At 46.8% G+C, this 144,179-nt stretch overlaps 1 protein-coding gene across 1 annotated transcript; it reads right to left on the bottom strand.

Moving 5' to 3' along the window:
- Positions 1 to 29,269: 29,269 nt before the first annotated feature.
- GAPcenA (GTPase activating protein and centrosome-associated) lies at positions 29,270 to 112,498 on the bottom strand. The gene is made up of 23 exons (XM_084587936.1): positions 112,286 to 112,498; positions 106,385 to 106,569; positions 105,745 to 105,862; positions 103,686 to 103,872; positions 100,069 to 100,266; positions 97,540 to 97,699; positions 93,263 to 93,381; positions 92,779 to 92,845; positions 87,837 to 87,948; positions 87,498 to 87,664; positions 85,978 to 86,137; positions 85,475 to 85,836; positions 78,778 to 78,852; positions 78,555 to 78,680; positions 69,732 to 69,875; positions 69,162 to 69,203; positions 66,904 to 67,032; positions 66,510 to 66,596; positions 63,993 to 64,103; positions 60,355 to 60,459; positions 52,522 to 52,605; positions 50,471 to 50,728; positions 29,270 to 33,985 (listed from the first exon to the last, which is right to left on the bottom strand). Exons 2-23 carry the CDS (start codon positions 106,538 to 106,540, stop codon positions 33,839 to 33,841), a joined length of 3,114 nt encoding a protein of 1,037 aa, XP_084444062.1. The 5' UTR covers positions 106,541 to 106,569; positions 112,286 to 112,498; the 3' UTR covers positions 29,270 to 33,838.
- Between the last annotated feature and the right edge of the window lie 31,681 nt (positions 112,499 to 144,179).

Genomic DNA, 144,179 nt, shown 5'->3' with positions numbered 1-144,179 from the left:
AAAAAGTTGACAGCTGTGCTGTTCTCGAAGTTTTTACACCTGCAGGACCTATTGCCGCATCCGTAGACAACGCAATTGACCATTATTGTAGCAAATCACAGAGTTCACAGTACCTTGGATCTTCCCAACTGCCCAAACGAAACCTAGCAGACGACGACGACGACCAAGGCTATGGCGGACCAGACGCGGAAATGCTCCATTTTTGCCGTCGTCCCCACCACGCGACAGCCAGTAGTGAATACAGCCTATACATTTCACAAGAAAAAGAATGACTCGATACCCGCTCCTTCTGGGTGGACGGTCACTATCGCATGTACGATCACACCGATTTCTAGGTGTTATGATTGCCAGTACTCTCTCTCACAGGTTTTGCAGATTCGTGGCGGGAACACGATGGGGCAGCAATTGCCGGTCGATGGTTCTGCTTGAAAAGGCCTACGTTGAAGGAGCGTTGCGCTACCATTTACCGGGACTTCAAAAATTATGTCTAACAAGCAAGACGATTCTTGAAGCCGCGCGAGACAACTGCTTGCGGATATGCCTTGGGATCGGAAAGGGATCCTCTGCATCAGGAACACTTGCAGAAGCAGGATGTCGCCCGCTAGATGTGATTGCCGCCTAAGAAACTATGTGCACCCATCTCCGACGTGTCCTTCAAGGGAAGAAGCATTTCTTACATCGTGTCGACGTAACTCACTGCAACTCTGGCTTTGGTCAAACTGTACAGTTTCTACCCCTCCCTACTATTACTTGGCCACAAAATCTACGACCACTCACCTTTTTCTCATGAACACTATCATCTCTAAAGGTGACTATGTATGTTTCTGGCGCGGATGCGAAGAGTCGCATGCCACAGGCAGCACTTCTACAAACCGCCTTCTTAGCCAAGGAATATACACAGTACGCCCACATAATCACCGACGGTTCAACTATTGAAGGCACTTCTTCCTGTGGCCTTTATGTGCCCTCAACCAAGCATGTCCTGTCTTACCGGCTGCAGCGGAAGACATCATCTACGACAGCTGAGCTCCCGGACGATGGGATATATCTTCACTGATTCCAGAGTATCTCTGAAAATTCCTGCTGAAAAAAATCGGTCATCAGCCTGTTTCCTTTGACATCGGGTATCTGCATCATTTGGCTATTGCCGCAGGCCACTGCATAACATTTCAGTGGATACCAGCCCACTGTGGTATTAAAGCCAATGAAAAAGCAGATGAAGCGGCTCGTAAAGGCCACCAACATCAAAGTTACATTCGGACCTTCTTCACGAAATCTGATGCATCCAAACTGGCTAAAAAATTTGCTTCCGAAGCAAAGTATCGACATTGCAGCTTGCTGACAAATCACTATCAATTTCTTTACTCAATTGACCCACATCTAAGATAAAAACGCCCTCCGAAATTTCCTCGCCAACTAGAAACTCTTTTTATTTTGTATTGGTTTCACCGCGCTAACACATTAAACAACAGAAAAGACAAACACCACGGAGCGCGATGTGTTGTTTCTGTTGTTTAATGTGTTAGCGCGGTGAAACCAATATGAATAACCAACTAGGCCCAATTCTCGCCATTTTAGAAACTCTTTACCACCGACTTCGCCTGAACTGTGCATATAGAAATGTCTTGCGATACCATTTTGGTGAAATGAATAGTCCGCATTGTGACAACTGTGGCTCGGTTGTAACTATGCAACATACCCTGCTTGAGCGTCCTGCGTACGCTGACGAGCGTGCGTACTACGAACATAGCATGGGAAAGTTCTCCCCAGCAGAGGTGGGCAACCTCATGAGGTTTCGACCTCATGAGGTCGACCTCAACCTCAAACTGACCTCAACCTCACGGAGTGAGGTGAGGTTGAGTTGAGGTCGGTGACGGCTCGAAATTTTTTGAGTGAGGTCACGAAATTGGACCTCAACCTCACGCGTGAGTTTGAGGTTGAGTGAGGTCGTCATTGTGTGAGGTCGAAATTGTGAGGTCCAGGCTTTTTGCTGTTGCCGCGGCTTTCTTCGAAGAGCGCCCCTTTTGGCGCGGAGCTAGAGCGTACTGCCGCGGTGTGCCCGCCGACTCTCGGTGTTTGGTTACCCCCCAATCGGACGACCAGATGCCGCAGCCCCTGCCCAGCTTTCGGCATTCCACCGTAATGTCCGCAGCCCGAGGACGCTTCCCTCTGGTCTACTTGCAAGGCGATGTTTTTCGTTTTTTTTTTTTTACTTCACGAACTCCTCATGCCCCCCGCCAGCCACCCCCGTTTCCTCTGACTTGTTTGTGCCGATGCTTGCCGCAGGCTCAAACACCCAGGAGCGCGCAAAGCACATAACTCACGTTAACCTGCGGTGCTTTTGTCGTATGCCGCAAAGAAACCAGCAAACTAAAAAGCGAAGCAAATAGTCTTTGCACAGACGGCGCGGAGCAGAACTGTGTCTTGTGCATGCCCGTTTCCAGGCGCTAACCTCACGGCTGCTGCCTTACATTCGATAAAGGACCCCGCAGTACATTACACAGAAACTTAACAGAAAATGGTGCAGCGAAATTGTTAGCGAACGTGATAAAAAAACATGAACAAACAGAAAAACCGGCACAATACCATCTGGACATTTTATCGAAGTCCTCCCTTTCGAATTGTGCGTCATCATTCTATATTCCGGTCCTGTAAATTTATATTCTTGTATTCTCCAGAACAACCTCTCTTTGGTCTTGTGCTGCTTGTTTCTTCTAACAGATTCACAGGTGGCCCCGAACAACTGCAATGGGATGAAATGGACGGCACATCTTATAAGACGCAACTGGTATACAGGAAAAAGCCTGCGCATGTTAACCATTTGCCGAGATAGAAGAGATAAAAAAATATATGGGGCTTTTATGCAGTAAAGCGCATTGAAAAAAAAAAATGATTTCGCTCCGCTAAGGCCCTTTATTTCTCTCTCAAATTCTAGTGAAATCAAGCAATGCAGGAGGAAGGAGGAGTGTAAGGGATTCTTAACTTCATAATGTCAGGTTTCTCTTGAAATCTCTTATTCAGGCGCAGAAAAAAAAAGAGAAAAGCGTTCTCCTACATGTGTTTATGAGCTAGAAAGTATTGAGATGGTTTCCGGCTCGACATATTGGTGTATAGACGGACGAATTGGTGTGGCGAACTAAACGTGTCTGTTTTGTGCTCCCGTCTGCTCGAGACGGACAAATAAATCGGATGAAAATTTTTGTGGCCAGATGTCGGAATAATTTTTTCATATATTTCTTTTTTTCTTTAAAAATCAATTTAGATGTACGTGATATGAAGCCAATTACATGATATCACTGAGGAATGCAGTATTAAGTCGATGTCTCAAACCTTCTATGCGCTCTGGGAAGCGCAGTTCTCTTCTGTTTTTAGTGTGCGATATTTGTTATTACTTTCGTCAGCGTGGTATTTATTTATATATATTTTCTTGTATGTCAATTAAGTTCGTACACTGCCGAAAAGAGAACAGGCTTTTTCCCTCACATTAGGCTCTTTCTTTGGCATCTTTTCAGAGGCCCATAGCTCAACCCTCCTTTCCACTTACCCGCGCGGTCATTTAGTTTTTTTCTTTTTCTTTTGCAAGTACTGGAAAGTGCGATCTAGTCTCTAAAAGCGGAGCTGGCACACATACGCCACTGCCGTTTGGTGTGTATTGGTGACTGTTCGGCATTCACCGCATGGGCAAACCAGATGCCTACAGACGGACGGCGAAGGGAGGAGCGCGTGCACAGCGGGGGGCGCGGTCCCTCCGGGCCGCTTGCTCGCCTCCTTTCTGTTGTTCTTGTCTTTATTTTACGTCTATGTGCTGTAACTATACGACACTAACGGGGAAACGGTTTCTCTAGATTCACCTACGGTGCATGCGGCGAAGCAGCTTCGGAGGCACCACCGTACGTGCAATTTATTAGTTCAGTCTTCAAAGGAAAACAAGTGAATATACCACAAAGAAGCTCTTCTCAGAATTGTTGGCGAAATGGCATCCAGTATTCGGTTCGGACGTACAAGTATGTATATCGTGTGTGCGTTTTTTTTTTTTTTTTTTTTTTTTTTATACGGGTGGGAGTTGGACATTTTTCTCCGGCGAATTTTGACGGGCTAGCCGATGTTCGCGACAGCAAAGTGGTTCACGTTTAACCCTTTTTCCTAGCAGTTCCGGCCCTTGTAATTTTTTAATGTAAGCGTGGTGTTCGAAGAAGCAATTTCGCCAATTCTTGCAGTACGCCACGGGATCACAGAATTATAAACTAACGCTTGGGAGTGGCCGGTTGGGACCTCATAAGATAAACAGCATTCCTCTTCGAAATTTTCTGAAGGTTTATTCGGCGGTGGCCGAGTTTTATGATTAATTGGTGTTTTGCTGTCTTTTCCTCTATTGTTTGTTTTGTTGGGGATTTAGACTTCACAAGTCGTTTCATGAGTGGCTATTATGGAAAATTTGTGCCCGTTAATATGACATCCGTTAATATGGAGGACCCGAATTATGGACAGGTTTTCAAGGGGCGAAGATTTTCAATGTATTTATGTCTCGTTAATATAGAAACTCGCTCTCTGAACAATGAAGATGGGATGAATGCACACAGCCTATTCGGCCCATGTATTTTTGTCTCGTTAATAGGGACATCGTTTGAAAAAAGCTGGGGTGTCCGAACGCAAGTTAAAGAAGGGTGCGCAGGCCGGGAACCTATGCGACAACCGATAAGGTCGGATGCCTGAGCGAGTCCTGTGGAGTTGCAAAGAACCAAAGCGGGCGTGTCGTCGTTTTAGGAGGGGAGGGAGGGGGGGGGGGGGGCAAGAGCGGAAAGGAAGGGAGGAGGAGGAGAAAAGGAGGGTGGATGACAGGGATCGTACACAGCAAACCGAGGGTCAGCTAAGAAAGACCCCAAAAGGAGGAAACCGGGAGTTTTCTGGGTGCAGCGGCAGCGCCGCAACTAGAGGCCACAGTCAGGAAAACAGCAACATGTGGTCGCAATAAATTCTGCTGAACGTGAACAGACGAGAGGCCGGTAAAAGCGTAAGAAAGAAAAAATAAGAAGAAAGACAAGCGCCAAAAATTGGGGGTGTGAACTGAAGTTTTTCTATCCCAGAACACAAATTGTGTTCCATGAAGCCGTTAACGCTTTTCGGTCAGGGTTAAGACACACTCACGAAGTAGAGCGACAAAAGAAACGCGACGACCACGCAAACAGGATCGGGCGTCCCGTCCTGGACGCCCTTCCTTCTCATGTTCCTGGTTCTCGTCACTGTTGCGCTGCGGAACTACCACATTTTGCACCACAGCGATCCGCATGTCGGCTTCGCCTTGAGTCAACGATGCGGCCTTGACAAGGTCTGAGCTCTTCGTAGTCGGCTAGCCGTCGTTCTAAACTGTTCTTCAGCTTGCAGTGTTTGTTTCATAGGAACACATACAAACGGCACAGGAAAGGGCTGTTTGATAGCCCTCTGTATAGTAGCCTGCCAACTTGACTCCCTCGCTTCCTTACAAAAACAGTAGAAGGCAAGAAAGAGAATCAGAAGAACGAAAAGTCAGGGAGGTTAACTAGGGTAAAACAGTGCAAAGAAGCAGGAGCCTGTAATTCTCAACTTTAGTTTGACGTTTGGCATGGTGGGAGTTAAACGCAAAAGAATGGAGCTGAACTTGGGCGCGAAGCGGGAAATCTGTGAATACAAGCGGCAAAAGCAATCTTAGTCAATCCAAGCCGTGAAAGACTGAACCCAAGTTCAACTAGGCCTCAGCCTCGTCAGGTCGACGGTATACCATCTATATATACTACCGGACTCCGATAAATGGCTCAACGTCGGCATCACAGCGTAAGCCATAGTCCGACAGCGCCCAGCACAGTTCGAAGAAATGGAGTCAGCCTTGTTAATGTGGTTCGGGAATGTGCACGCGACTGGTGCTGTCGTGAGCGACGAAATGCTTCAAGAGAAGGCTCGCTGCCTCGGCAACATTATGGGTGCTTCTTCTCCTCCGTCTTGATAGGTTTTACCTGCGATGACTTACGGAATTTTTGTTCAGTAAAACAGGGAGATGTTTACTGAGAAATATTATTCTACGCTCTGTCTAGGCGATACTGACTTCAGCTACTAAAGAGGATGGCTGACAAGGTTTAAGAACAGACATGACGTTTCGGGTCGACGGATTTATGGAGAAGAGGGTAGCATCGACATCTCGGCTGTGTTTATATACCCAAATTAATTAAAACAGCAGCCATTAGTATAAATTTTTTCTCAATTATATACTTTTCGTTTTTATTCATGACTCGATATTATGGATGACTCGCTTTATGGACAGGTTTGGTCGGAAACCAAAGCTTCCATACTAACGAGGCACGACTGTATTCCTATTTTTTTCTTAATTTAATGTATTCTTTAGCAAAACAATGTAAAAAAAGGGAGCAAGGATGAAAGCATGGGCGCGTTGGTGTCGGTTTTCTTGCCTCATAGCGCTAAACAGACAGGGACACAGCCAAACATACGGGACGGGCGATAAAAAAAAGCGCCCGTCCCGTGTGTCTCGCTGTGTCCCTGTCTGTTTAGCGCTATGTGGCAAGAAAAGAAAAAGAGCATATCGTCATTTTTGTCGTTGTCACTAGGGTCAACAACATTTGTCTTTTCAGTTTATAGTAAGAATTAGCTTGTTTTGTTTCTAATACGAATCTTATTCACGTGGGTCAGATGGGATAAACTCTTTGTATTGCAATATGGGCCTATGCGTAGTAACGTGGTACCCATGTAGGCCTTAGATTGAAACCGACCACAAAAGGGTAGGCGAGGAGGGGGAGAGGATTGCCACTTTAGTGCAGAGTTGGACATGCAGTGTCCAGAGTTTCTCTGCTTTTATCCAGGATATTATTTGTAGTATAAAATTAGGAGTAAAATACAGCCTTCATACGACAAAATTCTGGCTAGCGTATATATACCCCAGGATTACCGAGAAATGTATATTTGCTTTAAGTTACGATTTAATTTAATGATTCTTTTTTTTTTTTTTTTGAGTTCGAGCGCCCGACCTCAACCTCACATTTTGAGTTTGAGGTGAGGTTGAGTGAGGTCGCCAATAGTCACCTGAAAAGTGAGGTGAGGTCGCCTGGGGGGCCTCAACCTCAATTGATGAGGTTGAGGTTGAGTGAGGTTGCCAAATATTTTTTGAGTTTGAGGTGAGGTCGAGGTTTTTGAGGTCAAATGCCCACCTCTGCTCCCCAGTGCCTTTAACAATGGACATTGTTTTAGGTCCCTTAGTCTGTCATAACCAACAGAAACTCAAAATGAACTTTTTATTTACGTATTTGAAATAAATTTGTCTTCTAGACAAACTCTAAATTCACATTGGAGGCCACCCTCAGGCATTTTTCATACTGTGAACTCTATAAGCACATTTATCGACTATGAATTTCATCATTTCCTTTTATACCATTTCTCCACGATGCACATTACAACGCATTTAATGGCCGCATTTTATCTCCCCCTTTATTTCTTTTAATTTCCTCGCCATTCTTTTTCAATGTTTCCCTCCCCAATTCCCCTTTCTGTACGCAGTAGCATGCAAGCGAAATCTAAACGCCGGCTAAATTCTCTATTTTTTATTAAATGGTCTCTCTCTCTCTCTCTCTCTCTCTCTCTCTCTCTCACTCACTCATCACCTGAAGATCACAGGGGAGTTGATCGACACATCACAGGGGAGTTGGTAAATTTTACCTTATTTTAGAGATGGTGGAGACTGTATCTTCCCATTATAATTTTCATAATTAAAATGATTTAGGCACCTAAACCTGACGTTCGGTTTCTAAATTATCCCAATTAGCGCAAGTAGCTATATAACCTGCCGAGACGGGCGCTATATACTCTAGAGATAACTTCCACCCTCGAAACCTAAGACGGACATTATAAGTCGAAAGCCACTTTGTAATACACTTGAACAGTTCTCTCTATTTTTGCTTTTTTGTTTTAAAGCTACTCATTAATAATGCGAGGTGGCAGTACTTGCAATCAAATTATTTTTTGACAATGCCTGTGTGACACCCTCCGCGGATGCACAAATCCTGCGGACGTCTAGGAACATTTCGAAGGCATGGAAGCGACGGTGCCGTGAAGACGCATCGACGAACCGCGCTATGAGCATCTATGTAGATATAATCCAAGGAAAGTTTGGTATCTGAGGATAAAATGGATAAATTTTATCCCCGTCACATTGGCTAGCTTTATGACAATCTTGCCTGAAGAAATTCTGGTGAACTTTAGAGCGGCATATATCCGCTGTCCCCCAATTGAAATCCTACTTCATTGGTCAGCATCGCGCTAGCTATTCGACAAACGCCGCCTACACACCGTTGTTTGGTTGCCCCGGCATTCCTCCCACAACCTTAGAGTCAGTTATATCCGTGTTCCGCAGACATTTCGAAGGCCGTTGAGCTGAGGATCTATCTGTTCAAGGACCGCCTGATAGCTGCTACACAGGTGGTCATGGTAAGAATTTTGTTAGGTACATTGTACCGCCGGTAAGCGGCTTTCTTTATTTGACCTTGTTTACCTAGAGTAATCGTTGCCACTCATGGCTGCTTCTCCGTTGTTCAATATTTTCGTAGTTCTGGCTTTCTTACACACCTTTAAATTCACTATGACAAAAACGGTTGTGATTCTGTTTCCTGGCTAACATCGAGGGCGCATGTTTCTATTTCCGCCTCCGAATTGACCATTTTTTGGGACGCAAGTCTACACATTAATTTAGGACCACATTACTCTTTCTCTTCGTCTCGAAGTACTACCTGAAAACTTTCGATAGCTTCAAGCAATGGCAGGGTGTGGTCATGTAGGATGATCATTTGCATCTGCGCTCTATCTGAAAAATGAAATTACAACGTGAGATTTGGCGACCAGTGGATGAACTTGCAATTAGACGTTTTGTACCACGAATAAAAGAAAGGAGCTAGCTGCCAAGACAGAGCCGGGAGCGGGCTTGGTAATTTACCTCAACCTCCTTCATTGAACACCTCCACGTGCCAGCATCGATGAAGAAGAAGCCTAGTCACCGACGAGAACGGCTGCAGTTTTCCGACAGAGGCAGAAAACTTCGTCGATGGGGGTTAAGCTATAGCGCGCCATCATTGCCCTGCGCTGTGGTAACTGCGAAGGGTGCCATCTGCGAAGGGGACCATCTGGAACTGGAAGGGGACCAGGGGAACTGCGAAGGGGGCCATCAGGAGCTGGTGTCCCCGGCAGAGCAGGTGCTTGAACTTCGCCACAGCCGTCGGACCATCGCTGCCGCCTCAGCGGTATCTGGCTCAGGGAGCAGGGCCAGTGGTGTCCCGGCCAACGGCAACGCGGGGGCCATCTCCGCGGTGTCCGCCAAGCTCGCACTGATCATGGACGCCCCCTCGCCGATATCCGCACCTTCACGAGCTTTTAACAATGATAACGTTTTACCTGTCCAGCAGCAATTGGTAATGCCACCAAATGGTCAGGAGTTGGCAGGTGATACATCAACCCCGTCCTGGGAGTCGCCGTGCTCACTACAACCCACTGTGACAAAACTGGAGCCAGTGTTCAGCACCATAGCGATGGGATCATCTCATCCCGGCAGTCCAGGTCAGAAGTCTTCAGTCCTTACCCGACGACTACAGCCATCAAACTCCAAACCTGGAGGCCATTCTTCATTGCGCTGTTCCTCTCAGCCAAAATCAATGTTGGAAAGGTATCTCGAAGAAATTGAAATGGACGACACAATGCAATTCTTGCTGCAGGAAACTGTCGCTCTTTCGTGGAGACCACCAGGAGCAGGTGCTCCAGCCAGAGCAGGCGCTTGGACATCGCCACAGCAGTCTCGACCACCGCTGCCACCGCAGCAGTAGCTGGCCCAGGGAGTAGGGCCAGTGGTGACCCGGCCAACGGAAACGAGATTCTCTACTGCCAACGCCTTCGTCCTCGGATAGTTTGGTGACAAGCTATACCACTTCACGACGACCCATATTTAGGCGCCACGTGACGAGGATAACGACACGTGAAGTGACACTGTATACTGCATCAGTCATTTGCATCGTACAGAATTAAGGAATTCTTAATTTTGTCGGCCATGAAAAGAGCAATAAATGAGTTTGTAAGTGTAAAAATATCGCCAAGCGAATTGCCTGTTTTTTTTTTGTTTTTTTTTTTTTCAATAATGGCGACTAGGCTATGTCAGCTGTGATGACTTTTCTGTGTTTATTTCAATAAATGTATAGTGATTATTTTCATTCCAGATATGGGAAGCTCAGGACAAAGGCCTCACCGTTGCGTTGTCAGTAAGTAATTCAGTCCGGTGCAAGTTGCTGGCACTTTAGTCTCACATGCCTCTTAATCTGATCTGACAAACTGATTTCCTGATGGCTCGTGCTCCGCACTTTCTCTGCAGAAGTGCATGAAACCGCCGACCGTCCGCCTTCCGCATTGCATACTCTCCAATGTCAATTTCGTTTTAATATCTGCTGGGATAAAATGATCTAGTGGTCTTCCCTATGCAACTCATCATTCCCTTGTGACACCTTCCTGCTTCCTCCTCAGATGAATTTCAAGCTTTGTCGTTACTCCCCCAATAGGTAATTTTGTAATGACAATACGCCACTGTCGTATGCTTTCCTCTTAGAAAATAAATATATGTCAGCTGCTATTAATGACCTCATGAGTATCTCCCAAATGCACCCCATCATTTTCAGATACAAGTCCAGTTTCATCATCCTGATCAGCCTTCACTACTTTTTATATAAACTGGCGTATTGTCCTGCCGATACTAATACCTTGCTGCTTATTTTAAACTCCTCTTTTTTTTGGGGATCCCGGGACCCTGCATGGAATTTCTACATTCACTGTCAATTACTTCGTACTGAAAATAACAAGCGTGGGTTGTTTGCAATTACTGTGCTTATATTGAAAGCAAGGTGTTGAAACAAAAGTTTATCACACGGTTCATTGGGTGCTTCTTTTCCTGCGTCCTCTGTTCACGGCTTATCTCTCGGTTTAGGATGCCACTAACCAAGGAGATCTGCACCTTCGGCGAGTGATGCAAACCTGGGGCCGAAAATGCCCGAAATTTTTAAAAGGCAGGAAGCGCATGATTATAGCGGTAAACCGTTACCTTCTTTGTATCGTCTTCACTCGTCTGTTCAGGCCATCATAAGGCTATGCATCTATTCAACCTTGTCGTTCATGTAGTAGAAAGTTCTTGCGGGCTAGTTGCTTCATCGTAGATCGGTCCGATATGTATAAAAACGAAAACGTTGAAGCCGACATTCACCCCTTGGTGTGGGACTGCCCAACCCAGAAACCGACACGAATCCTGCACCTGACGATAGCTGACCTTTAAGCAAGCAATCCTGCCTCGTATGTCGCCTGGAAGCAGGGACCACATCATCGCTCACTTCGTTCTGTCGTATAAGGCTCTTTCCGTTCCTCACAACCTAAATGAAATAATAATTATAATTGACTTTGACAGATCGATTATACTGGATACCGAAGCTAATCCGCGCAGGAGGCTTTGACTTGTGTCGTGGCATATTCAGAAAACACCGGGAAATGTTAATTGCTCTTTGGGCGCCCTTCCCTCTTCATACATTCATGGATTGCGGCCAATTACCCGGAGGTGATCGACACAAGGCCTTAAAGAGCCAAGCTGCGCCTTACTCGGAGTCACACCATAGGTCTGTTCGATTCAGCTGTACTCTTTGCACCAGTTCCGTAAAGTTCTGCGGCGGTGCCACAAGCGTTCAGCACCATTTCTAGCAGTTCAGGTGCAGCATCGGCACCAGTTACTTACGAACGAATGGTAGAGTGCAGGCCGGGCCGTCTGCTAGCCTTGGCGTCGCCAACAAGCTGTGGCCGGCTGTGTAGCAACATCGCGTCAGCGGACGCCAACATTTCAGCGGACGCCAATGAATTTTCAAATAGCACATGACAACGAAGTTTTGACATTATTCAGCCGCGATGCTTTTGGCCTGTGCTTTGTAATAAACGGCACTTGTCAACGAGAACACGATCGAGTTAGCCAGGGTATCGGCTACGCATACTCAAGAAGTAGACACACGTATGCGGTGTGATGCATGCTGATATATATTTCAATCATGACCATATGCGCTTCGATCGCTGGCTGCCGCAAAAGGCGCATATATATGCATTTGTACAAGACGTACTTAATGCGATGTGGTATACATGAAAATCTTCATGTTTCTTTATTCATTCATATATGCGATGCATATATGTACAAAAGCCGACCGCATATGTGCTCGGCTATCTGTGAATTATATTGCCACTCACATCAACCGGCGCCAAAATGCTAAATGAGATCAATTTTCAAACAGCACATCGCAATGAAGCGAACCAGCCTCGATCGATGTATGTGTATGCGCACCATGCGGCAGCTGGCACGAAGCGCAAATAACAAACTTCGATCATGATTGAAGTCAGCATGAACCATAACGCATGCACGTGCTTACTTGGTAGACATGGTTTGAAGTACGCGTCGTCTTTTCTTTGGCAAACACGGGTACCGCTCTCGTTGATGACTCATGAGTGGAATAAGGGTCGCTTCACTATTTATCACAAGACGCAAGCCATCGTCGCGCAAGCTGTCGTCTGCTTTCATGCGGCTGCTGCAGCTGCACCATTTCGGCACTGACCGCTGAGGAGGTGCACAGTTTTGCTGAACTTTTCGTGAACTCGACCTGCACGACGTCTGCACTTTTTGAAACGAACGGCGTGGTGCAGAGGGCGCCATCTTGCATCGTTGCAACGAATGGTGAAGTGCAGCACCACGTGAACCAGTTCACGTAGTGCAGGTGAAACAAACGGACCGAAGGAACCGAGCCGGCTCCGAAACGTCGTGACTTTCTGTTAAAGAACTTGGTTGGAGTCATTGACCTTTATCCCTAAAAATAAAATAATTATAATTATACAGGAAATTAAAGGCGCAGTATCTGTCACACTTTCTCCGACAAGTGTGATTTTGGACCATACACCATAGTTCCCGACACGTGACTTTCTTTGGCGCGCGTTCAAGTGTGGGATTGCAGATGCCAGAAATGCTAGACAAGATCGCATCTCACGGAATCGCGCAGACTAGGACAGATCTCGCGCACAGGATTTCGTTCCATAAGCCTAGAAATGCTTTCGCCTTAAAAGCCCTCACAGCATCCCAGCAACCAACCGCAGAAAACAAGCACGTACTAAACTGCTCTGCTGCGCTGGCAACATGCTGTCAGTCAGGTGCAAAAGTTCGCAACAAGCAACAAATTATCGCACGAGTCGTTCTCATGGAAGTCAGTGGAAAAGAAGTGTTAAAACCGGTAGCGTCCACAGCGCTTTGTTTTGACCTAGTTTGTCAAAATCTAGCCTGAATACCCACAGACGCGCGACTGCTCCCTATTGTCGATCAGGTTTACCTGGTGGCAATTGTGGCAACCCTGCATAGCTGTGCTGCTATGATGCTGGGCAGTTGGGAACTAAAAGCACACCAAAAATGTTTCCGACGCGCCGGCGTATTCCACACCTGAGATGCTTTGCAACGTCGTCGAGCTGCGCAAAAAATAAATAACAGCGTCTTTTCTATGTGGTAAACCAATGATTGATTTACCAGAAAGGAAAGGCGCTGTATCTGTTGTGGTATCTACGTAGGCATAGGCCACCAACCACCACGTGTTCGAGCGTCGCGCGAGCCGAAGTCGCGAGCAGCCGTCACCAAGCGCACACTGAAACTCCGCAGCGCGCACTCAACATCCACAGGGAAGAGAGCGCTTCGCTGCAAGGACACAAACCTCCAAGTTCGCAAAGGAGACGGTTATTGAAACGCCATCCTTCAGTGGTACACACACAAACACTCAGTCGCCGCGTCCCGGGAGAAAGGCTCCGCTGCGCGCACGAAGTGGCAAGGAATGCGCGCTGCAAGCATGCAAGGGCGTGGTGTGATCTCTCTCGCGGTGGCCCAAGGGTTTCTTTGAGAGAGTATGGGCAACCATCGCAAGGCACGCCTGACGCGGATCGTTGAATCACGATCGAAAGGGTCGAGCTGCGCTCTCAGGTATACGACCCGGAGTGGACGAACTCGAGTACACACTGGCCTGCGCGGGCAAAGGTCCCGATTTCGGTTTTCACCCCGCTCATCTCTAGTGTTTTCCGCACTTTTCTCCTCTCCCACTTAGCCCCGACTCATCCCGACATCAGCGGCGTTTACATGGACCCGACAGGAGCGGGTTGAGTTCAGTTGGCCCAAAACCTGCTACCGGGTTCATGTAAACCCCGTCGGGTCGGTCGAGAAGGCGACAGGTCGAGTCCAGTCAACTCCCGTACTGGGGGTGGGTTGACTGGACTCTGTCCCACTGCAGAAAGCATGTAAACGCTGTCGGGTCGAGTTGGGGAACAAGCGAGAGAGGAGAACAGTACGAAAAATGCTAGAGATGCGCGGAAAAAAAAAACGGAGTAGTGTGCCGTCTCCTCGTTCTTCGCCTCGACGCGAAGTGCAGCCGTAATCGCCGCTCGTCCAGAGCCGGTACTGCGCTCATCGGGTCGGTTCATGTAAACACGGTAGGGTCGATATTACTCAACTCCCCAACTCGACCCTCCGCTGTTCTGTCCATGTAAACAGGTTTATCGTTTACATGCTTCCTGCAGCGGGTTCGAGTTGTCATCCAACCCTCTGCGCGGGAGTTGACTGGACTCATATTCAGATATGTGGCGCAAAAAACACAAACACAGGAGAAGATACACAACACACGCGTCTGAATCTGAATATGATCCAGCACCAACTAGCCCCTCAAGCCGTTATTTTGACTGGACTCGACCCCTCGTCTTCTCGACCCGACCGACGCAGTTTACATGAACCCGGTAACCGGGTTTCGACCCAATAACTCAACTCAATCCGCTCCTGTCGGGTCCATGTAAATGCCGATATTGTCCGGCTTTTTTGGGGGGGACGACTGAACCGGAAAAGAAGAAAGTGAGAGTGAAAGTGGAGAGAAAGAGGAACCGTAGTGAAGGGCTGCAGGGTAATTCTGACCATCTTGGAATCTTTAATGTACGCTGACATCGCACAGCACACGGACGCCTCTTACTTTCACCTCCAACGAAACGCAGCCGTTGACGGTCGCGTTCGAACCTGGGTACTTCGGAACAGTAGGCGAGCGTCTTAACCACTGCGCATAAAAGCGGGGCACCAGCTGTGCAACCAGAGCTCGGAGTTCATCGACGCCGTGCCAACAAACGCCATGGACGTCTCTCTTTCTTTCTTTCTTTACCTTTCTCACTCTTTCTTTCCCTTTCACTGACGTTGCGTTGCGTGCCCTATTTCCCATTAGAGCTGCAATAACGTAACGTGAATAAGCTCCATAGCACGCGTTGTGCATCCAGACTCATTGCGAACACAGCATACGTTCGGCCATAGTTCGGCAGCAATTGCGCTGATTGTCGCATAGCATGCCTATTGTTGTGACGGGGCACTGACGTCAGAAAGAAGCACTGAAGCCTTTCTTGTCTATGTGGTGCTGTTACGGAGCGTCAGGTGTCCACAGAAAAAAAGTGCGGCAGCTAGGTACTGTAGGTTTCCGTTCCTGTTTACCAATTTATTATTATTATTATTATTTCAAATAACTTGGCGGTGGGGGCCACGGCCTCTGCGTAGCGGACTTATCATTCCAAGCCAGGTTATTGCAGAAAAAAAGATACTATAACAGTTGCATGTCAACCTAGGAGCAGGGTGAAAGTAACGGAAAAAGTTATTCTTATCTAAAACCAGACAGAAAAAGCTTCACTTAAGTTGCCATTCTCTTTTACAATATACGTCGTCTTCTTATGTAGTCTACAGCTGGAATCAAACCGCTCAATCGGCTTCCCCTTGTGGAGAACAGTATTTCTTCCGTGGTGTTGTCGAGTACTTTTGAAGGACTCCGCGAATGGGACGGAGTTTTGCCGTAGATCAAAACAAGAGGTGTTCATGGAAGTTCTTTGTGAGTCGTACGGAGTTGTTTCGATTCCAAATTGGCTACAAGTCGAGTATGGGAATCCAAGATTGGCTAACGAATGCGTAGCCTCATTGCGCGCTTTTGGTCTCTTACTGACAGCTTCTGCTACTCTAGCGAGGCTCAGCAGCATATATTTGAAGTCTGAGCATGCGCAATGCTAGCAAGCTCTTGCCGTACTGTCGCACCCTGTCGGCACATTATCTGATTTTCAGCATTGGAATATAAAATTGTGTCACAATTACTGCTGACTGGCCATCAACGCAGCAGCATCAAAGCCTTTGCCAAACAACAGTATTGCAGGAAAGATGCCAGGAAATATGTGAAATGAACATTTATTTTGCTTCATACAGAAACAAAACCTATACAAATCTGTTACAATTTGGTGCATAAAAGCAACCAGGAAGACAGACAAAACGTAGGATACATCAGCCGACGTGTACATTACAAAAAACTGAAAAAAAAAATAATAATAATATATTGCACAAGGCAAGAAACAATGGTAGACATGACATGCAGATATACAAAGTATGAAAAATGGTACATAAGAAAATAGACATACACTATGCCCACCATATACTTGCGTCTCCCTCAGAGTACCCGGTATTGTATTTTAAACACAGATTTCAAGCAAATACTCCAAGTCATCTTGGGTATTATGGACAACACTACTTTGAGCTTAAATGTGCACCCTTTCCTCACACCATCATGTGCTTTTGGGTACGAACTTGGCAGCAAATTTCCAGCAGACGGTCACGTCTTTTATCCTAAGCATTACCTTTTCAGAAAGTTTAATTCTAAACACAAATATTCTATAAGCCAGAAATAAGCTGGAAAACATTCAGACTCATGTTACACAGCGCCTTGCATTCATTTACATTTTGCATGAAAATGTGACTAGAGCTCGTTGTATTCAAGGCCAGAATGCCTAATAGGTACAATATAAAAATGGTTTCCCTATTATGCGCGTCGTTATAGCCTGGGTCTCTTGGGACGGTAAACAATACAAACCAACCAAGCTTAGCTTGCAATGTTATCACATGGTCAATTCGTTGGAATGTGAAAATATGCACTGATATTAATATTTCAGGAAACAGGGACATTTATTTAACACCTATTAACACATTTTTCGTGTTAATTAACACTTATAATGTTGTAGAAATACCGGATGTGCTCATTAGGTCACGTGAAATGGCAAGCCGAATGTGAAAGCTCAGACCTATTGACTCGTGGGATGCGGAAGATTGGTCCGGACATCTTGCACGTATGGTGCAATCGTTTCACCAGGGCACACTGCAGAGATGTAGAAGTATTTGTCATCGTGATACACCTTTTACCGAAACGGTGTAAACAAATTAAACATGAGAAAGCTGTAAAGGAATAAAATTACAAATACGGTCAATATGATTTATCGAACCTCGCGTGCGTACCCACGTAAAATACACATATCAAGCTACACGATGAAGATCCCTACCAGTAATTTTCAAGCACGGCTTCATTTCCCAATGTTTACTTTTGGTTTTAAAAGCTTCATTGACAACCGACTACGCGTTTCATTCGATAAAAATATCTGATGCACGAGCGGCAACAACACAGGGACTGTGCGACGTTCATAGTGTGAGTTAGCAGCAGTGAAAATAAATGCGCGGGTGGAATGCATGTTTTCAGAAATGAAGAGGACGCAATTTTCGGCGCGCCACTTCTTTAGTATCAAGCTATTTAGAAACACCTCGGCGATTTCCTTTTGTATGACTTTTTTTTTTTTTTTTTTTTTTTTTAAGCGCATTCCCTTGCTGCGCGCGTGCAATGCGGGTTTTTCGCCGCAGATGACAGTCTTCGACACACAAGTTTCTGGTTTTCCAGCTTTTTGCAAGTTGCCTTTTTACGCGAGAACTCCTCGTCTTTAACACATTAGCCTACTCTTTCGATGTTCAGATTTCAACCTATTCACGCCATAACGACGAACAGTGAGATGATTACAGTTTCTCGCTAGAGGAGCAGAAGTTGTCAGTAAAAGACCAGAAACGCGCAGTAAGGCTACGCATTCATTAACCAATTCCTGGCTTCGCATAATCCGTTTCTAGCTAGTATTGAATCGGGACAACTCCGTATGACTCACAGAGCAGTTATATGAACGCCACTTATTTTCATCTAAAGCAAAACACCGTTCCATTTGTGGAGCCCTGCCATTGTCAGGTATGAGAAGAGGATTGACACCCGCAAGTGCCGTGCTCCAGTCTCACATATAACTCATCGGCCCATCATCATCCATTGAACACCACCGGCAGGCTCCCCCCAGGGCCAAGTAGGGACTGAGGGAGCGTTTGTGTTCGAGGTGAGGGCCCTACCTGGGCAAGGGGGCCACCGCGCGATGCCTCCACAGGAGTGGGTAGCATCTTACGCGAAGACGGCCTACAGCGCCATCGTAGCATTGAGGCAACGAGGCGGACTTTCATGATCACGCAACAGGTGTCATCAAGCACGACCATTTCCTGCAATGGAATAATAGCGACACAGATAGTGTGTTTCACCCGTAATCGAGAAAATCACAGACGGCCGACTCCAAATCTGCGAGATCCTCCGCTCGCCAAGGATACAACGTTCCCGCAGCAAGTGTACCAGACCTCCTTCCGTACCTTTGCAGTTACTTCATGGAGACCCGGAACCCTGCTGCTGTATGCGGCCGCACAGCGTGCCAGCCATACTTGGTACGCGCACTCCACGAGCAGGAGGACGAACTGCTTAACGGCTGCGCCTGGCAGCGGATTCAGGTATCGCAGTCTGGTACGGTATACCCGGAAGCTGGAAGAGGTCAGCTACACGACGGAGAAGCGCTTCAGGAAGAAGACACTGCGAGAACATGTGCACAGTGTCCTCTCTACCATCAAAAACAGGAAAAGCTGGTCGCAAGCTGGCTCGTGTAAACGCTGGAGTCTTTATTTATGGGGGGACTCCCCTAGCGAAGCGGTACATAACGGACGCTCTGCTTGCTTCCAAAAGTCCGCCGTGATGTACCGCCAGCTGGGCCTAACATTGACAAGATCATACTGACGGAAGTGAGGAGGAAGACTTGGAGTGCATAAGCCTAACCAACTTCTAGAGGGGAACCGAAACCACACCAATGTACGCCTCCGCCTTACGGAGACGTTGAAGGCTATTAGCGGCCTGAGCATAAAAGGAAGACGGAGAGAGCCCGACCGTGGCACACAATGAGAATACATGCTCTGGGCAAAGAGGGGGAGTCGAGTACTCAGAAAAAACGAAGTCAGGCTTCGAGTTAGAGGCATGTCCGAGATCAGTGCCACTTGGGTCCACATGACGTGCAAGGCCGAGCTAGGCTATGGTGCCCAGGTCGGATATTCCAAGGCCTCCCCTGTCCTTAGGCAGCTTTACCACAAGTCTTTTGAACTTGTCCGAAGCTCCCCTCCACAATAAATGGAAAAGGATCCGCTCCAGGCAGAGCTTCGTCCGTGTCGACAGAGTACGTGTTACGCCAGCGACATAGGTCGGCACCGAGAGGAGGGACCGCGTGATAGTGGCCCGAGCCGTGAGCGGACACAACAGCTTCTAGTACTCTCTTGCCCTAGATTCAATTTTCTCTTGAGCGGAGGACCAATTCCTGCCTGAAAGACCTTCTGAATTAAAGTAAAAACCAAGAAAGCAGACTTCAGTCTCCACATGAAGACCGTGAGCAGGCTTAGGACTGGATGGTGCACGGGTGCACAACCAAAATAGAAGGCGGCACTCTTCGAACTATTGAATTTAGCCCCACTCGCCTTACAGTACACCTCCATGACATCCAGAATGAAGGAGACAGAAGCCTCATTAGGGACGACAATGGTTAGGTCATCTGCATAGGCAAAGATGGGAACTGGCGGAGAACCTGGTGGCAAAGGAAAACGAGCTATTCAACTATCCCGAGAGAGCCTTTGTAATGCGGGCACGTAGAGAGCAGGAGATAGAGGACATCCCTGCCAAACTCCACGGTCCACGTCGAAAGCTTCTGAGGTGCGACCTAACACAGCGATGGCTGACACTGGCCTGGAATACAGAACTCTGACCATGCACTGGAAATCAATCTATACGAGCTTCCTCCAGGACTTGGAATAAGTATGGATGACTGACCACATTGAATGCCTTTTCCTGATTAAAAGAACAGAGAATATACCCTATAAATTTCTATGTTGAGCCCCAAAAAAGAGGTCCCTAAGGGCAAAACCGTGAAATTGAGTGGAACGACCCAGAACACAGCAAACATAAGGACCTATAATATCTGGTAGGAAAGAAGTTAACTGGGAGGACAGGCACTTGTAGTCGATGTTCAGGAGCGTGATGGGACGCCAGGCTCGCAGGTCAGTGCTTCTTGACTCATCGTTACAAAGGAGAGTGATCAGCCCGGCCTTCCCTTTGAGTATCTGAAGCATCCCCTCACCCAGGAGACTATTTATAAGGGCGGTGAAAGGCTTCCCAATTGCTGCCCCCAGAACTTGACGTAAACCTCAGTAGCTAGGCTGTCCGAACCTGGGCTACGATTTCCATGGAAGGACTTAAGCGCCGCATCGAGTTCAATCTCATCCAAAGGAGCCCCTGATAAATGAACTAGATTGGAGGGAGTTTCGAATGGGAAAGTAGCTGTGCTTGGAACTGGAGCTTGATAAAGAGCGGAACAGAACTGCCATGCTGATTCAAGAACAGCGTCCGACGTGTTGGAGATGGAACCCGTAACTGGGTTTACCAATTATGTGAGGGAAGTCTCCGTGCGCGCTAAGTGGCGTCGGAGGAGGTGCCTGCTGCACCAATGTTCCCTCTCCCACTGCTCAGCGCGCCAAAACCCTATAGGCCATCCCGGCAACCTTGGAGTAGTTTCCGGAGCCGGATGCACTGCTAGGCAAGTGCTTCGGTGACCCCCGGCCAGCAGAAAGATGCTTAGAGAGCAGGCGGATGACATCAGAGACAATGGTAATCTCCAGCTGTCGCTCCTACGTGCCTGCCTCATTCCCTCCGCCCTGAAACAGTCACGCACTTCAGTCTTAAATGTTGTCCCATCCAGCACCGTCTAAACTGAGTTGGACGTGAGAGAATTTATAAGAATACCGTAGACTTCCTTAAAGATTTCCTGGTCCTCTAGAAGCCGCAAGTTGAGGCCCCAAGTTCGCTTCCCGCGAGGGACCAGGGGACAAGGGTCCCATCACTGAAGCGAAGGATGACACACCTGTGATAACTCAATGCGGAATGAACAGACTACATGGAATACATGCCAGAAGCCATGTGTTGGAGAAACACAGAAACGGTCTAGCCTGTTCTGAAGGCGCCTTCCAGTCTATGTCATCCCTGACTGTCCCGAGCGGAGCACTCTCCAGGCATCAACCAGAAGCAATGCCCGTGCTCCCTGCCTATCCCGCTCCTCAGGCGGAGTGCCACGAGAGGAGAGGCGATCCGCCCTGTCAAAGACACAGTTGAAATCACCAACCAGACCTACCTTGGATGAACCTGGGAGTCAAGGCGCTTGTAGAAAGCACCCTGAGCACGACCATTATTCGGAGCGTAGACGTTAACTATGCGAATGAGGCCAGAATCAAGATCCACAGATAGGACGCGGCCTTCAGCATCCCTGAAGTGGCGCAAAACCGAGCCGCGGAAGCGTGGCATAAGAATAATGCCAACCACACGGGATCCCGACGCGCCATAGCTCCAGTAGGACCTGGTACCAAATGTTCTATCGAAGCTCCTGATCTGGCCAAGACGATGAATGTAGGTCTCTTGCAAAACCAAAATATCCGTGTTCAGAATGAGCAAGCTGAACGATCTCAGCTTGCTTGGGGCAACGGGACATGCCATGAGCCACGAGTTTCAAAAGTATATCCACCATAAAGTACGAGTAAATGCTGATCCACAGAAGGGGAAATGAATGAATCGTTTGCTGGCAGCTGTAGAGTACATAAGATTCGAAACCGAAGTAAAGCTTTTTCTCTAGGCTTTTAGATAACAGCAACTCTTTCGAAATTTACACCGCCCTCTTTGGTTGGCATGCGACTGTTAATGCAGCTTTCTTTTTTCTGCCATAACATAGCAAGGAATGCTACAGAGACCGCTGCACCCCCCTCCCCCCCTTCAAGTTATTTGGTGATAACAATAATAATTGGTTTTCGGGAATGGAAAGGCGCATTATCTGCCACACTTTTTTTTCTGTTTACTATAGTGCTAGTATATTCTAGTTCACTATACCGTGGGCATGACGCGCCATAACATTACCGCATAGACAAGGAAGTCCTCAGTGCTTCCTTCTGACGTCACGTGACAATAGTAACCGTCCACTACGGTTCCTCGTTCTCTTTTTTCATTTACACTATTTTCCTCCCTTGCTGTTTATGTGTCCACAGAAAAAAGTCGCCTTATTTTTTCCGGTAAACCCATTCTGTAAAACAGGTATTGGGCTCTGATATGTTCAGCGCATGTTGCTGAAGAGAACGACGACAAGCATGTTCAACGCGCGTGACGGGCAGGAAAGAAAACGACAACGAAGCTCGCTTCGACGCTCGTACGTGTGCTGACATGTCTCACGACTGATCGCAGAACGTTCCATTGACTGTTGAAGACGTATCGCCCTGTTCAAGGTCTTCTACAACAAGTGGTGGAGGTGCCAGCAATCCGCTCAACCTGGAGCTTCGCAGCCGAGCTTTGCCTACCACTTCCGCGATGCCTGAGACCGCCAGCCAACCGCCAACCCCATCGCCTGTCATCTGTCCCGGTGCAGCGCGTCAGCGCGACCCAGCCATCTTCAGCGGCACCGATGACACGGATGTAGAAGACTGGTTGGCGTCGTATGAACGCGTAAGTGCGTACAACAAGTGGGACGACAACGTGAAGCTCACAAACGTCATTTTTTATTTGAGCGACGTGGCCAATCTATGGTTTCGAAACCATGAGAGTGACATCCCTACCTGGGCGGCTCTCAAGACCAGCCTGACCGAAGTTTTTGGCCGTACCACTATACGTAAGCTTCGCGCCGAGCAACGCTTGCAAAGTCGGGCACAACAAACCGGCGAGAACTTCACCAGTTTCATAGAAGATGTCGTCGACCTCTGCAAGCGCGTCAACCCTACCATGAGCGACGCCGAGAAGATCGGGCACATTATGCAAGGCATTGACGATGACGCCTTCCACATGCTCGTCGCCAAAAATCCCCAAACTGTGTCCGACGTTATCAGCTTCTGCCAAATTTTCGATGAGCTGCGCAAAAGGCGGCTTTCCACACGACGTGCTGGCCTTCAGCAGGCCACCCTTTCCAGCTTGGCTCTCTCCGGGGACGGTGCCCAGGACCAGCAGTCGCTAATTCAGCACATTCAACAGTTTGTTCGTGAGGAAGTCGCACGCCAGCTTTCCTTGTCCACCTTCACTTGCCCGCCAGCACCTGCGCCTGCGCCGCCGCTCACTCCCACTCTTCAGCGTGTCATACAAGAGCAGGTCGCTGAGGTTCTGCCTTCACCTCCTCAGCAGCCGTTGGTGGCGGCTCCTCTCACGTACGCTGATGTTTTGGTGCGGCCACCACCCCCTGTCGCCCCTGTGTACAGCCGGCCTCCCCTCCTATACGAGCCTCAGGGACGTCAGCAAACTGAGCAACCTACAATCCCCCCTTATCGTCCGGTTCTCCGCCGTCGACCACAGCCACACCCTTCCAACCCCTGGCGCACACAAGACAACCGACCTATTTGCTACGCCTGTGGAGTCGCCGGCCATGTGGCTCGTTTGTGCCGCAATCGTGGCCCTCGTCCCTACGACTATACACGTGAGCCGATGTACAATCTTCCTCCGTCCCCCTCGCCTGTGTTCCCTGAGCCTCCTCCGCAGTCCTCTTCAAGTTACGATCGCCGATCCCACCGCTCGCCTTCTCCTGGCCGTCGTTCCCGTTCTCCGATGCTCCGCCGCCAATCAGCCGTTAACACGGAAAACTAACGGCCGCAGTTCCGGAGGCAAGAACTGCGCCATCAGGGACCAACTCAAGACCTGTTCACGTACCAGCCAACATTATTACCATATATTCATCGAGGGAGTTCCTGTCGAAGCACGCAGCCGTTTCTGTTCTTAATTACGCCCTCTGTCGCAAACTCAAAAAGGTTATGACGCCGCTTCCTGCAATTTCTCTTCGCACAGCCAGCGCTCAGGACATTCGACCATTAGCCGCCTGCACCGCCCGCCTTGTCATCGACGACGTTCAATACACAATAGAATTCCTCGTCCTCGCCCGCTCATCACACGACGTTATCCTTGGTTGGGACTTCCTCTCCAATCATAACACCCTAATAGACTGCGCCCGTGCTCAACTTGAGTTATCACCCCTCAGTGACACTTTTTTCGACACACCCGCTGCCGCTGCCGTGCACGTCGCAGAGGACACCGACGTTCCGCCTTTCTCCTCAGTGCTTGTGCCTCTTTATTGTGCTACTCTTTCCGACGCCACTGTTATCTACACACCTTCGTTACGATGCGCTGACCAAAAATCCGTGTTGCTGCCCCATGCTTGTGCTGACAATTTTTCGCAACTCAAGTGCTATTTTTGTTTGTAACCCGTGCCCCTGCCCTACCACTTTACTTCATGGCCAGTCACCGGGTAGTGTTGCTTTGTTCGATTCCACGCCACCTATCCCTTCGGCGAGACCATCGCCGGCCTTCACATCAGCGCCATAACACCTATGCCTGTCGCCACTCCATCATCCCTCGAAGTTTTCCACCGGTCCATCGACGCTGGCCTGACGCCCTTACAACGAGCCCAGCTTGTCACCATCCTACAACGTTTCGCGGCTTCGTTCGACTCCCAGCAACATTCGTTGGGGCGCACAATTACCGTTACCGTATTCATACCGGCACCCATTCCCCTTTGCGCCAGCGTCCGTACCGTGTTTCAGCCGCCGAGCGCCGCATTATTGACGAACAGGTGACCGACATGCTCCAGCGCAACGTGATCCAACCGTCGCACAGCCCTTGGGCGTCTCCGGTCGTCCTGGTCAAGAAAAAAGACGGTTCCATCCGATTCTGTATGGATTACCGCCGACTGAACAAGATCACGCGCAAGGACGTTTATCCTCTCCCTCGTATCGACGACGCCCTTGACTGCCTGCAGGGAGCTGAGTTCTTTTCTTCAATAGACCTGCGTTCCGGCTACTGGCAGGTGCCGATGGCAGAGACCGATCGCCCAAAAACCGCTTGGCTCTATGAGTTTAATGTCATGCCATTCGGACTGTGCAATGCCCCTGCCACATTCGAACGCATGATGGACAACCTACTCAGAGGGCTCAAATGGCACACTTGCCTTTGTTACCTTGACGACGTTGTCATCTTTTCCCCAGATTTTCCATCTCACCTCCAGCGCCTTGATACAGTTCTGCGATGCCTGACCGACGCTGGCCTCCAATTAAATTTAAAGAAGTGCCGTTTCGGAGCGCGGCAGCTAACCATACCCGGACATGTCATCTCTAAGGATGGCGTTCTTCCCGATCCGGCAAAATTACGCGCTGTGGCAGAATTTTCCAAGCCAACTAATGTGAAAGAACTCCTTCGTCGGCCTCTGCTCGTACTTCCGCCGCTTCGTTCGCAATTTCGCCACAATCATCAACCCTCTCACCAAGCTTCTGTCCAGCCACGATCTTTCAGCCTGGTCTCCACACTGTGATGATGCCTTCGCAACACTCCGCCACCTTCTGACGACTCCGCCAATCCTGCGTCATTTCGACCCTTCTCCCACGGAAATCCACCCTGATGCCAGCGGCGTCGGCCTCGGCGCAGTACTCGCTCAGCGGAAGTCTGGCTTTGATGAGTACGTTGTCGCTTACGCAAGTCGGACCCTAACAAAAGCTGAAGCAAACTATTCCGTCACCGAGAAAGAGTGTCTCGCTATTCTCTGGGCAATGTTGTTGTTGTTGTGGCTGTAGGAAGAAGGAAAAGAAAATGCGCGGGCCTGCTACTGGCTCTGTAGCTTAGCCACCTCCGCTGCCTCGTATAGAGAAGAAAGAAAAGGAAGAGGGAAAGAAAGACGCGCGCCGCAACAACAGCCGTCGTCCACACCAGCGGTGGCTTGTGCAATGACGGCCTAGAACAGATAAAAATTCGGTGCCAGGCTAGCCCCTGCCGCAAGCGGCGGTGACCCACCTGTACCAACGTTCCCTCTGGGCAATAGTAAAATTTCGCCCCTACCGTTCTATTGATGTCGTCACCGATCATATCACTCCCTCTGCTGGCTGTCTTCTTTGAAAGATCCTTCTGGTCGACTGGCCCGTTGGGCTCCGAGGCTCCAAGAATACGACATTAACGTCATCTATCGCTCTGGCCGTAAACCAGCCGATGCTGATGCTCTCTCACGTTCTTCCTTGCCGTCTGAAGCCACTCCTGCTATATCCGTTCTACATCCCATCGACATGCCCACCGATATGACTTCTGAGCAACGCAAAGACGCATGGATCGCTTCACTCCTGGATTTTTTATCTGGCCACGCCTCACGACCTCCTTGCCGCGCTCTCCGTCGCCAGTCTCACCATTTCGCCATCAGAGACGAGCTCTCTACCGTAGGAATTACCTTCCGGATGGTAGAAAGTGGCTGCTTGCAATTCCGACACATCTACGCTCCGCGATTTGCTCCCATTACCACGACGATCCCCAGTGTGCCCACGCCGGCTTATTGAAAACCTTCACTCGCCTGCGACAGCGGTACTACTGGCGTGGGACGTACCGTTATGTTCGTCGGTTCGTCCAATCCTGCCAAAAGTGTCAGCGCCGAAAACACCCACCGCGCCAACCCGCCGCTCCTCTGCAGCCGCTGACCTGCCCAGCTCAGCCCTTTGAGCGTGTTGGAATAGACCTATACGGCCCGCTTCCTAGCCCATCAACAGGCAATTGCTGGATCATCGTTGCAATCGATCATCTCGCACGCTATGCCGAAACGGCGCCTTTAACATCTGCTAAGCCCAAGACATTGCCTCCTTCATCCTCCATCACATAATTCTTCGCCACGGGGCTCCCAAAGAATTGCTGAGTGACAGAGGTACCGCTTTCCTTTCTGAAGTTGTCGAAGCTGTTCTTAGAGAATGCAAAATCGTTCACCGCGCCACCTCCGCGTACCATCCGCAAACAAATGGAATGGTTGAGCATTTTAACCGCACCATGGGAGACATGCTAGCAATGTATGTCGCTTCCGACCACTCCAACTGGGACCGCGTTATTCCATTCGTCACATTCGCTTATAACTCTGCCATACAAGCAACCACCGGTTTTTCGCCCTACTTCCTCCTGTACGGTCGTGAGCCCTCTTGTACCATGGACACCATTCTCCCTTAACGACCGGATTCTTCCGAATTCACGACTGTTTCACAAGCTGCAACTTATGCCGAAGAATGCCGCCAGCTTGCCCGGTCCTTCACTTCTCACGCCCAGCAACAGCAGAAAACCACCCGAGATCAATCTGCACTTCTTCCTACTTACCGTACACTCTCTTTGGTCTGGCTATGGGTGCCTTCCTCCAGTCCCGGCCTTTCATCCAAACTTCTGAGCAAGTATCAGGGCCCCTACCATATTGTCAAGCAAACATCCCCCGTCAACTACCTCATCGAACCCCTTACGCCATCCACTGACCATCGTCGCTGAAATCGTGAAATAGTACACAGTAACCGCCTGAAACCTTACTACGATCCGGCCATCGTCACATCGCCATGAGCCGCCAAGATGGAGTCTTTTCGCCCGGGGAAAGTTGTAAAACAGGTATTGGGCTCTGATATGTTCAGCGCCTGTTGCTGAAGAGAACGACGACAAGCATGTTCAACGTGCGTGACGGGCAGGAAAGACGACGACAACGAAGCTCGCTTCGACGCTCGTACGTGTGCTGACACGCCTCACGACTGATTGCAGAACGTTCCATTGACTTTTGACGACGTATCACCCTGTTCAAGGTCTTCAACAATTCATTTATTTATTGCACAGCTGGACGGCGTTGTAAAATCGAGTCTCAGGTGTGAGATACGCCGATACGTCAGAAACATTTGTGTGCTTTCAGTTCCGAACTGCCCAACATTATGACGGCTTCGCAATACAGGGTTGCCACAACTGTCGCCAGCTAAACCTGATAAAGGTTTCATTATATAAAAAGGTACCTGCAACTGTTTTATAATGTTCTTCATTAACAGCGTGTTACGATAATAGATGCTACGTACCCATTTTTGCTGCGAGCAGTCACGAGCCTTGCAAGTTGTTCCACACAAAGCCAGCCTTCCACAACTTTAGCACGTAAATCACCTCGCTGCACACATACTTTCCATGTTCTGATCCAGTTTTCATGAAAAATTTGGAGCCCACCTTCACCAGCTCAGTGGTTCAATAAGACACTCGAGCGGCTAATGAACTGAATTCGACCTCGGCGACCGCATGTTTTTGGAGGTGAAACGGAAAAGCATCCGTGTGCTGTGCGATATGTCGGTGCACGTGAAGATCCCCGAGTGGCCCGGAGCACTCCATTATGGCGCACATCCTTTCACTCCCATCTTCCTCCCTTATGATGCAGTCCACGTACTGCACACTTAGTTTCTTGCAAACCAATTTGATTTTACTAGGGGTTTACTTCAGAGTTACACCGTACGAGTCGTAATGCATGCCCACTGCTGTAAATTGTATGAATCTCTTGGAAATGAATATTTTTGTTTCTTCACTCGACAATGCACAGGACTTCGCCAAATACTGCAGGATCACCTCTGTACTGCTTTTATCGCAGCAATCCCTAGGCTCTAGACTTTTTAAAAATGGTGTGGTGACCGCGCCTTTCAGCATCAATGATGTAAAATGATAGTTATCTACCAAGCCCACCATGCATGGCTGCTGGTTGACCAATCAAGCAGCAACAGCTAACCCAGAGCTTCCCCAGGAACTGAAATTAGAGGGGGAGGGGTGTTAAGGCAAACAAAAAGCGGCACTAATTTTTGGTAACCATTCGTGTATGAAAAAAAAATTATTGGCGCAAATTAAGGCGGTGCCTTTAAAAACAACGGGAGGGGGAGGGAAATCACAAGAAACGTGGCTTCTATGGAAATGTTTCATTTGGGCTACACCATGTTCATTTAGTCATTTCGTCTTGTTCGCAAGTATGCACTTGAGCTAAGCCAGCCACAAATAAGAATTTGCCATTGCCAAACAGCACCTTCTAAATTTTTCTTTTCTCACTCTTAGTCAATTTGAATGTTTCATCGAGACTTGCAGATTGCTTTGTACTAGGTTATGCACATGTGATCTAAAAAACGTTTCTGTAAATTAGCAGTACACCAGTATAGAGATTTGGCTTCATATATTTCTCGCTTTTTATTTACAGGCAAAGAACAGAAACATTTCTTCAGCATATTCAACTCCTCTTACATATTCATTCTCTAGCACAGCTGTGGCTCAGCGGCGTTGCTGACAGCTGGCTTACATATCTAAGAATGGAAAAAGCCCAGCAGCAGCAAGCTGGAGGAAGCAAGCAAAGCCCCACACACAGCCAACCAAGCTAAATTGATGTAAGATCCATCATCCGAGCATTATGCGTTCTCCTTAGCACTGGCACACATTCTACAAGTTATTTACATGACGCACCCGCCCATTCACAAACCAAACTTGGCGCATTTATTTTGAAGCTCCCCGCACACTGCAGGAGCCATGGCAGTGCTTGTTAGGGTGCCTCAATGTCAGTGGCTTCTAGGCCAACAGAGCTGAAAATGTCACTTTCATCGCGATAGCACGGAACGGCAAATTATGTCGACATACCCACATGTTATAAGAGGCAATGTTTATCTATAAACACTGGACACGACAGGTACACTTATCAGCAAGTGCAGCAGCGCTAGCACTGAGGCACCCCTAACCCTAGTATTTTATCGGAAGATTGAGGTATTTGTCAAATTTCCTGTACCAGTACTTGTAAATACTTATGGTGTTACCTGTAGCTAGGTTAAAAAGTAAGCCAGATGGTAATGAAATTCACAGAAATACCTGATAGAAATCGGCTGCAACAAAGGTGCCACTCTCCTGGTTAGCCTCGAGCAGTGAACAATTCTCTGTAAAGCAGTGCTGCAAACTCCACGTCATCTTTCCACTCAGCAGCATATATTGACCAACTGTACGCTGCATGTTACCTTTATAAAGCAGGACTGATTTAGGCAGACTAGAGCTAGATGCAATCAGTGTGGTGAAAAAGAAGAGCAGAAAGAGAAGCTTGCACATAGCAATCTGTTAGCCCCCGGTAGTCAAATTTTGACCTTTGAATCATAAAAAAAAAGCCATTAAAAAAAAAAAAAAGCAGCCTTGCTCGTTGCTTTTTGCCACTTGTTTCAGTGAAGTGGAAGCCATGGCCATGTTACGAAGCAAGAATTGTCTGCAGTTAAGCGTACTGTTCTCATGCCCTCAGGAGCCAAGCAGCCAGTTAAACTTGTGCCCATAGCATGCCCTTTGCTTTCCAAGGTTATGAGAAAAATTAGGGAGCTAGATGGATATATTTATATTAAGTGGCGTAACAATTTAAACACAATGCGTTCCCGAAAAAGGCTGCAGTTTCATGCACTGCTGCATTGGCCTTGACAGGAAACTTCATCCAACGTTGACTGGAGGAGCTAGCAGTAGCCGCTGGTCTTTGAAAATTGCTAGAGCCTTGATTATCAGCTCACACGCCCATTCAACAACATTTCGCACGCAGGCAAAGTTCACAGTGTTGAAGCATCTGCCTACCTTTTAAAAAACTGATTGCATTTGGAGTTTTATCTCCACATGAAGCACATCTTTCTTTTTGTGCTAGCACAGAGCTCAAATCCTACACGTGAACATCTCACACATTGTGTGAGCATTCTTATGTTTTCTCACAGCAGCTTCGATGGCTCATGTCACAAGAAAGTTCTGGAGAGTGTATAGCATTAATTATCTGCAAACCTGTACTGCCTTGGCATTGAACGGGAACAAAACAGTGATGAACTTACATTAAAAAATGTCATTAGCCATATGTTAATTCCTATCAAGAGTTTTTCACTGCAAAATAACTGAAAAAATTACCAGGGATAAAGGCAGCATACCAGAGTGAAGGCTTATTTGGTATGCATTAAACCATCCCCATGAAAGCTGCCCATAAACTGTGCCTGGTGGCAGCTTCCAAATTTTCAGATTACCTGAGCACTTTCTTTCTATGACAAAAAGATATCTGCAGTCTTTTTCATCACATGCACACATACACACTGTGCACACCCTTTCACAATCATTTGCTCCCTTCATTATGCATACAGGCAGCTATGAGTGAAACAATATAAGTGACAAGACTGTCATATGAACACTGAATACATAGGAAAGTTACATGTACATGCATCTCTAGTACTTGAACCAAAGCTTATTTACACAGTTATAAACTGAAATAACTGTGCTGAATATTAGCGAGTTATGACACAGAAGACATATGTTGTAAAAGAAATTGCGATTTTAGGCAACAGAAAACATAAAAGCCTATGTTATTGCCCTGTTTGCCAAAATAAGTACAGAATCTAAGCGAGGCAACCACGAACAAAACTCAAATAAAAAGCTGCACAAAAAAGGAGGGCAGCCAGTGAAAATTCTCTCCAGAGCACAGAGTATACAAGATTATACATAAAGATATCACATACCTACACTACACAAACTAGTAAAAAGAGACTGACTTAAAAACCACTGAATTCCATGCTCACTGCCCATGTAAAAAGATTATTGAAATCCAGCAGGGAATATTGCAATATATCTGATTGCTAGATGCAAATGAACACAAATGTGCTTGCCTACCCACATTCAAAAAATAAAATACCCACTGCACGGATAAAACGGAGGATGCAAAAACAACTAAAAATGAAACCTTCACACTTCCTGAAAACATGCACTGTTGCTTTGTATTAGTTTGTACAGCATGGCATTTGATAGCAGCCAAATACAACACAATGCGTGTTAAATTTCACACCCTGTATGACATCCATAATCCAGAGCACAAAATTTGCAATGTAATATTTCTCAGCAGAATACGCATAATTATGCAACTTCTAGTGCAGACAAACTATTGGCGAACAATGGGGACTGTGCATTCATTGCTCACACCATAGTCCTTGAATGTCGGAGCAGGGGTTACTTGTTTCAGCACACACTACTGCATACTTGAAGCGTGGGGCTTTTATTGCCTGGTGTGTCAATTGCTGGTGTACTGTCTGTTGCAGACGTTTGCAGCCCAACGCGCCAGGCGGAGCAGCAGTATCGCTTCTGAGAGGCGGCGCTGCCTGCCGGCGCTGCCTGGTGACGCAGCTATAAAGAGTGAGGAGGCTTGTTCTCTTCCCTTCATCTCGCGATTGATATCGCACATCTTTGCTCTCAGCCGAGGGATGAGGGGAAGAGAACAAGCCTCCTCACTCTTTATAGCTGCGTCACCAGGCAGCGCCGGCGGGCGCAGCGCCGCCTCTCGGGAGCAATACTGCTCCTCCTACCGGCGCGTTGGGTTGCAAACTTCTGCAACAGACGGTACAATTAAAAAAGCGGCAGCAGCAATTAATTGTTAAAAATACAGTAAAACTGACACATGACACACTTTCAGTTGAACTCTTTGCAATGCAGCTTGCATCGACATTTTCATGACAAAAAAGGTTGATGCATGTTTGCGATGCTGGCAGACCTTCTAAGCAGAAAACGATTGACAGCTGGTACATCAGATGTCCTTGCAAAGCGTTAACGTCAAACTGCTGCCAAACGCTAGGTGCTAGTCTTCCTAAACCAGGAGACATTGCACATGTATTTTGGTCGAAAAAGTATGAGGTTTGAAAAAGTATGAAGTTTCAGGAACACTGCAGTTACATTTAAGATACTAAGATTTTGTGCGTAACTCCTAACATCTATTGTGACCATCACACCTGAAGGCCTCTAATTTACACAGCTTGGTCACTTCACCACAACATAAAAATGTGCCATTTCTAACACCGGGCATTGTTCAAGTAGCTAAAAGCCATGAGGTCACAGAACCAATGCAGACAAAGCATCATGTGACATAGGAATGTTGCATTGTTGAACCGGTGCCTAACTTGGGCTGCTGTTATGCTGAAAGCTTAACAAGACACAGCTGTTGCAGCTAATGGAATGTCACATCGGTGAGACTAGTAGTTCACAGGGACAAAGAACGGAGTAGCCATGCTTGGTACGCATCACTGGAGTTGCAGGAACAATCGGACTGCCAATAGCAAGCAGACTACCACTTCAGATCTGCAGGCTGCATACTCTCCACCTTGCATTAAGCAAGTCGTAAAAGTCTTGCACGACATTTACAGGCTCCTACCATAACCAAGGCTACTGCTTTAGCCAGAACTTTGCAGAGGGATGAGCAATTCCTTCCACACTTGCTTTGCCTGGCACTTCCCACTATTGCAAGTAACCGCAGAAGGAGACATGCCGTCAAAGTGCCCGATATCACATAAGCTAAGCTTGTGTTCTCGACTTCATTTGGACCACCATCGAGAGACTAGTGACACAGCACACTTAAATGTCACCGTCCAGATCTGTCACAGTTGCTCGCTGCCCCTTATTGAGTTGCTGCCGTGGCCGACAGCCGCATCCTTTGGCAGTAACAGCTTGAGGTAAGGTCACCACAAAACCGTTGTTAGTGCAGCAGTGAGCCTTCCCGCAAAATGTATTGAAGGGTATGCTGTGGCAGCACTATCTTTCACACTGCCTGGCCTTCGACTCTTCGGGGTTGCTGTGCGGTGTGGGCCACGGCTGGCATGCTCGCGAATACCCCACACAGTCTTATCAACTGTCTGTCATGATGGTGGACAGGGCACAGCCTCGGCTAGTTTTGGCCCAGTGTCCGCTGGAGGCTGGGCCCATCAGGGCACAATGGGGTCTTTAGCGAGCCCTGAAGAGGAGGGCTCTTTGCGGGCCACGTCGCGTATGGAGGAGAGAGTCTTATGCAGCCAGGTGCTTTTAGATGCCTGCAACTCGGCTGACGTGCAGCTCAGTTGGTGGGTCAAGTCCTGCACAGAAATGCACTTATTGCATGGGAAGCTACGCATGTGAGCCTTGGAGTGGAAACATGCACACACAAAATACACCTCCAGTGCACCTAGGGTATGCAAGAGTTTGAATGTGTCGTCGTGCAACATCATGCTTTCCCAGCACTTGTTGTCTAGGTGTGCTGCATTAGTTATGAGATGATGGTCTAGAGATAACATGCTATTAATAAATATTTAAAAAAATGCTAGGCCATGTAAAATGCTTTCCAATGAGATTCATAATTCTTTAGTGATTCTGTATGCACAGTCTTTAACGAAAGAAAGAAACTGGGCAGCAACCCTGCCGGAAAGCTGAGCAAGCACAGGGCCAAGTGGCGGCACTACGATTGCTGTCACTGGCTGCTGCTCTCCAGCGGCAAGTGTAAGGTGGCTGATGTAAGCATGCTCTCTCTCTGTTTGGTGGGATGATAAAAAGTGAGTATCGTGTGTGGCACTCGATTTGGCACCTTTGGAGCGCTGTGCTACTGTGGAAGGCTGCTCCGCATAGCGTGATTCGCTCATTGCTCCTTCTTGGCTGGCGCTATGAAGCTGCGCTCCTTATTAGAACACCTTGGGCGTTTAGTATCGGAATGTTGCTCCCGTAGCAGCAACGATTTCGCAAATACTTGCTTTTCTGCTCGTTTGGAATGTCGGAAAAGTAAGGTGGAGAACAGATCTCGGAAAGTCGATGTGCTTTTTCCGGCAGTTCGTAGTCTTCTGTTGTGACCACGACCAGCTTTGTTGCGACGCTTCGTTTAGCTGGAGGAGAGAAAATATGATCCAATATTTCCAGCTGTTTCAAGTGCACCTATATAATGCATACTGTATTTTGTGCTATTCGGTAACATACAAAAGTGTGTAATGCTTTTTTGCGATGGTAATTATTCTCTCGCACTGATCTGTGGGCAATCTTTTCATTTCATGAGCAAGCTGTGTGAAGCAATGCCACTCTCACCACCTCAAACATAATACGTCATTCATTTTCAAAATAAGCGTGGCCGCTTGTTCGTGGGAACACCATCTTCTGAGCCTAACACAGTAGAACCTCGGTGATACGGATCTCACAGGGTCGCGAAAAAATTTGCATCATCCGAACATTCGTATCATCAAAACAAAAGAAAATAAGTATGCAGAAGCATGAGAAAGGCAGTCGCGCAGATCTGTTTACGTTCAAGAAGGTTTATTATCGTCGCGTGGTCACAGCTTGCCACTCGCGGCGCACACAATGCAACAGGCAATAGCGACGTCGGCGACACGCAGGACGTGTGCCTCCGCAGACTTCTTGCGGTGCGTACAGCACGACAAGAGATGGCGACATGCCAGCCGCGTGGCGCTGCAGACTGCTCGCAATGTGTACATCGCGACAGTGGTTGCGAAGTCTACAATGTGCGGCCCATGTGCGGACGCTGCCGACTACTACTTACAGCCGCATGCCGCTGCAAACCTTTCACGGCTTGGAAAACAATTGCGATGCCGGCGATGTACATCTCACGGTGCATACAGCATGACTGGAGATGGCGACATGCGGGCCGCACGGTGCCGCAAACTGCAGGTAGATCACGATCGCAGAGCCAGCAACGTCCGGTCCGTGCACACCCACTGCGTACGCCGTCGACAGCTATGGCGGTTGTGACATCTGTGGTTTGTGGGCCACGCGCCGCTGAAAGCTTTTCGTGGTGTGAGTCCAACAGAAAATTGCGATGTCTGCGAGGTGCGGTCCACGTGTCACCGCAAACTGCCCGTGACGCATACATACAGCGCGGCTGGCAATCGCGGAGTCAACGATGTGCAGGCGGTGCGTAGTGCTCAAGGCTGCGGTCGCAGTTCGCGTGTTCGTATCGTCCATTGTGATGTGGAAGAGTGTTCGGACCATCCCAAATTTTGCACATTGTACACAATGCACTCTGGCTGAGGAATTCCGTGAATTCATATCATCCCGAAATTCGTATCAACCGGAATCGTATCACCGAGATTTTACTGTAGCAATATGCTCTGCAAATGAACTGAAAACCGGGCACACAGCATTGGCACTGTAAACTATTTTCCCTGCATTTGTTTGCTGACGTGGCACTACCTAGCCACTTGAATGGTAGTTTAGTGACCGCTGACACAATAGTGCCATCAGTACCTAGTAAATAAACCGTTAGATGCAACCTTCAAGTGCCATGCAAGATCAAGTTCGGAACCTGAGGCGTCCCGCCCTTGCTGAAGTCCCTGGCTGCAGCGATAGTAGAGCTCAGTGGGAGATGCAATGCAACTAGAAAGACAATTTCTTTTCAGGCATCCTTCGTAATAGGGAGGTTTTCGTTTTGGGATAATACGTTGGCGAGCATTTACATTACGCATTCGCTATTGCCAAATATTTTCGAGGCAGTTGCACCTCCTCACTCAAATTTCCCGTGTTCACATTGGCATTACAATCGTGAAAAGTATTAATTATTTCTTTGCATGACCAAGCGACAGCAAATGCGCATCAGTAATATCGCCTGATTACATGTGTAGCAAATGCCACACTTGAAACAGCAGGAAATATTTCCTCCTCTTTTATTTTTCTCTCCTCCCAGTAAATGAAGCTTCATAATCGAAGACTAGAAATTGCAAGAGAAGCCACATAGAGTTTTAGAGATTCAGGCCAGCCACTTTACGCTCGCAGCCGGAGAGCAGCAGCCACCGACGGTGGCCGCTCGGCCCCACTCCCACTCTGCTAACTGGGGGGCTGCTCGGTTACTTTTGGTACATGTGTCCAACACCAACGTAGCAGACAATGCAAAATGCTTTCTAACAAAACCCACAATTTCTCAGCAATTTTGTCAGTACACGTGTTCATCACCAGCACTAAAAGCAAGGGGAAAGGGCAAAAAAGGAAAAGCCAAGCAGTACATCAGGAACCAGCAAAGAAAATGGGCCTTCCATTAGAGCTGTCCCCATTAGATTAGTGCATCTGCCATTCATCCTGGCATCATGGCTGCTTTCTGCGCAGCTGGAGTGACAAACAAAGTGTACTGCTTCAATTTTAGGCTGGCAAAAGAAAATAACGACAACACTTTACCAGGAAATGTAATCAGGGACATGCAAACTTCAATTATGCTTTGCAAACCTTACATTTTGATGGATGTGAGCACCTGCGTGAAATAACAGGTGCTCCCATTTCATTTCACTCGTCACCACTCAATGACTTGGCAGGGTCACAGCAGCCACGGTCATAGTAGTCCCTGGTTGTTTTGAGACCGTGAATGATTAGCCAGCACTACCACTGTCACTTTCTACATTGTAACTATTGATTTCTTGCATGTTGCCACCATGCTAACTCTGAACTTCCAGGCGCGGCAGGTGAACCGATCCTGCCACGATGAAATGGGAGCAAGTTACCGTGACGTGTGTGAAATCACTCATGACCTTCACCAGCGCGCACGCCCGTTGGCATCTGAACCAAAACCTAGATAACAATGCCATCTGTGAAGACTTGCAAGGGTGGAAGAACGGGCTAGTTGGTAAATCATCTTGGAAAGCAAAATAGCGCACTTCAAAACACAGACACAGGAAGGGAACGACAACACAGCGCTGACTTCAACTGGTTTTTTATTGTCACTCTCTAATAAAAAACCAGTTGAAGTCAGCGCTGTGTTGTCGTTCCCTTCCTGTGTCTGTGTTTTGAAGTGCGCTATTTTGCCTTCCATCTGTGAAGAGTACGCCACAAATGACTCAAGGATGAAAACATATAGCTGACCTTCACTGATTACTCACTCTTGCTAAGACAAAGTTCTCTGGATATTGAAACTTGTTTAACTAACTGAATCTTACTTAGGCTAAGTGCAACAAGCAGAAACCTTCACCGCCTTCGTGAGTATAAAATATGGCCACACCAGCACCACAACTTTTGAGACGAAGGAGCATTAAACTGCATCAAACTGTATGATTCATCACGACGATTCATCAACGCATGCGACTTGCTACACAGAGTGCTGCATGAGCTAATTAAAAACAACTATTACAAGGGAAAAAAAAGAAAAGCAACTGGCAAGGGGTGCGTTTTCTTTTCCAATAACACCAGAGTTTCGTTGCACCAGTACAATGTCTTTTATGACTTGGGAATTTGACTGAACGGTAATACTCAAACTTCTGCTCATTTGTCACACATTTCTGTGGTGTCAAAGCACACGTTAACAAGCTAGCAGCAAGTCCTGTGAAGCTTCTGTTGCTAGATTTCTTTGCCTTGTTTGAGTGATGCGATAGAAGTGTTGCAGAAACATTACATCAGGCCCTTTTCAAAGCTACAAATACTGTAAATGACACAAGGTCGACATTTTTTGTACGCAGGTAAAATTGCAAAATCACGACATTTTGCACATAGCAATTATCCAGAGACAGAAGTGATAAACACCCATGGCACTTTTCTCTTCTCAGATTTCTCCCGAATGATCATTTTCTGCACAGTCCTTGTGATGCACAGAAAATGCAAGAGTGAGCTTTCCACAGAAATTGTTATATACAGTAATACTACCACTAATGAACCAGTAGCGCTCAACGGATAACAACAAAGAGTCAGTTTCATTACAGTAAGATACTTTAACCTCTGCAAAGCTCTGCGCAAATCGGGAGTGATGTGTAATCCCTAAATGAAATATTATTTACACCGATGAAAGAAAATTTAAACAGTTACATTTTGGCATATGTTACACCATGGTTGTTTAGATACTTCAGTTATTGAAAAACATTTTCATGACCCCTCAGAAATTGTCCGTTTCTCCTTCACGATCCCAAAAGAGTTAAAGGTCCCCAGAAAGGGGTCACCAAGAAGGGTAAACAACGCCATAACACTGATAGTTATTGAACCACCCATCATTCTCCCGCAAAAATTTTCGATCTAGCTTCTGCAACACCAGAGATATCGGCGATTAAAAATGACCCTTCCAATTTTCCCCCTCAACTCGTACGCCGAAGGGAGCCATAAAAAAACAAAGGATACAAGCAAGTTCAAAGCTCTGCCCAGACATACGTCACTTCGACGAACTTCCGGTTGCCGCGCGCTCGCTCGCTGGCGTACTCGCGCCAACCCGTCCTCGCTCGCACACGCCTGAGGAGTTCGCCAGTTCGCGCAGCGACGGTTAGTGTAACCGCGAACCCCTGGTTATCCTATGTTACACGGCGGACCAAACCATGGTTGCACCACTAACCGCGGTTACCGCAAACCGAGCTTGACGACCTCGGTTTGCGTCGTTAACCGAGGTTATGACGGCGTCTGTTGACGGAAGCTACTCGTCGGCGCCCGAGTGCGCGAAATGTACGAGCGGGTCTGCTTCACAAAGTTATTCATTTGCCCACTGTATCACGTTTAAAGATCGATGTATAGATTATGGTGCCGCCCGACGTCTTCGATTACGGCCGACAGCGCAGCGACTGCGTGCTGAAGCCTTGTCGTGCCTACAGTATCGTTTGAACGGCTTGTTGCTGAGCAGAACGCAAAAAAATATGCGGCCTTAGCTATGAAAGTACACGAGTTTGCAACGCTTGCAGCACGGGATGCCGCGAGCAGGCCGAGGTACGTTACACAATTACCGCGGGGGTGGAACGTGCGAGCGCGGCGAACGCCGGCGCCGTGCGTGACCGTCCCTAGTCGTCGCTAGGCCTAATGTTTCGCTTCGAAGCCGCGGCGGTCGACGCTTTGGAACATGATCAACGCTGTCGTAAATCGTCTACTTATAAAACTGCCTTATAGTGATTCCTATCCTGTCATAGTAAAATAATTATAGGATTAACTCTGCCGACGCATTAATCGCAGAGCTAGTACGAGCAGATCGGATCAGCCGAAATGCACCAGCGGCAGCTGGCTTGAGCAGAAACTAGCTTGTATCACGGCTATCGCTCTTACCAGCAATTTGCTGCTGGTCAGCGATCCTCACGAGGGCTTCATACTTGATATTCGGCTCAGTATTCCAGACGCCAACAAATTTTTGCACGCTTTATTTCGGACATCGGTGCTAACGATCCGCCGTGTGGTTCGCGAACGGTATGCGGGAGGAGGGGCCACAGCAGCGATGTTTACGGCGGTCAAGGAGGTGCTGCCATCGTGCGGTGCTTGACCGTGCTGTTGACGCCTCGTCGGACGACACTCCGATACTCCTGAAACCACGTTATATAAATAAGATATTTGTAAATGCAGCTTCGTTCTGCCAATCCCTGCGTCGCTTCGGTTGTTGCACTTAATGGGCAATGGCCACCTAACCGATAAGGGCGGCGAGCTGTAACAGCCCGCACAGAGTTCGAGCAGCGCACGAGCAGACGACTTTCGCAGCTACCGGAAGTGTGTTCAAGACGTCATGGTTGCAGTCACCGCAGCGAATGGCAGCTTCTAGCAAGCCTTGCCAGTCAACCGACCCGTGACGTCACGGGATTAGGAAATAGTTCCATGCGACACCGCCAAGCGACATTTCCTCTGCCCGCGAATTTCAAAAAACGCTGTTTTTAAAAATTAATAATAAATCGCTGGCTTTGTTCCAAGGAGTTATACTTTGCGTTAATGCTCAAAAGGATGTGTTCTACACACTGAACACGTTTACCAGTGGTTTCTTGGGGGCCGTTTCCGTGGACCTTTAAGGGTCTTTCGGACCAAAAAAATCGCGAAAAAAATCGCTCTTTAGAAAATGTGATTTTCGCAAACAGTAGCTCGTTATCTACCTATCTGCTAAGTTTTTCAACTCTAGGATCAGTATTTTAGTCACAGTGCCAATTTATATTGTTACTGAGCGGTATTCGCTGGTCATGCTGACGAAAAAAAGTGCGTCAGACTTCCAGAAGAAGAAGATGCAGACGAGTGCTGTGCTGTGCTGTGCAAGTGCTGAGCTCTGATCATTATCAGTGGTGTGGACAGCTGCCGTACTGTGAACATTTCTCGTAACATCTCTTGGTGGAGGTGAGTCTTTCGATCCCCGTCACAAGCTGGATCTCCGCAGCGGCCGACGCATCGCTACCACCACTATGACTACTGACGCCGCTACATCAACTGCCGCCGCACCTGCTGTCGTCATGGCTCATCCCCGTGACTCCGGAACCTTCTGTGGGACAGACGACGATGTCGACGCCTGGCTGGCCCTATACGAACGCGTCAGCAAGCACAACAGGTGGGATCCCACACTTATGCTCGCTAATATCATCTTTTACTTGACTGGGACAGCGCGGGTGTGGTTTGAGACCCATGAAGAGGACCTCACATCTTGGGACATCTGTAAGCAGAAGCTCCACGACCTCTTCGGAAAGCCCATTGGCCATCACCTTGCCGCCAAAAAGGCGCTCGCTTCTCGCGCGCAAACGTCTACAGAGTCTTACATCACTTATATACAGGACGTCCTATCCCTGTGCCGCAAAGTCGACCATGCCATGCCTGAGGAGGATAAAGTCGGCCACATAGTAAAAGGCATTGCCGACGATGCTTTCAACCTCCACCATGTTCCACCATGGACTCTGTGCTACAAGTGTGCAGACGTTTCGAACAAGCGAAACAGAGCGCGTATCTCAACGTTTCGACAGGCTACCGAACATGGCTGCCAACTCCTCCTGTATCGATATTCAGACTCCTCGACCGCCAACTAATGACACTACTTTGACCGCATCGTCCGCCAAGAGCTCGAGGCAATGACTTCACTCTCACATACCCCAGACAACACCTTGGCTACAATATCACTTATTCAGGCTGTTCGCCAAGAGGTTGCGAATATGGGTCTCGCTTCTACATGCCGCACCGACACCGTGGATTCAGGACCTGCCCCTCCAGTGATTGCAGCTGCCTCACCCTCCGCCGGTTTCACGCCCCGATATCGGTACCGCAATCCGAATGAGTGGTGTACCCATGACAATCGCCCCATCTGCTTTACTTGTTCCCGCGTTGGCCACATTTCCCGTCACTGCCTCAGCCATTGGTACACGCCATCTCGTCAATTCACCTACGTCGACCGCCGCGGAGACTATACGCCTCGCTATTCCCCACCTCGCCCCAACCAGACCACTGTTGACCCCGGTGTCCCTGTTCGTGCTGCCAACCGTTCACCATCCCCGCAGACCCGACGCTCGCGTTCTCCTCTTCCTCGTCGCAGTTTGTCCCCGTCCTATTCCAGCCACATACCGGAAAACTAGCCAATGCAGCTCCCAGAGGTGACGCTGCATTTGTGACCCGGACTGAAAAACCTCTGCTGACCCCTGCCCTACAAAATAATCGCATCGACGTCCTTGTGGATGGTGTTCCCGTTTCTGCTCTTATTGATACCGGCGCCCAACAGTCCATTCTCAGCTCCTCATTTCGCCGTCACCTCAAAAAAGTCCTCACTCCAACCGTCTCGCCCACAGTTCACGTCTCCAATGGAAGCCCTGCTGCCGTGGTTGGCATGTGCATAGCCAAGTTACCATTGGTGGTCGCCATGCTCCAGTGTTGTTCACCGTCCTCCAAGAATGCCCCCACGTTATCCTTGGCATTGACTTTTTAACAGCCCACTCTGCCCTCATTGACTGCTCTACCGGCCTACTTCGCTTGGACCTACCGCTCTGCTCTGAAGACCCCTCCTGCTCACCCCGCCTTCGATCAGCACAGTTCTGCCACCTTCCTCCTGAAGCTGCCGTCTACATCCCTATGTCGCCATTCCCACCCGTCCCAGACGGCAACTATCTCGCGTGTCCCATTACTGATGTCATCTTGCAGCGGCACGTCACCCTTCCTCATCTGATTGTGCATATCTCCTAGAACCGTACGACTCTCCCGGTCCTTAACTTCAGCTTAACTCAAGTTCTGCCCGAGGGAATTTCACTAGCAGAGCTGTCGCCGATGATAGATTGTGCCATTTCAGCTCTGACTACAGATGATAATCCAAATGCCGTCCCTGCCAACCCTCCCTCGTCCTCTACATCGCGCCCTGATCCTGTTAAAAGCATGATTGATTCGCCGCAGAGTTAAAACAGCTTTTGCTCACCTACAGTGACCTTTTTGACTTCGGTACCCGCCCACTGGGTCAAACCACAGTTGTCAGTCACCGCATTGACACCGGTGACATCAGTCCTATTCACAGGCGGCCCTATCGTGTTTCGCTTGTCGAGCGACGCGTCATCCAAACAGAGGTCGACAAAATGTTGGCGATTGACATAATTGAGCCTTCCAGTAGCCCCTGGGCATCCCCTGTTGTGTTGGTCAAAAAGGAAGATAACAGTTGGAGGTTCTGAGTTGACTATCATCATTTAAATAAGATAACCAGAAAAGATGTGTATCCTCTTCCGCATATTGACGACGCGCTTGATACTTTGCACGGAGCCAGCTACTTTTCGTCCACTGACCTTCGTTTCGGCTACTGGCAGATCTCTGTCGACGAGAGAGACCGTGAAAAACAGCGTTCATCACCCCTGACGGCCTTTATCAATTCAGTCATGCCTTTTGGCCTTTGCAATGCTCCAGCAACCTTCGAACGCATGATGGATTCTTTTCTCCGAGGCTTCAAATGGACCACTTGTTTGTGTTTTCTTGACGATGTAATAGTTTTCTCGCCTACATTTGAAAGCCATCTCCGTCGCCTTTCTACAATCTTAGCGCTTTTTCGCCGCGCCGGACTGCAACTAAACTCCAAAAAGTGCAGCTTTGGTCACCGACAAATCAAAGTCCTTGGTCACTTGGTAAATGCTGCCGGCGTTCAGCCTGACCCCGACAAGATTCGTGCCGTCAGATATTTTCCCACTCCACGTTCATCCAGCGATGTTCGAAGCTTTATTGGCCTATGTTCTTATTTCCAAAGATACGTCCAGAATTTTGCAGCGCTAGCTCGTCCTCTCACCAATCTCCTAAAGAAAGACGTTTCATTCTCCTGGGGGCCTGAACAAGTTGCAGCTTTCTCGGAACTTATTGCTGCTCTCACATCCACCCGTCTTGGCCCATTTCAACCCATCTGCCAATACTGAACTCCGCACCGACGCAAGTGGCCATGGCATTGGAGCTATATTTGCCCAGTGACAACACGGCTGCACAAGGGAGATTGTGTATGCCAGCCGCCTCCTATCTACGTCCAAACAAAATTACTCTATCACAGAGCGAGAGTGCCTGGCACTTGTTTGGGCTGTTACAAAATTCCGGCCTTATTTGTTTGGCCGGCCTTTTACTGTTATAACAGACCATCATGCCTTGTGTTGGCTTTCTTCCCTCAAAGATCCTACAGGCCGTTTGGGGCTCTGGGCGCTTCGATTACAAGAGTATACATTTTCCGTCGTGTACAAGTCCGGCCGGCTTCACCAAGATGCAGACTGCTTGTCCCGTCATCCCGTCGACTCCCCTAGTCCTACCGACTCTGACGATGACGCATGTGTCTTGTCTGTGTCGGCCTTTTCTAACATTGCCGACGAACAACACTTAGATCCTTTGCTCCATTCCATTATCCTCCATCTGACCTGCGACCGACCTGATCCATCTCTTGCCTTATATGTACTCCACAAGAACACCCTATACCGATGCAATATGCGACCAGACGACGCAGACCTTTTGCTCTTCGTTCCTCAACATCTGCGTTCCACCATCCTTGACCAGTTCCATGATGCTCCTACGGCTGGCCACCTGGGTGTGTCTCCCACATACGACAGCCTGCGTCGACGTTTCTACTGGCCGGGGCTCTACCGCTCCATCCAACAATACATTGCCGCATGTGAATTGTGCCAGCGTCGAAAGAAGCCCACAATTTTGCCTTCAGGCCATTTGCAGCCGATCCTCATACCCGCTGACCCGTTTTCCCGTGTAGGTGTTGACCTTCTTGGGCCCTTTCCAGTTTCCGCCTCAGGGAACAAATGGATCGCCGTCGCCACCGATTATGCTACGCGGTATGCTATTACCAGAGCCATCCCGACCAGCTGCGCCACAGACGTCGCTGACTTCCTCCTAGAAAACGTGATTATACATCATGGTGCCTCTCGTGAACTACTAACTGACCGTGACCGTTGCTTTCTGTCGCGAGTGGTTGACGAAATTCTTCGTTCGTGCTCCGTCCGCCACAAATTCACCACAGCCTATCACCCCCAGACCAACGGCCTCACGGAACGCCTAAACCGTACCCTCACAGGCATGCTGTCCATGTATGTGTTTGACGACCCCCGGGATTGGGACGTTCATCTACCCTTTGTGACATTCGCCTACAATTCATCTGTCCATTCTACCGCTGGATACTCTCCATTTTATCTGTTATTTGGCCGACACCTGTTACTGCCCTTCGACACCTCACTACCCGCGCCAGACGCCACCAGTACTTACACCAGTGATGCCGTAGCCCGCGCTCATTATGCCCGCCGGATAGCTCATGCCAGGCTCTCTGCATCCCAAGACTCTCAAAAGTTCCGGTACGACAGTCGCCACCGTGATGTCCACTACAGTCCTGGGTCACTCATCTTGCTGTGGCTCCCGTGCCATCGCGTGGGCTTGCGTGAAAAACTTTTGCCCCGTTACACAGGCCCTTATCGAGTTTTGCGCCCCGTGACCAACGTCACATACGAAGTTGAATCTGTGCCTCCTAAGTCCTTGTCCACAGCGCCATCCTCTGAAATAGCGCATGTGTCCCGCCTGAAGCCCTATTATGCACGTTCTGTTTCACACACGTAGAACGCACCGGGACTGTGCTTTTCCTGAGGGGGGGTAGTGTTACTGAGCGGTATTCGCTGGTCGTGCTGACGAAAAAGAAGTGCGACAGACTTCCAGAAGAAGAAGACGCAGACGAGTGCTGTGCTGTGCGAGTGCTGAGCTGTGATCATCCTCAGTGGTGTGGACACCTGCCGTACTGTGAATATTTCCCGTAACAATATTGCCACCTGACGGTTCGAGGTAGCGCTTGAACGACAAAGAAGTTGGAGACTCTCGCGCGCTTCGGCTAGTTAACCCCTGTGGACTCTTGAGCTTGTGTCTTCGTGCTACCGTTTCTCGGGAACCTCTCTCTTGACTGTGTGTATCTGCCCCTGTTGCCGGTACCCATAAATCCCTGTCTTCGTGACAGTTTTGGTGGAGCCGCTGGGTAATTGTCCTCTCAATGTCGCACACCCCTCCGCGAACCAACGACACCGAGCTTTTGCCTGTGGACACGCCAGTTCATCGCGTCAGCCGGAGGAACCTGGGCCTTCCTCCCGAACACGGGCCCTTGGAGTCCACTTCAACAGCGAGCCTCCGGCCAGCCACGCAAAGCACTACGACAGTCATGCAAGGTACTCCTGTTTACGTTCAAAACCCCCGAGTGCCGAAATCGTTCCATGGCACTGCGCATGAAGACGTTGAGGATTGGCTAACTCAGTTCGAACGAGTTGCATCCTTTAATCAGTGGGACGACAACTTGAAGCTACGGAACGCCACTTTCTGCCTGGAAGACCATGCTTTGACATGGTATGAGAACCGAGAAGGCACAATAACATCATGGCCTCAGTTCCGCCGTCTTATCGTAGAGGCGTATATCAGCCTGGATAAGCGCGAACGAGCAGAACGTGCTCTACAATCTCGAAAACAGATGCCAAACGAGTCCGTCATGATGTATGTTGAGGACATGACGAAACTATTTCGACGTGCGGATCCCAACATGTCTGAAGAGAGAAAGCTGCGCCACCTCATGCATGGGGTTAAAGAACAGCTTTTTGCTGGTCTTGTACGTAGCCCACCAACTACAGTTACCTCATTTTTAACAGAGGCGGTCACCATGGAAAAGATCCTACACCAGCGCCGCTCGGCGGTCTACGACAGCCCAATCCTCGCTACGACTGCTGCCGAGCCTCTTACAGCTGCTGTAAGAAATACTGAACAGCTCCAAGATCTTATTCGTGCGATTGTACGCGAGGAACTGCAGAAGGTTTGTGGCACGTTCCAACCCAGGGGTGATTCTCTCGCACATATGATCTGCGAAGAGATTCAGCAAGTCACGCAGCCATCTCTGCATGTTGCTGAAGCTCAAAGTACCCCTGTTCCTGATTATTCTCGTCCGACTTACGCTGAAATTCTCCGACGCCCAGTTCCCGTCCAAGCTCCGTTGTCTACGTTACCACCAACCCAGTGCATGCCCGTCCAGCAGCCAATGCAATACATTCCTGTACAGCAGCCTACGCGGTACGTGCGGCCACCGCGATCAAACTTTCGACGAACGGACGTCTGGCAGGCCCCTCGGAGCCGCCGCCTTTGCTACCACTGTGGGGAACCTGGTCACATTTTCCGATGGTGCCCTTATCGGGAACTCGGACCGGAGGGTTTTTACACCAACGCACCTAGACGCACGTTCGGACAACTACCTCGTGACATTGGAGACAACCTCGCACAAGAGAGCCTCCGGATGGCGCGCCGACAATCCAGGTCTCCATCCCCACGTCGGCAAACCGCTTCAACAACTGGTAACTTCCCGCGAGCACCGCCTGGTCGCTCGCCAAGCCCCCACCGGGAAAACTGAGTAGCGCGACCTCCGGGGGCGGGGCCGCTAATGGTCAGCACAAAGAAGTCCCCCCAATGAGAACAGATATAGATTTTGGAGCAGAAACGACAGCATTTGGTTCACGAGACCGGCTATCGCTGGACATCCCTGTGTGCATCGATGGTCATAATGTCAGCGCTTTAGTGGATACCGGAGCAGACTTTTCGATTTTGAGTGGGAAACTGGCAGCGACCCTTAGGAAGGTTATGACACCATGGTGTAGCACGCAAATACGCACGGCTGGGGGGCATGTAATTACTCCTATTGGACAGTGCACGGCTAGAATCCAGATTCGTACGTCAACGTTCGTTGTCAGCTGCGTCGTTCTCCGGGAATGCTCTCGTGATTTGATTCTCGGTGTGGATTTCCTGCGGGAATATGGCGCCATCATCGATCTCCGACAGCGAACGGTCTCGTTCTCAACGGAGAAAGCGGCTGCCAGCCCCACCGATGGCCAACGTACGTGCGCCCTACGGGTTTCAGCCGAGTGTGTTTCAGTGCCTCCCCGCTCCAGCGTGTTTGTGAGTGTTGTGTGCGACGGGCTTCGTCACGGGCCGATAATAGCTGAAAGCAACCGTTCTCTTTTATTTTCTCATGGCATCTGTGCAGCTCGAAGCTTAATTATTCTCAATAATGGTCACTCTGAGCTTCTCGTTACGAACTTCACGAATGAATCTCGCCACCTCTATCGCTCTACTGCCATCGCTTTCGGCGAACTGTTAAATGAAGTTTCTGAATGTTTTGCGTTTGACGTTATCGATACTCCCAGTGTTCTAGACCGCATCGATGTTAGCAGTGACCTTTCTTTCTGTCAACAACGCGCCCTGCGTGCCTTACTGCTGGAGTACGCCCCGTGCTTTGCCTCATCATCGAAAGTCCGGCAAACTTCTATCACCAAGCATCGCATCTTAACGTCTGACGATGCCCGACCTATTCGACAGCAGCCGTACCGTATTTCGGCCAAAGAACGTGAGGCAATTCGGACACAAGTCCAGGAAATGCTTAATGATGATGTTATTCAGCCGTCTAAAAGTCCGTGGTCGTCGCCCGTCGTGTTGGTTAAGAAAAAGGATGGCACGCTGCGTTTTTGCGTTGATTACAGGAAACTGAATGACATCACAAAAAAAGATGTATATCCGTTGCCCCGTATCGACGATTCACTCGATCGACTTCGATCGAATCAATGTTGCCCGAATTTGGGTCAAAAACGGCCACCAAAACAACCATTTTCTGCGAGGCGTAGCTCCCATTTCATGCGCGCCATCGGAGCCATCTTGGTCTCATTTGGAAGGGCTGCCTTTTGTCTTCAAATTGCCTCCTCTGCTGTTTCCATTCGCCCATTGGTCGCATAAAAATAGCAAAAAAGAAAACGCGGCTTTCGTAATTCCATTGGCTTTCGGGGTGCACGTGACGGCAGGGTGTCATTGAATTGGTGGAGCTGGCTGGTGGCATCTGCTCGGCGCGCCTGAGCCGCGGGGAGACTACGAAGACGTGACGCCGGTCACGCTTGTTTCCGAATCTCAAGGTGCATTCAGGGCAAGATTTTGGGGACAAGAGAAAAAAAAATTGTTGAATAATCAATCTCAAGTGATGCCATGCCCTGGCTCTGTGCGCTCAGGCCGCCAAAAGTTGCGCACCAAACGATCGAGCGTATGAGCCTGAAGAAGGCCTAGCGTGTCACCCAGCACGGGAGACTGCTGCTACTGCCGGCGGTCGCACCTGCCGCGACACTGATATTGCAGGCCACAGATGGGCAGAAAGATAAGCTCAAAAAAGAAAAAGCTTGAACTCACGGCAACTTCAGCAACAAAGCGGTAGTCGGATTGTTTTCGTGACGATGGCGGCGGCGCGGCGGACAGACCACTTGGCGAGGCGGAGTTCACGATCATCAGATGTAAACAGTTTACAGAGACTGGCGTAGTGTAAAACATATGGCGGCGGTATTCGCGTTGAAAAAGGCGATCGTGAATAAGAAATCATGGTGCGTTATTTGCGGGGACACATCGTTGTCATAGAGCTCGCCACACGTTTGCGCCGACCGGATCGCGTTCATAGTCTTTGGTGAATGCGCTTGCTTTCCGTGCAATGCAGAGCACTGGGAAGCAGCAAACAGCTCCAAATAATTTTTTTCCCGCAGTGAACATTCCTCACCGCGGTCTTGATGCAAAAACGGGGCAAGACGACGTATGCGGAAAAAAAAAAAAAAAAATGTTGCTGCCTGCATGTGACTTGCACAGCCAAAAAAGTGACAATTGAACGTGCTGCAACTGCAAATCATAATGAAAGAGGTGACATTTGGACATTGTAAAGCAAAGAGACTACATCCCTGAGAGTTTCTAGCCATTTTAAATTGTAAATGTGTGCATTGCATCAGTAAATACCCCGTTTCTTTTTTTGCTCTTTTCTCACAACATGCATTGTTGACCAATTGCAGTTTTGCGGCCTCAATATCTCGGCACTCAAAGCACATAGAGCTGAAATTATTTTTGCAATGGGAAGCTGAATGTATGCTGTGTGAAATGCTGGAAACAAATTTTTTGTTTTTGAAAGCTAAAATTAATTATTTTGGTGGGTTTATTCCCACTTGGTACACAGACTTTGTATACTGAAATTAAAGAGGCTGCAAAATAAGTGCTAATTAACACATTCGGCAACTGCTCCTATAATTTCATTCTTTACTCTTCTGGCTACCTAACCATGCCTTAATTTTAAGTTTTTAACAACCAATTATTTCAAAGTTTAGGCCTTAAACAATGGAAGCTAATTAATATTTATCTTGCAAACTAATTGGGCTACAGGAAAACGGATTGCATATTTGAAGCATGCATAAAAAATTAAGTAAGGCTGTGAATCTTTATTACAATTTACCAAAAGATAACAAGAAAACTAAGACCCATTTCCCCCCTTAAGGGGGCCCTTTCGACCAACTCATGGATGTGTCTAAAGAGTATTTCATTACTGGCTGCCTGGGCTTTCCCTGTAAAAGAAAAAAAACTTCTATTCTTGAGCAATGGCACTGTGCGCTTACCTGATTGTGACACTGGGCTTCGACCAAGGCTAACTTGGTCTGGGCCAGCTCCAGCTCGAGCTGGCGCAGCTGTGCGCTCTCCTGTGGTCGGCCACAGTCGCCAGCCGAGGACTTTTTCAGCTGTGGCCAGCCATGTTCATCGATGGCCCGCTCCACTAGCGCTGCACAAGCGGGGCACGCAGCAACTTGAAGCAGTCCCAGGGAGTCCTTGGCCCTCCGCTGCTCTCGCTCCAACTGCTCGCTCAGCTGGCGACAGATCTGCACGCATTCTTCGCGTCACTAACTTCTAAGATAGCGTGACGTCTGAAACAAGCGCGCATTCTGCGCGACAAGAATGTCCCCCACTAAACTTCTTCCGGAGCTCCAATGAGCAAACCTACTGGCACTACAATAGTGACGGGGTAAAATCGTCGGGGTAAAAGTAAATTCTGAATGGTAAAATAGAAAGGTGGGTTCATTATGCAAGTAGTACAATACCACAAACAGTACTAATCTAATCTCACTGAAGTTAAGGTAGTTGGCTACCATGATGTTAGCACCTAAGCAAATGACGGAAGTCAGGCGATGGTGGTTGGTAATCTTCGGTCAGGCTGATGGGGCATCGCATGATGGCAATAGCGTGTGCAAAATGAGAATGCCAGACTGCAGGCTACCCCTGCCTGCCAGTGCACTGGCAGAGCATAGTGCTCGCCGTAGGTGCAGTGACCCCAAGGACATCAGTTTGGCATACGCTTGCACACCCGTACCAAGCACTGCATCACACCAGGCATTGAAAAAGGGGACACTCTAGGTGCACCTTCATGCATCATCACTCTGTCGGTATGAGCACCACATATATCTGGCAAGGTCATATCCGAGCCCCAAAGTTTGCGCTGCTCCCGTCTTGTACCACGCACACCAACAGACCGGCTCTGGCATATGCACATAGTATGTCCCTGCACGTGCCGTACCATCAAAGCTACAGCTCGCTGTGTTTTGGCAAAAGCCACCATCTATCATAAAAGGTCTATTTTTGTTACTGGTACACTATAAATTCAATAATCTCGAGATTAAAATTAGAGCTGTTGGTTTAAGTTGCCTTCAGCAGCGAAGCATTCCATGCGAGGGCAGCTACAATCTTTCAGACAAATAGGCAGCTTTACCACGTGACAGCAGTGTCATGTAAAAAGACCAAAGGCCATTTTCAAGTGGACTTGATGATCACCTCGTAACTCTGTTCTAGAGCGCGAACACTGCCTCTCATCAGCCGACCTGACCGACCGTGCATGAGCCATTAAAAGTGCCCCTTGCATGGGCGCAGTGCGCAGTTCAGTAGCCGATTTTCTGGACTCCAATAATTCAGACTTGTGCAATATTTCAGACTTCATTTAGGAACCGTCACATGCCTCATAGGAACGTGTGCATTTTCACGGCCAACATTTCTGACTGTAAGGTACAAAAGTTAGATTTTTCGGGCTAAAATAAGCACCAGCAATACTGCGGAGATCATTTTTCAGCCAAGAGCTCGTGTTTTTTTTTTTTTGCTTTGTTTTTTTCAGGCATGATGTAGACGCGAGCAGGCATCGCTATCACAACCAACCAGTTTTTCGCAACCATAAAAGGCGGCATCTTGGATTTAAACAGAGTCATTCGGATAGACTAGCCTTGCTATTTATTCATCGTTTCCATCTGAAGTAGTGGTAATAGCGGTATGGTCTTTGTTGTCAATGTGATGGCCAACAAAGAGCATGCAATCGGATTGAAAATGAAACACGAGCAGTGCCTGCTGTGGCTTTGATGATGCCGCTAGGCCGCAAAGCCCCCCCCATTTCTTTCTCTTCCCTTGTTTCGCTTGATTTCTTCCAAAGATTTCCATCTCGCAGTCTTCGCGACCGTCATTACCCAAAACTGAATGTTATTGCTTCTAATAGAGCGTACATTTGTTTGTGGCGTGACTAGCATCGACTGTATATCCAAAAAAGACATGGTCAACACTTTTCATGCAGAGCACTGGTAAAACATCAGTCTTTATAAATGCACGCCATGTTCCTTGAAAACTACTGAAGACTAACCTGCTTGTATTCAGCCAGGATGGCAGTGTTGCGCACAGCTTCAGCTTCAGCTGTCTGTAGCTCACGCCGGCACATCTCCTTCAGCTGTTCAAACACACACAGAAAAAAAAAAGAGCAACTTGAAAATTGAGAGAAAAAACGAACATTGCATTAGTTCCACAGTGAGGGTCTGACATTCGTAAAAGCAAACAGCAATTAAGTGAGTTCGCTGAAAATTGCACATTCCTTTCCTTTCTTTTTTTTCCCCTCCAAGTGCAGGCTACAACAACAGTAGATGATTTTAAATAAATGCACTGCTTCTGGTCCCTTTTGGATACAATTATTTTCCTGCATATAGTCGGATTAAAACTAAAGAATATGTAGCCTTGACACTTCGACACATAAACCTGAAATACTGTCTGGGCCAATTGTAATACAACTGCTTATAGCAGAGGGCTAAATATACAATACTACACAACAACTGTCTTTAAGACAAGAAGAAAAGCTACATTTTTCACATACCCTGCAGCATACAAAACACCTTAACACAAACTACGGTGCACCACTCGTAGAGCACAATTTGAGATTTTTGATGACCTGAATTCTTTGTTGTGCACTGAAGAGCTAGAAAAGTAATATTTTTATATTTTGATTCCATCACAACGGGGTTAACAAGCCTGTTTTGATAGAAGCAAAATGGGCATAGCAGTCAAGCATTCAACCCCCGCACCACCGCAACAGCGTAACAAAAGCAGATACATATGCGCATGTTTGTGCACACGGTATACTAAAACATGCCCCTGACTTGTTTCGCTGCTTTTGACTGGAGCCCCTAAAATTGTGAACGATAATTACTTACCACTTTCGACAACTAGAAAAATGAAAACAACATTCTATACAATTAGCAGAACCTAGATCGTGTAATGATTCCCCCCCACTTAAGGTTTCTCTCTTTAATTAGTGAGTTTTAGTTAATTTGTTGTATAATTAAGAGTTTTGCAGCAAATTGAGTCAGCCGCACCTGACAGTTTGTTCTTGCCAATAAATATATATATATATATATATATATATAATGTCACGCGCCTTCGTAGAACGTCGACGGAAGATGAAAAAGAGCGGTCGGGTAGATCGGTGAAGAAGAAGAAAGAGCAAGGGCAGAGGAACGTTTGTACGCTTCGCCGCAATCCTCTTTGTACCGATCCCTGTAAACAAACCCCCCGTGCGTACAAAGTACGTAACATCGCGTACAAAGTACGTAACATCTTGGTGGAGGTGCAGGGTAGAACGACGTCGAGGGGAAGGTGACCTGCGCGGGCGCTGGGGTGGCGGCGTCACACTACGATCAGATGCAGGAGATGAATTCCGCAAATGTGTCGAATGGTGTGAGTCCCCAGTAGGCATAGTCGGGGATTGTTGTTGTTCGGTGTGCAGCCGTCCGTGAATGTTCGCGTGGGGTCGGTAATCTTGTACAGTTGGAAAACGACGGCGGCAGTATCTAGCGATATGCCCCGCAATGCCACACCTGTAACACCACATATACATGAAGGAAAGAAGCCACCAGTCGGCGAGGCCAAGGAAAGCGTTGGGGATTCTACTTTGTCTTTTTTGTTTAATTTTTACTTCGGTAATCACATAAATTAGTTATGTAATCTATTCAGGGGAAATATAGATAAACGCAAAGTCGAAGAAAAAACAACGTGCCGATGGTGGGAACCGAACCCCCGACCTCCGAATATCGCGTCCGGTGCTCTTCCAACTGAGCTACATCGGCTGCTGTCCCCCCTGCTACTTTCTTGGGTATTAAAGGGACACTAAAGAGAGAAAGGAAGTGGGTTTGCATCGATAGAATGCCAGTTCCTGATTACAAAAAGACCACTCTTACTGAAAACAGAGCTGTTATAAGGTAGTAAAGAAGAATAACAGAAATACAGGTATCGCCACAACAGCGAAACGGCCGAGGCTCGCAACTACAAATCACGTGACGCGCTAGGGATCCGGAGGCTGACAAATGCGAACTACGTTGCATGTTTGAATGCGGTAGTACGTTTTTTCTCAAACATGATAACACGCTTTTATCATACGTAAACGACGGCGAAAAGACAACGTAAACGTTGCAAGACAAGTACAAAAATATACTTAGAGGCACCACAGGCGCCCACTTCAGTTTTGGTTTATGTTTCGGCTCAGGCATTTCGTGCGCACTCGGATAGTTTGTTTGAACCTGCAGCGCCTGAATTACGAGCTTGGAGCAGCAGATGCGCCTTGATGGTTCCCATTTGAGCATTCGGAGGCACGAGCGAGCGAAATCCGCTACCGCCGACAAGCTCCTTCGTTCACACTTCTGCGCCAACAAATCGCCGCCGTTGCCGCTTCGACTGCGACCTGACCGCTTGACTGCAGCTACGTACGCCACGAAAAGCATACATATGCTAAGTACCAAAGGAAAAACGCATTATCATTCAATTGTTCACTAAATCATGGCACATCTGACCAACATATACTGCGTCAACAAGACCTTCAACTTGCTATTTGCAGGCGTCGTAAACAAAAGGGGCATACTTGCCGCCCATACCAAGGAGAGCGTCGATATATTGCGCTCGTCGCCCGGCGAAAAAAAAAAGGGCCTCGGGTAAAAACTAAAAACTAAAAATAACGAAGCACCAAAAATACAATACAAAAGGTTAAAAAAAAAATCGATTTGTAAAAAAAAAACAAAAAAAAAAAAACAAAAAAACACCAGAAGCGGTAAGAATCGAACTAGCTACTGTTTGCTCTGTAACGTTCGGCGCTAACCGCTCGGCTACGCCGCGCCACAAGGACCTCGGAAGTATTTTTAGTTTTTATGTCATCGCCCAATTTACAATAAAGTGTTTCTGCTGCTGGTCTAAAAATTGCAACTTCTTGATCATCGGCGCATGCTGCCTGCTCTCACGTCTTGCAACTAATGTTCTGGATGCCTATGCGCACTATATTGTGCACTGGATCCATTTTAACGTGGAATTTCACAGCGCTGGCAAATGTAGTGGCGCCGGCACTTCGGTCATGTTCTGCTACCGTGGACGTAATTTTCGCTGAACACGGAGCTGTAGCACAAACCTTGAAGGAAAAAAGTGCGACGAAGCTTCAAAACTGACAAGCGCAGCAGCGAGGACACTATTTTGCTGGTAACTAAATCTTATTTGTATGTAAACATGTCAGGAAGCGTTGCGATGACCGAGGGCTCGGTTTGTTTATACACAGTGCAAGAAGGAGCGCAAAAGCTTGAGAAACATGTAAAGTATTGTGCATTACAAGCGCTCTATGTTTTTTTTTTTTTCTTCCTTTATGGGCCCATCGCTCGGTAAATAACTCTTCATCGTTTTATTTATTTCAGCTGAGGCCTTCATTGCGAGTACGCTGTTGCCAAGTTGGCCCTTGAGGGATGCGACGCCGCGGGCCGCACCGGCTCGCTAGCTATCACGGAGTCTCCGCTTACGTCATAGTGTGCGTCACTCAACTCCAACTACGTAGTTGGAGGCCACAGTTTGAATTCGACCAGCGGGAACAAGAAAAAACCTCATCTTCTTATCGCAATATCTCAGCAATTATTCGATTTTTTGCTGCCGGATATGCGGCGACAGTGTCACCAAATGTAGTTTATTAGATTTTCATACCATCTTTGGCTGTCTTTAGTGTCCCTTTAATGTTGTCTGTATACGAACCTTGAGAGTGTTCACCAGCGCCACCCTGAGCACCCTCAACCAAAGCGGCGGACGTGGCACGTCCTGTGTTACCGCCAGCGTCACGTAGAATGTGATCAAGAGCGAGGGTGAAAGCTGTGCTAGAACCCTCTTACGCTACCTATGGCTTCAAGACTGCCAGAACCGAGACCCCCGTAAGCTATAAGCAGATAAATGAAGGGGAAATGAGGGTGCTCGTTATAATACATGAAGGAAAGAAGCCAGCAGTCGGCGAGGCCAAGGAAAGCGTTGGGGATTGTACTTTGTCTTTTTTGTTTAATTTTTACTTCGGTAATCACATAAATTAGTTATGTAATCTATTCAGGGGAAATATAGATAAACGCAAAGTAGAAGAAAAAACAACGTGCCGATGGTGCGAACCGAACCCACGACCTCCGAATATCGCGTCCAGTGCTCTTCCAACTGAGCTACATCGGCCGCTGTCCCCCCTGCTACTTTCTTGGGTAATAATGTTGTCTGTATATTCGGAGGTCGTACCAGCATATAATACGAGGTTTTTTTCCTGATTTTATCATGTCAGATTTCCCCCTCTTATATGCGGATCCAAAAAAAAATTCAGCCTAAATTTGCTGTTCAGGCTTCCAGCGAGTGGAGCCGCTATCTAGCGATGACATCGGCCGGCTGCTTCGATGGTTTCGGTTTCACCATGCTGACACCACGATCATTGCGACCACAGTGCCCGTGAACGGAAGCAGGCAGAGCACACCTCGCACGGGTTTCTCACGGCCTCTCCAGCCACGCTGTCATGCCCTATGGCCAAATCGGGGACGCTTGACCAGTACCCCCGAGGAGCGCATCGGTCACACTTTTGAGAAATGCGGGATATTGTGAAAAAGATTTGACAAAAAGCTGTCTCTAGCAAGGGACTCTCGACAGACGGTACACGAACCGGACAACGACGATCGCGAAAACTCCAAACCTGAAAACACTTCCGGGGCACACACGTGGCGCACCTGTGCGCGGTGCTAGACGCGACAGGCGCGAGCGCGGCGCATGGTGGCCCGCTGCTCGTGCGCTGCCGTCTCGCGTCCGAGCTGGAAGCGACCTACTGGTTTTAGAACAGCCGGACGACTGATTAGCGGGGCAAATGTGAGGTGCTTTTCTCATCACGGTGCGTGAAATTCTCCGATCGCGCGTGTCGGTGCAAGAAGGGGAGCGATACAGCAGCGGCTCATGAAGGTTCATTCGTGGCACTAATGTCGCCTGGTGTGTGATAGCGTTGGACGCGAAGCCGCGGAATCGCCTATGATTCACGTGACAACCGTGAAATGTTGCGCAAATAAATACCTTATTTACTCGCATAATGAACCCACTTGTATAACGAACCTGCCTTCCAGTTTTGACACTGAGAACTTAAAAAAAAAAGCAAAAAAATGTTAGCGCGTCTCTTCTTTTCACGCGGTCGCCGTCCAGTGTATTTCTTGGCAGCGAGTCAGATTTCCCGCAGCGACATCACTTGGCAGAGTGCCAGTGGCCTTTGTGGGAGTGCCATGGTAGAATTAGTATGGTAGCGTAACTCCCATAGAAGCCTGTGTGTCGACTCTGAGCGAGGCTTTAGTTTCCCGGCGCCCCCTGCGAACTATGAGGCACACACGTGACGTTGCTTGTGACGTCACAGTGACATACTTTTGGCAGGGAATTTGACAGTCTTTTTACTTATGATCGAAAAACAAGGCCAACAACGACGGAGGCAGAACGATGCTCAGATAAGGCAGAAAAATGGACACTGTAACTGTTCAGCCAACTTTACTTGACATGGATTTCTACTGTCAAGTTTTATGTTAACTGAAATGTTACGACATCTTCAACCACATTATCATAGCATCGTTCTGCCTCCATCGTCGTTAGCCTAGTCTTTCGTCGTGTGTCATGTAAACGCATTCTGGGGCTTATTTCTTTGGGCACATTTGTGAACAAGGGCCTTCAAGTGAATTCGGCAAGCACATGGATAGAATCACATGGCTTGAGGGATTTGAAGCTGTGCTGCATGAGTGAAGCTGTGCTACATAGAAAGCCAGGCTTTATTAATTCACGATTACTTACATAGATGCTTCACGACAATGCAAATCTTTAAGTGTAGGTAAGCGACCACCACTCATTCGTCACGGTCTTCATGAAATCCTCGTGATAACAAAACGACCTGAGCGTAGGTCTCCAAACGAGACCTACGCTCGGAGTAACTAACGCTAGCACTAGAACACCAACCTGTAAGAGCTTAGGTAAGCAATTCAAATTGGGATTGCTAGTATTTAGAAGTTAATGTGTCTGAGAAGTGAAAATATCTACGATACAGCTTCGATCCAACAAGTCTCGCCCTGTTCCCGATTCCATTATTTTACTCGCGCTTCATTTCCCACTGAGAGGAGTCAATGTGAGGCTACAAATTTACAACTTAAGCATTTAACATGTTCATGAGAAAGATCCTATTGACAATAGGAACATTCCTGTGATAACAGCTAAAGCACATTCAGCGAACGTTGGTGCAGTAATACGACGCAGTAAGCAAAACACGCAGCAAAGAGAGCGGAACGGAAGGCTTTGCGCAATGCGACATGCGTCTTGGGGGCAATAAAATCTCACCTTCACCGTTCAATTAAAACATGCAGCGATACGCCGCTCATGCAGACATGTATTCGTAAAACAAGCCACCACTTTTGCGACGTGCCTGGGAGGCCGAGCTGAGCCGCCGAGCTGTGACACAGCATTGTCCCATCGTCCGGAAATGCGCACATGCAGCGGCAATCAGTTTCTCATCGAGCACACACAGTTTTCACCTTGCTGTAAAGCTCTACCGTAACCAGCAGAATGAAATACTGACTGTTTGGTACAGATAACCCACTCTGTACGCAGCACGCAACGATGAACGTTGAACCGGGGCCGATGACGCACCCATTCCGTGGATGAAAAAAGCTTTAGTCTGAGCCATATCTGAGCTTTGGGCAACTACGCAGCGGATACTAAATGGCCGAGAGAGGCCGTTAGAAACAAGTTAAAATATTATAAATGTGACATGTTTTTTTCTTACGCAAGAAACAAAAACTGCATTCATTCCTGAGCGCGAATATTATGTTTACTTTCTAGTTCTTTGGAGTTCTGGCAGATCTTATTTTCTGTGCTTTAGTAATTTGCCTCACAGTTCGCAGGGGCCCTCATCGAGTTGATGCCGCTGGCAATAGACAGCTGCACACGTTTTCTTCTAAGTTACGCAACCATTTGAATTGACCTTGGGAGTGCCGCCCGCGGTGGCTTGCTCAGCTGGTCCAGTTGCTCAGTGCCTTCACTTTATCAAGCAGTGACTGGGGTGGGCGAGTTCACTGCCTCAAAATTATTGGAACCTGTGTAGCAGCAAACGCCTTTTGAAGGAAACGATGCTAAATGCCCGCGTCCCGCGTCATGATCACGGCTGACCGCGTGCCTTCTTTCACGACTGATTGGGGGGGAAAAAAAACAAACTTGTTCCTGCTTACTGAAACCTCCTCTCAAACTGACCTCAATGTTTCATGAAAAAAAAAAAAAAAAAAAAAAAAAAAGTGGGTCCATTACGCGAGTACTTCTGCTGATATCTCCTCGCTCGCAGTATACGCGGATGAAAACTTTTCTTTTTCCGTATTTGCTATTCCGAAATTACACTTCGTATCATATGCGGGTCCGCATTATACGCGGGTTTTTACGGTAATCAAGAGCGCATTTGCAAAGCACTTTTTTGCATTCAGGCGAAATTCATGCCTTGTTTGTTTGCTCCTTTTTCTTTTGTGTCATTCCAAAATTTGGTCAAGCTCTATGTGGGTTGGTAATCCACTCATCCACCAAGTATATGTTGCAAAGCTAGCACTAGTTTGAGAAAAAAGAATTGCACCAATTTTTTCTTTCTACCTTACATATTCTTATGCCTTCTCCCAAAAGCTGCAAGGGCGTTCATTCATGACCACTGAAGTAGCGTGCGTTAAGGGCCACGCTGCTACTACAATAAGCATGTAACCAATATATACAGAAGCATTCCAGAACATCTGAAGATTAACAAAACAAGCGACTAGACTAGAAAAGCATGCCCACAAAAATTGATGCAAGCAAAACAATAACCACTGGGAGTTTCCAGCAAATGCCCAAAGCGTACCTGGCCCACTTCGGTGTCCAACCGACGCTTCTCTTCTTCCAGCTCTGCCAATGCGGTAGTGGCTGTCTGCAGTTCCTTCTCAAGAACATCAGCTTTCTCTTCAGCCTACAACAGAAGAACCAACTACACATGAATTTTTTATAGCATGCATTGTGTACAAGAACTGTGCCACACTTTTCTCATGAACATTATGACCAAAAAAAAAAAAAGCTATTTTAAAACAAAATGGAAGATTGCAAATTGCAAGGGTGTCATCGAACAATGAGCAAGACATTACACTTGGCCCAACAAACTGTATTCAGACATAGAGGGCCTTGATTATGCATAAAAAGATTCCCAATACATTCAATATCCTACATAAGAAGGTTTGGCAAAGTGTAACACCTATGCATCAAAACTAGCAATGTAAGCAGAGTTCTTCTAGTGTTTGTTAAAGGCCTCACAGTTAGAATCAGTCTTTTTTTTAATAAGATTTTTAGTAACATTTTAATAACACATGCACATGCAACTAACGAACTTGGTAGGATAAAGAAACAAACCATGACACTGTGCACTTATTGATGTAACACGTTGCCGAGGCTTGAAACTGACATATTTCAATCATAGAAATGCTCTGAGAACAGCTATCTGAAGTGAAGACTCGAGATAATTCAAGCAAACTTCTTTGTCTACCATTGAGTTCTAATAGGGAAACCTAGCTAAAGTTAGGTTGCGTGGCAGCAGCAGCAGCACATTTCTCTCGTGGCGGTGAACAGTGAAATGTCGAGTTGCCACCGGAGCAGATGCTCGTCTAGCTTTCTGTGCATGTGCAGCGAGTATGTTGCGCGAGGCAGTATTTTCATGATGACAGAAGAAGCTATCCGGCCGAAGCAAGAAAGGGAGTACGAAGTACTATTGTGCCATGGGCTGCTAAAACAGTACACGAAACACTACAGAACGAGACCAACCTACGAAACTAACAAATTATACTCTGTCAGCTTCTCTGCAAGGCTTCTTTTCAAACAAAGAGGCTTCGTTCCAAGACATCTCGCATCCTTTGTGGAAATGAAACTGGCCAAGTTTCCCCTTCTGCGTAAACAAGGGAACGTCCCTAGTAGACCAAGATGGCTTGGAGAAAGGTGTCGAAAGGGTACGATGGTTTAATACCGTGCCTAGAAAACGAAGGGTCCAGAAAACTGTCCCAGCGCATCTCGCTCTTCGGGCGTGACTGGTTTTAGCCATTTTACTACGCCTCGTCATTGCTTTATTAGTGCTCTGAAGCCCATCGAATCAAATGAAATCAGGTGTGTGACGTCCGCAACTCGCAAGAGTGAATGCGCCTTGTAAGTAGGGGTTGCACTTTTCGGTTTGAACCGAAAAGCACCGATAAAGGTACGCCGAAAGCATTTTAAAAGGTTCGGTTTGAACCGAAAAAGGTCAGCACATTTTCGTGGACACCGCAAACTCTCGGTGACGGGAGAAAGTACAACAGTGCTCAATCCAGGGACATGATGTGGGACAGTGGGATCGTTTGTTTAAGTACAGCGGATGAGTGTTTTGAGGCCTTGTTCATGGCCTCAAGAATGAAGAGAGAATGGCAGCCGTGCTTTCCGACCCTTAAACATGTCAAGCGTCCGAGGAGGGGCGCTTGCGGCAAGGCAGGCACTTCGAGGGGCGAAGGCTAGACCAGAGCATTTGCAGCGGAAGTGCTTCCAGGAAATCGCGAAAACCAAAGCCCGCCAGTTCCTTGCCATGTGACACTTCTCAGACACAAGCCGAGAGAAGCGCATTTGTTTTTTTAACTGATTTGGTTTATGCAAGAATTTGATCGTAATAAATAATATTTCAGTTACTCTTTTGTCTAACGAGCTAATTTGTTTTACATATGAGTTTTGTCACAACGCCATTTTTCATCATGGCAATATCATTTTCTTCTAGGAGCTTAGCTGTATTTATGACCAACTGTACATTAAATAAAGGCACATAAAACATCATGCAAGAAAAAAAAATGAGAACACTATGTCACTGTTAACTGTAAACAGATGTCTCTTATATCACCAAAAAAAAGCCAACATTTCTTCAGCAGAAAATAATATTAACCGAAAAAAACAAAAAAAAAAAACAAAAAAAAAAAACGAAAATTGTATTTGCAAATAAACACTGAAAAAAGTCACAGCCGAATTCTCTGAAAATAAAAACCGAAAACTCCAACCCCTACTTATAAGGGACACCTGCCACTTCTCTTCCGCAATGACCAAGAAAGTGTCGGAAAATGAGGTCTTCTGGCCAGAAAGCGAGTCTTGCTGAGAAGCTGACTTACAGATTTCTGCAAATTGGTCAATTAAAAAAAAAAACACACACAAAAAAAAACAAGTCTCATGAAACAACCTTTCGCTCCACAGGTTTTATGAGTACACAGTGAATATTTTCAAAGAAATGATTCGTAAGCATTGCATAAAAACTAGAATAAATGAGGGTAACAGCATATGCCTGGCTTCGCCGAGCTTGAATCTCACCTGCATCACAAACCAGCGAGAGAGCCGCATGTCCCAGCGCATGGAGCATGCACGTCACAAACACATCAGGCATTTCAGTCTGCTGGCATTCTTGGCCGTATAAGAACACTTCTTTCGCTTTGTATGCTTATTATTTGACCGCACACAATCTGCTTTATATTAAGGTTGAAATATAACTAACCAAACCGTACAGTATATAGCGAACAGCACAATGAACAACAACGATCAACGAGTGTGCTGCTTTATTTCAGAGTGCTGGTAGAATTTTTGCATATTTAATTATAAAACGAACTTGCCTCCAGGTACACATCATACATATGATGTTGCTCACTTAGGAAAATGCATTTCGAGGTCAAATGTGACTCATCGTTGCCAATCGTCTGCTCTACACAGTAGATGAGAGTAACGAAGTTTTTTCCCTTTAATTATGCAGAGTAAGCTGCCTCTATATAGGAGAAGAAAAGTGGCGAGGAGCGCTAGTAACTAGAAAAATTGGTTTAGAAGCAAAAGTGGACGATTTCACCTATCAAGTAATATCTCGTTGACATTAAAGGAGTCTAGACACCTAATTTTTGGGTTCGTGTTTTATGCTTTGTAATGATGCGTAAAATATTACTGTACACGGATCACCACGATGAATTTTTTTCCTCACCTGTTTCGGTTTCAACAGCCGAGTGATGGCTGTGACGTCAAAGTCAAGTCTAGGTCACGTGACGGGTGAGAAAGGAGCGAGATAATCGTTCCTGCGTCTTCTGAATTCACTACAATGATAATGTCAGCCTGCCTCAAGAACAGGAATCACAACAAGTGAAGAGTCAGCGATTTATATCGTGGTCATAGGCGGAAACCACGTGGCGATCTATATACAGGAACGCCTTAAGCATTATTAACAAGAAAAATGCCACAAAAATTCCGTGTCTATACTTCTTCAAGTTTACAACAGCGAGAGGTCTATTATCGAGTCGACTGTAGGCATCCAAATGCAGTGGTTCACCAACACAGCTGTTAAATCTCCAGGCTCACGACATGTACGCGTCATTTGCCAGCTGGCTCAAGCTACTGCCCCATTCCTGTTCTGTCAAAGGACAGCATCCTTCTGGTTTGGAAAAAGAAAAACAAGGCTAAAATGAGGCAATCACTCACAGCATCTAAGTCCTTGCGCAGTTGGATCTTGCTCGTCACCAACTCATGAGCCAATTCATCATTTTCCCGCTCCAGGCGCAAATTGCTCTCCATCAGGCGCTGCTTTTCTTTCTGGAACAAAAAATCAGTAAGAGAGGCTGAGTATTGTGAGGATACCTTGTTCAAACACAATGAGATGAATAGGGCTCTCAGGGGTAATTCAAACTTCCAACAGAGATGTGAACAAACAGTCCATCTAGCCTTTTCCATCTAGCCAGTCCATCGAGCCCCCAGACTGGGCACACAATCTTTGTCCTAAAAAAAAGAAAGTATGATACACCAGCTAAGAATTTGATGACAAATTCGGCGCTGCTTGTAACAGGATTACCTAGAGCCAATGTCACAATGCTGCTTAAACATTGCATACATTTTAGCAACATTGTATGGGTATCACCAAGATATTGCTTTGTTGAGCTCTATTCATTGGTGTACTGAAAAACCTGCATTACGAATACACCTGCTAACTTGACTGCCAGAATATACAGTTGAGACCATTTATAACGAACCAAATGGTCACAGAGATCAAGTTTGTTGTATCTGAGGTTCGTATTAGCTACTTCCTACTACAGCCGGAAATGCAAAGTTGCGCAAAAGTGACACTTATGATCTTTAAAAGGCCTGTTGTGCATGTCTACTTCTTCATGCGACTTGCTAAGCTTCTTTGTGCCAATTAACAGCTTTAGAAATGTGATATTACCAATTACTAACTGGTGGTTAGGAATGCATCATTAATAGTCAATACCTAGAGGTAGGTCAGTTAACGATCTTTGACCAAGATCTTTGACCACAACAAAGCTAGCGCAACACACTAAGCTGCCTGCTGTAAGAGTTACTGACTCCATGCTGCAGAACTGCAGGATTTGGAGAGACGATTGCGCAGGCAACAACAAGGTGTACCACACAAATAGCATTCAAAGTTCTCACTGCCAGTACCTGATCATTGACTGCACACGGTGGTTTTTCAAAGCTGACACCATCACAATTTTGCTTCAAATAAGACCATCCGACAAACGTACACACAGATTGGCATTGCAGCCAGTTAGTGCACACCTGGCCAAGCGATTTCAATGCTTTCCTGTTGCATTTTTTGGGTCCCCAAGTTGGTTGTGAAACAGGTGCGATGGTATCACAAAAGTGGGCTTTTTTGGTCACCAAGCTGGTGGAAAGCGTACATTTTTCAATGATGAGGCCGAATTTTTGCGTCTCCTCGTTTGCTAACCAAGTTGCGCCCATAGTTGTTCACCGTATCTGACACACAAGCCGCTTCCCAAATGAGTGTTCTGATGGCAGCGCTAACTTCATTAAAACAAGCCAGCATTCGTTATAACTGTGGCAACTGAAAGCGTGCTAGACCGTTCCTTCGCATAAAATTATTACGCGCCCATTTCTTTTTCGACAAAACCGCACACATTGCTGCCGAGAGGCATAAGGTGCTACTGTAAGGTGATGTTGCACGCGTGAACCAAGACACCGTTTACAAGTGGCCCATGATAATAGAAGCATGGACCCTTTATTATTATGTCTGCCTCGTTAAAATTGTAACAATTTTTTTTGCATTGTCTAATTAAATGGTAATGTAATTCCAGTAACGTAAAACATAAATTGGTAACGTAAAACACTTATTATTAGGCAAATTTTTAGGCGTTGGATTTGTTTTGTTTTTTTTGGTCACAATCAGCCGTGTGTTTATCTGTATGCTGACCTGTACATTTCGATTCACTGGCAGCTTGCTCTGTATAGAGAACCAGGTAGAAACCACGAGCCTGTACGAGTTACAATAGAGGACAAGAGCATGAATGTTCTATAAATGCTGTAAGGGTCAGTGCAGGTGACACAAAACGGATGCACAGGAGACTTGGGAACAGCACAAGGTGGAATGGGGTGCGCATTAGTGTGGGATATGTTGATCATGGTTGTATGTGGACAAGCGCGAGACGTGCATGGCGGTCAGTGCGTGAACGGCGGCACGTGAAGGATACTATCAACATGATGTGTGCGACTGTATGACCTCCAGCAACGAAATAGATATGCTTTTGACAATTCTCAGTCACAGACTCTGCCCTCCTAGTGCCAGGTTATCATGAAAACCACATGGAAATGAAAATTTGAAATCATAACAAACATTTAATTACTACACACATCGTAATTAGCTTACTGCTTGTGTGGAAGGAATGGTTCATTCAAACACACAGCTTTCTTTTTATTTTTTGTTTTGCTTCAAATGGGCAGTTTTCCTCCTTAACTATTACACAATCAATGAACTTGTTCATTTATGGACTGAAAAAAGACAGACACTTACATTACTTAGGGAAAATTTCAAATGACGACCATTCAAAATGTAGAAATGTAGTTCTCAATTCTGTGAATACTATGCCGGTTCGATGCCTTTCAGAGTGCCTCCTACAAGTCCTAATGTCTTCATAACTTGAGTAGGCACTTGTAGCAAATTTAAAAATGTAATAAGCAAGCAATGGCTACCTGAAGAACCTGAACGGGATCTTCCATCTGACGTTCTTGTTCTTTGTGCAGCTGGTATTCTCGCTCATATCGTTTTAGCCTCTTAACCTGCAAACAACAACAAAACAACAAAGCCCTTTTGAATTGACAAACAAGAGACACAGTCTTTTCTTCATTACAGGCACATTGCATTCTCTAAGTACACCTACACCTGGCTGTAACAAAACTAAAAAAGAAAAAAGAAAAACAAAGCTCAACTTATTGTTGCATGCAGTTTTAACGTGAAGACTCGAAAGAACAATGCGGACAAATGCAGGCAGAGTGATCTTAAAAATGTTTGCAGCTCCCGCCCTTATTCGAAGCCATAAATATGGAGGCGATTATGTCAATAGCAGGATTAGACAGTGGGCTTCACCTTGATCCCAACAGCTGTCTTGAGAAGTGACCTGGCAGCCTCTTCTGAACGGTACTTCTTGGGGACAGCCACCCGGAAGTGCTTCAGCACTCCCTCAAAATCCAGCGCCAGAAGGTCCCGGCACGAGTGCTGCATTTGAAGGGGGCCCACCATGTAGGTCATTTTTATTGGCACTTATAGGTTGAACAAATCAGCAGCTCTATGTGTGTCAGAGCTTTTTACAAATAGTATCAGTGCTAGTGCTTTATGGACGTACCATAAAAACTCGCGTACAATACGGCCTTTTTCTTTTCCCGATTTCATCACGTCAGATTTCTACCTTGTATTGTATGCAGGTCCAAACAAACTTCAGCCTAAATTTGCGGTTCTGGCCTCATTATAAATCAACGCTATCAGCCTCGGGTTTCCAGCCAGAGGAGGAGCTATTTAGCGGTGCTACTGGCTGACTGGTTCGGTGGTTTCGGTTTCACCAGGCTAATAACGCAATTCTCGCGACACCATGGCGCCTACAACGCACACACGATCAGAAGGAGGCCGATCACACCTTGCACGAGTCTCTCACAGGCCTCTCCAGCCATGCTGGCCATGCCCTACAGCCCAATCGCGAACACTCGACCAGCATTTCCAAGGAGCGCATCAGTTACGCTTTCGAGAAATGCGGGATACAGAACGCATTTAGATAGACGTACTGAGGAGAAAGATGTCTTTAGCAAGGAACTCTCAGCAGAGGATACACCAAATGACAACGATCGTGAAAACTCTGGACGCATACGCTCACAGCAGGCACAATGCTAGAGGCGAAAATGTGCGAGTGCAATGCCTGCCAGCTGGCAGCTCATTCGCTGCTATCTCATGTCCAAGCTGGAAGCAGCCTGCTGGTTTTAGATCAAAGCGAGGACCATGTGGCTTTCGTAATTGCGGGAAAAATGTGAGCTGCACTTCTCACAGCACGTGAAATACTCCGATTGAGCGTGTTGGCACATGAAGGTTAGTGGAGGTGGCGTTGAGACGTGAAAGCGCGGAGCATGTATGCCTCGTGTGGCAACCGCAAAATGTAGTGCAAATAAATACTTCTACTCCTCTTTCCTTGCTTGCATTATACACGGATGAAAATTTCTTTTTTCCCGTTTTCACTATCCCGACATTACATCTCGTATTATATGTGGGTTCATATTATATGCGGGTGTTTACATTAAATACATTTAAGAAAAGCAACACGTCAATCTAAATTTTGAACTGATCACCTTATTCATTAGTCAACTAAATATATATTGCATTTTGGTACTAAGTTACCATATCTTCTGAACTATCCCATGAACTATACATGTTAACATGCAGAAATTTTGCGTGGTGCGGACTACCTATAGACGCAAACTACGCAATTTAATTTAACATCACTTGTCGGAGTCATAGCCGCCAGGCCTAGCTGTCAGAGTAAGATATGTCGCCCAGCTATGTTTGCAGCATTTTATCATGCTAAATCACACAGCGAAAATGCTCCCATATCCGATCAGCTTCAATATGCGAACAAATTCTGCTTGCAGTGGCTACTTTTCAGTGCTTTGATTTGCAAGCACATGCACAATAACTTAAGCTTGGTCTTCAAGAGTATGACACGATGGCATTAATGGCCCCTGTCTGTGGCTCCCCTTGAATGCTCATGACATCTTTACTCCCAATGCTGACAACGCCGATGCTCAATCTTCTGCAGAATGGAGCCCTTAATGCTGTTACGTTAATAGTACCAAAAGGGGCAGTGCAGTTACGAGTCATACTATGGCTGCTAAAGAAGGCATCCAGGAGAATGTCCTCAATGGCTTCATGAAAGCCAGACTACAAGTTGCTCTGGCAGAGGGGTCTGGTTCTGGAGGCATGAAGACACCGGGAGCCGTTTATCAAATCTGACGTGCTTAATTTATCACGACAACACTCCGGAAAGAGATTTTGGCAGGGTTAGAACTAAAGACTCTAAATATTGAAATACAAATAGAAAGATATTGATCTTAAGCTGGCATTTCTCTGTAGATTGTGTATACACTTAGTACGGACAATCTAGGCAAAAACTTATTTCAAGCCGAAATTTTCTCCTGCCGTCGTCTATACTCCGAGAAATGTGGTACTACACATCAGTGGCACGAAAAGTGAGCTTTTTTTTTTTTAGGTCAGGGTAACTGCTCAGCCTGTTGGCAAAACCCCACCTCCACCTGCTGTACATATCAGATTGCCAGGTGAACCGTGCAGCGCAAATTGATCCTCACCGTGAGCAAGGCAACTGCTACCTGGAACAGTGTGTCCATGCCCTGGGCGGAAACAAACACAAAACGGTGTACATCTCCGAGCAACACAAATCTGCCTTTATCACACTGTCAAACACAAGGTGGTCTAGCCAGTGTATTACCCTGCACTGAAAATTTAAAAAACAAGAAAGAAGGATACCAATCAAATCTCCTTAGCTCCCAAATACAAAAGATGCAGGAAGCAAACCATAAATATTTTTCTACTTCTAACATCCCATTTTTCCTTAGCTCCCAAATACAAAAGATGCAAGAAGCAAACCATAAATATTTTTCAATACTTCTAACAATTTACTGTTAAAGACCTCTGCTTACACATTAACGAACTGACAAAGGAGCGAGCCTCTTTTACCGGAGCCATTTAATAAGCGCAGGAGCGATCCTCAGAGCCCTTTAAAAACCTTTATGAAGCACACGTGCCCCATTTTGTGCAAGTGAACAGACCATTTAGTTAGAAAATCTTTTCTGACTAGTTTAAAATTTGCAAAGATATTGAATGGCATACACATGAAAAAAGTAAAGGTGGGTAGTTACATCAAGCAGGAAGAGGTCCAAGATGAAGAAGACTACGTGCAATGGAAACTTGGCTGTGAACAATGTCAGGAACCACTGGGACCCAAACATGTGCGCTTCCACGCCAAGATCCACAAAGTGAGCATGCAGCTGTGGAAGCTGGTCCTGCAAGAGACAAAATACTCATGTAATTAGACAAACAACTGGTGATGCATAAATTTGTACACTCACACTCAGGCTAAGAAACTGTCACATCATTTCTCAATAACTTGTCGTAAAAATGCAGCATTATAAGACTTGGGGCAGATGACAGAGTTCTAGCTCTGCAAATATGGTTTTGCACAAGTGCAAGAGCTATGCCTGATTTATTACATTCCTAGGCGATGATTGGTTTGGTTCGGTTTGGTTTGTGGGGTTTAGCGTCCCAAAGCGACTCAGGCTATAAGAGACGCCGTAGTGGAGGGCTCCGGAAATTTCGACCACCTGGGGTTCTTTAACGTGCACTGACATCACACATCACACAGGTGCCTTGCTTTTCGCCTCCACCAAAAAGCAGCCGCCGAGGCCGGGATTCGATCCTGCATCCTTGGGAACAGTAATCGAGTGCCGTAACCACTGCGCCACCTCAGCGGGACTCAAGGTGGTGAATTTGTGAGAAAGACAAAAATACAAAGAAAGCTAATGTCAGTGCAGATAGACAAAACCACACAAAATAAGATAAACGACAGAGAAGAGAAGGTATGCGCAGACCAATGACGTCTCATTTTGCATTGTTCAATTCACAATTAACCGTTACAAATTTGCCCAGCTTTCCAGCCTTCTTCAGCTGAGGTCATGCTTTTATGGCCGCATGTGTTTTGAACACTGATGTGCTCTTTTCAGCAGGCATTCACACATGCCCATAGAGACACCCCTTTTTTGGTTTGTCGGTCGGCCTCTTTTAATTCTTATGGAGGTATGCCCAACGGTACACCTCTGGCCATTTAAAAGCCTTATGGATGGCACTGGTCGCTGCTGTCGAAACCCAACTAGAACCTTAGTGGTACTCTAATTTAATTTTACCCAGTGACTCTAGAGAGGGAATGTCAGCAGCACTAAACGACACATGAACAGATAGCACGGAGCGCCCCATCATCGTTATCAGAGCCAGTCTACTGCGTTCTTGGGACACGGAGTACTGTCAGAGATGGGAATGCCCAAAAGTCATTTTGCAGCAATTTTTGAATCAAGTAAAATCGTGTTTTGGAGCAATACGGCTCAGGCGTTTATGTGTCAAAACATATATTATTATGAGGCATGTCGTTATGGGGGTTCTTTAAGGTGAACTGACATCGCACAATACAAGTGCCTCTGTAGCACTTCATCTCTATCAAAATGCCACCGCCAGCGAAGACTGTCAGCAGCACACATCACTCTTGTCTTCCGCCTGTAGTTTTGTATTTCCGCAAGCCAATCAATATGCCGGGCAGCAGACAAGTAGAAATGGAAAAGTGGGTTGAATGGCAGCACGGTGCAGGCTTGCCCATAAAACCGAAAACAGTGGTGGCACTACCATCGAACTATACATCGCCGAGCCGACACTCACGAGGAAGCAAAAGTGCTCCCAAATGTGCGGTCCGATCGACGCAGTAACATATGAGTCACCTCAGACCCATAGAGCGCAATCGACTACGGGCTGGTAAACGTATAACTCTTTCAATTTATTCTAAATCTGCCATGCCCTTAGAATCAACGTGGTTCAGTTACAGTGCTCTAGAATTGCCCCATTAGCACAGAGTTTGCTAGCAGCGTCCTCAGCCTCCCTTTTAATGTTTTGCGTGCAAGTTATGAAATGCTGTGCACTTAGCTGCGCTGCTTGGTCCTCTCAACACCATTCTTTCAAATCTATTCTAAATCTGCCATGCCCTCAGAATCAACATGGTTCAGCTACAGTGCTCTAGAATTGCCCTATTAGCAGAGAGTTTGCTCACAGGGTCCTCAGCCTGCCTTTTAATGTTTTGCATTAAGTTATGAAATGCTGTGCACTTGGCTGCACTGCTCAGTTCTCTCAACACCATTCAGTTCCTTGGCCTCAGCAGCAACGACAGCTGGGATTCGGGAGTGGCCACGCGCACGCGCGCGCGCCATCGCTTGCTTGAACCACCTAAAAGAGCATGACAATTGTGTCATTGCTCTTACAGAATGCTTGTGTGAAGTCACGGGTCAGGTGATAGCGGCTATAAAAGCAGCTGCACTGATCTTGGTGGTTCTTCGTGCGCCAGACGTCTAAATAAACCCAAGCATATGTAGTGCTCTCTTGTCATGTGTGCTACTTGGTGAAGACATAACAGTGGCGATGGGGATGGGATCCACCCTGCAATTGAAGTAACATGGTTTGGTAGTGCAAGCACCGTAATGCCGGATAGGGCAAGCACATAGACGCCGGATAGCAGCATGGCTACGCTCGGCCAGTTCGACCAGTTTGCAAAGGACGGGGACGAAGATTTAGAGTCCTACGTCGAACGCTTTCATGGTTACCTCCAAGCTAACAAGGTGAGCAACGACTTGAAGGTAGCGACTTTTGTGACTGCCATAGGGTAGAAGACTTATCGGATGCTCAAAAATTTGCCAGCTCCGGAGAAGCCAGAAGAGAGAGAGACTACCATCACTTGGTGAAGGTGCTCAAGGAGCACTACTTTCCAAAACGATTGATAATAGTAGACAGGTTTCGTTTTAACTGCTGAACGCAGCATTTAAACAAGACAGTGGCAGCGTTCTCTGTGGAATTGAAAAGGCTAGCAGCGACCTGCAATTTTGGGCTATTCTTGGATGAAACATTGCAGGACCGTTTCGTAGCTGGTCTGAGGGACCAGGTTACTCAAGCAGAGTTCCTAAAGAAAACCACGCTGTCGTTTGCAGAAGCCTGTGACTTCGCCGAAAGTATTGAACTAGCCCGCACAGAGACAAGAAAATTTCAGCCTGCCTCTAACGAAGAAGAGTAAGTGAACGTGCTAAGACGAGGCAATTGGAAGACCGGACCTAGAGCACGAGACACAAAGGCAGTACTAGCAGAACCTATGGAGTACAAACTCGAAGCTTGTGGTTGTCCCTGCTGCGGAAACGCGCACGCTGAAGCTACCTGCCCGTTCCGGAAATACCGCTGCCGTATCTGCAAGCAGACAGGACGCCTGGCCAGGGTCTGTCTAGCACGGGTGCATTCTGTGCAAACCGTGAAGGAGAGTGCAGATCAAGAAGCAGTAATGAACGGTGAGGACTGCCTCGTACTGCATAGTGTATTTTCTTGTGACAATACTAGTCGCCGCAGCTACACTGTGAATGTTCTTGTGGGTGGTAGAAATGTTACAATGCAAATTGATACAGGTGCGTCTGTTTCTATTGTTCCAGAAAGTGTTTATCAAAAGTACTGGCCAGCCCTAACTCTAAGAGGCTGCGCACCAAAGCTGAAAGCTTACGGGGGCGTGCCTTAGGGAAGATTGTAGGGAAGTTAGATGTCCTGGTCGAGCACAATGGTCAAACGGTTACTCTGCCTCTTATCGTTGTGCGCACTTCACAAAGGTGTGAAACTTTACTGTTGGGTCGCGACTGGCTGGAAGCTTTGAAATTAGACTGGACAAGCGTCTGTGGAATCAGTGTGGACAAGGTAGCAGGCCTTGTAGAAAAACACTCGAAAGTATTTGAGCCCGCACTAGGATTAATAGACAGCGTTCCAGTGAAGCTCCTGTTGAAAGACTGTAGTACTCCTGTATCTGTAAGCACCGCCCTGTGCCCTTTGCGCTCCGCGAAACAGTAGCAAATGAGTTTCAGTCCTTAGTACAATCAGGAGTGCTAGTCAGACTCGAACGCAGTGAGTGGGCGACTCCCTCAGTAGTCACTCCCAAAGCAGGCGGGAAAGTAAGAATATGTGGAGATTACAAAGTGACTGTAAATCCGTGCCTCAGAACAGACTATTATTTGTTGCCAGTAATTGAGGACATATTTGCAACGTTACATGGCAGCAAGTATTTCACGGTGCTTGATCTTTCAACAGCCTACCAGTAGCTAAGATTGCACCCGGATTTCCAGGAGCTTGTAACGATAGCATACCGGCTTGTTTAAATACACAAGTCTTCTGTACGGAATAACAAATGCACTGTTCATTTTTCAGGCAGTAATGGATGAGGTTCTCAGCGAGTTAGAAGGAGTGTCTTGCTGTCTTGATGTTTTGATAGCCGCGGAAACGTCGAAAGTGTGCTAACAAGGTTTAAGAAAAGAAGAATCAAACTGAAGAAAGAAAAATGCAAGTTCTTTCAGTACTCAGTAACGTACCTGGGTCATGTGATCGATGGCAAGGGAATACGTCCTTCCCCCCAGGAAAGTACAGGCTATCAAGGAAGCCCCAAGCCCCAGGGACAAACATGAGCTCTGAGCATACCATTAGCTAATCAATTTCTATAGAAAGTTTCTTCCAAACCTTTCAGTAGAACTGAAACCACTGTATGGGCTACTCAGTAATAACGAGAGATGGAAATGGACAGCTGAAGCAGAAACAACTTTTCAGAAAACAAAAGGATGGCTTGTGCAGAACTCCATACTAATGTACTACGACCCTACAAAAGAGTTAGGGCTAGTCTGTGACGCATCTGCGTACAGCGTAGGAGCCGTTCTGTTCCACAAGATAGGTTCTGTAGAAAGGCCAGTCGCTTTCGTGTCGAAAATACTCAGCAAAGCAGAACAAGGCTATGCCCACATCAAAAAAGAGGCACTCGCCGTTGTGTTCAGACTAAACAAATTTTCCAAGTATTTGTTCGGGCGGAAGTTTTGCATTTACAGTGATTATCAGCCCTTAGTAGGTCTGGGGCATAACAAACCGATTCCCACTATGTCAGCGGCCCGTGTTCAGCGATGGGCGTTGTTGCTTGGGTTTATCGGAAGTCTAGGGAGATTGCAAACGCCGACGCACTATCGCCGCTGCCCTTGACAACTGAAGCTGACGAACTTGACAGCGTTAATTTTTTTCTGTACTTCATTAAGTACCTCTCTCTGCTAAGGAAATAAAACTGGAAACTCGCAAGGACAAGGTTTTATCAAAAGTGCTCTATTATACACAAACTGGTTGGCCTTCGAGCATTCCAGATGAACTGCTGGCACCGTATTTTGTTCGCCGCCACAAACTTTTGACCAAGATTGTGTAACTTGGGGAAACTGCGTATTAGTGCCAGTGTGCCTGCGTACAGAAGTGTTGTCAATGTTACACGAAGGCCACCCGGGAATGACCCGAATGAAAATGCTGTCGAGAAGCCACGTGTGGTGGCCGAGATTAACTCAGGATATAGAACAAACGGTGAAAGAGTGTGCCACATGCCAGTTATCGCAGAACGCGGCACAGCATGATCCCTTGTCATCCTGGGGCTGGCCCACGCGTAGATAAGAAAGAATGCACCTGGACTTTGCGTATTGTGATGGACAGTGGATTCTAGTGCTTGTGGATGCGCATTCTAAGTGGGTGGAAGTGTTTGTCATGAGTTCGACGACCAGTGAAAAGACTGGAAAAACTGCGTGGTGTGTTTGTCGCATATGGGTTACCAGAAGAGGTAGTGACCGACAACGGCCAGCAGCTTTCTTCTGCATTTTTTGAGAACTTCTTCATCAGGAATGGCATTCGGCACAGTAAATCTCCTCCATATTATCCTGCTTCAAATGGCAGTGCAGAGCGCTGTGTGCAGACAGTGAAAAGAGACCTCTGCAAGCAGATCCAGGACGAGCACCAGAAATGGGAGACAATGTCTATAGCCCTGTATACATGGACTCGACAGAGTCGGGTCGAGTAAGTCTGTCGAGTAAAAAACCAGTTGTCGGGTTCATGTATACGCAATCGGGTCGAGTAAAATAGCCGCGGAGCGGGTCGCGTTAACTCGCTTGCGGGGGGTAGGTTAACTCGCTTGACCCGCTTGTCTAAAAGCATGTAGACGCTGTCGAGTTAGGGAGTCGAGTTATGGCGAACTCTGGGATTAAAAAGCAACCGGAACGGCGGGGAGCGTCAGCAAAGTTAAAGGCTTTTTAGCCCTCATCAACGATAATAAATAATAATCGAAGCTCTCGATACTAAAAGGCAACGGAATCAATTGCGAGTAAGAAACTTGCACAATAACTTCAAATCTCGACGCTACGCGCCGCTGCGATACTTACTCGCTAGAAAGCGAGTTCATGTAGACACCAATCGGGTCGAGTAATGGTGACCTCGCTTACTCGACGCTTACCCGACCCGGTGCTGTCGAGTCCATGTATACAGGGCTTATGCAGCACCGTATTCATCACTTCTTGTTCCGATACAGGAACACCCCAACGGGACCCACAGAGGAAACACCAGCGCAGAGACTCCTGTCGTGGTTGCCCCGAACCCGACTGAGCCTGCTGCACCTTGACATGGAGCAAAAAATGAGAAGCAAATTGGATCGTATAAAGCAGTCTGCAAACTGAACCCGTGGATCCTGGAGAGAGTTCGAGGAGGGTGATCGCGTCCTGGTAAAGGGTCTCAGACCTTTCGATGAAAAATGAATAGCAGGGATAATCCGCAGGTGGGTGAGCGCCTGCACATGCTTGGTTTTCACGGGGAACAAAGAACGATACACTTATGCTGATGACCTCCGACGGTGTACTTCAGGACAAGGTGACATCTAACCACCCTACCATCCCGGCCGGAGGTGATCGAGCATCCAGCTGCATATGACTCCGCCCTAGAGTACAGGGCTGTGCACCTCGAACGACACGGCAACAAACGAAGGCAACACTTCAGCACCAGAATATCTGCAATAGGGCTCTGTGCCTACACCACAGCCAGATCCTCAACCGCCACCTAATCCCCAGCCTGGTCCTTAAGTGCAACCTACTCCGCAACCGCCACTCCGTCATAGCAGTCATAACAAGGGCGCCAGACCACTATCGGCCATAATGACGACGAACACTGTATAGGGGAAGGAATGTTGTGCCATTGCTTGCAACAGTATGCTTGTGTGACGTCATGGGTCAGGTGATAGCCGCTATAAAAGCAGCTTCCCTGATCTTGGAGGTTCTTCTTCGTGTGCCAGACGGCGTCTGAATAAACCCAGGCATATGTAGTGCTCTCTTGTCATGTGTGCTACTTGGTGAAGACACAAAAATAATTAAAAACTCTGCGGAAGGTGCCCACGACACTGAATACGAATGGCTGCATTTTCGTTTCGAAAAACAAATGATCACGCTGTTCTCGAACACTGCTGAAACACAGATGCCGAAGTCGTTCTGGCCATTTTGGCACAAAGTGACACAGTTTTAGTCTCTTCGGTGTGGTTGGAGCAGTTAGGTGCAAGAAGTTGCGTTTGCAATAAATGGCGCAATTGAAGCAGGAGTCCCAACCCTGTACTGTTGTAGTTCCGAATCATTACCTCAAGGCCAATTAAAAGCAGGCCTCACCTAGCTGTTCTTCAGCCTGGTGATGAAATTCACTTTAGTAACCTTGAAAAGACAAAAAAAAAAAAAAATTCCCATTTATAGGATCTTGCTAATTCAACCCTGTTAAATTGGAAATTCAGACCATCCGAACTAGCAGCGTAGTCCCAGCCAACAGCCATGAAAGTCTATAGTGCCACACCCTCGAATTCAAGCATAGGCAGCCTCACACTGGTTAATTCAGATGGGCACTCATGTCAAGGTATGATCCACGAAGCCAGTGAACAATATGTAAGTGCCTTTTTGCCCTGCTTGACTGTGTGGTGGGCATATTTTAAACAGTGCCCCTTAAATGACAATGACACCACGGAAGACGATGCTGCATATAGACAAAGCGCTGGTTTTCACGTGGAATGAAATGCACTACTTTCGTCGCCACATTGAATTTGTGCAAATGAGGCACATACACGCGATAAAGAAAATCGAATATGTGACGCCACAACAATTGAAAAAAGGTGTATCATGTAAAAGGATGATGAAAGTAGGATGGAAGGCAATCCCAACTGTTTTACAGGACAACACTATGTGTTTACTAAATAGCCAATTAATTACCAGCCAGCATTCAGGATAATGAAGACGATCAAACAGCGCTCTTTGAGACGACTTTAGCATCAGACTCATGAGTTGTGACACGAGACACCACCTTTGCCAAGACCTTGAGGCATTAGACAAAGGGTGCAACACACACGACGAAAAAAAAAAAAAAAGAGAGAGAGAGAGACTAAAGCTGCTATGAACATGGAATGGCATGGTCCATTGGAAAAGAGGAAGACCTTAAAAGTGCAATAAGGTGTAGGGAAGAGGAGAAACTGGGGCAAATGTTCGCAGTAGTGGGTGGTGCAGAGTACTGTTCCAGTGTTTACAAGAAACAGAGGCATGTGACTTGTGCAAGTGGTTTTGCCACGCTTGACTCATGTTTCTCAGTGTCATTAAGACACTGAAGTCACACAAGACAACACAGTGTCCACACAAAGCTTCAGTTTTTAACCTGCCATCAAACTAGCGTTACATTGAATTAAATGTGGTATATACTTCTACAGGATGGAAACAATATCAAAAACAACGAAATACAATAATAAAAAAATGCATGATGTAAGGAACCGATAAGAGCAGGATGGAAGGCACTTTTTAGTGTTTTATTTATAAACCAAACACTGTGTTTAGCAAGCAGAATTACCACTAAGCATCTTCAGGGCCATGCCACCACCAGCTGATGTGGTAAAGGCACTGAAATAGTAAACATTTTGGCTAGTCTGGGTGACCCCATTATAGAGGGATTCTACTTATGATTTAGACTAGTAACTGTACGGTTCAGGGCTGCCACACCTCTTTGGAAAAGCAGAAGCTAGAAAGGCTGCAAAACATGCACAAAGAAGGTACCTCCATAAGTCGTTCAAGTTGGAAGAGCTTGAGGTGGAGGCATTCAAAGGAATTGCGGAAGAGGTCTCTGAGGCCATATTCAGACATAACTTTGCAGAAGACTCCAAAGGCTTGCTCTTCTGGCATCTGCACAAACACATCCCATTAGTACCATCCTACCACAACATCACAACAAATTGGCATTAAAGAATGGTCACACAAGTTGTTACCGTGCATTACTCACATGTAGAAGAAGGGCAGCAGCGAGAAAAGACAGCCCTTGACAGTAACCAACCTCTGGGTCCTGGACAGCATATGCCTGTAGCAGAGCCAATCACTCATGCTATAAAATGGGCCACAACTTCAACAGTGACCTAAATCCATGTATTCCAATCAAACACAGTGAATACATTTCTGCTCGAGCTTTGCAACGCAACAGAAAAACAGGCGTCCTTAAGCAAGAGTTGTTGTCAGGCTAGTTGGCTTGAATCTTGTTAATGCCATTACATTAATGGCATTATAGTAAGCAGTAAGCAGCCTGCAAGTGGCTCCTGTGACAACCACCATTCGGTTATGCACACAGTGCAGTCCACTTATAACGATCCTAGATATAATGATTAAATTCTTGGGATTTATCAGTTTTCCCACTGCCCCTATGTAAAAATAAACCATAAATAACGACAGATTATCGGCGGCCCATTGGATACGATAGCTTTCTGGCCACCCAGATGATGTTTACCATGAAAATGTTTCTAAATGTTTGATAAAAATAAAATACTAAGAAGAGAATTACGTGAAAATGTAACATAGTTGCTGAAAATGGACCAGAGTGGAGTAAATTTGTGAGGGGCATTGTGTGCAGTTAGGAAACGAGTGCTATCATCAGTATAATCGCTGGCTGTTGCCGCACAAAGGATGCAACCATATCGTCATTGCCATTGGCTGATTAAGCGTCTGCGCAAGATAGCGCTAACCAAGACGATGGTACAGTAACGACGTAGGGATAGCTCTCGAGATGAAACAGCAGATTCATGGGGTAGCCTCGCGAAAAAATATGGGCATTCAAACTCTATGATTTTAATGATAATCAAAATTGGGGATGTTCTGCGGTTCATCAGCTGCTGATCGGTTTCGTGCAGGCAAAATGGAGTGACAACATAATATGCCCTACTAGAAGCAATGCTCACAGCGACTGTCAAGCTTCAGCTGCCGCTCAAGTGAGCGTGATTTTGTGACCTTTTAAAGCATGCTTAAGCTATTTCATGGCTATTTACGTATCCTGTAATGAAATCTTCAGTGCTCTCTACGATGATTGGAGTTGTTCAACCCAATTCACTCATCGCTGGTAAGCAGGCGAGCATACATGTACGGGAAAATACGTAGGTGTGCACGTGTTTTTTTTTTCGGTCCAGATATAACGATAATCGGTTATAATGATCAAATTTTCTGGTTTTCTCAATATCGTTATAAGTGGACTGCACCGTACCACTATGATGTCAAACCAAGGGGGCGGGCTTAACTGTTGACACCGTGAAAAATTACTCTTCCCCCCTCGTTGAAGAAAGATGCTAGCCAGTAAAATAGCATTTTCGTGGGCTTTGTTTGCTTGGGGTTTAACGTCCCAAAGCGACTCAAGCTATGAGAGATGCCGTAGTGGAGGACTCCGAAAATTTTGACCACCTGGGGTTCTTTAACGTGTACCGACATCGCACAGCACACAGGCGTCTTGCTTTTTGCCTCTATCGAGAAGCAGTTGCCGAGGCCAGGATTCGATCCCGCATCCTTGAGAACAATAGTCGAGCGCTGTAACCACTGCACAACCCCGGCAGAGTCCGTGGGCTTTGCAATACTACAGACCAACATCCTAATAACTAGATGTGAAAAAAGGGTCACAATGATTTTGCAAGAGTGGCTCAATGGCCCTTTGAGTGGCATAAAGTGCACCACTCCTTTAACAACAGTTTGTATGTGCATGCACAGATCACTAAGAATGCTTCAACTTTAATATTTGTACTCGAACTCAAAATCAGAAAGGATGACTCCAATGTAATTAGGGCAAATCTTTTACCTAGGCCAGCTCTATCAGTGTAGCAAAACTCCAATTCCTCCAATATTGGTTTGCTACACTATTGTCACACACACACACACACACACGCACACGCACACGCGCACACACACACACACACACACACACACACACACACACACACACACACACACACACACACACACACACACACACACACACACACACACACACACACACACACACAAATGGCCCTAATATTGTGGAAGGCACAGCCGCATTTACAATAAGAGCATGCGTATAATATGAACTCGCACATAATAAAAAGTGTACCATATATTAGCGCATAGCACTTTGATGCTGCCCCATCGCCAAGATCGCTAAGAGTCATAAGCATGTCCACAACATTGGCTTGAGCAATGGTGTCATGATGTACGTGCAACTCAAAGTCGATGAATGCATAGAAAGAATGCAAGGTCATCAGTAGAAGGGAAATGGGGACCAAAGGAGGTAAAACGGTAAACCTTACTGCAATTCCCTGTTTGCGCACAGCCCGGTTGACTAGCCTGGTTAGCAGCAAGTTGAATTACCAGAGCTACTGCAGTTTTGGATTCTGGCATAATGGATGCTCTGGAGGTAACCAGAAGTGTTTTTTTGCACTATCTACCACTCGCCCAAGAAAGCGGCTCCAAGCATGAACGAGCCAGGTAAATGATTCGCATTTAGAACCGACCGGCACACAAATTGACTTTTCTTTTATGCACGCAAAGCTCCATGCATACTGACAGGAATGAGCACTGACACTAGGCATGTAGTAACAGTGGCTCAGCCGAAACTAGCTTACACACCGCGAATAGGTTGGCGCAGCATATGGGTCGACCTCCCAATTTGGGATTTTTGCAAGATAAAAAAAATAAACTTATATGTGGCAATATATATGACAATTTGGTGGGGATAACAAAAAAAAGAAGAAAAGAAAGTTTCATCCAGGTATAATGTGGATGAGAAAAGCTCAGTGAAGGCACCTATTTGGACTACATTTATCACTTTGGCGACTGTCAACGTTGGGTGTGCTGTTTTTAAAGAGTCTTTTGTCAGAGACATCTTGCCACAGAAGTATGCCGCCGGCACCATCGAGTGCACTGTACATTCGGCACTTCTTGAAAGCAGGGCTCCAAAGGGATGCTGGTCGAAGCATCCATGACCCACATGCTGAGTGTGGCTGGAGAGGCCTGCTTCAAGTCATCCGACGGCAATACAGTCGAGTCCACTTATAACGATACCGGTTTTAAGAGGAGATGCGTGTCGAAAAAGCGAGTTTTCCGAGTAATTTTTCAGTTTTCAGTTTTTGCCTGTAAAATTATCTTTGAACATTTAGCTACAACTTTCTAAAAGATCAAGGCAAAATTCGATCGTGAAGTTAGTAAAAAGTCCATTTTATTCAACCACGGTGGCTCGAGAAAGTGCTATTTTCCGCGCAAATCGTCAATTTTCGTGCGCCTATACCTCGAGAATGCCGCATTGCCCGCCATTGCCGTTTGCTGGGAGAGGTTGAGTAAGCCTTTCTCTTGTATCTCGGCTGCAAATAATAAAAAAAACGTTTTCCGCGCACGCTTCGAGCGTCCCTACTGGACCTTTTAAATCACGTGGTGCTCTAGAGAGGCCGCCAGTGGCCTGGACTGATACGACGCTGTGGCGAAGCCTACCTCCTGCTTTCGTTTTGTGCTGCGTCTGGATCGCGCTACATCGTGCTCTGCTAGTTCTTTTCAGCGGCCTTTTAGCATTTGTTGAGTTCGCGATGAACGACACGCAAAAGCGCAACTTCCGAGCTCGAAAGTCTCGGTCGAAGAACCCGTACCGAGGACGCCGTCGCGGACCTCACCGGAAAACTGCAGCGGGAGACGCAAGCTAGTCCTAACCAGGCCAACGTACACTCGGACGAGATCGATGCCGCGGTGAACTTTGTGAGCGCCTCGGAGGTGAAGATTGGACTCTTCAAGGAAGATAGGGCAGCATGCGGTCATCGATATTCTATGAGTGCTGCGATATGCGAGATTAGCACGCTTACGGTGCTGGTAAGCGGTGCTGCTTGCCCTACGTGCCGTACCTGTACCCTTGCGGTACGCGTACCGGTGGAAAAGCGAAAGGGGCTTTCGGTTTTTCTTGAGCTGCACTGTGAAAGTAGCGAGTGCCCAGCGTCAGTGCTTTCTGCTGTGCACACCTCGAGCCGCGTTGTGCCTGGTGGACTTGCAGATAGCGCCAGTGGAAATCGGGACTATCGGAGTGGAAGCTCTCGCGACAGCTTCGCCGTCGACGTGAAGGTGGTGGTGGCTGCGCGCGCGATTGGCATCGGACATGAACAGCTGTCGCGATTTTGTGCAATTCTTGACCTGCCGAACCCATTACACGACAAGAACTTTGCTGCGATCAGCAAGAAAGTTCATGGTACGGCCATGAAAGCAGTGGCAAGAAGTTTCATGTGCTTTTGTTGTGTTTATGAAAAAATACAGATGTTTGAAACTTTCAAATGCAATTTTCTCCATTCGTAGTTTTTAGCATTTTTTACATTTTGTGCAACAAATTTTGAGTACTTTTAGTAGTCAGATTTGGATGAAATTTTGCACACAGCCTCTTCAAAGTGTGTAGAATGTTGTTATCTACCTGGTTATAAAAAATCTCTTGAACTTTTTTTGAAAAAAATTCAGAATGTTTACACATGGTGCCCAAAATATACACATTGGTGTTCCATTGGTGTTCCTGAATTTTTTTTTTACAATTATAGGATAGAATGAATAAATATGAAGTAGCTTTCGACATACTATATTACCAAAGCAACAGAATGAGCTATTGCAAGCTGGTCTAAACATGCATTTCATTATCAAAAAAGTGTGCACAAAAGGCCCTATATTGTGCTTTTGCAGACACTTCTACACAAGAACTAATAAAGATATGTAGAAAGTAAAAACATATTTGGAATCAGCATTAAAAACTCTATAAATGGCCAATGTTTCATAACCTTAGGTTCAATATTAATGAAAAAGTGTTTTCGGGGAGCATCTCCCCTTAACAATATATCGGTTACAACAATGAAAACCTGCTGTACCGTCCGCTTTTGTATGTTTTCTATGGTAAAATAACCCGCTTACTACAATGCCCCCTTGCCACATTATCAGTTATAACAATGAAGTCTGGCTTCTGAGTTTTCGTGTCAAAAGGTAGTGGAATGCAAAACCCTTGAAAAGATAAAAAAAAAAAAAAAACATTCCAGCTGTTGCACCCTCCCCGCCGCGCACTCATACAATAGAACCTGCTTTCTAGCCTTCTCCGCATTGTAAGCCCGCGCGCCTTTCTCCCGCTGCCCTTCCACCCCTCGGAACACAAATGAACTACGCCAACGCGCCGACAGTGCTGATCCGCTGATCTGCTCACTCACCCGCTCGCCCCTCATTTTGAGCAGTTCTGGAAGCGGATTTGATTGATTGTGCAAGTTGACTGCGTCGAAGTCATTCCTGGCCACGCATTTTCTTCGTCTCGTTTGAATTGCCGCTGAAACGGAAGATGACTGATCCATCCGCTGATTATTGGACGACATTGCCGGTGAAAAGAAAGAGCACGGCTATCGATTTGGAGACAAAGTGCAGTGTCGCGAAGGAGTATGCACTATCGCAACCGACAGTGTCGACGATCATCCGCTCCGTTGAGAAGTTCGACAAAGAAAAGTCTTCGCTTGACAGTGGGCGCAAACGCGTTCGACAAGGCGCCTGACGACGACAGTGACAGCAACGACAGAGACGATGACGCGGTAGGGCATGCTGCCTCAACGTTGTTCTCGCAAGAGGCCCTGCAGTTGATTCAGTCCCTCTGGGTCTTTGTTTTCGTGAGGCACCTTCCGCTGCACTACGTGGTGTACCTAGATGCCATGGAGAAGGATGGCAAGCAAGGTTAACGGACATGGGGTTTTCTCATGCAAGCCAGTGAGATGTACGTGGTGAGATGCTTGTGGCAATTTCACCCCAGGGACCTGCGTGCTCCAATCTCCTCTGCCTTTAAATAAAAGTTTCGTCTCTCTCTCTTTACTCCAGCGCTACTTCAGAGTTTCTCAAGCTAAGGGGCAACTGCGGCAACCTTCTCGTATTTTTTACAAGATCCCTATCGGGGCTACCAAAACGATGTCTCGGCAGAGCTCGCATGTCACTTGCTGTCCGTGACCCCTCTCTGCAGTTATGCTTTTTTTTCGTGCGAACCATTTATAACAATTATCGGTTATAACAATGGAAATTTTGTGGCACTTGAATATTGTTAGAAGTGGTATCGACTGTAACTGCAGGTTCTGCCTACCTTATGCGCGGAGAATTTTTAGAAGCAGTCTTTCTTTGTTCAAAAAAAGACAAATGAATTCACCTCACGAAAAAAGTTGCTCACTACTTCTAATCATTATGTTCTTTTGACTTGCTACAAAGCAATAAAGTGAATAAAAGTTCTTAACCAAAAGTCTTGGTTTTCAGCTAGAATGACGAGAGTGGAAAAAGGAGCTCAGACATGCCCGGCCCTTAACATAAGCTCGATTACGTCTGCAGGCCAAAGGGTTGACATTTGTTACACTGAATAGGGGTGCATGTAAAGTTTGGGTCCCCCGTCTTAACCTAGCCGTTATATCTGGCAAAACAAAATGTGTCACCATACTTGGTACTTTCAAATAACTGCCCCTGAACATGATAAAAATACATCTGTTGAGTGTTACAATCGTCTAAACACCAAGGAACAAGCCGCTGTGTCATGCCACCTAATGCAGACCTTCAGAAACAGCCACTAAAATAGAGTTACCATAGGACAGATAATAACTCGAGAAGTTGACGTAGAGGTGGGCTTGGTGGCCCACAGACCAGTCCGGTATGCAGTCTAGTATGCCGCGTACCTTGCAGATCTTGTAGAGAGCGTCTTGACCAGCAGCGTCACGGAAGAACTCATGCGCGGGAAAAGTTCGGTGCAGGTCCCGCTGGATAACACCCTCGCACGGGCAGTCCCGTGCCAGTAGCAACCGGTAGGCCTGTGCTGCATGGGGGTCCTGGGCCGCACCCGCCAGGAGCTGCCAGACTTCACCACGAAGCGCTTCGGGTACCCCCGAAGCACGCACAAGGGGCCCCAGGCTCTTGGGAGGCCCCGCCTCAAGGCCCGCCTGGCGCCACCGATTTAGAGCCTGGGCCCAGCCTTCCAGCTCATCGGCAGAGCAGTCCTTGCTCACCTCGCCAGTGCCGCTCAATAGCGGCTCGTCCAGATCTGCATTATTACAAAATTGGCAGTACAGTACTCAGCATGCTGATTAAGCTAACGGCGCAATTTTCGCCATCGACACAAAACAGTAATCACAGGCGCTTCAGTGAGATGAAAGCAAGCGGCTGTTGTGGTCGAGGCATCTACCTGAATCAATGTCCCCCGAGGCAGACTCTGGTGAGGGCTCCTGGCAAGGACTGTGCTGGTCCAAGGCAAGGGACAGGGCTGCTTTGCGTCGAATTTGGCTCCCGCTACTCACACCCACCACCTCCCAGCGGTGACCCTGCCGGGATTCCTCTGGCTCCACCTGTTATATAAACCATACAATAATGTATGCTAAAAACAGACTGATGCAAACTGCGTTACACCTTATCTTGTTTCAGACCTCGCTAGTGCTGGACAAGAGTGCTCAGCTCCTCCATCACCTGCACTGTTATCAGATTAAAGAAAAAACACATGACTAATACAAAGTCCAGTTCTCACAACATGAAATGAAGAATGCATTTTTATCATAGACAATAAGCATTCACCGCACATTCTACCGAATGACTGGACTAAGAAATTAAGAATGAATACGGCTTTCGGAACAACTACAGCTATTTAGTTTCTGTACCAATTTCAAATGCACAATTTAAAGGTTATCAATTACTTCAGTTTAGAGGTATTCGTAGCTTTATTCTGCTGAAACACTATTAAAAAAAAGTACCATACAAGACGTCATTATTCACACATAAATACATGCCAAAACGAAAAAGGAATGAAGCATTCACAACTTGTTTTGTAAAAGAAAACTACAGCTGGCTTCCATCGCATTAACCTGTCCACACATATAAAATCAGAGCCCACACTATTCAATTCTAACGAGTGTTGACACCTTGAACTGTGCACCGATTTAGCTGAAACAGTGGAAGCACTTGTGCACATTAATTTGAGACAAAATGTGGAGTCACATCACGTGAGCTTAGTTTGCCCTCGCCGTTGAAAGCCTGAAGCGCGCTACAGCAGCTGTGCTCATTTTTAATTTTTAAACTAGGAGCGCCACCCGCAAAAAAAAAAACCACACGACGGCTTCATAAAACATGTTTGGAAAATTCTAACCCTTTAAAAGTGCACATTAAGCAAAAAATGCCCTCTGTGACCCTATTTAATGCTCCTAACTCCTACATGATTGTGGTGACAGCCTCACTGAACTCGAATGTGCAGTTCAATAAAGTGCCCCTAAACAGTAATGGTTAATGCCCTCTTGCACTCTTGGAGGCCACAGAGCAAACAAAATCGATGCGTTGAGGGGGGCCCATGTAGTGATGCACTAACAACACCTACTTGACTAGTTAGATGGTGCTCTAATTGCATCACATGACCAGCACTCTCTCTACTGCTGCTTCAGTCAAATGAATTGCCTTGCCTAGAACTAATCCTCATAAAGGTATAAGTTAGAGCCAGGTACTAACTAGTAATCCAAATTTGAACAAAAAGATGCAGTACGAACTTGCATTTCAAAGCATACATTTCAGGGGTGATTTTGTATTCTATCAGCTGCAAGTTCAGAAGCAAGCTCAATGATGCTGCATTCCTCAAGAGTTATTCTCGTACTGCTTTGACTACGAATAATTACAAAGTTGCATGCAGTTCTAAAAGAAAAGCAAAAGAAGGAACTGGGAGCTTACTTCTCTTAGACGCAGGAAGAATTCTTCATGAAAAGGCTTCCGTCCAAAGTACCAAAACTTTTCTGCTTGGGGGAAGATTTTGGCCTTTGTCTCAAAGACAAAGCGCACAGGCTCACGCACACCAGTGACCACCAAATCCACGGCCACTGTCAGGTACACCCGTGTGTCTATCATCAAGAGTGGCAGAAGAGAAGAGAGAAGCAAAGAGCAACTTAAGATGGACCCAGAAGTCTTCCGTACAAAGAGCGAGAACAGTCTGCCAACTACTGCCCCCCCCCCCCCCCCCCTCCCTATTCTTGGCCCTTATCTAAACACAATACTAATAAGAACACAATCTACCTCGTGAGGTCTCTGTGTTGAGTAGTTCAAATGCTGGCTCCTGGGGATTCCAGCGACCAGTGATTTGGTACGCTGTTGGTTCTGTCCCCACTGTGGACTTGGCCATAGAAACCTGAAAAGCCGGTGAAAAAAAAAGAAAGGTTGATAAACTGGCAACTGATGAAAATGAGACAGGAATTCCACTTTGATCACTGAAGACAAAGCATCAGCTGATCCCAAACATGACAAGCATAAAGTGAAAAACACCAGAAAAATTTTTTCAGATGCATCCCTGATGCTCCTAAAGTGCAAATATAGTGCATAAACGATCAGAAACTTGAGCACAGCGAGCTCAGTGCTCCAAGAAGAAACGTGAAAAAACAATACGATGCAAAATGTTATTTATAGGGGGTTTTATGGCGCAAAAGCAACTATGGCTACGATGCGCCAAACAAAACGTTAGGCGATTTGTTATATGAAGTACCTGGAGTTATGATACTTGTATATGGTTTAAAACATTGGCTTTTTTAAGAAACGTGAAAACAAGAGAAAAATCGGCGATTGCTTGTTCTCCTAAAAGTAATGCTGGATGAAATGGAATGCATTCTTTGTAAAATACAGTAAAATACTTTTTCCCGAGCCCTTCAAGATGTAAACATGAGATTAAAATGTCATTAACTGTGAGCTGATCACCACACATTTCACACACAGTTGCGTCTTTTTTGGTTAGCAGGAAATTATGGGTGATGTGTGTAAGTCCCATTCATAGAGACATAAAATTACTTCAATAAAACATACCTCCTGATGGCGGCATGATTTCCATTCTCACAAAAACAGTTTTACAGAATGCTTCTTTTTTTTTTTTTTGCCACCTGCCATTTGCTTTTCAATTTTGAGTGCACTAACTTAATGCAGTCTCTGTGTGGTATGCAAATGTGTTTTATTTCCATACTCCTGAATCGTGTAGTGCACACATCTGCCCTCTCATTACCGTTGATCCCAACGTGACTGGGGACCCAGCAGAATTTTATGGTACTTCGTTGTACAGAGCCATTTTCTATATTGTGCATGATGCTTCCTGTTAACACTTTCCTGCCCGCAAGAAAAATGACGGTTTTTGGGTGGTGTCTTTTTTTTCTTTAAGAAAATTTGCTTGGTACGGGAGTGTCTAGTATCAAATTGTAGAAAAGGAATTCCTCTTCACAATGGTATCACTGACAATGAATATATTTATTAGGTGATGACAAAAAAATATATAAAAAAATTGTAGTTAAAAAAACGCAGAAAAAATTTTAGTTATAAAAACGCACAGAAGAATCAAAGTTTCTTGGAACAGATAAAAATTTTAAAAAATTTCAACACAAGTCAATGCAACACTGCAGCGAATTCTAGCTTTCTGTGTGCAGTATTTGTTGAGTTAGAAAAGAAAACAGTAGTCGAGGTTGACCCTTGGCTGTCTTCTAGCGGAAAACACGACTCTGCGCAGGTGGCGGCAAGTAATCCCACCCAAAAGGCGTTGACACCCTTCAGGTAACAGTTGTGACCTTCAGAACAGTGATCTCTACCGATCAGCGCGCAGCAAAAGCAGAACTTTTCGGCAGCTAAATCGAAACTTATTGGGGCATGGCTGTTGACGTTCTGGGTCAGTTTGACGCAGTATCGCTGTCGGTGCTAAAACATGAAAACCTGAATTCGTTTTCCGAGTCATCGCTGCTGCTGTTCGCATCCAAAAATGAGCTCTCAAATGCATCAATTTCCGTAGAAACGTGCTGTTACCGCGCAGCAGCAGCGTACGATGTCAACGCTATGATGTAAACAAGGAGCCCCGACCACCTGACTCCGGAGACCGTCCGAATGGGCGAGGCATGGGGAAAAAATAAAACCAAAAGTGAAGCTGAAAGAAGGGTTTTTATATTTCCCACTGAATGATGCTGCTTGTCAACGAATGCTTCAAAAGCAGGAAAATTCGAATCGTGGAAACATTGATAGCGGGCTACCGATGGGAATAGGCGTGGGCAGAGAAGTGTTAAGGGGTTGACAGCATTTTTAAAGTTAAGCATATAAAGTACACTCACGGAGTCTCTGTAGATGATGTTGCCTCTAATGTTCTCATTTGCTATTTTTTTTACAGTAGTCGATGCAAATTGATTAAACTGATCTCCAAAAAGAGGTGGAGTCCGGGCTGAGTATTTTTTTTTAACTTGGCGGCTTTTTTTGTTTTTGTCGGCACTGATATCAGAATGCGTTTTTTTTTTTTTGCAGATACCATTTTTAGGAATGAATTTTTTTTTTTTTCATCTATGATACAACGAGGTATTAGTGAACAATTCACTTGTCAAAACTAGATCATAAATAAAGTGCTTATGCAACTGGCTTCGTACTGATGTACAGTCGAACCTCGATATATCGAACAGCGCGGTGATTGCAAAATAGCTCGATATAGCCGGAATTCGATATACAAAATCACGTAGAAAACGTGTCAAAATCTAGTACAAATCAATCAATGAACCAATCGTGGCACAGTGGCGCAATAAATACTCACTTGAAGTTTCAAACAAAGAATTTATTCCTTTGGCTTAAAGTACTGTAGCAGCGTAGCTTGCTTCAAATTGGCAACCGCGTGCTTAACCACGGCGTCCTCAACGTAGTCTAAACGGTCCACAAGCGATAGTCCAGCGCCTTCTATTGCGCCGCAGTAGCGGCGTACAAGGTCCAAATCAGCTACAGCCTCAGTTGCAGTCGGGAGCGGGGCAGCGCTTACGGGATCAACCTCGACAGCGTCTTCGTTTGGCCGCTCAGCAGTAACTTCCGCCGCAATCTCTACATCTGCCAACTCCGCCACTGTTCCGGTGCTGTCATCACCGCCAACGAAGTCATCAATGCACATGCTGTGTGGCTCAGCACCGACAAAGCGCTCCAACTGGCTCCAGGTTTCTTCGAGCTGGCATTCTTCCTCTGTGCCGTCGTCCAACGCTGATTCTTCAGTTGCTTGCTCGGAAGCTTCTTCAATGCGGCTTACAAAACCCGCATGCCGAAAGCAGTGAACTACTGTCGACTGCTTGACGCTGTCCCAAGAGGCTTTCAGCATTTGAATGGCATCCAAAAGGTCTATCTTTAGCTCTTGGCCCATCCGCAGCTTGAGAAGCAAAATGTCGATCAGCCGACGTTTATAAATGGATTTGAAAGCGCGAATAATGCCCTGGTCCAATGGTTGCAGCTTCGACGTCGTGTTCGGCGGCAAAAACTTAATTTCAATGTTGCTCAGCTGGACATCAGTGTGGTGTGCTGTGCAATTGTCAACGATGAGGCAAACCGTCCGGCCTTGACGCGCCAGCTCCGAGTCCCATGTCTTCAACCATTTTTGGAATATCTCCCGAGTCATCCACGATTTCTTGTTCCATGCGTATGTCACCGGAACACTGGGGCAGTTGCGCATGCATCTCGGGGTTTGGAACTTGCCTATGACAAGTGGCCGCAGCTTCGTGCTGCCATCCATATTCGCAGCCAATAGAACTGTAATACGAGCCTTGCCTTGCTTGCCGCCGTGGCACTTGTCTCCGCACGTGTCGAGCGTTTGTCGCGGAAGCATTTGCCAGAACAGGCCCGTCTCGTCAGCATTGAATATCTGATTGGGCTCATACTTGACGAGAATCTTAGGCCACTCTTCTTCAAGCCACTTCTTGATCTCGCCTTCATTGGCGTCCTCACTTTCCCCCGAGACTGTCTTCCCGACAATGTTAAAGCGGGCCTTAAAACGTTGCAGCCAACCGCTGCTGGCACTGAAGTTCTCGGCACCGAGAATGAACGCAAAGTTCTTGGCCTTCTGTTGTATCATCGGTCCCGATACAGGAATATTCCGGGCCCTTGCGTCGATGAACCATTTGTGCAGCGCCTTCTCAACGTCTTCAAAGGCAGCTTTGAGCACCCGCCGCGCGCCTGAGTGCTGGTTTTGTTCCGCCTTGGCCTTTATGTCACTCTTGTTTTTCAGCAGAGTGCTCAAAGTGCTCCTCGGTATGCTGAAAGCTTTGGCGACGCTTGACATTTTTTTCACCATTTTCAACGCGGCGGATCACTTCCAATTTCGCAGCAAATGTCAGGGTCGTCCGCTTCTTCGCGTTTGCAGCCATCACAACACCGACCACGCCGTGACAGGCCTAGGCCACCTAGGCTGCCTAGGCCACACACGATAACAACGACTGGCGCAGCACAAGTGGCGGCCTGGCGGCGCCGAGACGCGGTTAGTCGTTGACAAACTAAATCAGGCTAGCCACCCTAGCCCGGCCAAGCCGCCGCGTGCATACGCCGCTACGTTCAAATGGCGCCCTCGGCGCGACCGATGTATGCAGCGATCGTGCGCAGCAGTCGGGAACGCCCATCGCGCTGCCGCTATCTTCGAGGGCGTTGAGGGAAAGCTCGCCTCCTGTCAACAGAGTGCACATGGTTTGGGGTGGCGGAGTTCGATTTATCCATTTGGCTACCGACGCCGTTCGAAATAAAAAATTAAAAATGCATGCGTTTCCGCGTGATATAGAAAGTGTTCGATATAATCAATAATTCGATATATCCGTGTTCGATATATCGAGGTTCGACTGTATTGCCTTAAAATTTAACCCTCTTAGTTTCTGAATCAAAAAAGAAAGTCAGTGAAAACCCACAATATACAGCCATTTTTCCCACAGCATGAAAAAGTTCAGTTTTTATTTGGCATGCGTACAATGCTATGATGGCTAATAAAAGCATTGAAGTGACTTTCTACCCTTAACACTTCCCAAGCCCCACCTAGTGACCGCAGCCAAGCTCCTGAATCACCACACTTCTGTTGGTTGGCAAGTACAAATAACCAAGGTTTTAGGTATACAGTATGTTGATGGCACCTGCATGGAAACCTGAACTCCTCCTGTGCATCAATGAGAAGGGTTTGAATTACCAGAATATTAATAAACAAAAATGCTCAGATACTCACCATGCCAATCAGTTGCATATCGCTATGCTTCACATGTCGGCCGGGGCAAATAAGCATGCCAAAGCACCTAGTACAAAAGCAAAAGAATTCCAAAATGTATACAAGAAAGTGAAAATCCCCCCACATTGCTTGCACTATAGCATTTTCTTATAATTTTTTTTCAACCAGACGTTTCCATTCATTTTCACGTTTAGCTCCACTTCTTCCATTCCACATGCAACTTCTGCTTACAATACAACACGGAGTCTTCCCTGATTACTTAAACGGCTCACCCAAATCCTCAGCAAGGAAAGCTACCTGTGCCGTCCTTAATGCAAAGGTTTCACGATTTCTACTCCCCATTTTAAAACAAAGCCCTCATAATTAATAACAACGGTCTGGTTAGTTCATATCTTAAGTGCTTGGCCAGCCCCCCCGGCCAAGACCAAAACAGCAAGCGGAGGAAAAGCAGCGCAGTGCATGGAGTGCCACAAGAAGGGTTCACCTTTCAATGCCAAGCTCTTGAGTAGAAGTTGTCTGTTGAATTGTCACCTGCACCATCTTCTCCGTATTGCAGCGAAACTTGAAGCAGTCCTTATCGCGAGCACATGCCGAAAAGTTGCCCTAATTGGAATACAAAATAACAGCCGGTTAGAGCAGGTAATAGAAAGCATGGCGCATCACACAAAGAAAAGCATACGGAACCTTCTCGGTGCTGGTTGATGGCCCACATTCACAGGTCAATACTCCTGTACAGTCGTGAGCAAAAGTGGTATACAACACCTTGCCCGTGGCGGAGCTCGGGAAAACTGTATTGCAATCCGACCTAGCGATAGCACAGAGGTTGAGACAGCTCCAACGTGGAACCATCTTATCTGCAGGCAGGCCAGTTGGCTCCTTTAGTTGTGTCGTGCTATTATTCGGTGAAATGCCAAACGGTGCCGCAGCAGTACTGTGCCTGTGGCGTCCTTTTTTATTGATATTTTCTTTGTTCGCACTCAAGTTACCATGGCTGGCTGGTGCTCGCCCCGGCGTGATTCTGCCATACATTATCGAAAGTTTTATTTGTTTTGCGGATGGTCTTCCGCTACGCGACTAACTTGAGGGCCGAAGAAGCCTTAGAACCGGATTCACGGGTCTACTGCAATGAGTGGCAAGATTGCTATCTCAGTGCAACCTTTTCTCGGCGGTATCTTTTTACTCGGGACGCCCCATAATGTGGTCCGTCGTTTGTATTCTCCTGAAAGCTGGATTACAATGGCACCAATGATTCCTGCGTGCGAGAGAAGGCGGATTGTGGAGCTAAGCATTCGCGGAATGTCGCAAAGGAGTATATGTCGTCTCGCTGGAAGATCACTGAAAGCAGTTAACAGAATCGTCCAGGCGTACCGTGATGAAGAAGGCAGGCTGCATGAAGCCCCACGTAGTGGTAGGCCAAGATCTACCAACGATGAGACTGATAGATTGATTGTCGCAGCGGCTGTAGCAGATCCTTTTTGCGCTGCTAAGGACATTCGAGACGCACTCAACATGGACGTCTCCTGCTCGACTATTCGTCGCCGACTGAGAGAGGCAGGGATTTGCAGTTATGTGGCTACCCAAAAATCACGTTTAACTGAACGGCAGGGAAGTCTACGTCTGGAATTCACTAAAGCACTTGAAGACTGGACAATAAATGAATGGAGAGAGCTAGTCTTCACCGACGAGTCCACATTTTCAACTAGGTGGGATCAACAACAGCGTGTGTGTCACCCAGTCAACTGTAGGTATGCAATGTTTTGTTCCCTTCGAGGGCAGTCAAACTGCCGTGAAGTATTCGCCTAAACGAGTACAAAGATATGCAAATTTTTGGGTTGTCTTTTTTGTCCTTTGTAATTTTGCGCAAACCGTTATGTGCCAAACTACGCGTATTGTTCGCCTATATACCACCGGTAAATAAATTATAACGCCGTGCGAACGCCCATTTTTCTCTTTTGATTTAGGAAAACCAAACGATGCTATTACGTCTATTACGTCAAAAGTTAGCAAAACATGATATGAGGAATTAGAAAAGTGCAATGCTATCACTGCTTCATTGCTTTATTCATAAAGACGTCGAAGCTGGTCTGTCCAAAGATCTAAAACCACAAGTGATGGAGCGATTATATTCTCCATGCCTCACGCCACCTATACTAACTGTTGACTTATAGCCATAGCTGTGTGATTGCAACCGAAACAGATTGAAGAATAAATTCAGCTTTAAATTGCTAGGCCGTACGATATAAGAGAATATCAAGTGATGATCCATGTATATCTAGCAATGTCTTGCTTATCATCACTAATAAGAAAGCCTAAATCCTAACTTCTATAACTGCTCCTCGAAGAGCAGTTATAGTACTATATTGTGCACATTTATTATTCACTACGCACTTTGGATAAAAATTCTCCCCTTGTAGCTTAGAAGCTATAGGGCGCGAGGCTGCTAATCCAGAAATGCCATTTAATTCTGGCCATGGCAGCCGCTTTTGTTGCATTGTACAAAAATCGTGACTTCACATAGGGTATATTTAACAAGCACATGTTCTCTGGAACTGTTTTCGTCCTGTCTCTTAAAATTACAGCAATGTTTCCTTTACAAATGACGATGCGCTTTACTCGGGCGTGTAGCAATGTTTTATCATACCGTATTTACTCGCATATAACCCACACCAAAAATTGAAAAAATGTGTTTAAAAAGCAGAGAGGAACATACACAGCAAACCGAGAGTCAGCATAAGAAAGACCCTGAAAGGGGGGAACCAAGAGATTTCTGGGTGCAGCGGAAGTGCCGCCGCAGTCTGGAAAACAGCAACATGTGGTTGCAATAAATTCTGCTGAACGTGAACAGAGAGCTGGTAAAAGCGTAAGCAAGAAATGACAGGAAGAAAGACAAGTGCCTAGAGTGGCGGCGGGAACTCAAGTTTTCTTTCCTAAAGCACAATGTGTGTTCCATGAAGCCGTTAACACTTTTCGGTGAGAGTTAAGACACACTCACAAAGTAGAGCGACAAAAGAAAGGCGACGTACGAGCACGCAACCGAGACCGGGCGGCGTCCCGTCCTGGACGCGCTTCCCTCTCATGCTCCTGGTTTTCGTCCTTGTTGCGCTACCGAACTGCCACATTTTGCACCCAAGGGTCCACATGTCTGCTTTGCTTTAAGTGAACGATGCGGCCTTGACAACGTCCGAGCCCTTCGTGATCGGTAGCCGTCATTCTAAACTGTACTTCAGCTTGCAGTGTTTGTTTTATAGGAACACATAGAAACGGCGCCAAGAAGATGGGATGTTCGATAGCCCTCTGCATAGCAGCTTGCCAACTTGAATCCCTCGCTTCCTTACGGAAACAGTACAAGGCAAAAAAGAGAGGATTAGAAGAACGGAAAGGCAGAAAGGTTAACTAGGCAAAAAAGTGCAAAGCATCAGGAGCCTGTAACCCTCAACTTGAGTCTGGCTTTTGGCATGGCGGTAGTTAAACGCAAAATAACAGAGCTGAACGTAGGCGCAAAGTAAGAAATCTGTGAATACAAGCGGCAAAAGTCATCTCAGTCAATCCAAGCCGTGAGGGGCTAGTATGAGCAGCTCAGCTGTTTCCTTGCCTCAGGAGAATCTCAAGCAGCTACTTAGCGGCTACTTTGCTCAGTGACGAGGCCATTTTGGAAGTGGCGGTGAGTAGAGAACCAGACGCTGATGCATCGGCCAGTGAGGAGTTCGTGCTCGAAAGTTCGATCAACACAAAGCCCACCATCACGCGTGTCATGGTAAGCGAGTCACTTTAGACTGCACTACAATTTTTCGAAGACAGCAATAACAGGGATAATGCACTCAAAATTGCCGGTGTTCTGTCAAATTTTGAATCCAGTGCACACCGTTATGTACAAAAGCAGTCATTAATTACTATTCTTTTCTCTCAATAAAATCCTTTTTGTTTTTATTCATGACTCGTTACTACGGATCTGCCCTGTACTGCCCTGTGTACGAGGCACGACTGTACACCTTTTTTTTTATATGTGTGTCGTGTTATGTAGTGCGTTTAAAATTACACATGATTTATCGACGTGAGCAGGAGAGTACTGCTAACACACACAATGTAACGAAAGAGATTGTTTCCTCCTGGAGACGAAAACATTGGGTTAAAACTGGACACCACAGACATTGCATTTAAGTTACCGTTCATCGACTTAGCTTCACGGGAACGACCATTACACTAGCGATATTGCAGCGCAGCAAGCGGCGGTCATGCGTCGGTTGCCTTGCCTTATCGCGACCATGCAGTGAAAGTAAAAAATAGTATTGTTACGTGGTGACAAGCAAAGAGGACGGCACAACATGGCGACAGGATGAACAATGATTTAATGTCTGGCCTAGCGCGAGGGCTCCTCTCGTGCCACTGCCGAACTACTTCTTCGCAACAATATGAACGAAAACGCCATCCACACAGTTTTTATTGCATCGGAGCGTTCAGGCGAGAAGGCGCGTGATGCATCGAGCCAAGCTGATATGCATGTCGATTAGGTGAGGCACCGCCACAATTCTCTAGATCCTAGATAGCTATTGCTAGATGGCGTTGCAATGCAGTTTTCTCGAGCTCCGCCGTGGGCTGGGTGTTGTATACCACTTTTGCTTACGACTGTACATTTATAAGGAATGCCCCTAGGTAATAGCACTTTCATTTAAAAAGAGCCTGATCCGCTTTTAGCTTTACTCCTTACAAACTGCCCACAAGTGAGCCCTGACGCGTTTCGCATTTTCCCTTTGAATCACTCACCCGTGTGTCTTCTTCGCGCACATCCAGGGAAGCCTCAAAGGTGTGCACCTGCTCATTGTTGGGGACTCCTGTGGTGGTGGCAAGTGGCGGCGAGCCTCCCAGGGCGCCTGGGGGCTGTCGTGGCATTCGACGAAATGCACCAGCAAAGCTCTGCAACACCCTGCAGCGGACAAACCCAGGTACAGCAGGTTTTTTAGGCCAATGCAAATTCGAATATGTGCGCAATTAAAAAGGTGAGTTAAGCTGCTGATGCCCAAATAGTTCGCTATCCTTATGAACACGGAGGAACAAAATGAAATCCACGGAAAAGAACCACACCAGTTACACAGGCTTCAAGTAGGTGACCCACTCACATGAAGAAAAAAATCAATCTCATGGCACACAAAAAAAAAAGGGGGGGGGAGCAGGCCAGTTAAGGGAGGAGACCACAGCTACCTACACAAAAAAAGAGTAAAAGAAAGCAAGGAAGACAAAACAACTATGTCAGATCAACAAGAAGTGAACACATCAATTCTCCGCACACAAGTTTGCTCATCAAAGCAGTTCTTTGAAAAATCTCTACACTATGACAACCAACAATATTTTCACAAATTTTGTGCTAGCCAAAAGAAGTGAACAAATGAATAAAAATTAGGGTGGCTTCTTGAATGAAACAAAATAGAAACACGTCATCATTTGCCACCCCACCCCCTTCCCATTGCAAGCGCCCCCTTATCAAAATTCTTGAGGTTGCCATGTGTACCTCTTGCTACCAGATATGGCGATACTTCCTAATATACTTCTGACAACATTGATATCAGCTAACGTCTGCTTTATAGATGCTTTATAGGCTTTATAAACAAACAGATACTCTATAGGCTTTAAAGATAATTAAACAAATCGCTGATCTGTTGGAAGTAGTCAACGTTCCTTCATAACAAATTCGAAGTGAAACGTTCCCTCTAAACTGTTTACAGTAAGCTCATCACAATGTTGCCATGAATACGTAAATCAGTGCAGGGCAGAAAACAAAAATGTGCTGGCATCCGTTGACCACATTATGTACTACAGCACCCTACACTATAGCCTACAGCACTCTGTTGACATTTAATTGGTCACAGGCACAAAGAGAACTGTTTTAAAGCTCCCACGAGAGATGCCACCATGGCATGGCTAAGGCTGCTAACTTTCTGTGGCAGAAAATTTCAAATTCCATGAGCTCAAAAAAAGGGCACGAGCACTTTGCATTCTGCCTACGTCGAAACATGGCTGGGGTCAAACTAGGTCACCTGGCTCAGTAGTCAAGCGATCTAACCACTGAGCGGAGGGGATTTTTATACAGTTTTTATGGAACACATTCAACAAGGACTGAAGGGAGCCCTCTAACATCCATCTGATGGCCAAAGGTTGCATGCAGAAAAGCTTTCCAAATTTCTGGTGAGTGGGAATGTCAATCTCCTTGCCTTAAACATGAGTTTGCAATAGATCATATAAGGGCTTTAATGCTAAGAATACCTCACTTATACCGCACTTACTCGTGTAATGGACAAACTCTCATAACGAACCCACCCTCCCTTTTGTCCCTGGATGTTTAATTGTAGCACATCCTGAACTCGATTTCATGCTATTACTTTCGCAGTCCACTGCGCAGGCCTTGGCAATGCACCAAGATGCTGCACGATGATAACATCATGGCATGTTCACCTCTGATGAAAGCTCCTGTAGGAGGTGACACTGTCAGCGAACTTGGTGGCATGCCATGACACTGTGCGCCCTTGACAAGAGAGTTGGCGGCAGTGGCTTGCCAATGGCAAGCCACAGCATGACCGGCTGCGCCAGTGTGTGTTTAGAAAGCCTGGTGTTCGGCATATATTCATTTCATCTCACCATGATTGCCCAGTGCCATCCACCACCCCACAATCATCATATTGAGTTGTGATAACAACAAACGCCTTCTGAAGCAAGCAATGCTAAAAACAGTTGACAAGGATGCAGCTGACTACGTGCTTTCGTTGATTATACATATACTATATGGTATGTTCACTTTATTTAAAGTGCGCTCATAAGAATCAGGCACCAAGTCTAAGCAGGAATGCCAAGAACTCCTGAAGCTACTGCAGCAGTAGCTAGGAGCTAATTTGCTCAATATTTCTGTTTCAGAAGTTTCATTTTTCAGTAACTTTCTCATCACCTCGTTAAAAAAAAAAAAAAAAAAAAAAAAAAAAAAAAAAAAAAAAAAGGAGGGGGACCAGATGTGGCACATTTCCACTGAACTGCAATGTCTGCGGATGGTTTTGGTTGCTTCGCATACCTCAAAAGTCAAGCTCTTCAGTTAATTCTGATGATGCTTGTTTTGAAAAAAAAAAAAAACTACACTAGATTACTCTAGTAAGGCAAAGGCAGGAACAGGCAACAACCGACTTAGGCTGACATTTTGCCACAGGTTTCATTCCTTTGGTGAGGATAGAAATTGCACAGTTAAAGACACGATGGCTGCAAAGGCATGCAAGAGCATTAAAATGCTCGTTAAAATGCACAAGATGACTTCACCTATGTACAGCAGCAGGCCCTCCCTTGGTGCACCGAAAGACATGGCACTGGAAGATGGCTTCCTCGGCACTGTTTCCATGTGAGCAGGTGAAAGCAAAACAGTTCTGCTCGGCGGAACCCTGGATGCCTCTTGCACAGAACAGGATTCGCTGGACCGGAAAACTGGCAACTTCACTGCGCGTACTGCTCTCATAGACCCTGCACAATAGAAAGACCAATGCCCCCCAAAAGAGGAAGTGTAAGGCGCATAAAGGAGGAAGATAGTTTGAACAGTAAAACACACACATGGACGCGCATACATATACATATGCAAAAAAAAGCAGTCGACACATTCCAAACAAAAAGAAACAAAAAGCACCTTGTCAATTCGCTGTCCGTGGGCACGTTGCAATAGGGACATACTGCCGTTACCTTCACTAAGGCCTTTAGCTCCCCGCAATTTACGGTATTTTTCGCGGAATTAGGCCTTAACAGTCGCATTCTCTTTTTGGATGCTATTTTTGTGACGGATATCAATAGACATGATAGTATGATGAAAAAATTACTATTTTACCTTATTTGCATTAATACAATGGGAAGGGAGTAGCTCTAGGACTCGGGAGAAACCTCAAATAATATCACAATGAAAATGCAATCTCGGCTGTTTAGACCAGCCACAGAAGAGAACCCGTCAAGAAAACAAATGGCACAATAAATATAAAAGGGATGGATATGCTGTGTTAAAAGGCAATGTTTCAAATGCATGCACCACAATACAGCAATGCCAAACCTCAGATTGCTTAATGCAGGCAGCCTCCCACACAGCAGCAGCAGCAGCAGCTGGCATCACTGCACGGCGCCATTTCTACCCTGTTTCCCGCTACCAAGTCCAGCACCCATTTACCCTTATAGTTCTGCATATAATTCGGGGTGCATTCTGGAGAACAATTTGATGTCTCCAACTGAATTTTGCAGGTTATTCATTCTCAATCCATGAAATTTCAAGACTTTCCACTGCAGAAAGTTAAAGGCCTTAACCAGGGCATTCTGAGATTGCTATTAGATGCGGAAAAATTGCTGGCAACTAGTAGTACCCACAAGTGTTTCATAGCGGGCTGCCTGCTCAAGTAAATATAATTCCAGAGCTGCAACCACAGTTGGCCAAATGTCAACGTGCACAGCGTCCCAGCTTGCCACCTTAAATAAGTTTGTTCTGCCCCATCTTCATTGCTCAGCACAAGGGACAAATATTACTCCCTTTCAATTTTAAACACGTCATTATTGAACACAGACTTTAGGAAGACTAAAAGGCTGCAACCACCAGTGTGTGCACTCATACGAAAAAGCAAGAAAATTAACACAGTGTTTAATAAGCAGTTGGGTACCACTATTCAATGCAGCATTAATTCTAGTACTTGAACTAACTGAACATGCAACTTTACACACACACACACAGTCAGGCATAAATTAGTGAGATGGAAGAGAGTTTCTAAGTGCTAATTTGGCCATAGAAGGAAAATTTCATTTCTTTTCACTTTGCCAGAAAAACTAAGTCTGCGTGTCAAAACATTTCTTAATAAACTGATGCTGCCTTCCTTTCCATTGTTTCAGCCTGTATTACACACAGCCAGGCACAATCATTGTTTAAAAGTGGCCGCACCATCAAACACTGACTCACTCTAGATAAAACGTAATTATAAAATGCAATATGCTATTTCTCTCCCTTTTCTCTCTCCTCCCATTGCTGGTGGTAGACCAACTGCTCTCAAGATAGAGGGTACATCTACTGATTTCTCTTCAAAAACAGCGGCCAGCAATGCTTCACTCAACAATTCTGCTCTGGTATTGCAACTGATTTATCCCAGGAATGAAGTTCTATTCAAGACAATTTCATAAAAATGCTTGAAATGGCCAAGGCTTTCCTCTGTTCGCTCTGTTCGTGATCACAGACTTGACATAGACATACAAGACGTGCTCCTTGTATGCTCAGGTGTTGCATGAAAGACAACACAGGTATGCACACTGAGCCAAAACAAAGAAATTTGCACACAGAAAATTACGTACATATTGAGCAACATGAAGCAAATACTAACACATGTTTAACTAAACACAACATTAAGCGATATTTTCTGGGGGCTGGCCCCACTTTCTGCCACGGTTTCAATTTGTCAAAGTAAAAACTTTTAACAAAGGCATTTCGAAGCCTGTATGAGTGTCTTATTTACGATGACCAACCAGGACATTGTGACGGGAAAAAAGCTACAAATGCACTCGCAAGCCAAGCACACACCAGTGGCCCACCAGATTGACTGGGGCAACACCTCTGCCTCATCCGAAGAAAGAAACCTGAGGACATGCCTTCCGCTCGAATCCTTATTCCTCCAGGCTATGTTAAAAGAATGAAGGCCCCATGCCAAGCACCTACGCTGGATCACTACGCCAGATCCTCGTCATACAAATTCAAACTCCTGTCCTGTTCACTGTCAACAACAAACTAACAAACCCATACTAGTTTTGAAATGTTTTCAAAACAATGACTGCAAGACTGTGTGTGCGTTTCCCCGCAAAAAAAACGACGGGCAGAAACAAAGTGGTTGGACGCACAAAGGTTGAGTGCGATATACTGCTGCGCAGTCTGTTGTGCCCACACAAAACAAATACTGGGAACGCTTTTTATTGCGAGCATGCACGGTAAAAGTTTATGCAACTGTGATAAAGAGCAATAAGTGTATGCCACGCTTCTTATCACCAGGGTGTTGACGTTGCTGTCACCTAGACCTCAGGAACTATTACAGCACTGTAAATGAAACTTCAAGTGTACCGCTGACAGAAAATGATAATGATTACCCCGCGCACATAATGACACCTTGTGGTGGCTGTGAACGCTCTGTGCACAAGAGACTACAACCTTCCGTTTTCTATTAAGCACATGTCCGCACGCACCATCCGGTCATACACTCACAGCTTGTGCTCGTAGTACACAATTTTTTATTAGAGATTCTTGAGGTGATTGCCTAAGTGATTAACAACAATATCATACTCGACAAGAGTGTTCCCCAGATCTGAGAAATTGTTTAGACTGCCTAGAACAGAGAAACTGACTAGACAAAATCATATATAAAGTTTTCAGCAACAAGTACAACTTTGCAACATTGAGATTCGATGTTGCCCTTCACTGCCAAATGGCCAAATCAACATGAACGATAAGCAACAGTACTGCCGATATTACATGTAACCTTCAACTGCCTCGGTCATTTCAAATCTGACAAGGCGTGCAACTTCTTGTAACGGCATAAAAAATATAGTGCAGGAAAGAGAAAAAAGGCTTTAAAAGAATCATGAAAAGCAAAGGATCTCGATTTTGCATAGACATTTGGTAGAGAAAGTGCAAATCGAAAGTACAGAATTGTTCTAGGAAACTCTGACAGATCAGCAATGCGTGCCAGCGCGTACTCAGAATACATCTCGAAGGCCCCAGGTGTGGGGCATTACGTAAGATGTGGGGTACTTAATGAATTGCCAAATACGACAGCGGTCAATACTTACTGGTACCGTAAAAGGCCACACGTGTGCACACATACACACATAAGATCTCTGTTTCTCCCTGCTTTTAAAGGATAGACGGAAAGCATGCTCACGTGACAACACCTTCCGAGTCAGGGGGGACAACAAGTGCCACCTGTATGTGCTGCTCAGGGGACTGATCATTAAGGATGGCCATGTTGCTTTGGATCTCCGCCTCACTTCGTGGAGCATTGATGGCTGCACACCCCAAGTAGGCCACTTCCTCAAAGGCCTGCTCACGACCAGAAGACACCTCAGGACCTGCGAATTCATCCATAACTAATGCTTCAACTGCAATCCTCAGTTAAACCGCTAGTTCAAGTGCCACTTGCATGCTATGTACACAAACTAAAGGTAAGCACCCCAGAAAGGTATGCGATTTGAGTGCATCCATGTCAGAGGTCAGATTCCTCTCAAATCGTCTCGGGTATTAGTTAGGCAAAACCGTTCATACTTTAATGTAGCAGATGGCAACCATAAAACAACAGTTTATGCAGCAAGACTGAATACCTTGTGGCTTTCTTGCACAAACAGTCTGCTTGGTATAGGATTAACATAAAAATATACTTTTAATATACAACCAAAAAAAGAGAAAATGCTGTTAATGCTGTTAAATGCTTGGCAATATACCAACAGTACAGAGCAGCGAGTACACTTTCCAGCACAGCATCAAAGGCTGCCAGGTTATAGGCCGGTAATGTGCCATAACCGAAATGTGTAAAGATAAGCAAAGAGAAAAGAAATAAAGAGGAGAGCAGGGAAAAAAAAAATTAGATTTCTTTTTCCAGAGGGGCACACTTCTACCCTGAAAAAAACGTTATCAATGTGGAGATGTGTACATTAACCAATGAGAAAGCAGAGTTGGGGAGACTGACGTGAGGCAACAGCAATAACGGCAACTAAAACAGACAGAGAAGGGTTGTTGTTGGTCGCTAGTTTGATACCAATTCTTCTCAGTAGCAACGAATTAATAAAACCTTTACTGAAGGGATGGCTCTCACTTGCTGTTTGGAGAATTAGTTCCTCATATCTCAGTTCCTCATATCCTTCAGAGCTACAAGTCTTTGGTCGACCTCTCTTACACTAATTAATCGAAGCAAGCCGCTCTCCCTGCCACATACTGCATGTTCTGTTGCAGCGTTGGATTGTGTCTGGTGTGCTAGGGTGGACCCACCATCATGATGGATATAGAATTCTGTGACTTTCGCATTATAAGAATCTGAAATGCTATACCAGATGATGTAGTTCTGCTGAAACAATTTCTGACAGCGGGTGCATCTGTTCTGCTTGAGTGTTTTGCGCCTGCTGAAGAACCACTAGTAAAGTATATGCAGAGTGCACACTGCATTTGCTACTACTTTTTGCAGGCTGCAAGGTTCGAAACTGGGTTTGGGCCCACCGGGGAGGGGGAGGCACAGCGGGGTTTACGGAGCTTCTCCCAAGCGCATACCCCTAGAAAAGCAGAGCGCCAGGCCGGGGGACGCTTGTACCCATTTTTACCGGTGGGTGTTTAGACAGACCCCTCGTGGCCCAGTGAGCTCTTTCTTAGTATCAAACACCAGCACTGATGTAGCTTATAGACGCAGTGCATCATCGATCTGCCAAGGGAGCCTTTAGTGAGCCTTTTTTGGTAGGCATTTGAGCCTATCGCATTCGGTAGAAAGTTGGGGTGTGGGACGCTGTACCTGTGATCAAGCCCATCCGCTCCGGTGACTTCAGCAAGCACTAATTTCAGCTAAACCGGCAACTTTTTCTTTGCATGCTTGAAATGCTATAAAAATTGTTGCAGAGGCAAAATGCTAACTGTTCACAAACACGGATGTTTAGCAAAAGTGCATCAAAATGCGAATGTTTTCTATTTCTGCATCAGACATTACAAGCTGTCTACAACAGACTTACTTATGGGCATGTATGACTAAACCCAGTCAAAGACAGAGAGAAGAACACATGAACAGTATGACAGCCTGCACTAAAGATTAGCCAAAGCATAAGATAATGATACCTACAATTCTTCTAAGTTAAACCCTTGACTTAACAATACATTCCACACCTATCCCGAACTTCATTACAATAAGTTCAATAAGTTCGAGGCTGGATAGACAAACATAACAGAGCAGCAGAAAGCCACTGTACCAGACTCCAGAGAAGATGATCTTGGCTTGGGCTCTGGCATGGTTTCTTCTGGAGAACTCTCTGAGGCTGTCTTCATTTCCCCTTCTCCACCCTGGTCATCAGCACCCCGGCTCACATCCTGGCAAACAACAAGCCACTGGTTGACCATAATTCTAAAAGTACACCAACCTTAACTCAGGTCCTCATTCAGGTTCACTTGATCAAGATAAAGTGCCTCGCCAAATAAATTGCTATTTTATACAAATGTTCCCACTTAGCTTCGATACTGATGTAGTTAGCAGCTACATCTTGATGCACCTCTAACTTTTCTCTGCACATGCCTCATTGCTGGCATGTCTAATTTAAAGGCAGAGCACAGGACTAGACATTCGTGCATTACTTTCTCTAAACACATCTGCACATCCTTGACTCTTTAATTCATAGCATGTTGTCAACTTGTATAGTTACAAGGGCAAGCTTATATAGGTGCGCACCCTCTTGATAATGAATTTTTACAGTACAAGGGCAGATCTGACCAAACAGCACCACAGCCCAACGAACTTTGGCCTACATAAGGCAAGTTCAAAGAGCCATTTCCTTAGGTATTTCACCCAAAAAACCTGGGCACTGGGTATTGCATGGGAGTGTGTTGCTGACCCACCTTGTGGACAGGCCCCTCAGCTAGCAGCTCTCCTAGGTGACTCTGCAGCTGGTCTTGGCTGCCATTGCCCGCTATGCTTAACCGTGGTGCTTCGGGGCAGACCAGCTCATACTCCTCACTTGTGGCCAGCGAGTCTGAGCTGGCCTCCTCTTCCATGACTGCTTTCTTTCAGTAGGGCTCCATCCCTGCATATACATGGCATCCTTGTGATGAACACCTGCGACCGTGCACAACCGGTTCCGATTTTCCCGTGTCAACGGCACTTGGGAAAATGAGCAACGCAAGCTAAGAGAAAGTCAACGTTGAATAGGATACCTTGGGTTAGATCAATATTATCGATATCTGCAGTAAATGTACAGCGGCTTATGCCATGAGAGTTCCACTATGCCAGCCTGATGTACGTAACGTATGTCCTGACATACAAATGAGTGCACAGTCAAGATTTCCACCCATAAGCCATCATAGTACATACATTGGGCATTTTTAAATGTATGTGTGCACTCTTTACAGTATATGCACTCATGACAATTAACTGTAATCTGCAAGTGTGAATTAATTAAGATAATCAAATTTCAAAGCACTACACATGCGCAAAACGTTTTAACAGGTCATTTGCACTGGATCAAAAACTAAAGATTGCATCACTTGCAAAGCTAAAGGTTTAAACTAAGCATTTTTCCCAAGCACTGAAGGAATTATATATGAAACTTTGGTTTTGAGAACAATGCTTCCACACTTGGGGACAATTTTCGGAGGCTATGTGGCGGTGAAAAGAGCCAAAATGTACTAGCTCTCTTGGCAGTACAATATAATCTCTGTTATTTGTGGGACCTTGCTTTGAAATATTATACCACTGACACTTATTTCATCAAGGTTACACTACAACCCTAGACAGTACAGCATAACATGCCGTGAGCATGCCGATAGCCTCGCTGCCTGTCAGCAATGCTGCAAAGCGTAGGCAGGCAGTGTTTGCTGTGTCTCCCTTCAATTTCTGCATGCTTTTGAAATGCACCTGTTTTGACAATGCACATTGTGTGGACTATAAATTGGTCAGAAATATACATTTACATAGGCCTTCACTGACATAAAGGAACACTTTTCTACGTAGTTGGCAGTTCGAAAGAACTACCATTTTGTCAGTGGAACCGACACCGAAACTGCAGCTGAGGCAAGATATACATTAATTACTCTGTTAGTAACACTAAGAAAAGCACCGCCTCCGTAGCCCTGGCTGCATAGCCATAGAAAGCTGTTCCAGGGCATAATTTGCACACTAATAGGGGCCATGCCATCACAATTTAGGGCACACCACATGAAAAGCCAGTATGAAAATGCTACAAGGTTAGGATCTTCAAAATGCATACACTACTATGAATATTTTCTACTTCATATCGCTTTATTCAGGACACAAAGGTCACTTTTGCCATATTACTACTGCCATGAAAATTACACCACTCATGAATTCTTTTGATGCTAGGTCTACAAAGTTCCAACTAAAAGTTTTCATGCATCTCTAGAAGTTCATAATGCAAATTATTATTTCTTTTTAATAACTGCTTAGGTAAGCTGGAATAAAAACAACATTCTTATTTGCTCTAGCAACTGTAAACAACCAACTACAGGCAGTTCTTTTTTTAATTAAACCTTCATGTATCAAGCATCTGCAATGAGTTCAAAATTAAAAAAATGTACTTTCTGCATCGGTGGTCTGAAATATTCTTAATGAAAATGTGATATTTAATACAAGACACTCCCTCTTAATGAATTGAACAGCACATTTCATGCTTTTCATCCCTAATTGTGATAGAGTATTACTCTTGTTCATCAACTTGTGGCCAACCAGTGCCCTCCTTGTTTACATGCAACACTCAATTTGGCTTATTCAGTGTCACACCTGCTCCAATTATTCCTCCATTTAACCAACCAGCACAGAAAGATATTTCAAAAGGAAAGAAAGAAAAAAAAAAAACATTGCCATCACAAACATCAGACCCTGTACATAAATTAAATCCTTAAGCTATGGATATTTTCCAGAAATCCAACTTTGATCACGATTTGCAAGAGATACAGTATTGTCATATCATATCTGCATTGTTGCTGTTGGCATGCAGCAGCTAGCAAATTAATGAGCGGAAAGCCGCCCAAGGTTACCAAGGAAGCACCAGATATAAATTGAGGGCTTTGCTGGGGCTTGGTTTAGGACGAATTAGATATGCAGCTCAGCAACCTTACTGTCAAAAGGGCACTGAAGCTGCCCTGTATCCATTATGAACAGCATCCTAAAACAAACAGACCGATGAAGCTTATATAAGCTACAAGTAATTAAAAAAAAAAATTCACCATTATCACCAGCCAGTTTTGCAAGTAAACTGCACGCGTCAGCACTGAATTTGGGATGCAGAAGCCTAGTCACTCTGCTACACTGCCGTTTGCTTCAAAACAGTGTAGACAACAAGAGTTTGAATCGACTGGCGGTGAGATTTTTAAATTCAGCTTTCTCAGCCATAAGCGTGTCGTTTGATGCAGGGTAGAATGTAACCAGAAAGAGCCAAAGAATGAATTTTTATCAAGAACAATAATTCCGTGAGGTTTTCCTAAGTGTGGCTTTCAATGGCCACTCATAGCAATAACCTCACCTCTGCATAATACAGCCTTTGGCACGGTCTTTTGTTGCAAAGGCATTCATTGATGTTGCTATGCATATGCTGGTGCACTCCAAAGAACGCAGTGCACATACCATGTTTGGCTGAATGCATTATTAAGTCCCGATTTTATCATTGAAAGTACTAAGTGGGCAATGACAGCATGGAATTCCTCTTTCATTGACAAGGTCAACATAGGAGCATGCTCACTTGCAGAGAGGCAGCTGCGTAATAGTTTCAAAGAAACTATTGAAGAACCATTTAACATTAAAACCCAGTCAATGTATTCAAGAAACAGCAAAATGAAATTGATGTTGACAAATGCCACTGCTTGCAAACTATTGTTCATTATGTCCAACTTCACTGCTCCACCAACAAGCAACAAAAATGATATACCCAATAATAACAATTTTGGAATACAGTGATAATAGCTACCGTATTGTACAATTTTTGCGTCCACACTTAATGCAAGCATTGCAAATAACTTTGAGGTTCTAATGATTGCGAGCGTATATAATATGTGACCCTATGCAGTGGTGTCAAGTACCAACAAATACACACATTACAGAGCCATCAAACTGCTCATTTTTTTAATCATAATACAGAAAAAAAAAAAGGTAAAAATAAACACATGTTTGTTTATTTCCCTGCTCTCAGCCGCTACACATATCAGTTAAAGCAATTATCAGAGAAAGAAGACAGGCAGTGCAAAGCTGACACTTGATGCAATAAGTGCAGTCTAATATTCAATTACTCATTAACCTAAATGTTTGCATTGTGCTCACTACCACAACTACAAAGTAGCAAGCTTTTGTTTTGAGAAACAAAAGGCAAATCACAAACTCAGCATTTCCAATTTCAATGAAGAGACATTACAGAGTTGTGATGAATCTTATAAGCTGGCACATCCAGGATAAATAGGACAATACTGGATAAGCCAGCTGGGAGTTGGAATGAGACTAAAACAGTCCCAAATGAGAAGCATGCAAGAATTTTCAGCTACGAAAAAATTAATGCAACACTTCATACAGACACCTCATGGGAAGTCATCCTACAAGACAACAGAAGGGAGGAGAGTCTGCAAAAAATACCATGCCAGCCTCAGCTCCCACAGTCACAAAATCTATTATGAATATGAAACCTATAGAAAGCATGCAATGGCCATATATTTAATTAAATCCAATGAGCATACTATTCGATGTGATCGCACAGACTACATTCGCAAGTGCTCTGTAAGTGCAGTTTGGATTAGAGGACTGTAGTCATCTTTTATAACAACAATTAGCCAAAGTTTCTGCTTACAGAATGACATTAGGATGGCCTCGTATGAAACCTACTCCCACACACACCTGAACTTTCAAGGAAACAAAAATACAGCCTGCGCAAAGATTAAGATGCATCATAAACTTCCTGCACAGCAAAATATACTGGAGGAAATACGACTTTTGCTAAAAGCAAAGTGCTTATGATATTTGTTATGATGTCTGCCAATTCACCAAAAAGAAAAAAACATTTTACACTCCAAGGGAACCAATTAAAACTATGAATATATGCCTGGGCTGAAATAAAATCTATGATCACTAGATTTATGAGGAAACCTACACATGAAAATAGTGACAACTGCTCCTGATACCTTCCTGATACATGACCTTCTGCACATGAACATGTGCAAATGGAAAAAGGTTTTGTTTATTTCTTAATTTCGTGTGTAACACTTGGAAAGAAAAGGTTACATGCCTCAAGCAGATACTCTTCCAGGTACTGTAGCAGTGCATGTTTAGGGGTCAGCATCAGTGCGCCCAATGCTTCGGACAAATTTAAATTCTGGTTTCAGAGACACCATACGATGTGTTAGGTTCACATACCTGATCAGTGGCACCCATAATTCATGCACACAAATAATTCATCAAGCCTCCTACAACAATTCAATCGTATGCTTAAGAGGATATAAGCATAACCTTCACAGTGCTTACTTTTACGGCTACAAGTAACTCTTACGCAGACAATTCTACACGGCAATCCCAATGCTATATGGCATAGGTCTGAGACCAAGAGGAGACTATGTATCCTTTTACAGCAACTGTACATTATCTCAGTGTTTATGAAGCACTGTCGACAAAGATTCACCTTTCCCCAGTAAAAGCCCTCCTGTAAATGCATGACAGCATCCAAGTGAACCCAAGTTATTATGTAGCAGCGATGACATGGTCTGATCACTTTAGACAATCTCCTAACCTAGCAGTTTCAAAACTCAGCATAACCAAAAATAGCGCAGGCAAAATGGTGCTGGTAACACGCTTACACGAACCAGATCGGTCTACTCAGTCTACTTTCATGCCCATCTGCTAGACAATAGAATGGAATGAACTACAAAACAGAAAAATGGAAGAAAGCAGTTTGGAAAGAACCGGCATGAGGTCAATAACTTGCATAAAAAAAATCGTAGCATATATCAGGTGCCAGCAGCTATAATGTCGGTCGCGAAAAAAGTTGACAGTACATTACACTTACACACAATTAGCCGCGACAGGCCTCCAAAATTCGTTCAGCCGTATGCCCTCTGTGATGCTGACAATTGAAAACATCTTGCGTGAGCGTACGAAACAAGAAAAGCAAGGCCGAAATTTTCCTAAAAACTGCGGGGGCGGTATAACTATCGTTTTACAACCTCTGTTATAACTGACCGCAAGAGGTCGAAAGCAAAGCACCAAGACTCCTTGGGAAACAATTACGCAGGACAGCATGTCAACGACAACAGAGAAGCGAAACTAAGAATGATTGACTAAAACAAATAAAACACAACCAAGAGGCGAAATCATACGCCGCGCAGACCTCTCAGAGGGTTGTTATACAACAGAGAAAGCGCTGTTTATCAGCAGCTGACTACGCTAGCCAATACAATTGTTTTTTGTCGGGTGTTGCCAAAACGTCCGCGGCAGCTACGTGCGATTGACCTCAAGAAGGCCCTGGGGCTAAGAACAGTTCGCTAGACAAAACGTCATCAACGCAAAAGAGTAAAATAACTGTTTCTTTAAAAAACAACCAGAAGCGTCTAGACCTGACTGCGGGCTACACCCCTCCCCCTTTCTTCTGGGCGGTTGGGCCCCTTGTCGCAGCATATATTTTCGTTAAGTGAAAGCCACCCTGACCTGCAATATGGTACTACAACTACACCGCTAACAAGCAGCGATCGTTGTTAATGATGGTGAAACGATTGAGCGTGCGTACAGTGAGAACAATGTTTCGATTCCCTTACCCATCAACACAAGCAGAAACGACGGTCGTCGCTTACGTTGCCGTTGCTTGCAAGAGAGTTCGCGCACCGAAGCTGCCGCTTCGTGCTTTTGCAAAACGAGCTTTGCAGGGTGATGCCAAAGGGAAATGATTAAAATTGGAGCAATAGGGTTAAGTGGTCATGCAGAAGACTGGCATGACCAGGCCCCTGAGTGCGATAGATGGCACTGATCGAGGTCTGGCAACTGGGGCCGCAGAGCAGTGTTGCTAGATGTTACCAAGTTACCAACGCCACAAAACCACAAAACATCAAAAAATAACTCAAAAGTTGTCATTAGTAATTTGTTTATAAGCCTAAATTTTGCATTAGTATTTTATAAAGCGCGAATAAATTATGTAAAATCTAGGCGAAATGATGCTACGAGCGGAGTAACTAGCAGCGATCGAGCGTGTCAGCTGACGCGCTCGATGGCGCTAAGTACAAATAGTACAAACTTGGTACAAACAGCTCAAACAGCTAGATGTCGAGAAAAATCTGCCATGCTACGCTCAACAAGCACAGCATACAATGCGCAACTTTAATTAGTGTTTTACTTGAGGCTGCTGTAGTGCGGCGTTCTTGTGCCGTACTTGCACCCCGTAATGCATCCCGTGACTGCAAGCGCAGATTGATTGATTGAATGTCCTTTATTGAATGGGAAGGCTCATGGCCATGGATGGGGGTAAAGGTAAGTAGACAGAATCTTCATTGTTTAGGTCGTCACTCAAATCATATTGCTCTAACCAGGCCACTAAGGGATCCATACTTGGCAAATATCATCTGTGTAGTTTCTAGAAGGGAACGGTGTTTCAGGCGGTAAGGTTTGATCTCGGAGCGTCCAGTAGAAAAAGCAGGGCAATCCCAGAGTAGATGAGATATGCCGCCGCGCGTTAGATTCGTACAGTGGGGGCACATATCATTTCCTCTGTATACTGACGCCAGCGGGCCATAATACGTGACGTGTAAGCCGCATGGGCGATGAGCTAATTCAAAAAGACTTCTTGACTTCGGGTGAGATGGGATTTTCGCGTAAAAGGTGGACCTGGTGTGGCCACCTGCATGCGATACTGACTGAGGCTACGAAGACTGGTCCGAGTATAGTGCATAAGGTCAAGAGAAGGCGTGTGTTGCCCGCCAAAGGTCGAGTAAGGATGAAGCAAGGGGGGGTGGGGAAGTAAATGTGGACATCCAACGTACCTGCGAAGGCAGCCGCGGCGTTTGCCGCCGCATTGCCTCCTGATTCGTCCGAGTGGCCTGGGGTCCACTGAATAACGACAATTCTGGTCGCGAGTTGGTGGCGTTTAAGGAGGCGCTGTATGGCCGTAGCAACTGCATCTTGTGAACCCGGAGTAGCGATTTCATTGTAAGCTTCATAGGAATCAGTAAGAATACGTATTGAACTAGTTTCGGTGCAAGGCACTCCTGACAAGGCTCCCCAAATCGCGAGGAGTTCAGCATGAAGAGCGGTACGTTGAGATAGGTGGCAGGCATAAGCGCCTGAAAGGGAAGGGTTGTCATCGCATACCCAGCCCATTGATGCAAATTCGCTTGTAATCGAAGCGTCGGTGTATATGTCAGTCGTATCAGGGATTCGCTCTTGTCGTTGATAGGCAGCGAGGAACTCCCGGGGAATGACAAAATCGCAATTTATAGGTCGGCAATGGAGGCGTGTGACTACTGGCATCTCCCAAGGGGGAAGATATGCGTATAGGGCTGGTGTTTTGTCGTTACGCTGTTCATCCCAGGCCAGCAGGCGACGCCCTTGGACAGTGTTCTCTAGACGTATTCGATGACGCGTCTGTGCCTCGGAAATGATGGTAGCGAGCTATGGAAGAGCGGCTAAACGCTCAAGTTCAGCAAAATAGGAGTGTGCTTAGGTAGACCAGTAATAGTGCGTAGTGTTACGCGATGAAGGCGTTCGACCTTAGAGAAGTCAGTCTTCGACAGTTGGAGGACGGGTGTGTCATAGAGGATTTTTCCGACCGCCGCTGCTCGGGCCATCGCACGGCAGGCATGTTGCCGCGCACCGCCGTGCCGGTTGGACAGGCGACGAATAGTGTGTAGCAATGCTCGCCAAAGGCGTTGTTGCTGATGAACCCATTTCTGGGGACTGTTGCAGCTTGAGATGGGCAGGCCAAGAATGCGGATTTGCCCATTTGAGGAGGTGATGGTCTTGCAAGCGCGGGTTCTGCGTTTACTTAAAAATATATCGTCCGTTGTTTATAGGTCTGTCCCGTTGCTAAAACAGCGGAATTATTTAGAAAGATCTGAACGCCCATAATATATTCGAGTGCAGCTATTAATAAATGCTTTTATTCTGCTATATCAAAAATCAAAAGAGAGGTTCATTTGAAAGATAGGTGAAGAGGTCAGGAAAGGGAAGAGCAGGAGAAAGGAGGTGATGATGGGTGGCGATATGAACAAAAGAGAGATATTAGCACGCGCAATCACAACCATGAGTCTAGAACGGCGTCGAGATAGAAACGAATTAAACATGGGCGCCCACGTTTCTTGGAGAGCTTCCCAAATCTGCAGCCAAGCGTCCATCTTCCGAGAGTGGACTGCAGTTGAAACACGCCAAAGAAGCAGCCAGAGCACGTAGCTCGCGCACATATGCAGAAAGATAACATGACCCAGAGTCACAGTGACTTGGCCAGATCGAATAGCCCGAAGAATCCGCGATTCCAATTAAATGCAAGTATCGCCCCATAAAAGCGACGCCCAATCTCAGTCTATGTAAATCAGGCTTCATGTCACATACCCAGAGTTGGGGAATGGTCAGGGTTCGGTGTAGGCACAAACAATAATTACCCTGATTTCGGTTGTACTATACCTAAATTATGAATTAGGAGTCAGCGTCGGTGAAAAATAACTCGGGAAAAATTTTGTGGTGGTAAGGATAGTAATCAAGAAAAAAATATTCCGGTAAACAGAACCTGAGAGTAAAATGAGGGCAGTGAAACGCTAACGAAAAAAAAAAAATCTGATTGCAATGATATAGGGAACTTGCATGAAGCGATGAATGCTGGGTAATCCGCCATGATGTTGTCGCTGGCAGCAGACGGCGGGCAGCGCAGCAAGTCTGATTGAGCAAGTGCCTTGTCGTTTTCAACGGTCCACCGAGCAAACACGCGGCTTTTAGTGCGCTTTTAGTAAGTGCATGCAATTGTCGGCAAATTCCTGAAGAACGTACGCGTCGATGCTGTGTCCGAAAAATCGGAAGCGCTATGGAGAAATGCAGAAATGTTCAAGCTACGCTTCTTCAAGCGCCGAACGACTGACTACACTATGCGTCTGGATCAGGCCGCCCGTCGACATCGCCGACATTCATGATTTCAGTTCTGGCGAGTAGTTTGATACTTAACTGGATTGGTGTCGGTCTTGCGTGTGTTGGCCCGTGCGAGCCATTCGCGTCGGCATCGCTGAAGGAATCATTTGCCTTCTCGCCCTCGTGCAGATGTATCTTTGAAATCGTGCAGAACCCGCAGTTTTCCTGTTCGATCGCGCCAGCATCGTCTGCGTGCACTACGCGACCATGTAGATGAGGCTCTGTGGCAGTGCCGTGCTGCGTAGTCTGCTGCCAACAACAACATCATGGTGGATTACCCAGCATGCATCGCATCATGCAAGCTCCCGATACGAGGTAGCTCGCTTCAGGGAATGCCCCTTTGACGGTTGCACTGAAGGACAGGAGGACGCAAACGGGATCCTTCTCAACCGAGGGGAATTTCCAGACAATTTCTTCTTAGGGAGCATATACCTCCGGAAGGAGAGGATCTAATGATATATACTTTCCACATCAGCGCCTGGCGCGCAAAGATTTAACGTCTGAACACCTAACGACATAAATAAATAGTGAGACAAGGAATTCAGCAGCGCGAGAACGTCTAGACCTCGCATTGCCTTGGGCTGCAAGACCGTGAATTCGAAGGAAATTTAAAATTTCCTCAGTAGCAAGGATGAGCTCATGGTTCACGGAGGAGGAAAAACATTTATTTAAATCCAATATTTGGGCACAGGTGAGTAGGGGGTCGAATCCGCTTCAGGCGGCCTCCTCAGTCCAGGATGCCGGTAGCCGCTGCTATCCCGCGCGCCCGCTCGATCAGCCGTTGCTGATCTTGCTGATGGGAGCTAGACAGGACAGCTTCCCAAGAGGAGACAGTGTGATGAGGAATGGGCAGGAAGACCTGCGACTTTGGACACGCCCATAAGGAATGGTATAGGGTTGGTTCGGAGCTGCCGCATGATTGGCAGCTCGAAGGGTACTGCGAGGGAAAGAAAAGGTGTTTGTGGTAGAGGTTCGGGAACATGTGTGTTTGAAGTTGTCGCCAAGCAGTGGCATCTGCTCTGGAGAGTGATTTGTGCGGTGCTGGAAGTATTCTTCGTTGTTGTCTATAATATACGAGGGTAAGTGTGTACGTGAGTGGTTCTGTGGTGGTTGATAGCAAAGAGCTTGGTGGTGGCCTCGGAGCATCTTCCACTCCAGTTTCCGTATTAACTGGTAATCGGCCGTCTTCCGTCCTGGTGCCCGGCAAGTTATTTCACGGGTGAGCACGACAGAAAATAATGCGTGGCCTGGTACTCAAAGTATTCGAATTGACCGTGTGCGTCTTTTCTTTGCACTGACGGAGTATTTTGTGGCCATTGGGAAACAACAGACCGGATGAGAAGGCTCGGCATGCTACCTGCGAGTCTGTGACAATAGTGCAGGATTTCAAGTGTTTGTCCTGGGGGTTGGATGATATGTATCGGATGGCGAGGGCTATGGCTGTCTCTTCCGCCGTTCTAATCGAGGTCGTGAGGATGAAACCTGTTACTTGTACTTGATTGTCATCTTTCGTGAGGGCCAGGCTCGCGGCAGGAAATTTGCTGGAGTAACTTGTTGCGTCGGCGTATAATACGAATTCGCTATTTCTTAATGTATTTTGAAGTGCCCGTACTCGGGCCTGCCGTCGGCCCGCATTAAGGTCTGGGTGCATGCTTTTCGGAATCGGGGCCACTTGTATCTTTGCTCTCATTAAGGGTCCATGGGCTCTGTATATGGTGGTAAGGGGGTGCTGGGGGCTGGATACCCGAGTCTCCTGAGTGCGTGTGCTAGCTGGAAACATTCAAAACGCGGAACATGGTCATTAGAATAATGTTAGGTATGAAAGTGGCAACGGGCCCGGTGAGAGCTGAATCCGCTAATAAATTGGTCACCACATTGGAAGTAATGCCGCCATGCCTCGGAATCCACTAGCTTTCAAGTACTGTTGAGACTGAGAGGCATGATTGAGAAATTTCCGGGAACTTTTTCAAGGGCGGAACCACATGCAAAAAATTCAGTAGTAAATACTGGCGTGTAATTTGGGACCTGGACAGAATAAAGGAAACAGTAGTAAGGTTAATTTCTTGTAGAGTTTTCTTGCGCGCCAGAGCACAACTACTCGTTAATAACAGCCAGCTGTTAAAAAAAGTTTTTGTGGTGCTGCCCCCGTCCCTCTCCACTTTCACGCAAACATAAACAAGAAAGTACAAAAAATAATCAAAAACCTAGCCTCGCGCCGCAGTGGCGTAGTGGTTAAGATGCCCGACTACTGTACCGCAATACCCGGATTCGAACCCGACCGCCGGAGGCTGCATATCGATGGAGGCGAAACGAAGAGGCGTCCGTGTGCTGTGCGATGTCAGTGCACGTTAAGGATCCCCAGGTGGTCGAAATTGTTCCGTAGCCCTCCACTACGGCTTCTATTTCTCTCTTTCCACTTTCACTCCCACCTTCCCCCCTTCCCTTACGGTTCGATTCAGGCGTCCACAGAAACAGTATGACAGATACTGCGCCCTTCAATAATAATAATAATAATAATAATAATAATAATAATAATAATAATAATAATAATAATAATAATAATAATAATAATAATAATAATAATAATAATAATAATAATAATAATAATAATAATAATAATAAATCAAGCTTTATTCAATGTGCGCAGGAACAACTATGTGGTCTTCGTGCTGCAGCACAAAAATAAAATGAAAATGCACACAAAAATTTTACACACACAGATAGAACACAAAAGAAGAAACAAATAACACATGAAATGAAACTGAGACGAAAAGTGTCACATAAAGAAAACAAAGAGTGGCATGTCTTATATACACAGTCAGAGAATTGTAGAGAACATCACGAAAAAAACAGATAGATAGATAGAAAAAAAAAACAATAACTGACATTGATTATAGTAAATAGAAATATACATAAAATAAACAATCCTTCCAGGCACAACAAGTGCGTGGTACTTAAAACACAGGCTAGAAATTCAGGGAAATACAAATAAAAATATAGAATTGAACGCGGGACGGTAAGATTCGAAAATAAAGTTTAAATTTAAAATATAAATAAGAAACGGATAGCAGTACAAGATACTTTAAACAGCGCTGAACAGGAGAAAAAGCAAAACGTGAAGTAAATTAAATACAATACTTCGGCTAGAAAGTGGAAGTTATATGTGAAAATACAGCTTAGGGTACAAAGCTACGAACGTCCAATATAAATGAAGAGAGCGAGTTTTGGAAGATGTCAAGGTGAAAACAAAAAGAGTTGAATTCTCCTCTTTCACAAAGAAAGAAACTGATATCAAAGAACTGCACATGACATTGGATCATGCACGGAAGGGGAGAAAAAAATTAGAGAGTTTCTTAGATGTCTCTTAAGAGGAGAATGACGAAAGCCTACCCTTCCTTTCCTATCATTTGCCTCTCGTTGTTTGCCTTTTATCGGCGTTAGTTGCAGTGCTACATATGATTATAATTGGATTGCAGGAAAGGAAAGGCGCAATATCTGTCACACTTTCTCCGACAAGTGTGCGTTTGAACGGTACACTATCGCTCATGTCGCGTCGCGTTCCTTGGCACGCGTTCAAGTGTGGGATTGCAGATGGCCTATATAAGTGACCGCCTATATAAGTGTGACTAGCTTACAAAAGAAATCAATTGATAGCAGCGTTCTTTATATCGGGCCCTTTCTGTGGTTCTCATTTTTTGGGCTCGCTACGTTCCAAGTTTGTGTCACCAACTAAACCAGCATCCTGTTTTAAAGAGAACCTGGGGTTCTTTAACGAGCACCGACATCGCACGAAACACGGGCGCCTTGCTTTTCGCCTCCACCGAAAAGCGGCCGCCGAGGCCGAGATTCGATCCCGCATCCTTAGGCACAGTAGTCGAGCGCCCTAACCACTGCGCCACGCCGGCGGCTGGACATGATTCCGATAGCTCCGGCTCGACGACTGAGCAATTAAGTGCGCTGGCAGCCTTGTCTACGCGCTCTTCCCCGCAAAAAAAAAAGAAAAAAAAGAAAAAAAGAAAAAAAAATGGGTGCTCATAGATTCGCATGCAAACTTCGTTCTTTTTTTTTTTTTTTTTCGAAATCAGGGGGTTGGGGGGTTGGGGGGTCGGATTAGGTTCGGGGACACTTAGAGTCGCGAAAATATGGTATATAGCGCTTGCATACGCGGGCTGCGGAGGCGGACTTGTTAGATGAGCGTCAGAAAGGTTTTCGCAGGATGCGTTGCACGAAAGACTCAATCGTGGACGTTTTTTCTGCGCTCGAGTACGCCGTAGCGGCGCGGCAGGTCGCACTGCTGTTGCTGCTCGACGTGTCGAGTGCGTTTAGCAGCGTCCACCATGCGGTAATCCTCGCGAGGCTGGAAGAGGCAGGCGTGAACGGGCGCCTGTTGCGCTATGTGCAGGACATTCCTCAACGCGCGCACTATTCGCGTGCGCGTTGGAGGGGCTCTCTCGCGGCTCCGGACTGTGGGTCTGGGCGTTCCGCAAGGGTTGGCGTTGTCCCCGTTCCGTGTGTACATTTCCATGTACGCGGACGACATCGCACTGTGGTGCCTGGGGCCGCCGGGCGAGGCTTCCCGCTTTAGAGAGTGCCTTCAGGGGGCCCCTTGCGCGATAGCCCGGGCAAGTCCGCGGCCATGGCCTGCGGCGCTCGCAGGGGCGCCCGCTTTTCGCCGCTAACACTGGCTTGGACGCCGCTGCCGTGGAAAAGCTCCGTGCGGTACCTGGGCCTAGGCCCAGGTACCGCACGGAGCATGCCCAGGTACCTTCCGTCCCGCGGCGACCAGGGCATGCCAGCAGATGGAGACGACCACAGCCGCCGTGCACAAGCTCACCGCCCGGGGTCAGGGAATTTCCCATAAGGCTGCGCCTCTACAATGCAGCCGCCGTGGGGGCGATTCTCTACACTGCCACTCGTGACGGTGCGCAAACCATCGTGGAGGGCACTGGAGGTGCGGCATCACAAAACGCTGTGAGCCTGCCTCGGCCTGCCTGGAAACTGCAGCTACAGGCCACACGGCGAGCGCTGCACCACGGCACCACATCAACCGCCTTCACCGCGCGCACCAGAGGGCGGCGAACTCCTGCGGCGCCATTCGGAATTTCTCACGCTCAAGTATGGGCGCGGCGCTGTAGGAGTATGACCAGCTGACGCGCGCTAAGCCCCCCTACGGCCTCTGCTCCCCCTGGCCCCTCACGACGGAGGTACAGAGAGATATCGTCGGCATCGCGGGAAAATGCAGCACACCACTCTGTGCCTTGCAACAGCTAGCCAGAGCCGTCATACACGAGCCGACCAAGCTGGAGAGCGGACGTGCAATCGATGGGCTTCATCGACCACGAACGCTTGCGCTCTATTTCGGCCACTGGATTTCGGAAATTTTCTGGGATTCGACTCTATTCAGGAAGCGCTCACCGCGGATTATCAAGACTCCAAGGTGGGCCGATTCTTTCGCACATTTTTGAGGCTTTGAAGAACTTCGCAAGCCACGGGGGACACTAGGCCTAGTTAGGCCTAGGCAAACAAAGGCACCCCCGGCCGTTTAGAAGCTTGACGAAAATGATGGAAACCGTGGAGGGAACGAGCATAGACCCTGCGGAGCTGAAAGAACCTGGCCAGTGGTTTATTGCCAAGAAAAGAGGAAAGGCGGTGCCACTTGAGAACGAGGGACGCAGCGTCACCGATGATCAAGGGAGAGAGCGAGCCGCGTCCAAGCTCGCCGGAAGGAGATTGGCAGCAAAGTCGGTTGAAAGGCAATCGATCAAGATACCTGACGGAACTGACAAAATAATTCTCCGCCCACGGGGAGGAGTCAGCCGCCTACTTAAGTATGGCAACATTGAACTTGCGGAGTTGATCGCTCGCACCGCAAATATAAACATCAGAGAGGCCGCGGAAGACACCTTCTCGGTCAACACAAAACAGCAGTCTATCCTCATCGCAACAGACAGCGAAGACCGGAAAAGAAAATACGTCGCACTACGCGTCCTCGAATTCGAGGGCCAGAAAATTGAAATCACGGCGTACGTCGCTATGCCCGAAGACTGCGGTAAGGGGGTGGTACACGACATTCCCCTTCGCATCACCGAGGAAGAAATAGTGCAACGGCTACGCACGATCAAAGGCAACCCCCCCGTGCTAGGAGCCAGGCGCCTGGGCAGGAGCTCAACCACCGTGCTCATACTGTTTGAAAAACCAGAGGTGCTGAGGTGGGTGAAACTCTCACTTACATGGCAAAGATGTGTCTTATACAGAAAGAAATACGAGGTTTGCAACGCATGCGGGCGCCTAGGGCACCGCGAAGATGTCTGCCCAGATCCGAATAACGCTAAGTGCAGAGGATGCGGAGAAGAGCGCCCAGATCAGGGACACACCTGCGAAATAAAATGTCAGCTGTGCGGTAAAGACCATCCGCTTGGCGACAAGAAGTGCAGAGAGCTCTACAGGACTCCCTACAAGACCAAGAAACGTCAATGGGAGCAGAAAATTGCCGAACAGCAGCAGCAACAGCAGCAGCAGCAGCACAACGAGCAGCACCAATATCCCAACACCACACCTGAGAGCGGCCGCAGAGGACGCTCGAAATTCAGAAGAGACCACCGTGACCAACGCGGATATTCTCAAGAAAGGGACGGAGGCTTCCGGGCGCAGAGCGGGGACTTCCCGCAGTTGGAGGACGCCAACCGACGTCACCGTTCAAGCTCCCGCAGCAGCAGGGAGCGGTCCGGATCCAAGTCCAGGTCGGGGTCCAAATCCAGAGTCACGGCTAACTCCAGGGACCCAAGGAACCCGTCGGCCACCCAAAAGCGAAGCCCGAGCGGGGACAGTAAAACCGTGAGTTTCAGCAGTGGGGTTCCCCAGGCTAAAGATGAGGAAAACAAAGAAAAAGATAAAGAAATAGAAAAGTTAAGAAAGGAAGTTGCGGAACTGAGGGAGATAATTAAGAAACTCACTCAGGACCAATACCAATCTAAATCACAGCCAAATTCCGGGGCTCCCCCGCCTCCACAGGCTCTCCCCGCAAAACAAGTAGCCAAACCGACACCTCCACCTGCGACGCCAAAGGTGCTAACACCACCCGCGGCGTCAGACACGGAGGAGGACGCTATGATCACTGAACAGTGCAGGCCACCTCCCCCGCAGAAACGAAGAGGCGGGGAAACGGATCCGCTGGCGGCAATAGAGCGTAGACTAGACGCCAAATACGGGGCGAGACTCGAGCGGCTTGAGACAGGCATGACCAATATCATAGGCGCCCTAAACCGAATTCAGGAACAATCTAAACAAACAAACGCGGCTCTTGCTGCTATGGCAGAAAGGCAAACAGTGAGAGAAGAGATACTTGACCAATTCCAACATGGGCAAAACGCAACCAAAGATTAATTCGACGGTATGGCAGTGGAACTGCCGAGGATTCCCGCGCAAGCGAGCGTTAGTGCAACAACATCTCGAGCAAATAGTTGAAAAACCTCTAGCCGTAGCCCTACAGGAAACTGGCAAAGGAGTAATTAAATTATCAGGATATCAAGCGTTTGCTAGTGGCCGGGGAGAAAAATCCCGGGTTACTACATTCGTCAAAAGGAACGTAGCGGTGATCGAACATGAAATTAGTTCTCGCGACATTGAGGCGGTTTTCGTTGAAATCATCACGGGCAGGAAGAAGGAACCCAGTATTTTCGTCCTAAACATATATAGCTCTCCTCAGCAGCGCAAAGTTAGGTTCAAGACATTATTTCGCAAAGCAATGAAGGCAGCCGGAGCTAACCCCCTGCTAATTGTAGGAGACTTCAACGCCTGCCACCAAGAGTGGGGATATAATAGGCAAGATCCGAAGGGCAGGCAGTTATGGGAAGATTTTCACGAATTAAACCTCACCCTGCAGACAGACTCTGGCTGCCCGACGAGGGTGGGAAACAGTGTGAGCAAAGACACAACCCCAGACTTAACATTTACCAAAAACATAGAGGAGCTTAGGTGGAACAACACAGAGCTCAACTTTGGAAGCGATCATTACGTCCTCGAAATAACGCTTAAACGGGGAGTCAAAGTAAGACGAGAAAAGATCATCAGCGCAATCGAATGGGAGAAATTCAGACAAATTAGGGAATCTGCCAACATGGACCAAAATATTGAAAATATCGACGATTGGGCAGAAACCCTCATGCACCACGTTAAATCCGCTACCATTAACCTAGAGGGGGACGATGCACCGAAAACAGTCGACAGGAAACTCCTACACATGTGGGAAGCAAAAAAGGGTCTGGAAAGACGCCTCCGGAGTCAGAGATGGAACCGAAACCTAAGGCGAAAAATAGCCAGGCACAATAAGGAAATTGAGGCTTATGCAATTAAACTCTGCGAGGAAAACTGGTGTAACAGGTGCGATGAAATGGAGGGCAACATGAGCCTTTCAAAGACGTGGAGCCTGCTACGATATCTTCTTAATCCCGACAGTTCGAAAACACAGTCAAACACAACAATAGCAAAGGCAAGACACGCGTTCGAGGGGACTGACGCAGAACTAATAACTAAACTCGTAGACACATATGTCGGCGATACAACATCCCTCCCTCTTAGGCAATACGCGGGCCCACCGAACGAGGCCCTCGACGCGCCCATCTCAGAAGCGGAAGTTAGAGCTGAAATCCTTAGCTTAAAGACGCGATCAGCTCCCGGCCCCGATGGAATAACAAATAAAATGCTACGAAACCTAGACGACGCTTCCATAACGGCACTCACCAACTACATGCAAGAAGTATGGAGTAGCGGTCGTCTTCCCCAGCAGTGGAAAACTGCAAACGTTGTGCTAATTCCAAAACCTGGCAAGCCCCCGAAATTGGAAAACCTCAGACCTATTTCTCTAACCTCATGCATTGGAAAGCTTATGGAACGCGTAATCCAAACAAGGCTAACTAATTTCATGGAGAAAAACGACCTGTGGCCGCATGAGATGGTCGGGTTCCGACCGGGCCTGTGCACACAGGATGTAATGCTCCGATTACAACATGACATAATTGACTCGAAATCCAGAGACGCGAAGGTAATTCTAGCACTAGATCTAACAAAAGCATTTGACAACGTAAAACACCAGGCAATTCTCGCGGGACTACAGGAATTAGGAGTCGGCGAGAGGACATATAATTACGTAATGGATTTCCTGACAAACAGGACGTTGAAACTAAAGTTTCAGGACCTAGAATCCCCCACTGTCCACCTGAGAAGTAAAGGAACTCCGCAAGGCTCGGTGCTCTCCCCCTTCCTTTTTAACGTGGTGATGAGAGGCCTTCCTGCTGCCCTTAAAGTCATAAAAGACCTGAAGTTCAGCATTTACGCGGACGACGTTAATCTCTGGATGAACAACGGCAGCGATGGCAGCATAGAGGAACGCCTACAGGCGGCGGTGGACACCATTGTGACCTACGCGGCCGAAAGGGGTCTTTCGTGCTCTCCGCAAAAATCCGAACTTTTCATATATAATCCAAAATCAATGAGGTGCAAGGGCGACTTTAACGTAGAAATAAAGGTCGACGGCAAAACCGTACCAAGAGTCCAGCAAATCAGAATCCTCGGACTTTTTATTCAAGAGGACGGGTATAATGACGGAACGATAAAAAAACTCACTACCTACGCGACGCAGGTAACAGGAATATTTAGGAGGATTGCATTCAAAGGCAGAGGCCTCAAAGAGAGAAGCCTCTTGAGACTGATGCAGGCGTACATAATAAGTCGAATATGCTATGCCACACCGTTCCTCAACATCAGGACCAATGAAAAAGAAAAGATAGACGCACTCATCAGGCGTTGCGTCAAGAGGGCGCTGGGTCTACCCATCTCCTCTTCTACGGAACGCCTGATAGAAATGGGAGTGCATAATAGCTGGACGGAACTTGCTGAAGCGGTAAGAATCGCCCAACATGAAAGATTAAGTAGGTCGAGCACGGGTCGAACCATCTTAGAATGGGTGGGTCGAAAAATAGATAGGGGCACAGCCGACAAGGTTTTCCTACCACCACAATGTCGCGAGAACATCATTGTCCGTCCTCTCCCCCGCAACATGCACCCAGAATACCACAAGGAGAGACGGGAGAAGAGAGCAGAAGCACTGGTTAAAAGTGCAAAAGAATTCAGAGTAAAAGAAGTTGCCTACGTAGACGCTGCAAGCGGCCTATCAGGGGCGGCAGTCGCCGCGGTAGTCGATGGTAGCGGCGCACCAGTCGTCTCCGCCACCATCCGAAGTAGAAACATAGACACGGCTGAAGAGGTCGCAATAGCGCTCGCTTGCGTCGGAACGAAGGCTAGATTGATCTTTAGCGACAGTAAAACTGCTCTCTGGAATATCGGAAAAGGCAGGGTCTCACAAGAAGCCGCTCGAATTCTAAAAGCTGCAACTAAAATTGATCGCAAAATCACCCTAATTTGGGTCCCAGCACACACGTCCGTCCCCGGCAACGAGGCGGCCCATGATTTAGCCCGAGATCTCTACTTCCGGGCAAACGCGGAGCCGCCCGACTGCCAGGCGATGGACGAACGTTTGCAAACCTATAAAGAAATAATCGAAAATTATAGATTAGGAAGACGTCTGATGCCGCCACCGGATCCTAGCTTAAATAATAAAGAGGCCATAGCCTGGCGGCGATTACAAGCCGGAAATTTCCCGAACCCTGTCTGGTTGTTTCACACCCAGATAGAGGAGAGAAAAAACGATAAATGTAAAGCCTGCGAAGCGAGGGGGACCCTCGACCATATAATTTGGGAATGCCCTAAGTCTCCGGGCGCTAGGGACAACATTAAAAGTAGAGAAGCCTGGGTAACCCTGCTGCGAAGCGACGTCCCCGCTGACCAGCAGAAAGCCGTCCGCCTGGCGGCTGAGGCCGCGAATAACCAATGTATATTCGCCAGTCCTTAGTCGCGGAGGTTCCAGCCCCCGTTCCTCAGGCCTGCGTGCCAGGAGCGGGGAGTAGGGGGCCTCCTAAATCGGTGGAAATTAAAGTTTTAATCAATCAATCAATCAATGAACGACCACCTGCTTGTTTTCACTGACGGCTCTGTGGCGAGCGAAAGTTGCTCGCTCCCCGCAACGGCCACCATCCCTGCCCTGCAGTTGCACTGCCAGCAAAGAGGGACACACCTGGACTCTTCGACCACGGCGGAACTACTGGGCCTTCCCCTGGGCCTGGACCTATTGCTTACCATTGCTCCGCCACCGCCCAGGTGTGCAGCACTCCTGTGTGACTACCGCGCCGCCCACAGCCGCCTGCTGTGGCACACCGCTGCTGTGCGCGATACGCGAGCGCCTCGAGCGCCTCGCAGAGCGAAAGTGCAGCATTCGCGCGCAGTGGGTGCCCGGTCACTGCGGCATACACGGCAGTGAGCAAACCGACGAGCTCGCCACCGCCGCACATCAGCTTCCTCTCAGCGATGAACCTCTCGCTCTGGAGGACGTGCGTGCGGTGATCTATGACCACCTCCGTCAGCAAAACCCGAACCCACGGATCTCGCGAGGAGAGCGCATCTCTGTTGTCGACGCGCGCTCATTGTCGCGCCTTCAGCGTGCAATGATCATCCGAGTGCGCGTCGGCTGCGTGTGGCCCGGGGTAAGACGGGTGAGCTACGAACTTTCGTCGAGTGACGTGTGTGATGATTACGGTTGGAGCACATGCTGCTTCGCTTTGCATCCGCAGAGCCATGTCGCGAGATGTACGCGGCTTATGGGGCGCTTGGAATCATCTCGGAGAGCATCTTGACGCTTCTATCGCCGCGAGGCAGTACGCGCACCCGTGACAGGACAACGGTGAGCCTCTGTGCGTTCATCGAGCAGGTAGGCTTGAAGTCCCGCTTGCTCTTCGCCAGTTAGTACGTGCGTGATCCGAACGCTCCGTGTGTGCTTCCTTGGACGTATGCTGCCGGGAGCCCCACCCCGGCAGCTTGTGCATTGTGTCGAGCGCGCGATATGTCTGGGATAGGACGCTACGTGCGCTTGGCTATTTATATACACTCATGTAACTATATTGTAAACAATTGTAGTGGGCGCTCGCGCGCAGGCATTTGTAGACAGTGCTCGGACGCTTGCGTGCGAGCGAAGCGAACTCGTTGACCCTTTGTATTTTGTAAATAATGTGCAAAGCTCCCCCTGTCCTTTCTTCCTATCGCTCCCCTCAGTACTTCCCCCGCTATCCTCTCCCTATCACCTTTTCTTTCCCGCCGGCCGCAGCTCAGGTGCTTCAGATATTTAGATAGAAGTTGCCGCGGCCGGCAACACTCTTTTCCTTCTTTTGATTATTTAGGAATAAGCCACTACTACCAGGTAGCACTGAGGATGCCTTGAGTGTCCAGTGTTAAACAGCGGATATACTGGACGGCGTATTCTGACAAACCTACGAATGCTTTCAAGACGTATAGCCTTATAAGGACCTTGGAAAATACGAGTCTTAAATTTTCGGTATGAAAGTGGTAGTGTGGCTTCGCCCCGTTCAGTGCGTAGTATTCCGAAATAAAGCGCAGATAATATACAGAATATCCGACTGTACCCTTTATCAAACACGCAGCGAAATTTCAAGGTCTCATCCAGAACGCGAGAACAAACGCGAAGGATAAGCATTACACAAATCCCTCCGGCGACGCGATGCCTAGTCTGCAAATTTTCCAGTAGTCGCTAATACAGTCGTTATTTTGGCTTCCTTTTCAGCCCGAGAAGTCGATCAGTCGGGAGCAGCCAATTATATATCTCACTATCACCGCGTCCACTATCGAGTTTTATCATGCCCGGTCCGGTAGAGAGTGATTTTGCCGGCTCAAGGCCGCCGGCATATCGGGAACCGTTTTGAAATGCAAATAACAAGTTCTCCCCCTACAGATTCCCCGAGGCAGCAAGTGGATCGTCTGCTATTCGAGAGTACTGGACGGCCAACTTCAGAGACAGCACACGACACTCTAAGGGCGATACGAGCAGAGAGGGTGAAAATTGAGTGGACACTTAAGCTCTCCTTTTAATGGCATGTGACGCTCCCGTCCGCGGCTGCCCATGCAGATCCTGGTTTGAGCCCAAGCACTTTGTGACTCTGTTAATCATTGATTCATTAAGTTTTGCCTATATTATTTCACACAAGCTCATTAGTATACATTCCTCAGCTACCACATTAGATGCAAGACCACCCGGCATAGGTATTAAAGGTGTTTATTGGAGCACCAAGACAGTATGCAACGTCCGCAAACCAAAGCGACGGGGGTAGCGTTCGAACCAACAGCTTGCCAACAGTGCAGTGCCAACAAGGCTCCGGCTCCACTTCGTCTACCTCTTCGGGTTGGCGCGCGAGCTGATGGCGATCGGGATTACTACAATACCCCCCGGCGGAAAAGGAACCATCCTGGCGACTCATGGTGAGGAAAGGGTAGGGGGATCATAATACGGCTTGAGGCGGTCGACATGTACAGTTTCTCGGCCGCGGCGGCGATGATCTGGAGATGGGTTCAAGGGCTCTACTGCGTAATTGACGGGAGAAGATTGTTCGAGAATGCAGTAAGGACCATGATAGCGCGATAGGAGTTTGGATGAGAGGCCGGGTGCTGAGGAAGGCATCCAGAGCCAAACGAGGGCACCTGAGGGATATGAAGGCGCTGGATTTGTAGGGTCCCGGTTATGCTTTTGTTGAGCCTGATCCTCCGTTGTGAAGGAGCGCGCCAATTGTCGGCATTCTTCGGCAAATGTGTGCGCTTCAGACAGTAGAGTGGTCTCTGAAGCGTCGGGGTGGTAGGGCAGGATAGTATCCATGGTGGACGTGGGTTCACGACAATATAAAAGAAAGAAGGGGGAGAACCCAGTCGTAGTCTGCGTAGCCGTATTGTAGGCGTACGTTACGAAAGGCAGCACTTGGTCCCAATTAGAGTGAGCGCTATCAACGTACATGGCTAGCATGTCACTAAGAGTGCGATTAAATCGCTCAGTCATGCCGTTCGTTTGGGGGTGATACGCTGTGGTGCTCCGGTGAATGATCTGGCACTGTTTGAGGAGGGCTTCGGCAGTGTCGGAAAGGAACGCACGTCCGCGGTCACTGATCAATTCTTTCGGTGCGCCGTGACGAAGAACGAGGCGATGCAGAATGAACGAAGCAACATCCCGTGCGGTGGCAGACTGCAAGGCCGATGTTTCCACGTAACGGGTTAGATGGTCAACGGCAACGATGACCCAGCGGTTGTTAGCCGAAGTGGTCGGAAGCGGGCCATACAGATCGATACCGACACGGTCAAAAGGGCGGCTGGGGCAAGGCAATGGCTGCAACGGAGCGGCTGGCTGAGGGGGTGGATTCTTGCGACGTTGGCAGGCGGCACAGGATCGGATGTATTGACGAATGAAGCGGTACATACCGCGCCAGTAATATCTCATACGCAGTCGAGAATAGGTTTTCATGACACCCCGCTTTATCCATGCAGTGCTATACATGTATATGCTTGCATGGGCTGCGGATAGAGTGGCTGATTCGGGATCGGAGGGTAGTAGGTTCGGTTTCGATCTCCTATACTAACTCGATCGTGTCACGTGGTCTCTGGACGTTACACCATCTGCCGACCAAACAACGCTTGGCGATATGTGACCTGCTACCAACATAATTTTTTTCCCCGTCGAAGCTCGTAGGTAAAACTGCCATAGAAATCAATAGACGGCGTTTTGGGAAATAATTATGCGAGAAGAGTTTAACATTGTAAGCCACTTTATACGAACATATATATTGATATAAGTGGTCTAAGTTTCCAGCGCGTATGAAAATTTTGCCTTTAAAGTTTGCCAGGCTGCGTTCACGAGTCACCACAAATAATTTGCAGAAAATAAATAAGAAAATAAGACTGCCGAACGACACCAATGGGGCGCGTTTTTGAAAATTAGCAAAAGACTCCTAGAAGCCTGCCTTAAAAAGGTCCGCACATATAATAGTATTTTTGACGTGAATAAGCTAAACAATATGTGACAAAATTGCGTTCAAAGCCTCTTTCCACCAAAAAATGTCCAAAATTTCTAGGTATGTTGGGTGTCGTGGTAAACGCCACAGACGTGGATTTGCTGCCTGCCACTGTCAGCTACTCGGACGATGCCCAAGAAACAAACAGCTGCTTGGTTTAGTCATTAAATGCCGTTTGCCTGACACAAATCGTTCAACGCTCGTTTCCATCAGGGATACCTCGTCGGAAAGCACGAAAGCGGCCTTCCTCTCTCCCCAGAGCCAATGGCGTTAACCGATTCTCATGACGTCGAAGATTATACCCCAGACCTGCCAGCTGAGCAGCAGAGGGTGTGACGAATGCAAGGGGGCTCACCACGGCTTAATTGGATAAACCGGGGAGGGGAGTCTTATTTAACCGTGTATATTTATATTTAGAATTTTTTTCGTTAAATATTGGAGTCCAGCTTGATTTCCAAACCACACTCTCCCCTCCCCATTCTCCCTAAATCCGCACTTAATTTGATGTCAGTGCTCTCATTTCACTGCTGCGCTCTGGACTGCAGGGCAAGTTCAGTCTCCTTGGTACTTCTGCTCGTTTTTGCTGACGGTGTCGAGCGACTGTCGCCGGAATTCTCGCCAGGTGGTGATGATAGAATACGCGAGGTTTTTAAACCATCATGTCTTACCAGCGTCTTGAAGGGCAAAGTAGACATTCCTAATATTTCGATCTTCGTTCCACTTGTTGCGACCCGACAGAAGCTGTCCAGCAAGTCTTCAAAGGTCTCGAACTTAATCGGCACGGAAAGACGCGGGCGCACGATGTGCGTGGAGAAGCATGTGTCGGTGTATCCTTGGAGTGCAAAACGGTCTGGCTTGCCGCCGTTTCACTACGGTTGTGATGTTTCACTACAAGCAACGCCACCTAGAGGAAATTGCTACAAGACGCGGACGAAGGACGAGTGCGCGCTCGCCCTTTTTTCACCTCTCTCCACTGAAGACTCCAGCAAAGGCAAAGGGAGGGGTAGGAGCGGGTAGGAGCAGCGTTCATAGCAGCGTCGGCTGCGTCTTCGATAAACGACACGAGGCGCCGCCACTGTCTCACATGGAAGCTCACACATCTATGTTGACGCATCGCACTACCGAGACGAGCGCCGCAGTCCCCTCGTTACCGAGGCACTACGCGAGGAAATGTAATCGTAACGTAACGTAGCGCAGATTTCAGGTAGGCGCCAGAAAGGACTTGACTAGGTGCGTTTGTTTGCCGTGTTCAAAATCTAAAAAAATTTCGACCACCTGGGGTTCTTTGCACTGACATCGCACAGCACACATACGCCTTGCGTTCCGCGTTCCGCTTCCATCAAGACGCGGCAGGCCTGGATTCGATCCCGCGTCCTCGCGATCAGCAGCAGAGTGCCACCTCGACGGGTGTTGCAGGCCTCCTTTCAAACTAATGGCGTGCCAGGTACAGTCTGTCAAAAAAGTGTAGAGCCCAGTGTATCCCAAGGGGTCTGCTTCTGAGCCACTTCGTGCGGTTTTTAATGCATTTCCAGTGTTCCGAATCTCTAGATTCATGGCAAGAATATTTTTTGTCCTACCCTCTCCAATGGGAAAGGCCCCCACTGATGCTTACTCATTGCCACTACGCGGTTCAGAAGCACAGACCCCCTGGGCTGCCCACTTTTGACAAAGACTGTACATCTCCACGCTTCATGATGGCCTTACATGAGTGCAGCTTTGAAATCTTTGCGCGGATTGCACGACGTGAGACAAGTCGATTTCTTCTCTGTCATGAAAACAATCTTCAAAAAAGTGTCATAGATTCAGCGGGCTTGCATCATAAGAGCTGTTCGAGCTTTAGAAGCGCGGGATTAAGCTGCTTACATGCGTCTGCGTTTGCATGCGGACAGGCTGATCTAACCTTCCACACTGTCGATAGCTGCACTACCAGTGAGGCCGATGTACCAGCAGTTAAACGAAGCTTTTAGAGGTGTAAAAGATTTTAAGTAAAATACACAAAAAAGGCACCTAAGTGGCATTGGGCGTCGTACCTTCATACTAAATTCCATCAATATGTCTCCCACCGCTGACATCGCGAACGACGCAGCGTGACAAATAGACAAGACTTTGGTACGCTACCTGGTACATGGCTCGACTTGGACAAGGCTGCGCACACTGCGAAATGATATAGAGAAGAGTAGTGTGTGTGTGTGTGGGGGGGGGGGGGGGAGGGGGCTGAAACGAACACAGCGCAATGCTTATGAATGATACTTGTGTGTCCTTGCACAGCTGCCCAATGCGTGGCTGGCTAAGCATGGTTCGCCCCGCACTTGGCACTGAAAAATGCGCCGCGTGACGCCCGCTCATGAATTAATTCCTTGTGACAAGTTTCTGATTTAAAGTCAGTGATTTTAGACATCACATTCATCAGGTATTTCTGATGACTCCTGGATGAGTTTCTGATGCTCTGCTCATGAAACTGGTCGCCGCGTTTCTGATTAAAACTTGATGAGTATGTTTTTGCTGACATTCTGATTAAATTGGGACGTATACATAAAAAAGTTGTGATGCATATCTGCGTGCTTTAGAATGGATTTTATTTCGCAAAGAAAACACGTCAAATGACGTTCCTTGTATTGTCGTTTTACGCGATATTGTTATACAGATCGTTCTGCCGTACAAACGTTGACGCAAGCAAACAAACAAACAAACAAACAAACAAACAAACAAACAAACAAACAAACAAACAAACAAACAAACAAACAAACAAACAAACAAACAAACAAACAAACAAACAAACAAACAAACAAACAAACAAACAAACAAACAAACAAACAAACAAACAAACAAGCAAGCAAACAAACAAACAAACAAACAAACAAACAAACAAACAAATTTGGCATTGTTCCAAACGTGCTGGAGAATACGTACGCGGTTTCGTACCAAAATTACGACGCAACCGTTTACTATGCAGCGAGCTTGATGTCATATTACTTCATTTATCCTATTTACCATCCATCTGTTGGTCAACTTCGGGGCTGATTTGAGATAGGGATTAGAACCCGACGACATGCATACCTCGAATAGTGTACCGTTAATTGTAAGTTCAGGTGTCCGCTGAAGAGCGAGACAGATAATGCGCCTTTCCTTTCCCCGAAAACCAAGGGAACCAGTTTAACACTGTCAAATTCTGTTCCAGTCTCTCAGTGCCAAACCGACAGTCGCCGAATCTGTGGGAAAAACACGCACGCTACGATGCACCACGCAGCAGAGTAGGCGACGACACACAGGAGAGGCACACAATACACACACACACATAAACATGATGTCGCCTGACCAACTAGCTCGACTTTCTACTGTATTAACGCACGCTATCGCGCCAACTCTCAGATGGTGCCTTTAAGCGTCTCCCAAAATTTTGACAATACACAAATGCTGCAAATGTTTTCTTAAACATAACGCAAACATCGATATTGTTAACTTAATTGCTCTGGAACTTGGAACGGTGAAATATAGAGAAGGATGAGAATTAAGATGGAGCTTATAAGGCGCAGCTTGCATAGAGGGCACATTGTTAATCTGAAACCGAGCAACGCAGGAGGAAGAAGAAGGGGAATGGATTGGCTGACTTCATAGTGCAAGGTCTCTGGCAGTCACTTGAGTTGGGTCCTGTTATTCAGACGCATAAAAAAAAAAATGATATTCAAAATGCAATGTTGTGCATGTTCTTATCAGCTGAAAATTAACGAGGAGGTATTTTAGGCTCAACAGTATGTATCTAGACAGGCAGATCAATTACGTGAAAATTTTTCAATTCAAATGTCGGGGTAATGTATTGAAACATTCTTTTTTCTTTTTACATCAATATGTGTGAATGGAACGAAGAGTTGAGCTTAAAGTCTGGGAGTTCTTTTTAGCCAGTTACAGCATTAATACGACAAATATTTTTGGCTTGCCTGTATCACAGGGTTATCATTTAAACTTTTTTTTTTTACATTTTTAAAATAACTTCTTACTTTAAATTTGTTTTTAGGTCGAGCGCCTGACCTCTGCTTCGCTATGTGAGTTTGCGATGAGGTTGAGCGAAGTTGCTAGTGGCCCTGGAAACGTGAGGTGAGGGCGCCTGAAGGGATCTCAACATCGTTTGCTGAGGTACGGCCGCTCTCGAGGGAGAGCGCGCACGCGCTCACCCTCGAGACCGACCATGGCAGAGGTTGATGCGAAATTACGCTACGTGCGCGTGGTTATGTACAGTGGGCGCCACCATTGTGTACAGTGGTCAGGCAGTGTGCGTCATGCACTCAAATCTGAAATTAGAAAGCAGCCAATGGTTTCCTGGCAAAGTGCTCGTGCTCACCTTCGCAGATGCGTATGGATCTACTTCCGTACAAGCGTTGCTTCTAGAAAGTAGAAGGTGCGACGAGGTGTAAATTTTTATAGAGAGAAGTGCACCGATCGAGTGCTCTACACAATGGTGACGCGGACTGTACTACTTTTACGTTGTGTGCGCATATAGCAGTGGCCGCTCGCGTGCAGTTATTTTTTTCGGACAGTGCCTGAACACTTGCGCACGAGTAACACGAACCTGTTTCCCTTTTGTATTTCGTAAACAGTGTGCAAAGCTCTCTCGCCTGTCCTTTCTAGCTCGCCCCTCTCTGTATTTCTCTCCTTGTCCCTTCTATTTCGGTCGGCAGCAGATGCTCAAGACATTATATCAAATTCTCGTTTGCTTCTCTTGACTTCTTTATAATGAACCGCTACCACCCCTACACCACGCTCGAGCTGTCTTCTTTTGTCCGAGTCTTCTGTTCAGTTTTTATTTTTTATGATAAGATCTATATTAAAAGAGTACATTAACAACTGCCATATATCGCAGTCTCAACTTCGTTTTTTATGAAACTAAATCTAGCAAAAAAGAAAATAAAAAACAACAACAACAACAACATGGCATCATGGTTCCCATTGATTAAGGGTGAGAATAAAAGTCAAAACGAAATTCACCTGCCACTGCTTACAGGCTGAGACACGGATGAGGATGGCAAGGCCCGCGAAGGGTGACAGCACTGGGACCGAAGATTTTCATATTGCTTTGGACACGGTTGCTCTTTCTTTCGCAAAACGCTGTACATAAATAAAAAAAAAATAAAGCAGAAAAGCGCATTTTCATATTGCTTTGGACATGGTTGCTCTTTCTTTCGCAAAACGCTGTACATAAATAAAAAAAAAATAAAGCAGAAAAGCGCTGAGCTGTCTCTTTCTTGTAACGGAAAAAGAGGAGTGCGTACTCCGTGGTGAGTATAACCGAAGACACCAAATACAAAAATTAGAATGGAGGGGGCAGAGGGGTAAAAAAAAATAATAATAAATCATTATAATTCCATGTATACTGGGATCTGCTTCCGCAATCGACGGAGGTGTGTGACATACGCATTGATAGACGAGGAAGCTGTTTTCGCATATCTACAGAGGAGCTGGCGGAATAGCACGATCCGATGGATTCACGGAGTGATTGAGAGCTGCACACGCTCAATCAATTCGATATGCCGCGCTGTGGGTCGTTAATGTGCGAAAATGGAAACGCGTGTTATAGGGAACTGAAGTGTATATAGAAATATGAAACAATCCCACATGTATCCCGTTTCGGTTTGCAATGGTGGCGCTAACTAAAGCACATCGCTATGCTCGTCAAGAAATTAGAGATATTGGTCCTTCACCAGGGATTTAATCAGTAGAAGACTCCAAGAATTATCTTCATGACTACACAAGTCACGACATCCTGCATACACCGCGATCAGCGTGGCCAAATCGGGCGATGTCGTCCCAAAAGGCGCAAAACTATAGAGCATCATTTGCTTAAAAGAAATGCTCTCCCCTCCGATTTCTACTAAACGCGACCAGATGATTTCGAAAACTACACCGATAACACGATTCCTGTAATCACTTATGCTCTCGTGAGATTTTTCCGTGCAGCCCAAATCGTTTGAAGTGATCAGGAACGGAGTGCTGGTACTTGTAGGAGAGATTACACCCGCCCAACTCTTCTGCAAATACACCCTTCCGTGAGACGGTGTTGGCGGCAGGAGGTCCTCTTCTCCGGTTAGCATCGGCAATAAGTGAGCGCAAGGCCCCTGGTTCGGTTGAACCCTCAGGTCGAGGTCCTCGTCGCAGAGTAAGGCCAAAGGGGCGGCCCAATTTCCTCGTCGCTGCGCGAGACAGGAGGGGGGACTGTTTTCGGCGCCGAGGGGCGCCAGGAATGCGGGTCTCCCCGTGCGGCATTCCTCGGCGGCGTCCGCGGCCGACACCTGTTCGCGGACCGGATCGTGATGCCCCCTCCCCGAGCCGCCTTGGCGGCGTCTGCGGTCGCGGGCCTCCCGCCCGCTGGCGGCGATAAATTATGCCTGCGAACAGAGAGCGCGGGGGGATACCGATAGGAACGTTGTACCGGCTGCACCTTGCGGCCGACCCGCCGGGGACGGATGAGGTGGACCGACCGGGGACAAATTTGGCCCCTTTTACGCTTTCCTGTTCGCGGAGATCGTAAACACGGGCCCGAGACGAGCACTGCACGCCACCTTGGCAGCTTTCGTCCGGTCGTCATGCTATCGGGGGTGTCTCGCTCCCAGCCAAGCAGAACCGTTAGCGGCAATGAGGGGCTCATCACTCGACGGCGGCGAGAAAGAACGCACATTATACATTGTTTAGTTTTTGATATCCTCGCTTTCAACGAGGTAACACTTGTGTCATACCTTAGGTGTAAGAATATAAATGCTTTAAGACAATGTTTCACTTCCTCGAGAATTTGCTGCTGGCCTCAATGAAAGACGCGGCAGCAATGAGTTGTAAAGGCTTTCCGATTGCGCACCAATTTATTATTTCTTTTCTGCTCCTTGGAGGTAACCTGTCTAGAGGTATTTGCAGTGTGCTCGGCTATAAACATGCTCTGCTTTCTCTTGTGGACGCTGCAATGAACGGAAGGCCGGCATCTCGTTCTCTCGTGAAGGGGCCGTGCGGGGTGGGAGGGGAGTCGGTACCACTCGTTTCTTTCTTCCCTGTCGAGGCGGCGTAGAAGGCGGCAGTGCTCGTAAGGCGCCATCGGCGGGGAGGGGGGGGGGGGGGGGTCGCGCGGGGGGGTTACTGTGTGCGCTCGCGGGGCGCCTAGGCCGGGAAAAGGAGCTGGGGCGGTCTTCCTGGAAGCCGGGAGGAGGTCGTGCACCTGTGGCCGCCGCCTTTGCGGAGTCACCTGTCTGCTGCTGCCTCCGGGCCGGCCACAGGTGCGGTCCCCCCGCGCGGGGGCCTTTCACTGGCGGCCCGACGTCAAAAAGAGCGGCGCCCGCGAGCGGCGACACGGCGGCGGACGGGCAAGCGCCAAGAGAACTGTTCTACCTTCGCGGGTCGCGCTGCAGGCAACCTTGGAAAAGGATGCGATGCGCTTAGCAGCACCACCCTTGCACTCACTCCACACGCACGCACAAAAAGGTGGAAAGCAAAACCTTCTCTGTCACCGAGAGCTTCGTGTTATGGATGTTTGCGCATACTGCATTGCAATAGTGCAGTCAGCATTTTTCTGGCTTCGCTTTACTCTTTATGATCGAAAATGCGACGCCAGTTGTGACACTGCTCGTCTGTGATATGTTACGGGTAAATGCACCTTCTCCGTCGAACTTGACCCATACTCCGGGCGCGATTACCGATACAACTGATATAGATGCCGAAATGTAATTTACGAAACAAAACCACAGATTTTTTTCGCATGGTTCATTCATTAACCGTTGAAAAACGAACGGTCGCCAGGACAACTCCTGAGCTTAAGTTCGTTAGAAAACGCTTAAGGATATCTCAGCGCTTCTCGAAAGCCGGAAAGGCCCGAGCTGCCGTCGCGGCTGAGTTTGAACCCGGGTCCCCCAGAACACAGTAGTAAAGTGCCCCAACCGCAGAGCAACCGTGGCGCTGAATGTAGGGCTTACCTCCAGAAGAGATATATGGCTATGAGGGACGCCTAAAGGGAAACTCCAATGGCTATTTCAGCATTTTGAGTTTTTGATCGCATTAAATTCCTCAGCGTGCTCTGACTCCAACACAAAGAAACCGCTCTTCGAAATTCCAAGTAGAACTGTATTTAAAAAAGAAAAAAAAAACGGCAAATAGAAATCGAAACTGCTTTAATGGCAAGAAATGACGTTCCAGTTGACGAAACGATGACGTCACATACAGTTTGGAAAGACACTTGCACGCACGTTGGATGGTGGAAATAAAGTATAGAGATAATCACGCAGTGCATAAAATGCTTTAGATAACCTAATACAGGCCTCAAAACTTCATGATCATAGGGGGATTGGGCAATAACACGAGTATAATGTTTGTGACGTCACAAATGCAGTGTTGCCCGCAGAAATCGGCTCAGCTGAAGACACGAAATCCGCATATTTTAAAATCGTGTTGCGCGCGAATGAATTATCGCACGGCGCCCAAATTTGGCAGAATGCGTCAGGGCGGCGAGGAAAACCTAAATTAAATTTTTACGAGAATATTCGAATGTCGAAAAATCTCCGGAGTTGCCCTTTAAAATAGAGCTTCGGATTGATTCCGACAACGGGCGTTAACATGCGACGCAGGACACGGGCGCTTCATGCTCATCGCCTCCGTAGGAATGCGGCCGCTGGCGCCAGGATTCGATCACGAGACCTTGGGAAAAACAACCGAACGCCAAACCCATTCAGTCCCCGTGGCAGTGCCGTGACAAAATGAAACTCACTTTGTTGCGAAATAATTAGGAGTGCTATCAAGGGGAAAACTGGTCCGAGTGTCCGAAGCCTCTGCCACCTATCACAGTTGGTACAAGGGAGGTTTGGTTTGGCTTATACAGTTTAACGTCCCAAAGTGACTTAATCTACGAGCGACGTCATAGTGGAGGGTTCCAGAAATTTTCACCACCTGGGGTTTTGTTTTGTTTTTCGCCGCCATCGAAAAGCCACAGCCACGGCTTTGATCGGGAGCAGCAATCCAGCGCGCTGATTACTGAGCCACCGCGGCAGGCTGGTACATGGCAGAGCCGCCTACCACCAGCCACGGTTGACAGGCAGCAAAATGGAGAGGGTAATATCCCCTTCCTGCTTGTAGGTGAGAGAAGCGAAACACTCGGATATAATGAAACACACCGATGCAAGAAAGTTCATAGATGTAACGAAATACAGTCGTATCTCGTTAATATGGACATTTTGGTTTCTGAGCAAAACTGCCTCTAATAACGAATTGCGAACGAAAATTAGTAGGAAAAAAAAAAAAAAAAGACATTCTGTGAAGGTCTGCTTTTTTTTTTTTTTTTTTTTTTGCACACTGGTGGCCACTGAAGTGGAAATTAGACGATTTTTGTAACTGCAAGGCCGTTACCCATAGCACCACTATATGACTAAAGTAATGTGGTGCAACTTGGCGTGTCTGGTGATCTGTGATAACTTAATGGCACATAATGGGTAAATGAGTTCACTTCAGCAACAGCTGTTCCCATACATCAGCCCTCAGTCGCCTGAGAGTGACTGAGTTTTGCTATCTACTTTGCACAAACTGCACAGAGAGTGCTTTCTTGATATCCGTTCATGTAATGCGGAACTGAGCGGTAAGGTGCATCTGATGAGCAACTGCGTACCGTTAAAATGAAACCACGACACAAAAGGGTCATCCTTAAGTCATTTACGCTTTTTAATTGCGTTCCTCAGCTGGCCTGCACTCAAAATGCAGAAAATGAAAAATCTCGCTGCAGCAGTACAGATTTTGTGCTCATCGGTCATATTGGTGTGACAAAAATACGTAAGCCCATATGGGCTGTGTGCATTTTCTCCTCAGTGTCAATTGTCCGGACGGTGAGTTTCCAAACTTAACAAGGCGGAAATGCATTGAAAATGTTTGCTTCCCAGAAGATTTGTTCATAATTTGAGTAGTCCATATTAATGGAGGTCGTATTAACGAGGTACGACTATATTCGAATGCAACGAATTGCTTATATAGAGAGAGACTCGAATATAACGAACTCTTTAATGCGCTCAGCAGAGTCGGAGAGGTGTTGCTTTTGCGTCCTACGCATCCGTCAAATCGGGTGCCCCAAATTTATTCGTTGCCCCCCCCCCCCCCCCCCCCCCCTCTTTTTTTTGTTGTTGTTCAAGAGATGACATTCATTGTTTTTTTTTTTTTTTTTAAACTGAGATAATCGTGTCTATACCATTTTCTTGTATTGCAAAATATATACTGTTTTTACATAACAAAGTTTTCGTATGCTATTTCTTTGCTTATTTCATGGACATTTATGTAGCCTGGCGGGAGTAGGGGGAGGGTGGGCGCTTGTCTCCCTGTTACCACAAATCTTTTCGCTTTTCCCTTTGGTAAAAAATTCGCCAGCAATGAACATTCCAGGAAACTGATATTTTGATGCAAATCTCTGTGAAGAGAATATGAATGCTGAAGCCACTGCTTGCGAGTGATGCGTATTGATTCGTTTGCTCCTAGGAGACTCACCGGCGACGGCATTAACGGGAGAGCTGGATGTAGCGCGGCAGGCACTATATTGGCGTAGTGTTCATTCGAGGAACGTGTTTTTTCATCGAATCAAAGGTGAAGTTTAGCAGACGGTCGGTGGGAGCATGGGCAACATTTTGAGAGCAGTGTTGTGCGTTTTGCGTATCAAGGCGGGTAGCGTGCTGGTGTCCGAAGAGCGCACAGACGTCAGGTGAACTAGACGTAGCGTCGGAAGTCTGCATGCAACACGATGGCAAGCCGTATGTGATACTGAAATTGTTCATATCGAATCAATCATAAGCGAGGATATGTAGCAGCGGTTAGTGTGATGTGGAACAGTTGTAGTGGACGTTAGATCGCTTATCACTGAGACACCATAAAATGTATTATATACACAGCTAGACTCGCCGTCTTGCAGTGGCTTGTAGATCCCAAAATTATCCGTAATTTCGACTTCATTGGCCGTCACCACGTAGGTACACGAGTGGACTTCAATCATTTTTTATCTTCCTTATTTTTTCCCTAGTATGCAGTGGGCATGTCAATGCAGCGTCGGTTGGTCGGTCGGCAGGATCTCAAACCCAGCGTACTTTTTAGTCTACGTTGTTTCTATTCTTCGGCGTAACTACTGCGGTCATCATTTCATAGCATTCACTGCAAAATGAATAATCATTTATTTGTTTTCAATACTTTAAGTTCCCTCAAACCGCAGTTTTGCCTGAACGGTAGTGCACTATGATAAATGAAGCATACATGCGTCAAGTGTACGTCAGCTTCCACATTCTACGCACATGTCAAATAGAAGCTACATGGAGGCATGAGTAGATGAGCTTGTTTCACCGTCCAAGGGAGGAGAGAATTAAAAAAAGGGGCTATAAGAAGTTAGCACAATATAGAGACTGTTTTCACCGGCTATGTAGAATGGCCGACTACGGTGGGCGTTTGGTCTGGGCACATTAAAATAGAGCGCGGTTGACAGCGTGGGACAACAAATACACCATGCAAAAAAAAAATGAAAAATGGCTTAGCTCTGCTATGTCTGGATATATGTAGCAAAAAGCAATGGCTACCTTGGGATCAGAAGAAGTTAATGCAGCGAAACTCTCCTTGGCTTCCATGTCGAGCGTGTCTAAGTTCACCGGTGTTCTATAATTCGTTTACAAGGAAAGGAAATGCGCAGCATCTCTCACTAGCGGAAGGGAAGATGCGCCGCCCGGCGGCGTTGGGGCGCACTCGTTCCCGTTTGGTCCTCATAGCTGACGGCAGATGCGTGACGTCATATCCTTGACGTCACCTAATTGAGTGACTTAACTATTTTAGTCTTTGGTACTTTCAAATTGCGCGCCAATCGCAGTATCTGGCACTCGCGGAATCCAGCTATCATCCTCGCGGTAGACAAGCGGAATTATGAATAGCGTTTCACGACCAGGAGCGTGGCACAGCGGTAAAGCGCTCGGCTGCTTAATTCTCGAATGGCGACTATTTCTTTTACTTTTTTCTTTTTTTTTAAATGAGGAGGAGTCGCACACCTCTTAAGCGTTGTCAGGCAACGCCGGTATAGCTTGGCGAAGGGGCTGCGCAGCTGGCCTTGGCTGTGACGTCACTCGATCGCGGCATACGGCCTACGCGAAGCTCGGCTCCTGCCCTCGTATGTGAAGCTTTTCGCTTCAAAACTTCTGCAAGAAGATTGCGTCACGTAACTTGCGTCGTATAGAGAGTGAAACAAGCTTGAGAGGCGACAGCAGGCGACTGTAGTCAAAGTAGTATTTCCGACCTATGTGCCGATCGTAAAGAATCTGAATAAAGCGCCTTTGTACAGGTTCAACTACTGCACACTGCGTGATTGTCAGAGAGTTCCAGACTACACTGCAAAAATCTAATCTTGACAAGACAATCGATTTGTACAGGAGCAGAAAGCAGTCTTTCGATCTGAAATTCCGTGTAGCACGCGTAATGACGCATAAAGACCGGTAACTCGAGTATACTACGTTGTTAACCTGGGCGTTAAATGTCAGCTGGGAATACGGTATACATCCAAGTCGCGGACAACATCAATATGGCCTACAAGATTGCGATCTGCAGTGTAGTAATACAGTATTGGCTTCTTCCTTCTAGTGAAGGAAATAGCTACCGTTTTGTTGCAGTTCAGCATCAGAGTGTTTCGTGCGCACCATTCGCATATTGAGTTGATATCTTTCGGTAACTAGTTACCGTCTATTGTAGCGTCCAGAGAGCGAAAAATCTTCAGGTCATCAGCAAACTGCAGTATGTCACCATATCGGACGCAGTCCAAAACATCATTAATAAAAAGATTGAAAATTTAAGGCGATAGACTAGATCTCTGTGGTAAAACAGTTTTAGAAGGATATGCAAATGAGAAGCATGAGCCATTTGTGACAACATTTACGGGGTCGCAATGGTAACTGGCAAACCTTTCACGCAGAGGAGGTGAGAATCCGTTTGTCGCATTTTGCACAAGAGCAGATCATGACTAACGAGGTCGAAAGCTTTGTTTAAGTAAACTATACGGCGTCCACCTGTCCTCTTGCTGCGGCCATTGGGGCGACTGAGTTAAAAAAACTAGCAAGGTTTGTTTCGACGCAACACTCAGGAAAAAAAGTCATGCTGTTCAGCGTTAATTTTTTTTTTAGATAAAAGAGAACATTGGCGTGCAACACACGGTATAAAATTTTCGATAAGTATATAGTTGCTGATATCATTCCTAGCACACTTTTGTGTACTGGTACCATCACAGATAATTTGCAGCAAGACAGAAACGTTTTTGTGCGCAAAGGCAGGTTAAAACTTGTGTCAGGACAGGCGTGAGTAAATTAGCACAACCCTTGATTACGAACATTGGAATTTCGTCTGTGAACGCTGCTTCTTTTGAATGGTAGTGCACAAATAGCTGCTGCTACCTCGGAAACTTCAAAGGGCGGCATATTCATGGAAAGATTCAGATGAACAGCATGTGCTATTAAAGGGAGTGGCGGCAGTTGGAACGCGCGGATATGCTGAGGCGAGGTGGTGACTAATGCATTGCACACTGCCTGGCGGTCGAAGGTTGCGTCAGCACCTTTGGATAAACATATAGTATCTTCATTGTGCCCCT

The sequence above is a fragment of the Amblyomma maculatum genome, chromosome 1 (assembly GCF_055883805.1).
Source record: "Amblyomma maculatum isolate TAMU_Amacu chromosome 1, ASM5588380v1, whole genome shotgun sequence".
NCBI lineage: Eukaryota > Metazoa > Arthropoda > Arachnida > Ixodida > Ixodidae > Amblyomma > Amblyomma maculatum.
This window is presented reverse-complemented; position numbering and strand designations above follow the sequence as displayed.

Excerpts from the sequence above, each read along its gene's own strand:
- GAPcenA (XM_084587936.1), bottom strand. The coding sequence starts at position 106,540 with ATGGAAGAGGAGGCCAGCTCAGACTCGCTGGCCACAAGTGAGGAGTAT. Across the intron at positions 92,846-93,262 it reads CAAGAGCTTGGCATTGAAAG|GTGCTTTGGCATGCTTATTT; the intron begins GTGAACCCTTCT and ends CTTTTGTACTAG. Across the intron at positions 64,104-66,509 it reads ATCCCGTTCAGGTTCTTCAG|AAAGAAAAGCAGCGCCTGAT; the intron begins GTAGCCATTGCT and ends TTTTTGTTCCAG.